We start from the raw sequence: 143062 nt of genomic DNA, 5'->3' as shown, positions 1-143062 counted from the left end.
AAGCTGTAAAGTTGTCCTAAATTTCTTATGTGCACACGGGTTGCAGCATCGTTCTGAACAGTTTATGCCAATCCAGACAAGTTTCAGTCTCTAAACATCAATCCACGAAAACTCGATAAAGATAAGAGCGACAAAACGCTGACTATAAACGATCTAGCTATTGCGAACACAGAACCATTCAAACTACTCGGAGTTCATATAGACGAGAATCTCAACTTCACTGAGCATATTAGCAAATTATGTACCAAGGCGGGCCAGAAAGTTGGAGTACTTTAACGTCTTCGGAACTTAATACCCTGCAAGGCCAAGTTACTATTGTATAAATCTTTTATACTGCCATATATAACTTACTGCCTTCTAACCTGGCATTTTTGCAAATCATCGGACAGAAGAAAGTTAGAACGATTACAAGAACGAGCCCCTAAGGGTTATTTATAAATCCCACTCTGTTACAAATGAAGAACTCCGGCCTAAGGCGTGCCGATATACGCTCTTTATATAATAGACGGCTTCAGGATATCACAGTACTTATGTACAAAGTCAAACATGGTCTTGTACCCGACTGCATTTCTGAATTATTTGTTCGCAAAGGCCCTACACATTCGCTACGGAATAGTGACTTTGTATTACCACGTTTTGAAACTATTTGCTATGGCAAGCACACTGTAAGATATCTCGGGTCGTTCTTCTGTGTGGTCAAAACTCACTAAAAATCTAAGGGATTCGCCAAGTTTGTGTTTTCATAAACAAAATAACAGAACTTAGCCTAGACGAGATTGTAATTCACAACAGCAACTGCTGTAATCTTTGTAGTCAATAGCAATATCTTAGCTTTCTAAACTTTAAATTTTAATCATTTTCGTGTAGATATATAATTTTTATAAGTGTATTTTAATTATAGTGTCCTCAATTAGTGTCACCAACACTTGAATAAAGGTCTTACTTACTTACTTACTTACTTTCTTCCTTACTTACTTCGTAATCTTGAGAGCAACTTGCTAATAAATATCTGAAAGAACGATTCCAGTCGAGTCTTGTCTTTTCGATGGCTTGAATATATTTTCGAAAGATAGGAAAGAAGACTTTCCTATCCCTGGTTTTCCGAATTTTTACATACATACATACATACATACATACATACATACATACATACATACATACATACATACATACATAATTTATTTGGTAACGCAGGTTAGTTACTGGCGGCATTGAGCTGATATGGACCAGCGATAAATCTAACTTCTATTTAATTAAAGCAATAACAAAAACAGCAGAAAAATCCTAGCATAAATTAAAATATAAGTAGGGATTCAAACTGGTTTATAATCCTAGCTTAAATTTTAATACAAGGTAGTAGTTAAAATTCCTAAAACTATTACAATTTACCAAATCCTTGTTACCAACTAGAGCAGTTTGATTAAAATTTGATATTAAAAGATAGAACGGAGTTTGTTCTTAAATCTCTTATTGTCCTCTATGCTCTAAACTGACAGAGATAAGGAATACCACGCTATGGCAGACCTATGTCCAAAAGACAGTCTTCCAACAATGGAGTTTGGTCTCTCCAGAGTTAGTTTCAAATTGTCCCTCGTATTTCGTATATTTGGACTTTTCCTGATCATTGTTACAACCTGCTCAGGACATCCCAGAAAAGCTTTGTGTGTCAGAGAAAGGAGCCTCATCTTGTAGAAATAACTTATGGATTTCCAAGAAGATGGTATCAGTGATTGGGACTTAGTATCATTAGATGGTATCAGTGATTGGGACTCCATGCTGTTTGAAGTGCTCCATGCTTAGTATCATTAGATGGTATCAGTGATTGGGACTCCATGCTGTTTGAAGATAAGCTTGGCGGCAGCTGGTGAATTTTCTCTAAAACACGTAATTTTGCTTCACTACAGTTACCCCATACACTGAAATTCCATAAGTGATGCTTGGTAAAATTTCGTTAAGATATATGGACTCCAAGATATGAGAGGGAAGGCTTTTAAATCTGCGCAGTTGAGATGTAAATAAGCTTCAGTGTTCAGAGTTTGGGTTTCGCTTTGCCATCTCTTTCTACCCACAGCCACCAATAACACCATCCGCATGTGCTTAGGATAAATATAACTGCATGAAACCCCCGCTACCTAAATTACAACACGAACTGAAAAGTAAAAACAACTTGATAGCCTTCCATTGACCATCCAAGATCTAGAAACGTCGTTCTCTTAACATCATCCAACTAAAGTTCTCCTCCTTGCTCATCTCAATAGTTGAGAGCTCCACCTTCTGACTTCCTGTGAGAAGACGCTTGTCCTCGCACGACATCTCAATGAAGCTTACAGTTATTTCCGCTTCATTTAGTTATCCCACGGCCTAAGAACTTGCGCACAGTCGTCCCTCATTATTTTCTTTAATACATTGATAAGGAAATCCACTGCAGAACCATCTTTTTGTCCCCACCAATAAAGCACGTTTTGAGTAGCCTCGTAGCCATTCAAATTTGATCTCATCAGTGGTAAAGTCGAGGTACCCCACTAGTTTCACCCATTTTTGGCTGACATGGGTTTAACATATTAATTTCAGAGCTCGATTGGACACATTTGTCGGAAGGTTTCAAACTAAAGTGTAACCATTGGAAGAAATATCAAAAATGTTATCTCCATGTTCCTTGTTTAACATAAAGTACTTTTTTAAGGGTCGAAACGGGAGGTCTGGGGAGAGGTTACAAGTCCGCCGAGAGTTCAGCCTCCAGGGGGAGGTTGACATCACTCCGCGGGTCAGCGGTACACGTTTGCAGTTTAAGACGGTTATGTCTTCGGCTTGGTTTCATATGTTTTCTCTTTTAACCAAACGCCTTGAGATCGTCATTTTTATGTAATCGATGGAGTCGTGGCCGGAGTATAATTTAACTCTTGATGTTGCTCAATGAAGCAGCTGTTACTCCTCCTTGGTAGAATGAGTGAAGAGTAACTCTTTGGGACTAACTATCCCGCCTCGGAGAATTGCAGAGTTTAGTGATAAAAGGTAGCGTTCAACAGCAGGTAAACAGTAGCAAGCAGAGGCAAAGCACTGCCCAAAAACGGCAACAAAATTGAAAGAAACAGGTGGAAAGTAATGAATAGATGCATAATAAAGGAGAACCAAAGATAGAAAATAGAAAGACGTTCTGACATTAAAAGAGATCATCGATGAGGCATACAGCGAGTTGATCAAGGTTCGTGATCCAGCTGACCATTTATTGTGTTAAAAAACAATGTTTCATCTTCAGAGTCATAATCATGATTATCTGTGATTCTTCCGGAATAGAGTTGAAATATTGTATTTTGACCTTAAATATCGCATGAACTGTAACTTAGTTTTTCAGCAATTTTCATTCAAGTTTTCATTCATTTTAGTTGGAAAGTGTCTGCAGATGGTTGTGGATGGTGTCCATTCGTTCCTTACAAATTCTTTTAAGTTTCTCTCACACAGTAACATTCAGTTCGAACTGATGCAAAGTCCGAAAACTACCTTGATCTGGGATAGGATTACGGAATGTGTTAAAAAGTGACAGGTTTGGGATAAATGAAATTGTCTGAACAAGGGAAATAACTGAAAATCTCCGGTTTAAAAATGTCACACTACACATAATGAGAAATGTCACGCAAGTGTCACGCACACCAGATCAAAATCTCTCCCATTTATTTGTTGATTAAACGAGACTTACCTGTAAGTTGAGGTTTGATTGGGATTCTACCATGTCATCAGTCCGGAACGAAGGAGTCACATGTGAGGCGCATGCCCAATACCGATCAGTCTTTAACGTAAGTGATACAGAGCTAAGGAACGAAGGAGAACTGGAAGGGTGGACAGGGCATGTGACTCCTTCGTTCCGGACTGATGACACGATAGAATCCCAATCAAACTTCAACTTACAGGTAAGTCTCGTTTAATCTACAATTCTACCATGTCATCAGTCTTATGTCACTGCGGAGTCACATGAGAGTTCAAAGACCTGTAGAGCGAACTCATAAACAATAGTCCAATTTATTGGGTCCACAAAGCTTTATATAAATGAAACATGTCATATTGTGTAACAATCTCTAGTTACTGGTCCGTTCAACAAAATTGCTCCAAAGTTGAGATCATCTGTGTCTAAGGCTTATCATAATATCGTGCAAATGTGCGCCGTACGAGCGTTGGACCATCCTGCAGTTTTCATGATCTCTGGTAAAGTTATTCCTTTGGCTTTATAATGCGAAGTTGAAGCGGCTCTGCTACTCTGCGGGGAGTATTTCTTAGCATCTATACCCGACTGTTCCAGCACATTTCTGACTCATCTTGCGATGGTATCCTTGGTAACTGGTTTAAATGGTTTAGCGTAACTGATTAATAGCTGAGTGACTTCTTTTGTAAGCGGTTTCGTCCTGGTTAGGTATTCCTTCAAATAATCCACGACGCAGATTGTCTTGTCATCCGGGTATGCTATTACCTTAATGGGAGCCAAAAGTTTACCTGGCTTAGTTTGTTTAAGCTTTTCGTTGATGATGATTCGGAAACCATCGTCTAGTTCCTGCATAGAACTTGTGTCCATGTGAAGTCGGGTTTGTCCTCTTTGTCCGGTTGTTAGACATAATACTGAACATGCTTAAATTCAACGTTAAGTCTTTCAAGGTTAAGAAATCCTTATAGGACTAAATCTTTTAAGGTAGTTTAATGCATTATTAGCATCCCAAATTTCCGTGTACCTAGGTAATGCCAGTTTTAACTCAAAAATGCCTCTCATACAACGGATAACGAGATGGTGCTCACCGAATGGTATGCCCTCGGTTAAGATTGTAGCTGACAGTGCAGATCTAGCTTTATTTACTGCGCTGTAGCCCAACCACAACCTTCAAAGTGAAACTAAGAACTCGATTCCCGTGGCAACTCCTGGGAAATAAATGTCAATGTTTCTGTGTTCACAGAAGCTCTGCCAGCGCTTTAAGTATGTTTGGTACTGCTTTGTGGTGCCCTCTCTCAAACGAATTTCTGCCTGATGAGTGGCAGACTTGTTATTTTTTTACAAATGTCTATACAATTATATTGACTTTAACGTACCCTGTTTTGTTGACTTTATCTCCCACGGCCGTACCAGACTTTGTAATTCTTTCAACCTAAAAACACCATTTTGTAGAACCAGTACTTTTCAGGCCTCATACTTTAATTGCATTGTTAAACTCTGGAACCTTACTTGCTCCGTCTTACCATCCACTAGCTTTGACAATCCAGGCTTGTACCAGAAATCTGTTCGCAATGTAATGCTAGACCGCCTAAAAACTATATATGATATTGATTGGTCCTGCACGTGGGCAATATCCAGTACGTGCTCGTGCCACTAAGTTGAAATTATTTATTTATTTATTTTGTATTTTGTAATTTTCTATTTTATAGTGTTTTTTAATTTATAATGGGTGGCGCCTCACATGGGACTTTACGTCCCGTTCGCGCCTTCCCTTTTGGGTGCAGTTTTATCCCTGTTTCTCTTCTGTTTTCTATTTGTTATTGTATTATTGTACTTTTGCCTTGTTCAAATATTTATCTGATATGCCCAATAAAGTCGTTTAAAAAAAAAAAAAAAAAAAAGATCATGAGATTTAGTTTGTGCCAGATCGGGTGAATTTCTGACGGACTGCTTGGCAGGGGTAAGTAGGGTTGTGCTTGCTTTCAGGTACACTGGTGTCTGTTGCATCAGCTGCCAAAAGCATTGGCGTACCATGGCTGGGTTGGCCAGTCCGGGAGCACGCAGATCCCCAATGCGTGATCCCCAATCCCTGATGCTTTCTCGTGATGTATTTTACTCAGCATGGCGGGGACGACGCTAAATGGTGGAAAAGCATAGAAGTTTAATTCTGACCAGTCCAATTTGAAAGCATCTATGGCAAAAGCTTTACGGTCAGGCCTGAACGAAACATATTTATCAACTGGTAATTGATGCGTGAAGCAAAAAGGTCTACAACTCTACATCCGGCTAAAACCCCAGTTGGCATAAAGCGCTATGTAGGGACCCCGCGTCGAGTTTCCATTCAGACTCTTTTTGGTTCCTTCTTGACTCAAGGTCTGCAATTAAATTTTGCTTTCCAGGGATATGTGCAGCGCTTAGCCATAAATTTCGTAACATGCACCATTCCCATATCTCCTTTGTTAAAGCATTGAGTTGCTCCGAATGACTGGTGCCCATATTATTGACTACATTAACAGCAGTGGTGTTGTCACTGACTATACGGATATGTCTCTCTTGTATGTTTGACAAAACACTGCAACCCCAGAAATATAGCTAACAGCTCAAGATAGTTAATGGATTGGTCACTCTCTTGATTTGTCCATGGTCTTCCAGAGAGTACACCATTATATTCTGCCCCCCACCCTTTTTTGGAAGCATAAATGGTGATAATGTGAGATGGTTTGTCATGTGCTATCATCATATACGCCGCATTTATCGACCTAGTCCACCACTGGAGTTCAGATATCGCATTTTCTAATAACTGCATGGTGTGTTCAAAATCACCTTTTCATTCGGTCAACTAAAGGGTTTTATCCTTTTCGAGACAACGATAATATAGGGCACCATGCATGACACCCGGTAGGCTGGATATAATTTTCCAAATAAATCTAGCGAAATCCATTATAGTAGGGTGCTCAAAGTTCAGAAGCATATCACAGTCATGCAGTAACTGAACTTTCTTATTCGGTGTTAACCGTACGATCATGATGACAGAGTCAATAAGGAACCCCATAATTGTCAAGGTTTGTGTTGGTTTTGGGCACGATTTTTCAGGGTGTATAACAAACCCCAATTTGCTCAGTAGTACTATTGTATCTATAACATTTGCAACACACCCTTGAAGACTTTGGCCTTGGAGATAGATATCGACAAGGTATGCTAATGATATGTGCCCTAATTTGTGTAGACATGAGAGTGGGGGCTTCAGCAACTTGTTGAAAATTCGTGGTGCACATGAAAGGGAGACATGTAAATTCATAAATTTCATTTTCCCACAAAAATCTTAATAACTTCCTGTGCTCCACACAAACAGGCTGGGACAGAGTAGTGGGCATCCTCGAGATCAAGTGATGCCATGTAGCAATGTCTAGTTATAACAACAACAACAACAACAGCATTTATATAAACACGATAAAAAAATTCAGCAAAAGCTGATGTGGTCGTGTACAAACAATAAAACTAAATTCCTAACTAAATACAACAAAAAATAAATTCTTAACTAATTATAAGAAGACTAATGTAAGATTTCTACATATTTTCAACAATAAAAATTCTACATAGTACATCATTATAAAATACGTGGCTTAAAAATACACTTGAGTGACTTTTTAAAAGCGTCAACGTCTTGAATTGATCTCATTTGATTTTCCAGAGCGTTCCACCGAGTAATTGACTTGTATGAGCATGATTTCTTGACTATATCGGTCTTAGGTCTAGGTAACTTAAATGTCATTTTCCTCCTGAAGTCGTAGCTACTTACATATTTTTCAAAGCGACGGTTCATAGGACATGGTAAAAGATGATAATAATCCTGATGCGCTAAGATTAGTAATCGTTTCTCATACATAATCTCTAAGGTATTCCATTTTACTGTGGCAAGAACCTCCTTGCTTGGAGTACACCAATCCAAGTTAAATATTATTTTCGCCGCTCTAACATGTATATATTCTAAGGTTGAGAAAAATACTCGACCACAAGAGCCCCAAACTAACATACCATATGTCACAGACGGCAGAATAACCTTAAAATAGAAATCAGTTCTTGCCTGTTTAGGCAGGAAATACAAGGATTTAAGTAAATTCAACTTCTGCGTATATGACTCAGCTAATTCCGATACATGATGATCCCATTTAAGAGCATTATCTATCTGAACACCTAGGCATCTTGTAGAAACAACCTCCTCGATAACATAATCACCCATCTTAGTAGCTTGTTTTGGCCCAGTAAATTTTCCACGTCCACCAAGCAATATATATTCCGTCTTGGTGGGATGACAAGCTTTGTAATAGTAAACAAGGAGTACATCTTAAAATGATGATAGATAACGGATGCGTTAAACCTTTTAAGGTTCAATATTAACCTATGCGTGCTGTCCTTTTTGGGCCGTAGGAAGATGCTAGACAATATTTGCCCCTTCTTATGGAACACTTTTACTATGATGCCTTTCTAAAGCAGTTTAGAGATTTCTCTTTCAATAATTTCATGCTCAGCATCAGTAACTAGCATACAAGGCAGGATATGCCGTTGTGGTTTCTCAAATAGGTCAATCTGTGTTCCATATACATGAGATAGCAACATTTTATCATTCACTGATTTCATTCCAAGCAGTGAAAAGCAGGCATCTATTTTCCCGGTCTGGAATGATTGGCACATCTCAGTTAAGTGTTCCACAAGAGTGGGTAAAATTCGTAGAATAGACTTACTTTTGTTTTAAGTTGCAAAAGTGTTTCTCCTATTTTCTCTCCGCTGAGTGCTGTTTTTTCCTTCTGTAAGGTTTGTTGTGGCCTTTCCATAAAAAATCTCTCTTCGCTTTAAAGGAGTTGTAGTTCTGTGACCCTGTTGTATGGCCTTGGCCTTTATGCCCTTTCTGAGTGCTATAGAGAGCCTTGCTAACTTTACTAGCTTCCTTGGCATCTCTGAGTTGTTTAGCTAGATCATCTGCAAAGAGATATTCACTGTCGATTGGTATGTCTGCAGAGCAGATGGTGTTATATTCCGATTTTAAGGCTGGTTTAATTTGTTCCCTCCTGAGCTGCGAGAGCTGCGTGTGTACATGACTTAACATGGCTAATGACTCAACTTGAGGCTCAAAAATCTTTGAATTAGATTCCCCGGTGGGGTTGCTGAGTAGCATGTTAGTTGTCTGTAAGTTTGCATAAATGACTTTGCGTATAGTCTGTTGCATATTTAACAGATTTAAATCAGCAGTTCGTTTTTTAGAATTAAGCTGTGTCCAGAATTCACTGTTTACCTTAGTTCCCTTTATTGCTGTGCAGTTTTCAAGGCATTTGTACTTTTCTGCAAAAAATTTAATTTTTCCAGAAGCTAGGGTTTTTCCCCAACTCTTTTGTGCTCATGATTTGTGCCAGCTCTGTTTTGATTTGGTCGCCGGTGGGTTCGTTATCGTCGAGCTGGTTAGCGAGTTCTTGCAACAGACTTTCATTAGCGGACGTTTCCCGCTCTTTTTGGCCGGTGGCTTTCGATTGCTCAGTAAGCGAGTGGACGTCCTTATCGACGCAATGTCACTTTAATAAGGAATCTCATTGAAAACAATAAAACGTACAAACATGTCAGTAGAATTCTCACACAAAACTTTCCAGAAGTAATAAGAGGCTTTTCAGAAAGAAACGTGCGATTGTTTTTGTGCTAAATATGAGATAAAACGACTAAACGAGTACGAAGTAGATTCCACCGTTCAGGATTGCGTGAACGAGGTAAGCTTGTTTATTTTTATGCATTTTTTGTATCAGTTTGTTTGAATAGGGACGTTCCATTTTTATTCTGTTCCCCTATGGATGAGTATCCTCGGCAGACAACTAGTAGGAATCCGTTTTCAAAGGGACCGACAATGATGATAGATCCGACATAAAAGCGAGGTGGCAGAAATCTGCTCATCCATAGGGTGAGATACGAAAGCGGAAGTCGAAAGCAAAAGGAAAAAATATTCCGCGAGCAGAGTTATTTCAGAAAATAATCTGTCTTCTTTGCTGCATTGTTAAAAAATTTACACGATTTACTCCACGATTTGAAGCAGCAATGAGCAGAAGGATACAGATGTCGGTTCTGTTTTAACGACCACGGAATATTCAGGGTTTTCGTTTGAGGCCGGAGGCCGGACGTTTCGTCCGGTCGTTTTCCATTCCATGTCCGGTACTTTGATTGCAATATTTGAGGATTTTTTATTATTTTATTATTATAATTTGTTTTTACTTAAGCATCTCATGAATTGACTGACTAAAGGGTAACAGAATACTGCAATTGAATTCTTCAAAAGTGCCACAAAAGTTCCTGGAAAACTTATGCTTGCTTTCCAGAAACGCTGGAAACAACTTTTTTGAGTGTTCTTTTTTAAAAATTTCTTGGGGGAGCATGCCCCCAGACCCCCTTAGAAGCTCGCGCTTTCAGCGCTCGAAAGGCGCCTTGCGGCGCCAAAAATATGTCACGTCCGGTGCTTCCACGAACATGTCCGCTACTTTACAAAACTGTCGAAAACCCTGAATATTCTAGCTACGAGTGTAAAATCTTTCGATTAGTCATTTGGACGGGCGCTGAGAATTAGGTATAATAGTCTGAGTAATAGAATTTGGAGTACTACTTAGTATTTTACAATAATGCACATGAAGAAATTTCACTGATTTGATTGGCTAAGAGAATGCATTTTTTTAGATAATGCACTGCAGAAGAGAAAATTCAGTGTAGAAAAGAGTAGTTTTAAGGGTGAAAGTCAAAGAACATAATAGTAAGACTGTTTTAATTAAGCTGGGCTTTAAACTTAAATGGGGATCAAAAATGTTTGAAAACTTTGAGGAAATTATTGTTTTTATCAGACTCAGTTGTTTTCACCACTTTTAAAAATGAATCACAAAGTTGTGTAGGGTTTGAATTTGTGATCAGGCTCACAATTGTGCATGAAATTGCAATATTTTTTGTTATAATTTTAGAATTACATCTTCAGAAAGTATTTCCCAAGATATAATTTAAATATATCAACAAAGTTGAAATGGTAAATTGGCCACCGTTACGATTATAAAAGCTGACGTCTCGAGCGTTAGCCCTTCATCGGAGCGAATAGGGGAATTGTGGGTTGTGTGTGCTTTTAAAGGCAGAAAAAGGAGCTACGTGATTGGTGGGAACATGGCAACGAGAAAAACACGAATAAATTAGTGGAATGAAAAGCGTTCGTTGATATCTGTGGGATTTAGACTGCCGGTTTGAAAGATGAGCTTTTGTTCAAGAGTTTTCCGGCTTTCCGTGCTACCTAAGTGTAAAAAAAGACCGCAGATTGCCATGTGCTGCTTAGAATGGTTAGGTAAATTAAAATGTCTAGCCACTGGTTTCGATGTGTTCTTGTCATTCCTCTCCACGTCGCGAAGGTGTTCTCGGAATCGGTCACCTAGTCTTCTGCCTGTTTCGCCGATTTATATCTTTTTGCAATAAGTGCAAGTTATGCAATAGATTACATTGGCGGAGGTGCACGTGAAGTGATCGGTGATCTTAATGGATCGCCTGGGTCCCGATATTTTCTCAGTGTTGTGAATGAAAGGACACATTTTGCATCGTGCATAAGCGCATTTAAAAGTGCCTGGTTGGTCATTAGTCTGAAAAGAACTTCTGACCATAAAATTGCCTATGTTTTTGTCGCGTTTGAATGAAATGAGCGGAGGCTGCGAAAAGATAGTGCTTGTCTCTGGATCGTTTTGAAGTAATTTAAAGTTTTTAAGCAGTCAGTTAAATCCATCATTCTTATGTATATTCAAATTATTTCGTTACCCCCACCGACGCAGCCCCAAACAGTTTCTTTGGAAACTATCAGCCTTTATTTCCTATGATAATCAAATTATCATACAAACAGGATTTGCATCATAATTAAATTTCCTTTAAGTCGCACCATCACACCTAACTATTTCCTGTGATAACCAAATCATCCTAAACACAGGATTTGCAGCTAAATTTCCTTTAGAATGATCATACCTAGCTTCCAAAATGTTTTAGAGAATTTCCTGCTCTTGTTCGATTCCTTCTAAAAGAAGTACAGTTAGTTTAACTCAGTAGTTCAGAGTGTCAAGACCAGCACTTACAAGCTCAGAACCTCTTGGTCACAAAAAAGTAACTCCAGTATATGTACCTCAAGTTAGTGACCTATTTTACTGAGGATTTGGTATGTCATATTTGACCTATTATTGTATGTCTTACAGTTTGAGTTCAAGAATAATATGGTTCATGTGTACTTATCTCAATCCAATTGTTTAGTCTTCGCTTGATTCCTTATATTAGTTGATTTATGTTCAAAATGTGTCAAGATTGCATTCAGCTTTCAGAACATTGCATTTATCTGTATACTTGACTTAAAGTTCATTGGTGAAATCAGATATTTCACTACAGTCTTCGTTGTTTAGTTCATCAGTAATGACAGATGTTGTCCTGTCACAGAATGGGATTTTGCCAGTCTTCCTAGTCTTAAGTCGAAGGAAAATATGAAATTGTGATTGAAATTAGTCTTATCTGTTATGTTGTTTTATCAGTATTGACTTGTTTTCAGTCATTTCATGTATAATTCTAAGAATAGCCCACCATTCAATAGTTCTATTTTTGGTTAATAGGATTAAGTCGTTTAAGTGTCACAAGATGATTACTGCTCTGTCATGCAATGCTTTAAAATTGTCTTGTTAGTGCCTTGCTATTGTATGACAATCGATTGTATTTCTTACTACCGTAATTTCCGGCCGTTTACCCGCACCGGCCGATTACTGCATGCAGCGAAAAAAAATGTCAACAGATTACCCGCACTGGTGGATAACCCGCACCTTAAAAACAAAGGAAATTTGTACAAATGTGCTCTACAATTCACAACGTTGCATACTTGACAGAATGCGAATTCGTGGCCACATTTTGTGCGAACGATCTTTCAGCGCCATGTTGATTTCTCAGAAAAATCGATATCTCTGGTTCTACTGGGCCTAACAAGTCCCTTAAAACGGAAAATTTCTCTTCAGCTGAGGCTGGGTGTGGACAAAACCTGGCCTAGGCCATGGCCTACCCTATGGCCTACCGGTGGTCAGAGTTTTAAAAGGATAGCATTGCTGGAAATCTTTCAACGTTTTCCTGAGTACTGTCTTACCAACGACTTTCTTCTGCTGTTTTGGCGGCCACAGTCCAATCAAAATTTCTTAACCTTCTGATAGAATAAGGAAATCGAGGAACAGAAGCCGGTTAAACGCAACTTTTGGGCAAACATCATCATATCAGCTCTCCTTTCAAATTAATGCAATACTGGCCCTTTCTTTGGAAAAGCAAGTGAAGTTTGCGAAATGTTGTCGGGGACTGGGGCACATATTACGTAGTTATGTAACCCGTGACAACGGAAGCACGTGCTTATTATTGGGAGCCTGCCCACCCTTTTAAGTTGTTAATTCGAATCTATTGAACAGAGAGTTAGATTGACCGTGATTGTGCGAAGACCTTGTGAATCTTGCGATTATTAAACACGTTAAACATCAAATTTGTGACTTGTCTTGGATACTGTCTCCAGCGGCCGGAGGAGTCCAGCAAAATGTTTACAACGGCGATGCGTTCGTTTCCCGGGATGCTCGTTGCAAATTCAATGAGCCATTCCATTTAATATCTGCACCCCCGCCCATTGAAGGCCTGGGATTTCTTAGGTGGAGGGGGGGTCAATGCTATATTTTTTCTTAGGGGGTTGAACCATATTTCTGAGAGGGGTCGCCATAAAGTACCCTTGACAGAAATTCTCACGAGTAGTTTCTGAAGGGGGTTCAATTGGTTTGCTTGATAGCTACATAAAATTCTGAGGGGGGTAATTTTAGGCAGTTCTGAAGGGGGTTAAAAAATTTCTTTTCTGGAGGGGTGTTACAGGAAAGCCTTCAATAGGGGGGGTGCGGATTTTAAATGGAATGGCCCAACACTCTACAGCACTTAAGGGCACTTAAAAAATTGGCCTGGCACGTAATGTTTGCGTTTTCTTACCTGGATATGTATGTTCTCCAATATAACGCCGTTCATTACATTCTTACACATAAAAGTTGATTGCCAGGTAGTTTTAATGGAGTTCTTGGGAATATGCATGCACCACTTTCAATTATAAATAAACAGAGAAGTCCAAATGAATATCAAATCTGGGTAACTTCACACTTTTGCGAGCAATTTTTTTCACATGGTTTTTCACATGGTGTTCCTTCATATTCCAGCTTCAAATGTTGAACAAGGACTTTTCTAAATTTGAGTGCATGGGAAACTCTCAGATGCAGGTTCTGCACATACAGAGTTTCACTTGGTAAACGACTTCAATCGCATTTCTTAAATTTTGAGATGTGTTTCACAGGTGGGCCAGAATGGGATCCCTGCCCTGCCTGGGAGGTGGGACCCCCTGTTAGGAAGACCTAAAGTCCCAGATGGGATCTCTCTTATCCTTCCTGGAATCCTGAGTGGGAGGCAGGATCCCAGGAAGTATAACCATGATTCCCAAGTAGGACAGATGGGATCCCGTTAAACTAGGTGTGTAGTTTCAGTTCCAGAATTGGTGTACTTTTGGAGATATTTAGATAAATGTTTTTCATGTTTTACTCCACAACACAAAAAGACCGAGACTTTATCGAAATAAATAACCTACTGGTGTGTTCATATTCACTCTCAGGGAAAACTGAATGCATCAAAGTAAAGACGAATAATGTCACTGTGTATTGTAGAATTCTTTTTTTTTCTGTTTTTATTTAGCTCGAGATAAAGTCATTAACATTTTACACTTTTTTTCAATGTTTTTGTATGAAAATGAGGCCCCAGGCCTCAAACAAGCAGCCCTTAACAACAAGAGTGCAGCAGCCTTTAAAAAGGCATTTTTGTGCATCCCCCCTTAGTGCCTAACTGCTTGTAAAATATGAAGGGATGTTGAAAATTTTCATTTCCCAAGATGTTTGATTCTTACAGACTCGTTCTTAAGTTCTCCTAACATTATCAATACAATATAAAGCAGACAAGTGGTGAGAGTTGAGAAAAAATCAGAACGATCGCTTTACAAGTTGATGTAATACTTAAACATTGTACAAAATAATTTGGATCACGTTTTAACTGTAGGTAATGTCGGTCGATAGTATCTGTTGATACTGTCAACCGACATGGCGACGTGTCGGTCGCCATTTCAACATAAAAACCACCTCCTAGTTAGCTCAATTGGTAGAGCGCCGGACTGTTGAGCGGGAGGTCGAAGGTTCCAGCCCCGGCCAGACCAACACTAAGGGTCTTAAAATAACTGAGAAGAATGTGCTACCTTTCTGTAATATCAAGAAATGGATAGATATTCTAGTCTTCTCAGATAAGGACGTATAAACCATAGGCCCCGTCTCCTGCAGGGTTAGGGGTAGGAGACGTTAATTTCCCACGCACGAGATTACTGTGTGATGGATGTCCTACCCTGTAGGGAGGGGGGTGGGTAGATGTGAGGGCCACGGGTTCGAAAACTGTAATAGGTTATTGCGCTTGTCTCTTTAAATAAAGTTATTGTATTGTATTATTGTATTGTATATCAATGGAGTGTCAACATGATCCAATAATGTTATGGCAGAGTCCTGTAAGGAGAATAATTACTTGGGAGTGAAATGGTTAGCTAGTACTTTAAATGATAGAAATCCTAAGATTCTAATATAATTTCTCTTATAATTATACTAAACACAAGTATTTTATTTTAGTGATAAAGATGTTAATTATTTGCATATATCACTTTTAGAAAGACGTCACCTCTTCCAGAAGCATGCCATGGTTTCCAAGTAAGGTAAGAAAATTGTCTGTAGAATAAACAGATTTACTAAGAATTCTGGACATTTCCATAATGTTAACACTTTTCATTAAGTATATGAAATCTTAGTTGACAATTTTATCATCAGGTCTATAGGAATTGTTGGCTTATTTAAGCTTAAGATGTTGGAAAGGGGGCAAGGGGGGAGGTTCCTGTGCAGGTTTCATGCACATCAAAAAGTTAAAATATAACACATCAGGAAAAATCAGATTAAGTTTCATATGCCAAAAGCAAAGAGTTTCTCATTAATTCTGCATTTGCATAGGTCACGAAAATGAAAAATGCCCTCTCCTACATCATGCCAAAACCACTTTTGTCCGCTCTGCGAAGATGATTGATTAACAATAGTAATCGAATTGAGTGGAGTGCCATTTGATCCGAATAATTCAATCATAGGACTGTTTTCGAAACCAAATGAGTGTACAGCTGAGTGAGTTTGTTTTAAAAGCTTGGAATCTCGCTGCTCGCAGTGCAGTCATTGAAAAAAAAACCGGAAATTGCTGAAAATTACTTTGAACCCTTAACTGAAGTTCACTTTTTTTTATTTATCTTTCCTGCTTGTTGCTTCCTTAATTAATTTTCAAAAAACACTAGTCTCCTTCCAAGTTTCTTTACACTGCCCCCTGACAATTCCTTTTCTATAAAAGGATCAGAGCTGGCCAATATGAACTTTTGACCCACCAAACACCAGCTGGTGTTATGCCTTGCTCTTCTTTCATACAAGCTGGTTTAATTAGCTGCTAATTTTCATACAAGCCAGTCTAGCTCAACAAATGGCATAGTTTGTGTCTTCTTAGTGTTGCACGAAGGCAGGTTTCCTTCCATCCTCTTTATTTGGTTCTGGTGAAATGGCTTGTGGAATACAACAACAACAAACAGCAACAACAATTTATTGATTTACAACAATTAAAATTTGAGAATTGCCCACCCACAATTAGTTGAAAACTTGTCGAGGCGGGTAGGCACAATTAAGTTAGGCTTATCACAAGGTACTTACAAAGATTTTGAATTAGCAGCAGTTCAGATTACACTAAGAAAATAGTAGTTCAATTAAATTACAATAAATAGTAAATTAAAATTAAAATAGTAAATTAATTTAATGATAACAATAAACAGGAAATAGAAAGAGACTTCGCTAGACTGGTCGTAGCTAGAGGATTGATGAGGTTAACAGATTTTCAATTATTGCAAGAATTGAAGATGGTGTGAGATACAAGTTCTGTTGTTTGAAGATATCAATAAGTATTTCATGTATTTGTTTTTTAAATAAATTTCTTTGGGCAGATTTTTTAATACAGGCATTCCATAGCATTACCAAAGCTTGTGGGCAGAAAGCATGTGGTCCAGTTCTTAAATTCTACATGCATCAAAGCAAAATTAAAGTAACTGTATGACCTTGTGATTGCAAACCAAAGCCCACAGAGAAGCATGTGCACTCACTATTGAGGGAAACACTATTTTCCTTGGATGATAACTCCATGACTGTAGCGGGAGGGGGAGGGAGCAAATGACAGATGCATTTGATCACAATTACTTTATTGCTATTGACAAAGAAAACAAGTATGCATGGTATTCATTTTCGGGCCTAAGTGTTCGGGTCTTAGTTTTCAGGTCTTTGCTTTTAGGTCTTTGTTTCTGGGTCTTCATTTTATGGGTCTTTTGATTGCATACTCTATTACTCTTAGAAAGATTGAAGCAGGAGTTGCATATTTAGGGTGAAAATCCATAACAAGATTATGTTAAATGGAGAAAATAAAGGGTCTTAATTCATTTTCGGGTTTTAGATGTTAGTTTTTGGGGTCTTTGTTTTCGCTACAACTGTACACAATTTGTATGGCTGATCAAGTACTTGGATACATGTATTTGTGGCTCAAAGACTGTAGAGTAAGTTAATTTGATTTAATTCGTACATTCCAGGAAGGAATATATGACTTGTATAACTTAACTTCTGCTGGAGTTTTGCGTAGGTGTTCACGTATAAGGAATATAAGAATCCTCTCTGTAAACTGACTGCGCTATTCATCGCTATTTTATGGTGAAAATTGTCTGTTTCTGATATTCACTCCCTTGATTATAAGTTACTAGCCACCAGAACACACAAAATTTATTCCGACTCACACATGTCAAGTTGGATGATATTCTCAAATCAACTCACCCACTCTAATCAACTATGTCAAAGGCCACCTGAGATACTTACTTTTACAGTGTTCTAATAACCGTTTGAAGTGATATCAGATGGGAAATGATGTTATTTAATTAAGAAGATTTGTCAAGAGTTGAAAATATACTGTGGTGCTCTTTTCTGTTGACAGTTTAGTTACTCAGCAAACCAGAGTGGGGTCAATTTTAACAGACTAATATACTATAATCTTGCTTTCAGAGAAGCAATATATTGGCCATTTATTTTTTGCTTAGTCATTTAATTATCTGTTTGATAATTATGTTAATTTTTTCTGCCAATATTAATTGGACTTAGAAAAAGTTTTTCTTCTAGATTATGTTGAAAAGTAATTACAGCCAGTAAACTTTGAGGAATATGGAGATCTATAATTCTATTAATCCTTTTATTGCACAACTTGATTATATGATATTGGCTTGATTAAAGTATAGTAGTAATTATTCTAAAGATGATGCTAATTCCTGTGATATCAAGCAAAAAAATTACTTTGTCCTGACCTAATAGCAAAGGAATTTGTGGATTTATACATATATTCATACCTACGTTATATTTTTTAGTATTTAAATGTGAGAATAGCCACCCAGTGGATGTCCATTGTTAAATCATTATTCATTCATTCATTATTCAGACGGCCAAAACGGTCGACGTAAGAACAAAAAAACCGAGGGAAGATTTACAAGTTTATTACACAGCAAATAAATGCAACGGTACAAAAAAAACGGGAACGAGTGCAACGGTACTCAAAAAAAAAACCGGGAACGAGTCACACTAAACAATAAATAAGAAACCAAAGCTCCAATGAGCTAAATGATGTAACAAGATTAAAATGGATTAGGAGAAAGTACTTGACACTAAAGGATAACCCACAGACAGAAATAATTCAGTAAAAGAAAGGAAAAAAACAAAGTACTTGAAAACAGGAAATTGCGTGACAGAAACTATCAAAAATCGTGATTGCTACACGAGGCATGAATTCAACAAAGACCACGAGCTAGGCTTAATATTACAACTTGAGCTAATACAGTATAAAACAGTGAAAGGGGAAAATGAAATTACTAGTGTAATGAACCCATAATTTGGTACTGAACACACAGGAATCATAGCAACAATGAATTGGAAGCAGGTAAGCAAAATATTACACCTGCTAATACGAAAACAATTGCAGTTTATATAGCAGAGAAATTGCATGCTGTGGGTCCTCACTCGGGCCTTTACTAGCTAACGTGTTTATGTCATCGTTGGAAGAAAGGCTAGTGCTCGAAGGTAAACTGCCTGATTATTATCGCAGATATGTTGATGACACTCTCACTATAATACCCAACATTACTACAGCTACGGATTTCCTACACACCCTGAATCACGCCCATCCCTCTGTGAGCTTTACAATGGAAATCGAAAAATATGGTATGCTCCCATTTCTTGGCACCCAGCTCCTAAACCGTGCACCCCAAATTGAGACGAAAGTTTATGTTAAGCCTACTAATACTGGTTTACTTGTCCACCACCAGAGTTACGTTGACAACCGGTACAAACGAAACTTATTAACAACTATGCTCGATCGCGCGTACCGTTTGTCCTCTTCATGGCTTTATTTTTCTGAGGAGTGTGAGCGCTTGAAGAATTTATTCTCACGTTTGGACTACCCTCGCCACCTTATCAACTCCGCCATTAACACCTTTATTTACTCGAGAATTGCTGACCAGCAGCCATTGCAGGCGTTGGGAAGATTGGCGAAAAATGATGTAACCCGAGTAGTCATACCCTTCAAGGACCAAGGCTCCACTAACATTGTTAAGACGCAGTTAAAAGACCTTAGCATTAAGCTCCAAACCACAATCCAGCCCGTATTTGTCAGTAGTAAGATAAAAGGAATATGTGGCTAAACTAAGAAAATTCTAACCCGAAAATCACCACAAAAATACAAATGGCAACAACTACATGCTAAGCTTAGGGCTCAAACAAACATAAAATACTGAAACATATAGCTAGTATATCTCGGAATCCGCTCTAAGGGCACTCTCAGGAAGGCAACAAATCAACTGAACTTACCGAGCAAACGGTTGTAACTTAGAGTAAAATACAGGAAAAAGGTAAAAATAACTTAAAACCAAATTTGGGTTAGGAGCGGTCAACGAAACAGGAATTACATAAGGGAAATCGGTGGTTACTCTTACACAACAGGACCAGGGGCAGGTACTGGAATAATACAATTAACACATTACTAACCCGATTAACACATTACTAACATTTCTGACAAATCGCTACAATTCCAGAAAATAAAATAAACAGAAGAAAAAGCATGTTTTAAGTAGAAAATAAGCCTAAGTGACTCTGTCACATAAAATTTAGTTTCAAAAGAGATTATTACAATTTATTGAAAAAAAGTATTGTTCATCATATATACACATACATTATACAAACCATTTGATAAAACTAACCTATCCTGTCATCTGTGATACCTTCCCCCCTCCCCTCCCCCCCCACCAGCATAGCACCACTTACCCACTTTGTGTAATTACCATTGCTTTGGTTCATTATAGGAAGAAATTCAGCTTCACCCCCTTCGATGACCTTTTTCGTCTAGGTGGCCTTATTTTTTCAAGAGGAAACTTTATATAGGGTAAGGAATTTTTATAGCGTACCAGACAGCAAAACAAGGCATTGAAATTGATCATTACTCTTAATACTTAAAGCCTACCCAATGTTAGTGTGTAGCAAACAAGCTGGATTGATTCAAGACCACAAACACGTGCATTAAATAATCAACTGAAGGTTTTTTTATAAAATAATATAACAAATGAGTGTCTTCTCAAATTTTTCAAGTATTTCAACATATATAGACATAAATTGTTTAATATTCTAAAATGATATAAATAGTCGAGTTCTCTGGTTCTCTCCTCTCTGGGTGATAGAGAGTCAGAAGTGAAGCCCAAATTCAGTATTTGCATCCAAAACATTTCAAAAACAGCAAACAATTGATGAATGATTTGATAGACTCAGCTCTCAAAGCACACTACATGATCAGTGGTTGTTAGTTTGCCCTGCACTAGCTTGGCTATAACCATTGTCCTTTATACATTTCAACAACAATGTTCAAGCAGTCTCCGCGTTTTGGTTCAGTTGGGCAAGTCAAAGGTAAAAAAAGGTAAGAAACAGATCTTTGGGAGTGAGGCAGCCAAAAATTAGACTCCCATAGTTCCTCACAGTGTGCTAGAATCAACATTATTTCATTGATTTTTTATGATTCGTGAGAGAGACTTTGCCAAAAAGGAGAAATTGCGCCATAAGCTTCAAGTAAAAACCTCATCACCTTGGTTCTTCCACCCTGGTTGTCTAAAATAGCTTCACAATGAAAAAATCTCACATCTTTGGGATTAATTGATCTTTACTACAGCACATGGCATCAGCTAGTGCAACAGCATTTCCTTCTACAAAGGAAACAACCAACTATGCTCGACTGTGTCGCCTTCTGGTGGATGTTGGATCCCAGGCCTTGAGAGACACTTTTGATGCCATACACTCTCCAGTAGGACTTCATACAGTGTTGGGGCGTCACCCAGAGCATGCAATACTACAGTCTCTGAAGAAGAAGAGAATCCTGAATCCTACACAATGGGGGAAGCTGTATCCAACTATACCATCATCTGTTTCATCAAAAAACTTTGATATAACGCTACTGATGGTGCTGCTGAGGAGTATCTGTGGGTTGCTTCCTCCCAGCACTGGATGGGACAGTCTTCCCCCAGCTGCAGATGTGAGTAAGGAGGCCAACATAGCCAGGCTGAAATACTACCGTAACAACGTGTACGGTCATGCCAGCCGAGCCTCTGTGGATGACGCAACATTCAACAGCTACTGGCAGGATGTCAGCAATGCCATATTAGGACTGGTAGGAGCAGGTTATGGAGCTTCTATCAATAAAATTAAGAATGAGTGCATAGACCCTGACATCGAAGAACACTACAGACAGCTGCTAAAGCAGTGGAAGGAAGATGAAGACAATATCAAAGAAACGATCAGAGAGATTGAAGGTACATGTTATGCCTATCAATGATTCAACAAACACAATCGAAAGGCGAAGCATGATCATTATTGCCAGACATTTAGGGTTAAACACAGCTTTGGCTCACTGTCATGGTATATTTACCCCAATGTCCCTATTTTCAAAACTGACCTAAGCCTTTCCTTCTATCATCAGAGCGAACCAGACAAGAGTTGGAGCAGATCAGTGTTGAAGTACTGAACATTGGAGAAAAGCTGGACACCCAGATGAGAGAGGAGTCGAGGAATGATGGTAAATAACTCGATCAGCACTACATGATAGGATATGCAATTAAATTTTGTCCACAATTTCCATTTCACGTGTAGATTCCATTTAAAACGGCTAACTCACGACGAACTTTACCTAGTCGCACTAAGATCTCAGCTACTTTTGAAAGTTAAGAGGGCATTCTTTGTGATCGGATATTAGTCAAAAAGGGTTTTCTGTGCACCGTTTGAGCTTACATTTTGTCGCAACTCTTTTAAAATACTTACCAAGTAGTGCGATGGGGTAGTTGCCGCAAAGGAACAGGTAGCAACCAAGGGTGGGGGGGGGAGTGGCTTCTCATGTTATGAGCTGCAAGGGGTCTCCTTGGCTAAAACCCTCCTTAGTGCACCTTAACTATGAGAGGAAGGGAAAGAAAGGAAGCAATTATCTTCAAAACCCATTAAATAACTTTGGTGGAAGGACTTCTTTGATTTCCTTGATTTGTGGTATCTTCATACCGGGACGTCCCTATTTTCAAAGCTGACATCAACATTATCCCTCTATCATCAGAGCAAACCAGACAAGAGTTGCAACAGATCAAAAGTGAGGTACAAAACATTAATGAAAAGTTGGACTCCCAAATGAAATATTACACAAAGAATGGAGGTAAACAGCTCAGCAAGGTTGGAGCGTATTATAGTAAAAAATTTCCCAGAAGAAGTATAATACTGTTGTGGACAAATGCCTAGAAGCCAATTACTATTTGGAGGAAGTTACGTTGAATATGAATGTGGAATATTTCAAAGGATAACTGATTGATCGCAACTTAGATTGTGAAGAAACATAAGTAATGTGCAGGCCACATTCGTGCGTTACATGGCACATATGAAGTGTTGAAAATTGATATTTATCGACCGACATATACTTTACTGCAAAACTTATGTGATGGTCTGCCAAATATGCAAGACAAACCCCTCCTAAACTTTAGAAATATCATGTTGAGATAAAATTCAAGCTACAACTGTACATGTTTGCTCTACTAGGTTAATATAGTCACAGAAATCAGGGAAATTAAAATAGTTTCGAAGGAAACTTTATGCTTCATCCGCCGGTGACCGAAAATTAAATGAAAAATTAAAGAAAGCGTATTAACTTTCGTAGTGAATTTGCATACGGAGACGTTTCAAGCGTTAGCAGTGTTTTGTTACGATTCATTATCAATGAGTATGAATATATTGCAATCATATGTGTGAACTGCAGTTAAAGAAATGAATATGAGAGCGATCCTCGCAGTAATGAACACTACTTAAGCGGTAATGAAAATAAGGCTTGAAAAAGAATTCAGGCGTGTGCGGGATTTGAATATATGAAAATCATATATGTGAACTGCGGTTGGTAGAGCCTGCGCCGGTATCGCAGAGGTCATGGGTCCAAATCCCGTGCAGGCCTTACTTTTTTTAAGGCTTTATCTCACTACTGCTTAAGAAGTGCTCATCTCCTCGCCATGTTAGCTTCTTATTAGATCTCGCGAAGAGGGGGTGAGAAAAATGTGGTGAATGATAATGCCGGTAAGCATTGCAACGAGCAGAAGGTAGGTGTAGTGTGGGAGGGGGAGGGGGGAGGGGGAGGGGGGAGGGGGGAGGGGGGAGGGGGAAAGGGCTTCGCACTCGCATCTCGATATCTCCAGTCTTTCTGTCCGCTACCTCTGCTACAACCAAGAGAGGATCCTCTCCTGCTTAGAATGGAGAATCTAGGTCCAAAGGCGCTGGTAACTGGGGCTTTGTGACCTCAGTACAATTAAGTGTAAATTTAGAATCTGTTATAATGATTTCCATGGAAATTGATAAATGAGAACAACTGTTTTGCAGAAAGTACCACAGAAAAACTAATGGAGATGAAAGGTGAAATTCAAATGGTGAAACAAAAATTGGATGATTTGATGAGCAGGCCACCACCCAAAAAGAGACCCAGGATGGAAGGTGAACGCTTTTATGTAATAAATGTTAGTGTTGGATTCTTCTGAAAAAGAAAATGGAGACAGTGTCTGTGCAGAATCTTCATATGTTCTATGGAGCCAAAGAGAGACACAATTCTTCATTAAACTGCTGCTTTTTCTGTCGCTACGGCGCGGAGGTTTTTTCAATTCAAGGGTTATAGGCGATGTATTCCACTTGAGAGCGCTGAATGTGCATTTTTCTGCATTTATTAAGGGCATAAGGACTGAAAATGTGTCACTCGTTCGAGCTCTTTCTTACCGCGTGATTTTGCTTTTTCGTATATTTACTCCAAATGTTGGATTTGACATCTATAGTGTAGTTGTCCCGTTAACTATTTTTATGATGTTCTGATAATGTATGCACGTGTTTGAAACCTAAGGAGGACACGAGATGGGAGAACGCAAAAAGCTTTGGCATCCCCTTAAGAAAACGAAGGACTTTGAAAACGCTTACTTTCCCGAAGTTCGCGAGCAAGAACTCGGTGCATATATCATAAGAACACACACGCTTATCAGTGCAAAGTAACAAGTAGACTAACGAGTATGCATGAGTGAATAGCCCTTGTTTCATTTATGCGATGGCCTGTGCACATTGAATATGATAAACGCAAGCCGGAAATGACATAATTCAAAATGCCATTTTAGGTCGTGAACCAGAATTTTAGGTCGGTTGTTTACACGAGGTCTAACCCAAACCTCGGTTATACGCAGACAGAGAGTCTCTGGGATTCTATATGAGAGTGTAGATTTTAATTCAATAAATGTCCACTGCTAACTTTCCGCCAATCCGCCTTCTTGACACTGTCGGTCACAAAAATCAATGTTCAGATAAAAGGCTCAGTTAAACTGAAGATAGTTTAGAACGCAGTTTTGTAAAACAACGGTTAAACTTTGTTTAAATAACTGTTTGGCCCATGGTGAACAGTCACAATTTATCGCCTAGGAGTGGGCAGGGGGCAGGGGGCGGGGGAAGTGGAGGGATTAGAGAGGATCATAACATGGTTTTCAGGGCTAGTGGGGGGGGGGGGAAAGGTTAGTCGTCGTCAACAAAGTATAAAGGGGGAACCAAAGGAATCCTTTTTTCTTTCAACGACATTACGATTTGTTAAAAAAAAAAAAAAAAAAAAAAACAATCGGCGAGCGTGGTTAGTTTCCGTGTTACAATTCTAAACTGTATCATAGATACCGTTATTATTTGATGTTACGCCAGGGGCCCTTATCTATTTTCCGTGCCTCAAGACAAGGCGCTTATTAGGGCAGGGCGCTTATTTTTCTTTTCAGAAGCAGAAGAATGTACGAAACAAAGCTTGGAATATTCATGAAAAATTAAAATAGCAGACTGGACAACAGACCTGTTGTCCTGGGATCCTGCCAGACTAAAACTACCGACTAAGCAATTGTCACATACGAGATTATTCGTTTGAAGAAACTGGGTGCTCACGTGTCCACAACAGTTTAGAGACTGAGACGTAGACCACCGTTTTTTTGTAATGAGGCTTTAAATGAGAACTGAAAGGAAGATGAACTTCGGTTGATCTCATTGCAAATATACTCTAGCAGTGCCATTACTGAAACAGAATCGGGGCGCTTAATAGAATATGAGTGCTAACCTAAGAGGGGTAAGCACTCATATCTCCGTATTTTAAATTGCAAGATTAAAAGTTTGGATTCCTTATTTTGTGCTTCGCAATCTTTGAGGCAAATTCAATTTTGCGAGTTAATAATAGTTGACAAGTTGTAACTGCCATGGATCTACACGTAAATTTCGTGTAAACCGAAAATTATTTTTCTCTTATTTTGTTGATAGGGTGGCCAACGGAAACACTCTGAAATATGAGATATGCATCACGGTTTAAACTACGTATCTTCGGATGTTTTGAAAAATTGCTGTTCATCATAACAATCAAATGGAATGTCAATCAAAATCAAATCATACCAGCAAAATGATAAGTTTTTTGCTCGTTAGTACTCGATTTTAAAGGATTCAGAAGTACACGATATTCTTACAATTACTTTGAGTCATCCTCGATGCCTTTTCAGTTGGGGTTTTTCTATAATCATTTTTCGTTCACAAGACCGCCAGGCGTCAAAAGCTGAAAGTAGGATCGAGAGGCCACTCACCGGCTGCGCCGTAGAAAACTAAGCCAGTTACTTTGTAAAATACAAATCATAGCGTCAGTTTTTTGCGCAGGAGAGGGAAAATGTCCATTTTGAAATTATCATCGTCTTTTTTATTTTAGGCAACCTGATAAAATATTTTTCCGACGAACTCATAATTGAATTTCGCATGATTACGTTGCGTGACACAATATTCATGAAGTTTATGAGCGGTTCCTTTCAGTTTATCAAGTCTTGAAAAATCTGTGAAAATAACAATCCGCTTGGTCTACTTAGTGTGTTTTCGTGAATATATTATTTTCTGGCGATTTCATGGGAACTTTTGAGTTATAAACACAGCAGATGGATCCTTTGAACAAATTAGTACATTATAAAATTACAGGATACATTATCCAATTTAAAATAACTGCACCCCTAGTAATATTAGTAAGGACACTCTCTTAATGGATAATAAGAAATATTTTGGATTAACATGACAATATTTTCTACATATCTATCTTGACTGTCGGTGATTTCTTTTCTTCTTTCTCATTACTTCGTAATAAACAAAACAATAAGTCGCTTAGAGCGATAAATCAGCTTTCGGCGGCAACATTTTTGTAGATGGGTGTGGAGATTTTTCTCTCCTAAATGATGTTTTATGATATCATCAAACATGAAAAAGTTACAGACTGTTCAATTCAGGCTCAGCCATAGCTTGAAGAGTAAATTTCGTAAATAACTGAGTCCACTTTTTGTGCATTGTTGAGTGGAATTTTCGAAAATGTGCAAATTATGTTGACCAGCTGTAGTAGAAGTTCGCCGAAACTGCAACACATTTTCATATTTCCATACTCCTCTACCCTATTTTAGTTAGTTTGAATAAATATATCAGGAAGATGTGGAAGTTTGCGCTGAGCCGAGATAAAAAGTTGCAGACTTACGTCATGGTGGCAAAGGCAAAGTAGGTGTAAAATTAAAAAAATTCATTTTCAGTGGAAAAAAAACCATTAAAAAGAAAGACTTGATATGTGATTTGTTCTCATACAGAATCGATCTAAATATGCGAAACAAAAAGATTCCTCAAACAAAAGTTTTGTGAAAAGATTAGTAATTCAATTTGTGCCATAAGTGATCCTCTGCGCTCTTATAAACGGACGCTCTTTAAAAACGGGCCTTTGAGCGCTGAATCGATTTTCGCTTAGAAAAAAATTGTTTTACATTTTTTGGAAAATCAAGGTGGTTTCGATAATTTGAGTTAGCAGCTTACGAGAAATATATTTATTTTAGATGGTTACGATCCCACCGAAATGGTTGAGAAAATTCGCCAACTCTACAAAACTCGCGAGGGTACGATGAACCTCTTTCCCTGGTGTGAAGACTTAAACTTTTCTTTTGGAGACTTCTACACCAGACTGAAAGTCATCTACAAAGAGAGAACGAGAGGAACAGATACGGACCGAGTTGTTACGATGTCTGAAATCTTCAACCCGCACGAAGAATGTGAAGAACCAAGAGTTGTATTAATCGAGGGGAAGCCTGGTATAGGAAAGACAACTTACTGCAAGAAAGTTGTTTTCGACTGGGTCACTCAAAAATACGCAACCGGAAATTACTTCGCGAAATTCCTCAAAGTGCTTTTGATTAAATGTCGTGAAGCTCAGTCCGACCTTTGGGAAGCTATTGACGATCAACTTCTACCTCGAGATGTCGATGATGACCAAAGAAAGAGATTCTTCGACTTCATTCGCCACAATCAATCTGAAGTTCTTCTTGTACTCGATGGATTGGATGAAGTTTCTGAGAAGAAGCTACCAACGTTTTCAGAAATTATTCAAGGCCGAGTGCTGCCAAAATGTCGCGTGGTTGTTACAGCACGGCACGAAGCTGGAGTCAAAGTTCGAAAATATTGCGACACGCTGCTAGAGGTCGAGGGATTTACTCAAGAAGATATAGAAACCTTCATCAAAAAGTACTTTAAAGCGAACCCAGAATTGGCTGCGCAGCTTATCGAACGACTGCATGGTGATAAATCCTTATATGAAATGTCGACGAATCCTCTCAACATTTCGCTTCTCTGCCTGGTCTATGAAGATTTGAACGGTGTATTTCCTGAAAGCAGATCGGAGCTGTACATGAACATAGTTGAGGGTGTACTAAGAAGATACAGAGCCAAGAAACAACTTCCAGAAAACGGCGAAGACCTTGTAGAACTTTACTTAAGCCAGTTGGAACACCTTGGCTCTATAGCTTCAAAAGGTTTACTTGAAGACAACTTGGACTTTGACGAGAAGGAACTTGGAAAACACAGAGCAAGTGATTTACCTGGACTTGGATTTCTTTCTGTTCAGTCCGGAGGGAGTAAACTAAGACCGACTAGACGCTATGGCTTTCTTCACAAGACCTTCCAAGAGTTCTTTGCCGCTTTGAATCTCGCTTCACAGCTTATCAAGAAAGAAATAGGGACGGACAGGATAGCTGCCGACAGACGATATCACAATGAGCTAAAAGAGGTCCTTCTGTTTACATTTGGCATCTTAGCCACACGGTGCAACGAAACAGCAGAGAGCCTTATGAAAAGCATGGCAACACAATTAAACCAGGAGGACGACAGGGATGAATATGGCCATAACGTGAGTGTTATATTAGAGTGCATTTATGAATGCAAAAATGGCAACAATTTCGATGTGAAATTGGCCCGCGCTCTTGGCCCTTGTCTCCAAATTAAATCTGTTTCCCTGCCATTAAGCCTAGAGGGGACTAAGGCTATCTTAGTCACTAACATTCTCATAACAAATACAAGTGTGACAAAGTTGTATTTGACTTGTAATGAGATTGGTGATGATGGTGCTGCTGCTCTGGCTGAGTGTTTGAAAGAAAATACATCTCTGACAAAGTTAAATTTGGAGAAAAATAACATTGGTGATGCTGGTGCCGCTGTTCTGGCTGAAAGTTTGAAAGAAAATACATCTCTGACACAGTTAACTTTGAGTTATAATAACATTGGTGAAGCTGGTGCTGCTGCTCTGGCTGAGCGTTTGAAAGAAAATACATCTCTGACAGAGTTGGATTTGGAGAAGAATTACATTCGTGATGCAGGTGCTGCTGCTCTGGCTGAGTGTTTGAGAGAAAATACATCTCTGGAACGGCTGAATTTGAATAAAAATTACATTGGTGACGTGGGTGCTGCTTCTCTGGCTGAGTGTTTGAAAGAAAATACTTCTCTGACAGAGTTGTATTTGTGGAATAATAACATTGATGAAGCCGGTGCTGCTGCTCTGGCTGAGTGTTTGAAAGAAAATACATCAGTGACAAAGTTGAATTTGGAGCAAAATAACATTGATGATGCTGGTGCTGCTGCCCTGGCTGAGTGTTTGAAAGAAAATACATCTCTGACAGAGTTGAGTTTGGCGAAAAATTACATTGATGAAGCTGGTGCTGCTGCTCTGGCTGAGTGTTTGAAAGAAAATACATCTCTGACAAGGTTGAATTTGGAGAAAAATAGCATTAGTGATGCTAGTGCTGCTGCTCTGGCTGAGTGTTTGAAAGAAAGTACATCTCTGACAGAGTTGTATTTGTGGTATAATAACATTGGTGAAGCCGGTGCTGCTGCTCTGGCTGAGTGTTTGAAAGAAAATACATCTCTGACAAAGTTGAATTTGGAGAAAAATAACATTGATGATGCTGGTGCTGCTGCCCTGGCTGAGTGTTTGAAAGAAAATACATCTCTGACAAAGTTGAGTTTGGCGAAAAATTACATTGATGAAGCTGGTGCTGCTGCTCTGGCTGAGTGTTTGAAAGAAAATACATCTCTGACAGAGTTGGATTTGAGGAAGAATTACATTCGTGATGCAGGTGCTGCTGCTCTGGCTGAGTGTTTGAGAGAAAATACATCTCTGGAACGGCTGAGACTGAATAAAAATTTCATTGGTGACGTTGGTGCTGCTGCTCTGGCTGAGTGTTTGAAAGAAAATATATCTCTGACAAAGTTGTATTTGTGGAATAATAACATTGATGAAGCCGGTGCTGCTGCTCTGGCTGAGTGTTTGAAAGAAAATACATCTCTGACAAAGTTGGATTTGGAGAAAAATAACATTGGTGATGCTGGTGCTGCTGCTCTGGCTGAGTGTTTGAAAGAAAATACATCTCTGACAAAGGTGTGTTTGGAGGAAAATAACATTGGCGATGCTGGTGCTGCTGCTCTGGCTGAGTGTTTGAAAGAAAATACCTCTCTGACAAAGGTATGTTTAGAGGAAAATAACTTTGACGATGCTGGTGCTGCTGCTCTGGCTGAGTGTTTGAAAGAAAACACATCTCTGAGAGTGTTTTATTGCAGGGCTCCCCCCAGCATTAAATTCGTCGGTACCCATTTAATTCTCCTAGGTGAAGAGAGGCAACGTGAGAGTAAAGTGTCTTGCCCAAGGACACAATACAATGTTCCCGCCCAGGGCTTCTATTTATCGATATCAGTATCAATGCAAGACTTATGTAGCAAGACTTATGTCGCATTCCTTCCACCGAGGCGGAAGTATCACGGAAACCGAGCGAGTAGCGAAAGCCCACGCCGCTAACAAGTACCAAGCTAATTTCATTCACAATGGCCGCCTAATGAATAGACAACAAGGAATGAGTGATACCGACCAGCGTGGCTTAGTTATCCTTACCTATGCCAAAGGAGCTCCGATAGAGTCGCAGAAGTTCTTCAAGGTCGTTCATAAGCCTATCCGCTCCATCTCGAGGATATTTAAAAAGCAAAAAGACAAGAACGAGAAAGAGACTTACAGGGGAGTCGTGCACAAAATGAAATGTAAAGATTGTGATTGTGTTTAAACGGTAGGCAGACATCATGCGCGCTAAAAACACGCATGAAAGAACACACAAAGGCCATAGCAACATTGGATGAAAACTCTCTGTTGGCCAAACACCCTATGCTTCACAGTAACCAGACAGATTTGGAGAATGTTGAAATTGTTGACAGGTCATCGGCGTGACGACAAAGACTAACTCTTGAAGCTTGACGTTTTCTGCGAGATGGAAACGCTATAAACGAACACAAAGCGCTACTAAACATATACAATAATATTAAGAATTTTTAGAGCCATTAAGAATACTTTAGAGACTATTTTTACACTAAAAAAAATTAAAATTCCCTCGAGTTTTAGTTTTAACACACATCGTGTACATATACCAAATAGGACGCCGTTAGACATCGGTATCGCGTTCTTAGCGTAGTGTTCAACCGAGACGCGAAGAGTATTCAAATCGGTCGTTTATTTTCCTTCAGTGTCGAATGGTGAAACTACGTGTAAATAAAATACAGAAAACGATGAAACGAAAACAGAAAACTGAAAATACAAGGCAAAAACAATAAAATAACGGAACGATGAAAACTTATATGGATGGTGCTACGATGAATGATGAACTGAGAAACTGAGGTGATAAATTAAGGTGAAACCTACCGAAACTAAAAAACGCATCACACGAGCTGTGAACCGAATGGGCCTGGGAAATAAAACTGACCGAGTGGGTCCCAGGGCCCACTGACAAAAAAGGCGGCAAAACCCGCAATAATCTGCATATTTTTATCTTTGCTGAAGAAGGCAACAGTAGTAGCCAAAAAACAATGTATTTTTAGCCAGTGTCAACTTCTAATTCTTTTTACCAAAACATGTCTGTAGCAATTGTTCACTAAGATTATTTACCTTAGTAACAGCTTCATTTGAACGATAAATGTATTTCTCAGGACGTTTAATTGATGTAAATAAAGGTATTTTCAGCGGAATTCCAATTCTTTTGCAAGTATTCTTTATGATGTGTTTACTCTACTGTTTCCTTACTTTATGTCAACTGTTTTGCTTGAGATCTTTTGGAAACTGACCCATGGTTCAATTTTAGATGCTTTAGGAATTGGGTTTTACTCTGCTTATGAATACTGGATGAGAGTGAAATGTCTTGGTAAGTGGCAAAGGTGAAAGGAAAACATAGGGAGAGAAGGAACAATAACGGCAGCCACAGATTACATAGGTGTTCAATTTTTAGCTGCATCTACGCTCTCCTTAAATATTGTCAGCTTTTCATTTTACCAGAGAATTTCTGGGAGAGAAGTAGAAGAGGAAAGCGAGAAAACAAGAGGAGGGGAAATTAAAGCCCGGGTCTCTACAACAGGTTTACCAGCCTTTAAACAGTATAAAACGAATAGAAAAAAAAAAACCATGGAAGAGAATGAAGGAGAGGGGAAAACCGAGTTGAAGTTTTTGCATGTCGCAATTAGTCAAAAGACATCTATGTATAATGAAACAACGATCGTGGAGTCGATCAAATAGTGTCGGTGGGGGAATCCCTCCGAAAATTATCACTTTTTCCGCATGCTCCCTATGAGAGTTACAACCCCCCTAGTCTCTTGCGTGTTCGGGCTTGTGACGATTTGACAGATCGCTTCGATCGTTTCCATTTCCTCTCTCTTTTATCCAGCTTTAGATGTACCACATATTAAAACATACTGATAAAAAGTCCCTCCCTGCGTCCTCAGCTCCGCCGTCCCTATGGAATTATTACCTTGAACATATATTTTCACTCATACACCCAACGTGAGATAATGACGCAAACGAAAGGCAAATATTGTGCAGTCAGAGCGCAAGAGGCTTGAGTGAAAAAGTTGCGTCACTTTTTAACTACAATACTCTGTGTCATTCTGTCGAACTTTCATTTACTGAAAATTTTAAATCACTGTCAACAATTAAAGATACTCTCTTTAAGAGTCTCTCGTGGTCAAGAATTAAACCCTATCTATCTGTCTATTAAACAAAGCTCTCTTACAAAAAATTCATTCATCAACCGAAAATATTCATACGCCTTTTTTATTAGACCACATGTTACATTCCGAATTCGCTGTACAAAAATAAACCCCCCACGGAACATTATATCCATAACTTTTACTCTCTTCTCCATTACATTAGGACTTTTCATTCTCTTTTTGTTTTTATTCGTCCCTATCTTTATTTTGATTTAAGTTCTTACCACTTTAATGAGAACATTCTCATGGACCAGTCATTATTTATCAGACGGGGGACTTGGAAACTAGGCAGACTTTCAACTCGACATGATGACCCAATATCTGCTGCGGGTGTTGGGTTACCACGTCGACTTCACATGCTACTGTATATTGGCTGAACGCTCTTGACCAATCAGAGTTTCATCGCAAGTCTAATGTATGATAAGTCGTGATATCATGTAGAAACCGAATTCAATGATTGTTTTTATTTTTGTTTTTGTATATTTGTTAAATGCCTATTCAGCCATTTTGAGTTTGTGTCTGAGCCTCATGAACAAAGGGCTTGGATACTGGACAGACCGAACGCGATATGATAAAATCAATATCCACCGCAGATATTGAAATTATCATGTCAACTTAACACGCTATTGTATATTGATTAAATACTCTCGACCAATCCGATGTTTTATAGAAAGTTCAATTCGTATTTAATATATATTATTCGATGGTTTAACGTATAATACACGCAGATAGTTTGCGAGTTGCACTGTATTTTTCTGAGCCTCAGATAGAACGTCATTTCCGACATAGACAAAAAATCGTATCACCACCCACGGAACGTCCACTGCAAGTAAGCCCGACAAGTTCATCTGAATTCTGACGGTTATGTCCGACTCTGCACAGTTCTGTGCAATGTAGGACAGCTCAGTGCGACACCGGGCGCTTTGGACCAATTTCGGACGCCTCCGTCCAACCTTGGAAAGGACAGGTTTCCCGAATCAAACACAATCCATTGTAAATATCAATTTAATTTGATTTGATTTACCTTTATCTTGAAAATTTTGAAATTGACCCATAAACGTAGCCATTTTCTGATAACAAAAATAAAAACAATTGACTTCTCGAATTGAGGTCTTAAGTGTTAAAAAAAAAACAACAAAGAAAAAAAATTAAAAGACAAAATTACTGAATGTTTGATTTAATAGTTGTGTTTAATAAACTATAGCAAGATAATATGAATATAAGGTTACCGAAATAAAAAAAAAGTATTATGAACATAAAACTATAAAATACTTCCAATACTTCTCAAATCGTTGCAAATATAATACTAACAGTAATAATGATAATAATATTAACATAATAATAACAGTAGTTGCAATAGTAAAAACTAAAATTCTCCTCATATTACTTCCTCGCAGTATTTTTAGTTACCTCGATACATGTACATGTGACAAACAATTAAACAGTTTAACTTTTCCCGTTAAATACCATAGTAATTAAGTTATTTAGTAATTGTAAATTATGATGTGATATTAATACTGGTTTATTAATACCAGCAGTGCTCTTTGCATAGATAAGCAAAGAAAAATTGAAATACATTTATGTTTAATGATAATAAATGTGTGCATCGCATGTTCCTATAAGTTTATTTGTTTGAATTTACTGTGATAGTTCGAGTTGTCTCCCTTGATTTTTATTGTGCATTATAAATCACGCAAAAACAACTCGGGCTATCATCGCTGACTCCGTATTCTCACGTCTTAAATAAGGCATTCGAGGTATATGCTTTGAACTAACAGCGCTGCGGAAGATTTCAGCAAGAGCTATCTCGACTGACAGCTGTTTATTCTCGATCAGGCCTCATCTGTTTGACCATCTTTCTCATCATATCCCTGAAGAGGATAAAAAATGAAGATCTCCTAAGTTTTGTCTGAGTTGGTAAGTGGGTGTCCGGGAAGATGGAAGGCCGGGTGTCTTGGCGAACGTGTCAGCAAGTGCTAAGGAAGATGTATGCGTGGGTTTGCGTGCCTGGGTGGATGAGAAAGTGTTTGTATGGATAGGTGGGTATCTGACGTAGGTAAGGGGGTGAGTAAATGGGTGTAAGAATGAATGAATAACTGTCCAGTTGGGTGGGCACGTGCAGGTTTCTGGGTGTACCAGAAGGTGTCTGATTGGATACATGTGTGCCTGAGCAGATAGACGGCCAGGTATCTTACTGTGAAGGGGTGGGGTGGATGGTTAAGTCAGTGGGTGTCAAGTTAGGTGAATGACTTTCACGGTTGATGAGAAGGTCTCTAGGTAGGAAGGTCTCTAGGTAGGAAGGTCTCTAGGTAGGAAGGTCTCTAGGTAGGAAGATCTCTAGGTAGGGAGGTCTCTAGGTAGGAAGGTCTCTAGGAAGGAAGGTCTCTAGGTAGGAAGGTCTCTAGGTAGGAAGGTCTCTAGGTAGGAAGGTCTCTAGGTAGGAAGGTCTCTAGGTAGGAAGGTCTCCAGGTAGGAAGGTCTGTGTAGATTCTGAGCATCTGGGTGAATAGTGGCTTATGCATCTGGGTGCAGGAGTAGACATCTTGGTGGATCAGACGTTACTTAAGGGGGAGAGGGGTGAGTTTTGGGGAAGGTTTGTACACGCATAAGTGGGTAGCCAAACAAGTGAAAAGAAGGAAATGAAATCACGACATTTACCTGATTGCATCAAGCTTCTCTTCCACTGACTCCCAGTAATAACAATCTTCAGTGAATTCAAGCAGTTCTAGAAACAAAACGAAAAATTCGTTGACAAAATTTCAAAACTTCTCAGAGCAAAACAGGACAAAGTAAGCGGCGTTTAGTTCTTTGAAAAAGGATCTCATGTAAAGATACTCGCTGAGATGTTTCCATAGTTTGTGAATGAGAAGATGGCCCAATATATATATATATATATATATATATATCTTTTTTTTTAACCAACAAAGGAGCGAGCATAAGAAAAACCAAAGCAAACTCGTCATACTCTCGGGGTTTAAATTAAAATCGCCCTTAGTCCAAACCTTTTGCAAGTTTCATTTCACTGATCCAGTCTCCTTCTTTTTAATACTTCACGCGTAGATTCTGCAGAGAGAAAAGTCATTTAGATGAAATACCAATAGCGCAGTACCGCTACCTCAACTCGTCTGAAATTTCTTGTCCGTTCTCGTACTTAAAACTTGAGAGCGCGAGGTGCCTCAATAAATTTCTTCGCATTTCCATCTACATACCAGAAAATGAAATCTCTCCATACGGGTGTGCAGTGAAAATCGATCCACATCATATTCTAGGCGGGCGACTTTCTTGGCTTGAGTGTAGGTCGTGCTCATCTGTGCAATGAGAAAGTTGAGCAGAATCACTGTCACAGTCCCCATGTACGATAACATCAACAGAATCGATACTGAGCCAGCTGCAAAAGAAACAAAATCGCAGAGTTTGATGACAGTAATGAAAAAACAAACAAACAAACAAACGCGTGAGCAAACATTTTGTGGTTATTTTCAATCCGTTTTAATCTTTTCCACCCTCAGCCCTCCACGTTCGCTTCACAATTTTTCTTTCCATTTTGATGTGTTTTTTGTGTTCTATCAAACTAATATTTTCAAGTTTTCTTCACCGTATTGTAAGCAATTTCATATATGGCAATAAAGGACTCAGCATGGAATATTGAGATGAAACCTCTTCATCAGTTATTGGGAGAAGTTAGAAGTTACTTGAAAGTTGAGGAATCTTCCGCAGTCGGTTGTTGTTCGGAAAGAGCACGAAATCCGCTCAACAAGTCCTCTTCCGGCAAAACCACTGTAAAATGGAAGAAAAAAATTCAGTTTATGTTTCATTATAAGAGACACGAAGGCATACAATGAACACACACCTGAACTGCTGATTTTTCTTAGAAGACTGGAGAGACAAAAGCAAGGCTCCACAGAAAGATAGAAACACAACAGCAAAAACTGCTATAAATCTCGTTATGTCTTTCTGAATGATCTTGGCCAAGGTCTTTGTGTACAGGCAGCCCTGCGGTCCTGGAAAAGATAGAAGATCGGTTGGATCAAACGACTAAGCTACATTAAAGGTGCATTTTGACAAATTTGTCGGCAGAAGTAAATTACGAATGATTGTTGTGAAACAAAAACCAAAGTTAACACAGCGACCAATCGGAACAAAGGAAGATATCGGAAGGAGCCAATAGGAATTTAGAGTGAATACGTGTTTAGGGACTGAACCTAATAAGCGTGGGAAAACGCAAGGTATCATGTCGCACTTGGTTTTAAACTTGCATTTGATTGGTGGAGAACGTCGTTCGATTTTTTTGTGACCAGTCACGGAGAGAAAACAGCAAAACCAATGCAATTTTGGATCACTTTGGACACTCAGCTCAAGTTTGCGTAAATCAACTGAGCGAATACAGAGAAACAAAGTGAGTTTCTTACCTTGTTACAAAAGAAAACTTAAAAGTTCTCAGGAAGTTGAACAGGAACGCTAAAGATGCCACTCTCCACTGTGCTTTGTTGTCAGTGTACCGTAAAGGTATTATACACAAGATCAACACCAAGCCTAGCCAGTCAAACAGGTTCATCCACTCTTTGAAGTATGAGTGCCGCTCTCTGTTAAAGATAAAGATAAAAAAGAGTGTATCAGAGATTGGCAGTGTCTTCAATTCACTGGATCATAACATATCTATAATGCTCACAAGATTCTCACATAACTTTCCTGCATCACAAACTTGCTTTCAGACAGGGACACTGATTTCATTGCGACGAAACAGTAATGTAAAAAAGCAACTTACTTTCTCGTTGCCATGTTCCCACCAATAACGTAGCTCCATTTTCTGCCTTTAAAAGCACACACAACCCACAATTCCGCAATTCGCTCCGACGAAGGGCTAACGCTCGAAACGTCAGCTTTTGTAATCGTTACGGTGGCCAATTTACCATTTCAACTTTGTTGATATATCCACATTACTTCCTCATTTGATTAATTTCTTCATAGATGTAGAATACAACACTAAGAAGGGTGGCAACTTCACAAAATCCTTGAAGTGAATCAGCAGCACCCCTGTATTGGGTGGGGTCCAGTTTGGTAGAGCCATAAAGCAGAGCGTAGGACAGGAAAAGCATGACGATGACATATCATGCTGCATGAAGACTGGAAGGAACATAAGATTAACTCAGAATTGTGCCATCTTTTTAGATGTCCACCATAATTGGCAATTCAGGGAGCAAGTGGTTTCTAAGATTTTATGACAAAGGTGTGTATAGAATGATTTTTAAAATGTCCCATAAATGTGGTATGTTTACCTGAGAAACCAATGGCCAAAACTGTTCCATTTTGCCGGTTTTTATCAACATTCTGGCCACAGGATGCTGCAGAGCTTCCTACAGGAAACAAAAGATCACAGTCTCAAATATAGTACTGCTCAAAAGTACGTTGACAGCCCCACAACAGAAAATCCCTAATACTCGACTATTGATCCACAAAATAAGTAAACGATGTTTAAAAATGGAAAAAGTGTAGTCAGGAGATGTCATGAGTTTTATGGAAATTGGTTGCCTCTGACTGTTGTTATTTCTGAAACAGACGTTTCGGCTAATGCTTAAGCCTTCATCAGTGATATGAAAAACGAAGATCGTTATCATACGCTATTTAAAGTTAAAAACGTGACGCGAAGCTTGCGCGCGTAACTATGTATTTGATGCTCGCGCGAGGTCTTTATAGGCTTCTGGAAGTACGATGTGATCGTTCCCAGCATTCGGATCCAAAGTAGGGTGCCAACATTCAAGGAAAAGTCTCTCGTGGTAATTAGATTCGAAACCAACGACCCTGACGTTTGTAAAGTCCATGTTATGGTCGAAAAGGTGGACATGGCTTACGACTTTGGAGTTTAAGTCAAAACCTGCAACTGCCTTTTTGTGCTCCGCAAGTCTGGTCTTTAATTACCTTTCTGTTTGGCCATAGTACTTAAAATTACATTGTGTGAAATTGATTTTGTACACCATGCCTGACTTCTCGCGGTCAGGTTCGTCTCGCTCCTTGGGGCGTGGAAAAAGGCTGTTGATTGGTTTGTTGTGGTTTGTAGGCTACTTCGACCTTTTGTTGTTTCAATATGCGACTTATTTTCTCGGAAACACCCTGTACATACGGCAGCACTACAAAGCCATTGAAGTTGGTCTGGGCGGGTTGTTTAAATAACTCTCTCACAGTTCCGTACAAAAAGGCATTGGATAATTGTTATCTCGCAGAACGGCCTTTACTCGTTGTATTTCTTCCCGTCTACCTTTATTGGTAGATGGAATGTTGTTTGCTCTTTTCAGTAAGGTGTTCACAACGGATCTTTTATGGCACAAAGGATGATAGGAAAAAAAATTGAGATAACGGTCGGTATGTGTCGGTTTTCTGTAAACATCCACATGAATTGTTGTGCAGCGTCTACTTGTTATGGTGTCTAAAAAAGGCAAGCCTTGTCCGTTGGTGTTTTCTAATTCTAAAGTAAACTGTATGTTCGGGTTAATTGAGTTCAAAAGTTAACTGGGGTGCCGCTAAGACTGAAGTCGACTTCTATAGTCAAACCATATATTCGATCTGTAAGCAGAGGTTTTAACAATAAACAACGGCCCCTGGGGTTAAACATAACAATGAATCCTGGCTGTTCATGTTTGCATGCATCAAGACAAGAGCTTTGCGCTTGAACTTTCTAACTTCTCTAATCTTCTTTGACCGAGGTTTTGGAGCTGCGGCTACAAAACGGAACCCACCGGCGATTGATGACATTCCACGGTACTTGAAAAACAATTGTATTGTTATTGTTCTAGAAAAGAAACTTAACGAGAGAGCATAGTTCTCGTGTGTCGATTTTTTTTTTATTTCTCTTTCCCCTTTTTCTTTTTTTCATTAATTTTTTAAGGGGGGGGGTACATTTATTCCACTTTTCTTTGTTTGCTCTATTAACTCCATTCTGAAGGCAGTTGCGTGAGCCAGTTTAGAAGTTAGAGTGATTTCTTCATGGCTGTCATTTACATCGTGGATAACAAAATATTTGATGCCATAGCTCCTGTGCTATTGGCTTTTACTCCCAGTTGTGTGTCTCGCCTTGATGGCGACTATTGATTGGTCTTGCGAGGTCTGGGCACAAGTTATACAAGATTGGCCATGATCAGCCTCGTTCTAATGTCGGCTTGGAGGAGGAGAAACCCTGAAAGCGAGGTTCATGATAACATCAATATTTCAGTTGCAGTGATCCTTTATAGCCGACCTTAAGCACCAATACCGTGCTTTTGAATCCTGTTACAAGGAGGAACCCATGTGAATGGTCATTCAATATTTACAATAACATGTATGATTTGAAAAGTTCAGAGCAAAGGCTAAATGTGTGCCTCTACCTTCGAAAGTTCTACAAAGAAGACTAATATCTTGGGATTTTTTATAGCACAATGTGCAGACTGATAAATAAAGATTGACTCCTAACTTAGCCCAAGAAAAACTTGTCTTGAACAATCGTTAAAGAAATTGAAGAATCACTGAAAACTGACTAATTTTTTCCCTACTCCTCTCTGTTAGGAAGCCCTTTCTGTGGATATCTGAGGATTCTGAAACAATGTTTGAGTAATTACGTACCAACGATACCTTGAATTGTTTTAACGAATTAAGTCTTGTCTTTATTATTGCGCACCATCCACTCAAATTTAAGTACACAGTGAAGCTAAGGGTGTAACCGATCGCAGTGTTCTAAGCCTATTGAATGGGGAAAAATTATTATCACAAACAAGTACCGTTACTTAGTATGATCTAACATAATGGAACTGTCATTCAAACGCAATCAGCATTTGTGGCTCTTTCTATCATCTTTGTATAAAGTAACTTTTACAGTACTTTCTACGGTCCTTGAGCTTATCAGTACCAGAAACTATCTCCCAGCAATATTTTCTTCAAGCGATATTGAAGGTGGGCTAAGGTGGGACTTCCATCGGGAGGAACTATTCCATCTTCCACATGAAAAATTCGATTTTCATCAAAATCTGGCGGGATCCAGTCATTCTTGCTTTTTTCTGTGAAGTGAATGATGACGAGTCTGTTCTTGACAAGTTCTTTGTTATCTGAGAACTCCTCATTAATAATTTTGCCGTCAAAAATGATAAAATCGTCTTCTTTTTGTTGCTGCTTGTTCCGAATGAGGGACGAGGCTTGGGGTGTCCCAATCAACACGACACATTCGCTGGAGCAGAGTTCTTCCTTGAAATCATGCTCCATCACCAAGATGCTCTTGATATTTCTCACATCTGCAATCCTTCGCAGCCAGCCTTGAACATGATCCATAAGTCGCCTAGCTTTGGTGCTGTCACTTTCAGTGTACAAAAACAGTACGTATTTCATTTCCAACCTGTACGTGAAGACTCCGAACGGAAATTAATAAAATCGCTTCGGATGTCCTGATTTAACTCTTTCAAGCGGGAACTATTACAACTTGTGTTTGCAAAAAGGTCACTGCAATGGCATCAAATTTCCACTCTCGGCTACAACATATACCTAAAGCAAACGTGTAAATTGGATGTGAAGCAAGTGTGGAAAGGTGTGTCCCATAGGGATGTGATTGTTCAAGACTTGCAATCGAAATTATACACCAATTCTATACGTCTTTAGATTGAAAATTCCTCATGTTCTGTACATAATTAGAATTCCCATCCACCTCAATACAGTGGAAAGTGCTGGGCACGCCTACCTAGGCTCAAACCAAATTTTTGGCGTCTAAAATTCTTCTTCGCACTTTAATTAGCATTTGTGAACGTGCATAGTGATTACAATCTTTCGCATGTTTCACAACTCTTAGAGCTGTTTACTTTGTGATATCCGTAATCTTTCCTGGAGTGTTGTGTTTCTCCTTTCGTTTTGTCGCGGAACATTCCAACCTGATGATTGTCATTTTATCCAACAACAACCTTTCTGGCTACGACAGAGCTAACCACATTTTTATGTACCTAGAGGAATTCGAGAGAAATTAATTGTAGCTTTACACTACCTAAGGGTCTGAAATATCTATTTCTCAACCAGAATCTATTACTGGAAAAACGTAACGCCGCCATTGACAAAATCTAGAAAGAATTATATTTATTCCACTTCAGTTGCCACTGGGTTTTTGTTGCTCAGCAAGACACTTTTATGATATTGAGTTTTGTGAAAAAGTCAGATTTTCTCAAAGATTAACTTAATGGTGGTTTGCACGTTACGTCATTGCCGCCATGTTGGTGGACGTAAACAATAGATATCTCATTAGCTCCTTATGCTCGTCCACCAGCCTTTGTTCCTTTCACCATTGTTACCCGGTGTCTCTAGAGATTGGTTGCAGTCGGTTTCTTCCTTGTGCTCCTTAAAATAGAGTCCTAAAGTGTGACGTCACGTTGCCATGACAGCATTTTTTTCTGGTCTAAACAGTTTAAACTCATACTTCAAACATGGCGTCTTTATCGATATGCTCACTCGTTTCTTTCTTTTCTGGAGAGCGGAAATCGCTTGATCGCGGAGAAAACCACTTCAAATCCGACCATGTCCAAAGCTTTATTTATTCCAGGGGAGTCATCAAAGGTGAAGTCCAAGCAAGCATGAAAAATAAGGACTACAAAGTCACAGTAAGTTGCCAATTTGGGATCACAACACGTATGTTCAATTCGAAGAACTCCCAACCCCGATTTCACCTCCAATTTAATGTTTATATTGCGGAATATATATTGCAACTTACGCGTCTGTTTCGAATTATCTTTTTATCACATTTATCTCGATGAAAACCTTGAAATAAAAAACACAGAATGCGAGTGTCCTCGCGGCGAGTTCAAGTGCAGTCACGCGGCAGCCATATTTATTTATGGCATCCATAACCTTAGCAGGACGGACCTGGAATGCCAATGGAAACGAAAGCGAAAGGCAGAAAGCGTACAGTCTGCAAGCCAGATGTTTCCAGCGCCACCGAAGAAGAAGGATTACAGCCCTTTGGCGCGCGATCCTAGCCGAGAAGATCGGATGTGGCTGTACAGCGAACTAAAGCGCTATGGCAAATTTACAGGGACCTGCTGGATCTTGAGTCCCGAACCACAACCTGCTACCCCTCTCCCGATCAAGACGATTGAGGATATCATTTACTCAGAAGGTTTCCTTATGGCATCTACGAAGGGAAAACAATTAGAGTACTTGATTGAGAATGCCAAAGTAGAGGAGAGAACCATAAATGTTGTGAGCACCCTCACGGCTGGCCAGCGAAACAGCCCTGCATGGCACCAAGCTCGTAGAGGCCGCCTGACTGCCAGTAATTTTGGCTCCGTCCTCCAGGCAAAAAGAGTTACACCGTCTCTTATCAAGCGACTACTTGGGGAATACAACTTGAGTGGAGTTAAAGCAATTGCATGGGGACAGGACAATGAGACTGAGGCCCTGAAATCCTTCACCAACATCACAAACTTTACACCTGTACAGACCGGCCTTTGGCTACACGAGTCGGGAGTTCTGGGTGCTTCCCCTGATGGACTTGTGGGAGACGACTCGGTGATTGAGTGTAAGTGCCCCTACACACATCGAAATGCGACAATCAAGGAAGCTTGTGGGCACAAAGACTTTTACTTGGAGGAGAAGGAAGGGAATTATACGCTGTCTACCACACATGTTTACTGGCATCAGTGTCAAGGCTAGATGTTCCTGACAAAGCGCAAATTCTGCTACTTTGTTGTATGGACCACAAAGGATAGTGTAGTTATCAAGATTGAACGAGATGAATCTTGGGAGCACAATATTACTATCTTGAGTGATTTTTACTTTCATCAACTATTCCCAAAGATTACCGAGGGAGAACTTTGAAAAGTGGTGCACAGATGCTGGACATAATCAGAGTGGGGGGGGGGGGGAGTGGGAGCTAATGTAAATAGGCAGTAGCTAATGTTAAAAGGTATTTTTTTAAATTTCATACATTAATTTCTTAATATAACATTACATATTCTACACTCAGATAGAGACACAAGATAAAGAACCCACATTTTTCCATTTAGCATAGTAACTTAATAATAAATTACATTCTTCCTGAAAGCAAGCTTAAACAATTTTTTTTTTTGCAACCAATGGCTACTGGTAGCTGGTAACACTTATCCTGGTTACTCAACAGGGCCCAGGTACATAAAACTTATGCCACACTTAAGTAGGCTTGCATAGCAATGCAAAGGGAAGGGGTGAGAGCCAAAACAAAATCCATGCAGCACAGGTTATTTTTTCTGACTACCTCTCACCATCCCTTAAGCTAATTGAAGTGTGGCTTTAGTTTTATACACCTGGACTCAGGCTCCCAGCTTCACAGACACAAAAGTAAAACCTTTAAGCCAGCACGACTTTCACACTTGGAACTACTGGACGAAAGAATTCCATACTGGTCACATGCCCCTGACCTGGATTTAGTTGAAATGACAGTTTAAGAATGTCACTGGTTTTCATTATAATCTATTTTCACAGAACACATAGTAGTTTGTATTAATGAACATAAAGGAGATGAATATCAGAAAAATGTAAAACTGACCACATCATATTTTTGACCAAAGCTATGTCAATACCATTTGATCTGTTACAGTAGGGCTTCTAGTAATACAAAAATAATATTAAAAACTCATTGTACTATAATTTAGTTGAAAAAAAGTTCTATTCAGTCAAATTCAAAGTCTTCGCAGCCATCCTTGATCAATGGATACTGCAAATTAACAAGAGCTGAGCACAGTTGGCATAGCTTGTCAGCATGGCACCTCAAAAATGCTGGGATGAAGCCAAGGATGCGAAAACTCTTAAGTCTTGCATTTGCACGCTCTACGTGGATGCGACATCGAGCTATTGATTTTGTCGCCCTTGCCTCACTCTCTGTAAACTTTCCATTGTTGAGAAATGGTGGTATGTTCACTGAAACACCTCTTGGAACTACATCACTGATGAGAAAACCTTTGTCTGCCAGAACAAGATCACCAGCACTCAAATGTTTACAAAACCCAGACTCTTTAACCATGACCTTGTCACTGACTGAGCCAGGAAAAAGATCACTAACATAGGTTATAACTCCATTTGGGGCAACCCCTATAATGACTTTGAAAGAGTTCATTCCCCTGTAGCTGGAATATGTAGCATTCTGCTGGGACATGAGCTTAGGTGCAGCAATTTCAATGTCTGTACAATCAATCACAATGCAGCAACTGCTGTACTCAGTGAAAGAAGATGGCAAACACATCTTGTCCTTTTCTCTAGATGGCACAGTTGTCATGATGTCTTTGAACAGGAGAGAATGCAGAACATGGACAAAAGTTAGTACTATATTAGCAACAGTTGCAACACTGCATGAAAACAACTGGGCTAAATGTAGATTGGTATAATTTTGTTTCAGTTTCATCAGAGTGATAAATATCTGGTCCTCAAGTGTGATCGCCTCAACCTTCCATCCAGCATAATAGTTTATTTCACCCTTGAATCTTGAAACATATCCCACAACAATATCAAAAACATCCTTAGTGGGTAGACCTGTCTCCATCCGTATCACCTCAGGGCTCAAGCTCTTAGCAGAGTAGTGTGCACTATAGTAACTTGACACTTCCTTGTGTTTAGCAAGTTCTGTTGAAGTCATATCAAGCTCTATTGACAGCAGAGCTTCTTTGGAACTTGTCTTTTCCTCTTGTGAGCATTCAGTGGAACATGGTTCAGAGTTCTCTTTAATCTCTTCAAGCACAGATGCTACAGTTGGTAATTTCGTGGGCTCGGCAGACACTTTCCGTTTTTTCTTGGGGGTAGGTGTACTGGGAGGTGTTGGTCCTGTACCTGGCAGCAAGTCCAAACTATCAAACAGCTTGTGCCTGTTTCTGTCACTGATGGTTGGCATATTTTCTTTTCGCCCATCTTTAAAGTGACAACTGCAAAGTCGCGAATGTTTGCTGGGCTTTCTATCTCCTCTCCTATAACAGAAAAAGACAGAAGCAGTTACTATACTTGCGCTTAAAAAACCCAAAGTTTAGTTGGTCACATGCTTAACCTTGTAGTCTAAGACGTGAATGCGAAGCGAGTATTTCTCTGAGCTTGTTACTTAATACTAGTTAGTGTAAAAGCTTTGATACTCACAACTATCATATAGTTTTTTAGTAACTAAATAATCTTAGATCAAGACTGAAGACAAGGAAAGGCAAAGCCGCGAGAAAAGAAATAAGACAAGAAAGAGAAACAGCTAATCGTGAATCAGTTTGAGATAAAAAAAAAACAGCTATTTCTAATCGATGGTACAACAACAACAACAACAACAACCTTTATTTATGTGTCAAATCTAAAATAGCAGTTATACAACCACTAACTGGGGACACTACAGCATCGAAATATATATTTTTCGAAAAATACTCACCTTACAAATGATATCCACTTATCATAGAGTGTTTTATGTTTTTTCTGGTCTGGAAACGAAAAGAATCGGCAGCAGTGGCTTTCAGATGTGTGATTGCAATCTGGATGAAAACACTGGCCCATCGCAAACTTCGTCTCCGTGGCGTTTTGACTCGAATTATTGCTCACCAGGTGCTTTTGTCCGCTTATTATACTCTTCAATAGTAAGGCCAAAGGTTATCTTGATTCTCTTTATCTTATTTCTATTATTGGAGGATAAAATGCGCTATTATAGCTCTTGAAGTGTTCGAGGTCAACGACAATGTGTCACGCTAGGGACGCCATATTGGTTTGTTTAGACCACAGAATTCCGGTGCTATGGAAACGTGACGTAAGTACTTTAGGACTCTATTGTGGAGCTACTGACCACATGGCCAAAGACTGCTCTGCAGTCCGTTGTTTTAATTGTGAATGCCCTGGGCATCGAGCTCAAGAATGTAAAGACTCGCCAAGATGTTCCGTTTGTTTAGCGGACAACCATTCCATGCCTCAATGCCCCTTCCTGCTCTTCAGCGCGAACGTCGATAGTGAGCCAACGCCACCTAAAACTGAAGAGGAAAAGAAACAAGAGCGAGCCCAGCGCGCCAAGGAAAGAGAAGAAAGGCAGAAAAAACTACAACAACAGAGAGAACAACAGCGACAACAAGAAGAACAACAGAAATTACTAGAAAAGCAGAAACAGCAAGAACAACAGAAACAACAAGATCAAGAGAAACAACGAGAACAACAACGCGACGAAGGTAGAAGAGAACGACCAAGAGAACGAAGAGACGAGCGAGGGAGAGACGATCGAGAAGAACGAAGAGATGACCGGAGAGACGACAGAAGAGAGAGAGATGGAAACGATCGAGATTATTATCGCGGCCGCGATGACCGCGATAGATCTTCCCGCCGTGACTACTCTGGCTCCGAAACTGATGATGATGGATGGGAGAGAGTTAAACCTAGGAGAAGGCGGTACAGACATTAATTTTTTATTTATATTCAATGAGTAAGCTTAAAATAATTTTTCTAAATGTGCGAGGACTCGGGTCCTCCAGTAAAAGTCGAAAAATTATTCAAGAATTAAATTATTCAAACTGTGACATAATCCTTTTACAAGAAACACATGTCTCATGCAAAAAACAAGCGGAGGAATTCGAAATACTCTGGCGCGGCAAATGTCTGTGGTCCTTCGGGACTGGCAGGTCTGCCGGTGTTGCCATCCTCTTTTCTCTAAACTTCCCAGGCAAAATTATCCGTTTTTTGACCGATTCCGAAGGAAGAATATTGAGCTTACTCATTGACTACTATAATTCTAAACTAAATTTAGTAAACATTTACTCTCCCAATACTATTTCGGATCGTAAAAGTTTTTCTCTTGTCTGCACAATTACTTTCTCCCCCAAGGGGATCTAGTGATCGGGGGAGACTTTAATTGTGTAGACAATGTCCTAGATAAATTAAATTGTTCCGCCATCCTATTGTCTGATCAAAAACTTCTCCGATCCCTTTGTGCTGACTTCTCACTTACAGACATTTGGCGCAAAAACAACCCGCGCAAAGTAACTTTCACCTGGTCTAACAAAGACCATACCCAGGCATCTAGAATTGACCGCTTTCTCGTCGCTAAAGGCTTAACCCTAGTAACGAAATGTAATATTCTTCCATGCGTATACGACCTATCCGATCATGACTTTGTAAAAATTGAACTAACGACTAACCCTTCTAATCACGGTCCTGGAATTTGGAAGTTCAACAGCTCTTTACTCTCAGATGTAGAATTTAAAAACATTATGTCAAAATCGATTAATAACTTTAAGCTTAAAATTCCCGAATTCGCCTCCCTTCGCGAATGGTGGGATGCTCTAAAAATTGAAATCCGCAAAACAAGTATTTCATACTGTATCCGTAAACAGAGAATAGCAAATGCCAAAAGAATCCTAATTACTAAGCAATTAACCCATGCTAAAAACGCTTTACATTCTAATCGCTTAAATAACCCAGGTGTAATTAGCGATTTGGAAAGCCAATTGTCCTCTCTAATCTCGAAAGAAGCCGAAGGAGCTAAAGTCCGCTCCCGAGCACAATGGTTCGAAGAAGGCGAGAAACCAACACGCTATTTCTTCCGTCTGGAGAAAAAACGAGCTGACATGAATAGTTTTGAATCTTTTTTTGACGAGAACGGTGTTCTCAGAAATTCTCAAAATGATCTTGAAAGAATTTTAACCAATTTCTACAAGAATTTATTCACCAAAGATCCTCTTGATATGCGAATTCAAACTGAAATAATTGACGACCTCGAATTTTCACTGACTGATTATGAGCGCAATCTATGTGAAGGCCCTTTTTCTAATAAAGAATTACTTACTGCATTGGAAGGCCTTCAGACCGGCAAGTCACCCGGTTCTGATGGTCTCCCAACAGAATTTTACTCGTGTTTTTGGAACGATTTGAGCGAATCTCTCCTTTCTGTTTTGAACGAGGCCTTTCTTGCTGGCTCCCTCGCGGATAGCCAGTACGAGGGCCTCCTACGACTCATCCACAAAAATGATGATCGACGCCTCGCAAAAAATTGGCGCCCAATTTCCTTGTTAAACACTGACTACAAGTTAGCATCTAAAATCATCACTGAACGATTGAAAAAAGTCATGAACTCCATCGTGCATTCAGACCAAACGTGCGGCGTGGTCGGCCGCACTATCTTCTCAAATTTGGCCTTACTTCGTGATGCCCTTGACATGATTGACAAAACTAATGAACCAGGTATTCTCATTTCCTTAGATCAAGAAAAAGCTTTTGACCGAGTTGACCACGAATTCATGATGAGAGTATTGCGTAAATTTGGTTTCGGCCCCTCCTTTTGTGGGTGGGTCGAACTATTTTATTCTAAAGCCTTCTCTAGAATCATTGTTAATGGCTCCCTGTCCCCCCCTGTCCACTTAAGAAGAGGGGTGAGACAAGGATGCCCATTATCTCCTCTCCTTTATGTGCTAGTTTCAGAAGTATTATCAACGCAAATCCGTAATTGTAAAGATATTGAAGGTTTCCTGCTCCCCGGAGCAGGGGGCCTTCAATATAAAATATCCCAGTACGCTGACGATGCTACTTGCATCTTAAAATCCGAAAGATCTCTTTCTTCACTTCTCCGAGTCGTATCAAAATTTGAACAAGGATCTGGCGCTAAACTGAACACGTCCAAATCTGAAACAATGTGGTTAGGAAAATGGCGAACTAGAATTGAATCTCCCTATGGCCTCAAATGGGTCACTAAAATGAGAGTGCTTGGTGTTTACTTCTCAAACGGCCTCGTCAATGTCGACGACGACAATTGGCGGGCCAAATTAGACAAACTAAGTTCGGTTCTAAATCTTTGGAAACAAAGAGACCTGTCTTTTATCGGTAGAACCTTAATTGTAAACACTTTAGGCGCAAGCCGTTTATGGCACGTTGCTAAAGTCATCCCCCCACCCCGTTGGGTGCACGATAGCTTTAAGTCGATCATTTGGCCTTTTATCTGGAAAGGAAAAATGGAAAATGTAAGTCGCGATCGCTGTTGTGCGCCCCCATCCTCTGGGGGCCTCAACGTCGTTAATTTTAAAGCTAAGTGCGCTAGCCTGCGCCTTTCTGTTTTTTCCAGTTTAAGAGATGACTTTGGCACATCCAAATGGCATTACCTAGCTCGATATTTTTTAGGACATAAGCTAACTATTCTAGATCCCCGTTTTTCTTTTCCCACAAATTCTGGCCCCTCTTCCTTCCTTCCTTCCAATTACTACCGGCTTTGTTTAGATAATTTCCGTACCTTGCATCAGAAAACTGGTGCCTTACCTGATTTACTCACCAGTAAGAATTTATATCTTTTGTTGCTTGACCCCGTCTGCGTTGCACCCCGGTGCTCCGGTTTTTGGGCGTCTGCTATGGACCGCCCCATCAATCGTTGGGCCTGGGTGTGGCGCAAGTCTCGCCTAAAGCTAATTGAGAACAAGAAGAACGATCTAACTTGGCTATTGATCCATAGAATGATCCGCGTAAGATATCTCCTAAAGTCTTGGGGATACATCAATAATGATAAATGCGCGATCTGCGGTAAAACAGAAACTATTGAACACTGTTTCTTGGGATGTCCCAGAGTTGTGAAAGTCTGGGACTATTTCTCTCCCCTTTTTCGTGTTCTACTCGACTCCCCCTTCTCTATCTCCCCTACCTCTATCTATTACCCCTTTTCCCTAGACCAATCTACCACCAGTATATCCTTATCTAACTTTCTCAAGGCAACCATCATATATTGGTGTTGGCTTGCCAGAAATAAAGCTACCTTCGAAGGTTCTCTTTTGAGCTCCAACGCGATTATCGACTTAATTAAAAAAGATGTCCAACTCAGAATTCTTAGCAGCGACACTGATACCTTAAGGAATTTTTGGTCTTTTAAAAACGCATTTTGTTCGGCCGATGCTGGTAAACCTGTCTTCTTTCCCTCTCTTGCTCCCCCCTGAACCTTTGTATATAATAAAACTTGTTAAACCTCGCCCATGAGGGGTGCTTACTCCGGGCTACAGGCCCGCGCGCTGTTTGCGCCCCACATGGTCTGAAATATCTCTTTGTAAATAGTAAATAGAAAACTTTTAAATAGAACTTTGTTACCTCTTACAGGTGGGCGCTTACTCCGGGCTGTTATAGCCCGTGCGCTGTTCGTGCCGCCTGTAAGAGAAAATATCATTAGTTAATTGAGACCTGTAATTACCTAAGTAACTCATAATTTAATTCGAATACTTTAATCAATTAGAATTGTAAATAGATATCATTGACGAAATAAAACTGCCTGGTCTCCAGGCTTTTATATTTTTTAAAAAAAAAAAAAGTACTGTCTGCAGTTAGATATAGCTCTTTGGCATACAAAGCTTTGTTTTCATGTCCAAATTGAGCACTCTATCCAGGATGAGTCATTGCCGTTGCAATTGCGCATGCTCGCTGGTTTACTCTAGTTTGAGCACTCTGGCATGGCTTAGACGATACCACAAAGGTTGGGTCGTTTGGGGTGACCGTCTCGGTTCTCCCCCATCCTAGCATTAGCACTGCACTGATGAGGCCCAGAAGGCCGAAACAGTACTGTCTGCAGTTAGTTATATATATATATATATATATAGTGAGCTCCACGCTACCTTGGAGATGGTTGATATAATCCTCAGGATGCAAAGGAAGTATTCATTGGGATGTATTTGGAATGGGTAATCGAGGGAGGGTGGTGACTAACGTATAAAAACAAATTACGGATGTGATGGTCAGAGCGGTTCGGATGGTAAGTCTTATCACCGATGCGTGACTGATTTTATTGTATAACTGGCAACGTCCGTGGGCAAGATAAACCGAACCCTGGTTTCTGATTGGCTACCCAAGCGGGTAAGGTCGGCCCATTTTGCCAGCTCGAGATTGTCCTCTTCCTGCGCAAGAAAAAAGTGTGTGGAGCGGCAGAAAGTTCGTCACTTTTGGACTACGTCGGCGACGAAGTTGTAAAAAGTGGCAGAAGACAGTTACAACTAAGAAAAAAAAATTAAACGACCCTCTTGGATTTATGGTGCTACAAACACAGTTGGCTTTCTTTCCCGGCTCTTGAAATATACATTCAGGTCATTCTTTATTCTTATCACAGCAAAATCTTTTTGTCATATATAATAAATCCTTTATTGACCAAGCTTATTCGGTCAAGATGGCTAGAAATTATCCCCGTTCCTTTTTGGCGTTTTTGTAATATAGACTTCCGGTGGCAGATGTTCAATACCTTTTTCCATAAGCTATGATTGGTCAATGGCGGGCCGTATTTCACTGTGCGGACCGCTAAATTCAAAAGTTTGAACTTATTGATATATTTGAACTTATTGATATAATAGATATTTTACTGACTTTGTTTTCTCGGTCCGTACGGAAAGTAACGTAACCTCGCTTTTTCTGCTTGAATTTGTGGCCCATACCTGGGCCACAAATTCGAACGAAAAAAAAAAAACTGGTCGCGTAAGTTTCAGTACGGACCTCTAACTTGGTTAGTCGCAGTAGGAGGTATTGACTTCGCAAAGGTGGAAATTTTTATAATAGTCTTTCTGGTGAGTAGTTCAAAACACAATAAAGGTCTCTTACACGATAGGTTTTTCCTGGATATCTGGCATTTTCAGTAAATCGTTGAAAAATTAATCTCTGGTCATCTCTTCTTACCGATCGAAAAATTGTGGCGGAACTGCTCAGAATGGTGGGCAAAATTACCCAGACAAGAGGGGAAAATTATTCTCTCTTTTGTTACGTTTCTTTTTTTTGTTTTTTGTTTTTTTGTTTTTCGTGCGGATTGTTTACATGCTTAAGAAGCGCGCTGTTTTCCTCGTGTTTTGCTGTCAGAAAACTATTCCCACCTCGAAGCAGATGACGGCTGCAAGAAACTGTTTAACGTTGCACCAAATTAAAACGCCGACAACCACACAGCCCACAAAGAGCTCGTGTAACGCGGGTGCGACCTTCGATCTTCATCGTTTGATCGATGACCAGCCAAACTCAAAGTCAGGAAGCGACAAGTTACAGATGGTCACAAGCAAAATCGAAAGTCATTGATACTTGTCGCAAGTAACGATCTGCCCAAACTATTCTCGCTATCAAACATTTGGTATTGTTTGCCGCCTTTGGGTCGAACCAAACCCAGCAGTATCAGCAGAACCTTTTGAATTAGATATTATATTGTCCGGAACTAAGTCACCGAAATCAAGCAGATTAAAGTAGAATAAGAGCAGTATGATAAGCTAAGGCGATTGTAAGTCGGATAGATAGCTGGCATCGCAAGCTTTGTATATCGCCTATAATCCTATACCGCAGAAGACTGACGGGCCCGAAAAACAATGGGTGGAAAAGGAAGCTGAAAAATTTTGTAACATCGTCGTGGCGCTCAAATACGTATCAAGAAACTTCAGAGGTTCAAAATATAAGCAATGCTGGATTTTTGTTTGTTTGTTTGTGTTAATGGAAGGCTAGAATTAGAAGCTGCCAGAGGAATTCCGAGAAAGTAGATCCGATGCAGCTATGACCGGACGATTACCTTGCCAGCATTTTAAAAACCGCCGCCCGGTTAGCTCAACTGTGTAAGCGCCGGACTCTTGTGCGGGACGTCGAGGGTTCGAGCCTCACGTTTGCATTTAAACGAGCTATATAACCACATATCGCTCATATGCGATATGTGGTTAAATAAAATTACTTACTTACTTTCTTAATCTCGTAGTATCAGTAACTTTATCGGCTATTTACGTCGTAATGGCGCCTTATCTCATCCTATCGACTCGTATCAATAGGGCCGTAGCCAGACTTCAGAACAAGACGTGGCATGTTTCGGATCTGGCATGCGCCCAACCCCCACCCCCCCCCCCCCCCGCCCCTCCCAGAGAATTTTGAAATCTAGAGGCTCAGAAATACTCTTTCAAGCATTTTCCGTGGCATTTTTCTTCAGAAAAATTAATCTTAGGCAAGTGTAGAAGTTCACTTTTTGCTCTTTTTTATTGCTGAGCGCTTCTTGTAAGAAAAAAAAAAAAAAAAAAAAAAAAAAGAGGCCAAAAAATCTTTCAAGTTTCCGGAACAATTCATGATCGTACCCTGAATTGTTTGTAAAGAGACTAGAAATATTGCGTAGGTTTCCGGTAATAAACCGCGATTAATAATGTTTCCTAGTTACATGCAGAAACAAAAATCTGTCAACTGAATAATGGAAGCCACTGAACCTTTCACGGCTCAGACATCAGTTCTCACAATCCATAATACACTTTTTATAACTGAATTTAGCGCTATAATTAAGTTTCTAAATTAAATAATATTCGCCATTTCGTATTTCGCTGTCTTTTTATCTTCTCTCCGCTTGAAAATGTGTTAATATTTGATGGAGAGATTTTGTTTAAGTCGCCCGAGAAGTTAGAGGAATACAGATTAACATCCGACAAAATGGTATAAAATGGAACGCCCGCACTGTTTTCTGACGCCCCAAGATTTGGAGCATAACATGCCGATAACAAAAGACATAAGAAACTAAATAATTTATACAGTATTATACACTGTTTGATTCTACTCTCTTTACGTTCACAATATCAATAGTAATATTGCAAATTTCAACGATTTCCTCGTCACGCAATATTTCCCTCCTGTAAGATTACCGTTTTAGAAATTTCGAAGTACAATTAAAAAATAGAGTGCAATTGTTGATGATTCCGTCGGGGTATTTTCGGCGATCAAAGCGTCGATGCAGTGAGCCGTTGTAAAATCCTGCCCGACTTCCTCCGGACGAGTCATGAATTTGTTACGCGATCATTCCAAAGATTCCAATCAATTTTGCTCATCATTGTTATTTTTATCCACTAGTTCGACTCCCACAATGCTGAGGTCATTCGAATACTGATCACATGACTTTCACAACGCTCTCCTATTGGTCACGTTGCCATGGCGCTGAAAAAGTCAGTTCTAAACAACTCGGACAATCTCTTGCGCGTGGGTCACGTAGTGCTTGTCTCTGCTTTGTCTTATAATTAAAACGTTTATTAACCTTGTGTTATATTACAAAAGAGGTCAAGAAGAAGAACACAGGGTCAAAATGTCAAATACTATTTGAAAATTATCGCTTTTTGTCGGAAGAAATTTATCGGAACGAACACAACAGCACAATGGTGTACTGCTTTGCTCCGACATGCAGTCATTCATCAGAAAGCCACACTTGCAAGTTCTTTGCATTTCCAAGCGATAAAAAGGAAAAAGACGAATACAAGCGATGGATCCGTCTGATAAGGTTTGTAAACGGCACTTGTAATTAGCGCTTTGCTCAAAAGAACATCTTAACATTTGCCATTTTTTTGCGAGTGTGCGATTTCCACCGATGAACAAGCGCATGTAGTGTCAAGTTTGTGGGTACTGAGTAGGTTTTTGTGTATTTGCTTTTCATTACATTTTAAATTTTGAAAAACCTCGAATTCAACTGTGCTGAAAGAATATGTGTTTGTCTGAACGCCACTGTGCTAACATGTGCTTACTTTCAAAACTTAAAATTTCTCGGTGCCCATACTGAGTCATATATTTCAATGTTGTTTGTGCTATGAAATGCATATGGCTTACTGATTTATTTAATATATTTTTAAGAGCTTCTGGACTTCAGGAGTTAGCTGAAAGTTTGAAACGAATTTTGAGCAATTTAAATCTTTACAAGTGTTTAGGATTAAGTTCTGTTATCTGTTTCTTTGAAATAGGAGGAAAGACAGAGAACCAAGCAAGCATTCTAGAGTGTGCAGTTGTCATTTTGTGGATGGAGATAAATGGGCCCACAATTTACGAAAGAAATCGAGATAAGATATTTCCTGGTGAAGGAGGACCACCAAAGAAAAAGAGAAAAGTAACAGCTAAACAGAAGACGGTGCAGGAAATGGTGGCTGAGGCAATCACAACATCTGAGCAGCAGTCCACTAATAATGACACTGATGATACCAAACAAGAAAGTTGCAACAAGACAACAAATGAGATAATACTGGAGGCAGAATTAAATCAAGCCAGGGAGGAACTTCAGGACCTGCAAGAAAAAGAAAGCTACACACAAAAACACTACTCAGCTTCTGGATTGAGTGTAGAGGTTCTTAGAATGGAAACAGGGCTTCCAACAAAAGAAGTTTTTAACATTGTAGTACTTCATGCCTTGAGATTCAAAGATTTTATTGTTTATTATTCTGGTTGGAAAGTAGAGTCCATTAATTTTGAGGACCAGATTTTCATTACTTTAATGAAACTAAGACAAAATTATACCAACTTGCACCTTGCCCAGCTTTTCAGTTGCAGTGTTGCAACAATAGCTAATATTGTCACCACTTTTGTCCATGTTTTGCATTCCATATTATTTCATGACATCATGACAACCATTCCGTCCAGGCAAAAAAATGTGTTATGTGCACCATCTTCTTTTTCAGAGTTTACTTCTTGTAGAATTGTCATTGATTGTACCGATGTGGAGATCGCAGCCCCGGGGTTAATGAGTTTGCAAAATGCCACTTATTCAAGCTACAGGGGTATGAACTCATTTAAAGTAATTGTCGGGGTTGCACCAAATGCAGTAATAACTTTTGTTAGCAAATTGTACCCTGGGTCCATTTCTGATAAAGCCATAGTACAACAGTCAGGTCTGTTGAACCATCTTGTTCCAGGGGATATGGTTTTGGCCGACAAAGGCTTTCTTATCCAAGACATCTTGCCCAATAATGTTTCTCTTAACATTCCACCTTTTTTGAATAATGGTGTTTTCACTGAAAGCGAAGCAAGGAAAACAAAATCCATTGCCAGAGCAAGGATCCATGTAGAGAGGGCAAATGCAAGGTTAAAGGATTTCAAAATTTTAACTTTCATCCCATATTATTTAAGATGTTATGCTGATGTTATTTTTCAGTTATGTGCTGCACTGGTAAATTTACAATTTCCACTTATCAAAGAGGGGTGTGAGGGGGCAGAGTTTGAGTGATCTGAGTACAAAAAGGATGTTTGGCTGTTATCAGTAAACAAATATAATGGTCATCATATGATAGAACTGAGTCAATCGAATAACTTTTTTCAATTATGTTAATATATAAACAAAGTCAGAATGCCATTATATTTTGTAAGACATTTAGTAGAAATAATAAAGATCAACACAACCTGCACTCTTTGTTACTCAAATTTACAATCTTATGTTTATCTCTTTAAAATTTGGCCCAATAGTCCAATACATTTACCAAATCTTTGCTGGTGACACTGACATTGCTCGAGAAAAGTTACAGCCAGAGACAGTACAACCAATACTCTCAGGTGAAAAGCCTTGCACGCATGTCTGTTTAAGGAAATAACATTACAATGCACCTTCCACTATCTTGGGAAAAATGTGTTTAAAATAGAATTCTTTCAAGACTGGAATATTTGCATCCCAGGTTTCATCTTGCTCTATTTTGACAACAGCCACGTCCTTAGAAGTCCAAACAACAAAGTAGCAAAACTTTCGCTGTGTAAAAAAGATTTCACCCTGTACCTGGTCCCAATAGACATGGTCCTTCTTTAACACATATCCATTTCCATCCTGTGCTTTTTTTAAGCAAAATGTTGGTGAAGTAGCAATGGCTTCTTCAATTGTTAGGTTCCTTTCAGTGTAAGGACACTTAGCTTCTAGGACGGTTTCATCATCTACAATTCCATCCGGAGAGGCCCCAAGGATTCCAGAAGCATCCAACCAAATACCAGTTTCCTGGACGGTTTTCCCTGTCAACATAGTGAATGCTTTGAGTGCTTCCTGTTCATTGTTCACACCCCATTGTACAGCCTTAACTCCAGACAAATCGTATTCTCCAAGAAGGCCCTTCAAGAGAGACTGGGTCACCCGTTTGGCCTTCAAAACGCAACCAAAGTTACTTGCTGTTAATCTGCCCCTTCTAGCTAAATGCCAAGTTGGGTTGTTTCTCTGTCCAATGGTAATGTCACTTATTTTTAAGATGTACTCATCAGGAATCTTTGCCTGTCTTACTAGGCAATCAATTTGTTGCTGTGATCCTTGTAATTTAAGAAATTCTTCCGAGTAAATGATATCCTCTATTGTCGGTATGGGAAGGTTACTAACAGTAGCTGGTTCAGGGCTCATAAGCCAACAAAGGCCAGTAAATCTTCCATACTCCTGTAGGTCTCTGTAAAGGGAAGACCGATCAGATTGAGTAGGGTTTCTTGATAAGCAGCAATACTGTTTTGTGGGAGGAAACATTTCTTCGACGGATTGCCAAGAGAGCGGTGTATTTGCTTTGCGTTTCTTCCAATTGCATTCAACATCTGTCCGGCTGACGTTGTAGATGCCGTGAATGAAAAGTGTAGCCGCGTGGCTGCACTTAAACTTCCCCCTTGGACACTCGCACTCACTTGATCTTATAGCATTCTCGCTATCTAAGTAAACCTAGCAAATCGGAAAAAAAAAAGACGCGTGAGGACATGAAAAGCAACTGTCAAAGACTTCTAAATACATGAAGACTCCAAACGAACGAACAGTTCCATGCCTCGATTGAACTAACACATCGATATACATCGAACGACCTTAACAACAAAGTGGATCAACGCTAAAGTTTGCGCGTCTAGTTATTCCACGATTAAATTATCATGGAAAAGAACTGCTATTAACTTAAAAATCTCACTGAGAAGCATTTCAAAGCAACAAATAAGCTTAAATGACAAGCCGCATCTGCAGTGAGTATTCTGGAACCATTTCCACTCACCGTGACTTTGTAGACTTTGTTTCGCATGCTTGCGTGCACTTCTCCTCGTAAAATACCCTGACTATAATTAAATGACTCCACATGGCCTGAATTGTAGTGGTTTTCACCCTTCGTAATTGACTTCTGCTCTTCTCCGAAGAAAGAAATGAGCGACGAGATAGAGAGGGTCGACATTTTGCATGGCGTCGGTCACGTTTTGGGCCTTTGTTTGGAACTGAGTTTTTTAGCACCATGGTAACGTGACGTCATGGCTTTAGAACTCTATTGTTTTCCTTGTTTCCTGAAATTAGTTCAAAACATGCATCGGTGAATTCGGAGCCTAGTTCAAACGTGATTTCGAAAGCCTTGTTGGGACCATAAAACGGTGATAGAGATGTTTATGGTGTATTTTAGACTCGTGGCTTTGTTATCTATCGTTAGATTGCGGTTTGTAGGTGAGTAATATTGATAACATACGCACGATGTTCGGTACAACAGTCGACCCTCCAAGGTTAAATGTTTATGCTTTCGCGAAGTTTCCCAGGAGTTTTCAGTTGTTTTAAAATTTAAAAGTAAATAAACTCTTTTAATCGGAAAGTAGGAATTATAATGATTGCTTGTATTGTCATTTTTTTGAGCCCTAATCGAAGTTACTGTCGCCGTTAAGCTCAGCTCGTTCAGATTCGTGCTCAACTGAAAACTTAAGTGATCAGGGCTAGTAACTTAGCATCAAACGTACAGGTACCTAGTGTTAAGGAAATAAACTATTGTACCTGCGTCGACTGTGTAGTTAAAGCCTTACATTGTTAACAAAAGATTTCTTGTCCTATGCGTAGTAAAGTATTCGGCTCTCCTTTCTAATCTAACCTCAAATATAAGCTTATTACAAGCCCCAGATGACGGATTTCACCATGTTAATCGCTAATATCTTCTCGAGTTTGTTAAAAATTCTTCTTATTTTCATCACGCTTTACGTGAGGTTATCTTGAATGCATAATCCAGCAGTTATTTGTTTGTTTTACAGTCAAGAGCATCTCATTAAGTTTTCTTCAAACTAGCAGCGAATTAACATCGAGTACATTTCGTATTTGCCATGTATTGTAAACCCGGTCATACTGCATGCTTTTGTAACGATAGCGATAAATTTAGCAAATGGGGAGCAATTAGGCGAATAATTTCACATGAGCTGATTTAAGAATGCACGTGTAGTTCGATTTTAAAGAGTCCTGCCCCATGCCAGACTTAACATTAGTGATTTATTCATGATGAAGTTAGCATACTGTAAAATTGAACGCTGAAAGCAACGGATCACTGGCCATCGGTTTAGGTGGCCAATGAACTACTAATAACAAGATGTAATCTATTTTTCCTGCATATTCAACTACTGCTTGTCAAATCAATCAAGTGAAACCATTTTAGTTGGATAACACTTAAAACAAGCGCCAGTACAGCTGTTACAAATGCTATAATGATATTAACTGATAAAGTTAGGAATCTGATTAAACTAAATCCAGGATTGAAAAGCAGTCATTACAGGGCTTGTTCTTGCATGGTGTATTGAAATATAATAACAAGCCATACCAGTGTGTGCAAGATTCATTCAAGCCTAAATCAGCATGTATTATTTGCGTGGTGTTTGGCTCAAGGGACAATTTGAATCACCTCATGTTCATTTTAAACCAGACTTTAGAAATGTTGAGCTGTAACACAGGTTACAGGGCTTGACACTAACTTTCCAACTTAACAGCCAAGTGGGTAGTGATAACTTAGATGTTACAAAAATTTCAGTTTATTTATGAGCCAAACTGGGTGGTGGAAATAAAACACTAGCCAAAACTGAATTTCTACTAGTCTGTGGCTCAAGTTGGCTACCATCAGTGTCGAAGACTGGGTTACTTGTACCAATCCACCGAAGGTCAAATTTTATGTTAAGATGACTTACCTTCTGTTATTTGTGTGATACTGTATCATTCTGAATTATAACATATAGCTTTTAAATTTGTGTAATCTATCGATATGCTTTCCCACTTCAATTTACTGATATACTTGCTGTTAAGTTAAATGCATTAAAAAGTGTAGGAAAGGGAATTTCTCTTTTATTCTAAAAATTACAATTTCCTCGACTGTGATTGGTTTTAAAAACTCCTTTTTTCTACTAATTCACTTCCCAAGTTGTAACAGGATGGTTCAATGAGCCAGTCACATTCAAGTTGTAGTTTAAATCAACCAGTCACATTCAAAAATTAAAATTACCAATCACTATCTTGGTTTCCTTTAATGCAAATTTTCCCATTCTTTCATAACTTAGCTATTCTTCTTTCTCTGAAATTGTAATTTTTATGATCTATTGGTAATTTGTTGTCCAATTCCATTTGTAACCTTACTCCTTATAAATGAATTGGACTTCAACTATGTGGTCGTCAGATTTTGTTGTCACCCACATGAATACAAACCAAATTAGACTCCACTCAGTCCTATTAGCATTACATACAACTTTTAAATTACCATGTAGGCAGTGTCATTGGACAACCAGCTCATTAACTATCACTGTCTTCACTGAAAAAAAAAGTAGTAAAGAAAAGTACTTGGAAAACTTTAGATAGTTCTTTGTTTTTTGTCCTTAGGAGGCTAGAGTTGTTTTCATGAGCATCAACTCTTAAAAATCTTTCATGAATGCTCTCCAGACTTCCTGTGTGCACTATAGCCTTGTGAATCAATGCTGAAATAGTAATTATTTCTTAAATGAAAATCATCTCCTTGTGCAGCAATTTGGTGGAACAATCAATGGAATTAGCAAGACTTAAATGTTTTATTCCCTTTGCCTTTTACTCCTAATACTCATTTATAATAATTCTCCTCACAGTCTGAATTCTTAAGATGTTACATGTAATTCTGATAATTTGGTATTGGATCAACTAATAATCCCCTTATTGATATTTTTCTTTATTCTCATCATTTGTCTGCTTGGTATTGTATTGATATTGTAAGGAGAGATTCTATCTTGGTCACTCATGGAAGTGAAAGGATTAAGAGGGAAAAAAGATATTTATTAATGTCTTGAAAATGTGATATCTATTAAAAATAAAGATATATTAACTTCTAAAACTTTTATTTGATATATTTTTTTTTACTTTATGAAAACTACATGTAAAACAATAAGTAATTTGGGAGTGAAAGGGAAGGTGCAATATTGGAAATAGACTTATAGTGTAAAGCATCTCAGCATGAAAGAATAAGCTCTCATTTTTTTCAGTGGGAATAATAATTATTATAAAATTAAATTAAATATCCAAGATCAGTGTTTATCAAGCTGTGAGAAAATGTATACTTTTACAGGGATAGTGCACATAATTGTCACCCAATCTCAGTTTTAATTGAAACGCTAATCTTCCTTCTGTGATACCTTAGATGAGAAGGATGCTTCAACACCATAACATTGTCACCTCCACCTTAACGTAAAAAGAAATGATTAAAATTCTAACCCTTTTTGAGACTTGAGTTTCCCAAATGGCAACTGTGACTGAGAAAAGTTAGCTGAGAAGGGCTCTTTTTATTCTTGTTCCTTTCACTGTTATTATTATAACTACTTTTTTTTTCCTTTGTATATTTCCAGACTGTCAAAGTTTTACCACTGAACCAAACAGTCCTGTGTATCAGTTAGAGGGCCAGCCTGTTACCTTGTCATGGACTTACAACACTGCTGGCAAAACAGTCACTCAATTATGGTGGTTTCACAATAATAACTGGATTGCTTCTAGACAACCTAGTGGACAAACCAGTGTTCTTAATGCACAGTATCAGGTATCAGGGCCTGCAACACTTACAATATCAAATGTTCAGACAAAAGACAACGGGGAGTATGAATTTCAAGTGACCTTCTCCAGTGGTCGCCCTCCTGTTATTAAAGCTGCTGCTGAACTTATTGTAGTTGGTAAGTTGCTGATGAAAACGATTTTGATTTGGAATATGTGTGGTATAGATTTTTTCCTGTGTGAAAGTTTTTCCAACAAAGGGCTAATATGAACCTTGACAGGGGTTTCATTAAAGTTTTCAGCAGGAGGGCAACTGGTTTTCACAGGCAGGTAAAACTTTTTGAACTGAACTTTGTTCTAGGATAAACTTCAGATGGTCAAACCAGGCAGGCAAATGCATCCTTTCAACAAGTCAATTTGCCTAGTGCCCAGACCTTAATGAAACCCTGCTTGATATTAGATTTCTTCTCTCTGATGGAAGAAGTTGTTACATAAATTTTATTACACTCTGAGATCAGCATTCATATTCTCCATACTGTTCTCTGTACATTTCCAAAGGTGCTGACAAGGAGAATTTGTTGAACAATCCTGATCTTCTACAGTTGGCAATCATTTTCTTTATTCTTGTGACCTTAATGTGTGATACAGGGGCGATGTTGCAAGGAGAAATTGGATGCTGGTCAAAGGGTTGATAATGACTTGATTATCTAGACTTGTCATTAAATTCCAATCCATTGTTATCTGCAGTTAGACCATCAATTATACTCAATACTACAACAGCTCAAACTTTGAATGAAGGTGCTTCATTGAAGTTATTCTGTGTTGCTAGTGGCAACCCCAAACCATCCTACACATGGTACAAAGATAATGTAAAGATTCAGGAAGATCCAAACAACTCTAACTACACAATAACATCAGCTGATAGGAATGATGCAGGAATGTACAGATGTGAGGCTGTTGTTAATGCTCCAACTCTTAACCAATACAGTGCCTCTTACAGTGTCCAGGTTATAGTTAGATGTAAGTCTACTTGCAATACTTCTTAATAAGCTTTCAACCCCTGGATTGATCAGTTGGTATATGTGACCGGGCACAGGATTTCGTACACTGACGCTTTTCCGTTAAACGGGTAAAAAATAAACGGTTTGTAAACGGATAGTAAACGGGTAGTAGGAGCGTTTAAACGGTTTGCATGTCCGTTTAAACGAATAGTCCAAAGCGTTAAACGGTAGAGCAAAGTCCAAAAACGGATTCCGTAAACCGTTAAATGGCCAAGAAAAAAAATAAATGGATGGCTTAAAATGTTAAACGGTTGAACAGCATCTATAATTATTTTATGGATAGCTCAAAACGTTAAACGGATGGACAAAAACCTTGAACAGAAGAGGAGGGCTAATGAACAGCAGGAAGCCATGCACATATCAATCAGAAACCGTTGCGAACAATTATATGAATTGTTCATGCGGAACACTGATGTTTCATGCTAATAATATTTGACTGACAACAATAGAAAACTAAGTAAAATTAAATTACTAGCCTGTAATTAAGCTATCCACTGGCGAGTGAAGCAAGCTGAGAGCGAGTCTCGCCCTGGAGAGCTCGCAATGCGTTTGAAAATTTGTATAAGCAGAGGAAGCAATCTGTCAATCATACCATGTGGACTGAACATTCTTGACAGAAAGAAAGTAGAATTGAGAAGCACAGTCGTTTTTTTTTTTTTTTCATGTTCCTACATTGTTTCTTCTACGTATTGACTGAAATGAAAACGCACTATCAAGTGAAAAACGTTAAGAAATGCGGCTGATTTTGTAGATTTCATTGTCGGTTAATCGAAACAATTTTGCATACACATGTAACAAAACTCAACTTTCTTTTGCTCGTGTTTCATCTAGCATTCGATTTCATAAAGTAATGTGTAATTACAGCTTTTATAAAGCAATTTCCGTTTCCTTTCAATCGATGGAAATAAAAGATGAGAAACTCGATAGCCACGGATTTTGTAAATTTTGCCATACACGTCAATCGAAATAAATTTGCATAATCATGAAAACAAATCTTGCTCTCCTCGTTAAATGGATGCAAGTAACCGTTAAACGGATGTATTTTATTTTAAACAGATAGGTTAACCATATAAACGTTTTGTCGAAAACGTTAAATGGATGAGCAAAGCGTTTAAACGGATGAAGAAAGCATTTAAATGCTTTAATGATCCATTTTAAAAGGATGGTAAACGGATAGTAAACGGATTGATTCGCTAAACGGTAAAGCATTAGGGTACGAAATCCTGTGCTTGGGCACAAATGTTATCAATAAGGACATTTGGTAGAATTTTATTAATGAGGACACTTAATAATACAGAGAGGGATTGTCATTGACAATCAATTCTGAACACTGTCACTCAGAAAATAGGTTTAATTTATTTTCTACATGTTGATGAGGGTTCATATTTATGTATTTTGAAAAAGATGGAAAATGTTCCAACTATTCCTGTAAACAGTTAGGACTGTAAAATGTTTGCATAGCCTTATGACTTAATCCTGAAATAAGCTAATGATAAAGCTTTCCTTAAATGTCTATTCACATTTTTATCTTGCAGTCAAGCCTACACACAAATTAAACAGTTTGAGCAGTAATCAAACAGTCCTGCAAGGCAATGATGCCACATTTAATTGCCGGACAGAAGCCTTTCCTACAGCAACCACATACAGATGGTTTAATGATGGCAATCAGATAACCAATTCAACAAAGTTTGAAATTTTCAATGTCGGTGGTGCTGAAGAAAGTAGGCTGACCATCAAGAATGCTCAGAAGGGAACTGCTGGACAATACTCATGTGATGGCACAAATGGAGTTGGAACTGGAGAGAGAAAGACTGCTTTCCTCTTGGTCAATTGTAAGTTTTATCCATTTGTGTGTTATGAACTACACAGTGTTGTAGATTTGTCAGATGTGTGTGCTTGTTACCATAAATTATCTTGTATCCCCTTTTATAGCGGTTTACTTGGTATAATTGTACAGACTTTGCTATTTGATTTTTATGACATAAGTTACTTTTGTTTTTAGTTTATTTAAATTTTTCAAGTATGTGCATTTGCAACAAATTCAACAAAGCAACATAAAGTGAATGGGTGGTTCAGGGCCACCCCTACCTGGACAGGTCTAGGCTCCCTAGGAAAATTTTTATAGGTTAAGACTTTTGCAGTTCTACTCTCCTGCAATTTAGTTCTATTATGATTTGTGTTGCTTTGTTGTTACAATATGTCATACTCTTTATAATTTGTGTTGCTTTGTTGGTCCGAGATGTCAGGTGATTTGAAGAGAATTACTTGCATGTTGGGAGGACAATGATGTTTGTGTAAATAATACAAGCATGCATCCAGCAGGGTAGATTTACCCACTGTCCAGCTACTGTTAAAACCCCTGCCTGAAATGTTCCACTTTGGAACATGACTTTGTTTTGGTTTCTCCATGCTATGAAGACTACAGTAAGCTTATAAACTCACTTCACGTCTTTTTTCTCTTGCCAGATAAACCTCAGCTAGTCACTGTGACTCCAGACCCAGCCGAAGTGGAACTTGGACAAAGCATAACACTCACATGTGAGGCTGATGGATTTCCAAAACCCTCCTACTCCTGGAAGTTTAATGGAGCAGCAATTGGAGACCGGCAAAACACTTTGCAACTTGCAAGTGCACAAGTATTGAATACAGGGAACTATACATGTGTGGCAAGAAATAGCTTTGGTAGTGCTGAGAAAACAAGACTGGTGAATGTGAAATGTAAGTTCACTTCCATAATGAACTCTTGAGGTTTTTAACAGACCTTTGTGTCACAGGTTAATTTTATTTTAAACTAGTGTGATTATGATAGTGTTACTATGAGAAAAGTTCCAATTTTGTTAACCTGAAAGTCATTTGACACTACAGCATGTACTTTAAGCCTGTACACCCTAACATCAGTATGTATATTCTTCATTTTCTCCCAAACTGTTGATAAAGTTGTCATTGTAGCAGTAGCACTTTGCATGTTACAAGAACATAGATACACAGTCATGTGGCATACGCATGGTGAAAACGAAAAATTTTATCATGTCAATCACGTGATGAAGTAGCATGCAAGTTAAGAATTTTTCTGAGTGTCTCCTATTTGTTAACAGACAAACCAACAGTTACAACCTTTACAACTGGGAACCCTGATAATACTGCCATGCAAGGAAGAAGCGTGACTCTTACTTGCATTGCTAATGGGTATCCTCCTCCAACATACACCATCAAACGCACAACATCATCAAGTACATCAACCCTGAGTGGCACCTCAGGTGGAAGATACACAATTTCTAATGTGCAGCTCAGTGAGGAGGATAACACATACAGCTGTGAGCCACAAAATGTACTTGGAAATGGACCCGAACAGCCACTGAAGATCACAGTTATAGGTGAGAAATAGTGCTGGTTAAACATACATGATTTTTAGCGAAGTCAAACCACAGTCTTTTAGAAGGAAAAACTAAGTATTATCTAGAAATTAGAATGAAGACAAAACCCCCCGATTTGTTCAAAAATAGAGGCACATCAAATATCAAAGAAAATTTGCAATTTCCTTAACATGGGGTTCATGCAAAAATCGTTTGCTATCCAAAAACTGTTTTTCTTAAAAGTGTCAAACTGGTGGAAAAACAACAAAGTGTTTAGGTGCATATCCAAGGTCTTCCTTGACAGGACTCACAGTATTACGTATGAAGCAAAAGAAAAATATTCACAAGATGTGAACTATAAAAGTTAAAGAAAAAAGCTCATCCATCAAAATTTAGCCAGACCATTGTGGGTAGAATTTGTAGAATAATTTGGTCTCCATTGCAAAATGAACACCTTTTACAGATTTCTCATGCAATTGATCTCCCATGTTTCAGCTGTTGTTCACCCAATTTCAGAGCCAGCGGTTTGTGCAGCATTGCATTAAAATTCTTTTATTTTGTTTGTTTTTTTTTTTAGTATTTTAGACTCCCTATAAAACTGTTTATTTCAAAACTCATTTTTAATATTGCTTGCTTTTATTTCAGTGCCACCAACATTCCAGAGTCAGCTAGTAAACAGACAAACAAAGACTGAAAGTGACACTGTGAACTACGCATGTACAGTTCAAGCCAAACCTGCTGCAAAAGTTGTTTGGAGACTAAATGGAAAAAATCTGACAAACCCCACACATCCATACAATGTCACAGCTAATTTCGTACCAGTTCCAAATTCTAAACTTTTGAGGACTCTTTCTTATTTGACCATTGATAAAGTAACTTGGCAGCAGAATGGGACTTTCTCTTGTGTTGCTTACAACAATGCTGGTCAGAGAAGTCAAACCACATTTCTTGAAGTGCGCTGTAAGTATTCAAAAAAATGAAGAGGCAATTTTGTTTGAATGATAGCCATTCTTTTGTCTTGAAAGAGTATGAGAAATGCTAAGTTTGGTCTTGTTGTCCATGCCATGCTTGGCTTAGGAGCCCAGTTTCTCCCACAGTTGTTGCAGACAAAGTTGGACAGGTCTGTGTCCGGCTGAATCTGCTGTCTCTGTTTTCTTAGGGAGTTTTATTTCATGCCTTATTTAAATAATAGAGGGCAATGAACGCTGTAAAAGCACACAGACATGTACATGTGCATCACATGACTGTAAAACTACAACTCAAGCCTGGCAATTCCCCCAGGCCTGGAGCCAAGTTTGAATTTTGATATATCGAAAATGGTCTTTTGAACCAATATCTGGCAATAATTTTTTCTAAATTAACAGCTTTGCTAGTACCCTGCAAACTTTTCATTTATAGAAACCACAATTCTTTTAATACTGCTAGAACATGCCCACCCCAATTTTTTTTTGAGCAAGGGGAGGGTTGCAGTGGCCTAGCAGTTTAGCTCACCAGAATCCGCCTCATTAGCGCCTGGCTTGAGCCCAAGATGGGCCACTGTGTTGAGTTCTTGAGCAAAACACTTTACTCTCACAGTGCCTCTTTCAACTCAGGAGTAGGAATGGGTAACAGTGAATTGTCAGGGAAGCTTGATGAACTTTTGTGGAGAGGAGTCTGTACTGGACTAGCATCTCAACCTTGGGTGGGGGGGTGGGGATTTAGCTAGACACTTCATTCTACAGAAACGGGAAAAGCTCCGACTGAAGGGGCCGCTTGCCTCAACTACATTCCAAGGCCCTTACCTCACTGCTGCGATTTCATTTGAACACATACCTTTTAAATTGTTTTCGAAAATTGATTTCAAAAATGGTACTTGTGAAGATGCATCGTTTTAGTGTGGACAGGTAAAAAATGAGGCTGTTGTGATGGATCCCAGTCCTAAACGGCCCATTCGATAGTGACCTTTAGCTTTGCTTAGTGTCTTCAGCTAAACGCAGCCTCATACAAAGTGAAAGTCAATTGGCGAGACAGAGGAAAGAGATCACGAAAATATTGATCTTATTTTCAATTCCAGGTCCCAATCGACAAGTCAAAACGCTGGTGTAGGCAGAAAAATTTTGCTTTTGTTTTGCCGATATGAAAACGGAGAATGATTTGTGCTGGATCCAGTAGAATTTATTGGCCATTGCCGATTAAACTTGGGTCGTTGGCGTATGAAAATTCGTAACCTTGGTATTTTTTTATGTGTATAAGACTATTCTATAGATTTTATGTTGAAATAGTGTTTCAAGGATGTCTGTTAACTCTTCAGATCGACCAGTAGTCCAGTCTGAGAATGATCATCCTAAAAACCTCACTCTGTCTGTGGGGCAAACAGCAACCTTCACTTGTAAAACCATCGGCAATCCACCTACACAGTCACAAAAGTGGCAGTTTAATGGAGTTGACATATCCGGAGAAAGCTGCTCGGGCTGCTCAAAAACAACTTTAACAAAGGCTTCAGTGACCCGGGAAGATGCAGGATGGTATTCCTGTACTGGAACCAACTCTCTAGGAGAAGGACCTCCTGCCAGAGCACAATTACTTATTAAGCGTATGTTATATCTTTCTTTTATGGAGCGCTTTTCAGTTGATTGTCGGAAAACTTTCTCCATTTCTCCATTTCATTAGAGGAAACCTTTTTCCCTGTTCCAGTCACCTGTGATAGCCATTTTTATTTATTCTTTCTTTTTTGTTATTTTACCAAAGATCCACCAACCATTACCTTCTATCAAAGTGCATTCACAGTGAATGAAACAAACAACGTGACAATGATCTGTCGTGCAAATGGGGTGCCGCAACCAACAATTACTTGGATAAAGACAGGAAGTAGCGGCGATCTTGGTTCTGGTGAGCAATTTACCATAATTAATACAAGTGGCGGGGATGATGGAACCTACACGTGTATTGCTAAAAATGAGCTTGACGAGGACAGGAGAGATGTCACTCTTAATGTCCAAAGTAAGTCCTTGTGCAGGTTAGATATTTTAAAAGTGGTCTTAAAATAATTGAGAGGAATATGCTACCTCTCTATAACATCAAGAAATGGTTAGATATTCTAGTCTTCTCAGATAGGGACGAATAAATGGAGGTCTCGTCTCCTGCAGGGTTAGGGGCAGGAGACGTTAATTTCCCACGCACGAGATTACTGTGTGATGGATGTCCTCCCCTGGGGTGGGATTGGTGGGTAACAGGACCCCCGTTGATACCAGTGTTAACTACACTGAAGGGGCTATCCTGTATAAATATAGATGTCTACTCAACTCTACGACTTGTATGTGTGTTCTTTGGCAGCAGTAGATATATTTTTAGTTCCAGTAAACAAAGTCTTATGATTGAAAGTCGGAAATCCAATTTTAGTGAACTATTAGCGTGTGAGCATGAGCAGTTCCTCATCATTGGCCCGGTAGCCAGAGCTTTTTTTCACCTACAAATAAGTTTGATGCTTTGAGCAACGCTAGCCTGCAAAAGGTCTGAAAGTGGTCTGCCAGACTCCTTGCAGACTTCTGGCGTTCTTTCGTTGCTCAAGGCCTTTAACTTACTTGCGGGAAGAGAAACGCTCTTGCTGGCTATGAAATTATACTATTACGTCCAGGAAAACTTGATTTCAAAGGTGGGATAGTGGCGATGATTGATATTAAATCACCGAAAAGCAGAAGAAAATTATCAGTCAGAAAAATGCTGTACACAGTTTGGATAAACGGGAACGATTGCTTTTTAACAGCTCGTCCGACCATTGTCACATCCACCCCTACAAGCACCCAAATACCTGGTGATGCAAACGAGCAAGTGGATTTAACTTGTATTGTCAGCAGTAAGCCTCCGCCGACATTGTCATGGAAACGTCAACTTAATGGACAAGATCTGAGTTCATTGAACGATAACAAAGTGAAGAGTATCACTAAGGAGAGGGACACCAGTGTGTTGAGGGTTATAGTCACTGCAATAGGAGAACATTTCTATTGTGTGGCTGTAAACCTTCTGGGAAGTAATAGCCAACAATACACCATAAGGAAAAGAGGTAAGTCACTGGAAGATCGTCAGGATGTTGTCTCAAGCACGAAAAAAAATTGGCGCTCATCAATTCTTTGAGGTTTGTGTAAAATTGCAAGGCATTATACGAGGAAAACTACGAAGATCATAAGCAGCTAGTTACAACATCATTACATGACTGCTGAACACAGGTTGCCAGATAGATGACCTTAAATGGATCTTTTTAAGATATTTGAAAGATCCTCGTTAAATCCTTGGGGGTCTTGAAGGACCCTTGTACAGATCTTGCAAAGATCTTGACGAGGATCCTTTCAAGATCCTGAACAAATCCGTAAGGATCCTTGCAAAGATCTTACTAAGAACCTCGAAAGAGTCCTCCAAGAGGATCTTGAGGAATCCTTACATAGCTCTTGCAACGATCTTGACAAGGACCCGTCTAAGATCCTGATCAAATCCTTAAGGATCTTAGAAAAGATCTTGCCAAGATACTTGAACATCTCAAGGACAAACCAAGGATCTTAAAGGTTCCTTACAAACAACTTTGCTAGGATCTTGGAGGATCTTGGCAAATGACTTTGCACATAAAGATCTCTGAAGATCTCTCACAGATCCTTTAAGGATTCGTAAAGATCTTAGTGTTTAAGAGTCATTGGCAGGTCTTTAACGGTCGTCAAAGATTCTTAAAGATCCTGTGAAGATTTTCACCACGATGATTATGCAGCACTTAAAAGAGACCAATCGCCACCCCAGCTGTCTATCCATTGCCAGGAAAGACTAATTGCAAGCTTAAACTAAGTGGAACTACTTTGCATACTAAGTAGTCTAATGAATTGGTTTTTTCCTCCCTAATATATCTTTAAAAACTGAAACTGAGTCATTTTCTTGGCAGGGCTCCCAGATAAACCAATAAATGTAGTAGTAAAGGCATTTCAAGTCCAGAATTCGAAAACCGTGAATGTCAATGTGAGTTGGACACCTGGATACAGTGGAGGATATGATCAAGAGTTCACAATCCATTATCGCGTGAAACAAAGTAATAGAGACTTTATAGAACGGTTTGTTGGTCACCCGGATAATAACATGCACACTATAGAAGGACTCTACCCGGAAACCGATTATGAATTTACCGTTCAGGCTTCTAATAAAGCTGGCCAAAGCCAACCGTCAGATCCACAGCAGCTTAAAACGCCAGGTAAAAAAAAAAAAACCACGCCAGTTAAAAAAAAAAAAACGCCGGGTAAAAAAAAAACACGCCAGGTAAAAAAAAAACACGCCAGGTAAAAAAAAAAACACGCCAGGTAAAAAAAACAAAACAACACGCCAGGTCAGAAAAAAAACACGCCAGGTAAAAAAAAACACGCCAGGTAAAAAAAAAAAAACACGCCTGGTAAAAAAAATTGAAAAAATCAGAGTGTTTGGGAATGTTATGAAATGTAACGTGATGATGGTGACAACTGTTTTTATGGGTTTTTTTTATGTGTTCGTTTTTAGAATCCCTGGTACCTCCGGACAGAGGAACTGGTATGTTTACAATTTAAAGTATTTTATGACTAACCGTGTAAATCTGTCACAAAAGTTTGCCGTTTCACAACTAACGGTTAACCTCATTGAGATTGAGACCTTCTTAATAGCTAAATGTTACAGGCTGGTTGAGCAACTTGGCTTACGCGCAGACTTGCCCAGTTTTTTTTTTTTTTTCTTTCCTTCCACCTTCTCAGCTTGTAATAGAATGTTCCTTCTTTTTTTTCCCTTCTTTCAGTCACAGCAACGAGATCATCAGACGATGCCTCTCTCATACTGGTGGAATGGACAATAACCGATGACCAGGTAACAACTGCGACCCTTGAAATACAGCAGGGAGGGGAGGGTTCGTGGGAGCTTGTCGAGGGGGCATCTCAGCTGCCAAGATCTAAATCGGAGTTTAAAGTGACCGATCTGAAGGCTGACAGTTCATACAGATTTAGAGTGGATATGAGACGACCTGGGGAGTCAACTCCGGCTTATGTTTATAGTGATACAGGTACGTGTTGCAATTATGTGTATATTAATATATATATATATATATATTAATAATATATTATAATAATAATATAATAATATAATAATAAATATATAATAAATAATAATATATAATAATAATAATATATAATAATAATAATAACATAATAATATAATAATAATAATAATATATAATAAATAATATAATAATAAATAATATAATAATATATTGATATATATATATATATATATATTAATATATATATTATCATATTATTATTATAAATATTATGTGTATAGTGATACAGGTACGTGTTGCAATTTGATTGGGTAAGGGAACTTTTTGTACTAACATATTTATTCGTTTGTATATTATTAAATATCTTAATCAGTAGTTTCACTAGCAACCTTTGTGGCTTCCTTTGGTGTTGATGTATGGGATCCCATGAAAATGGGTTCCCACTCCACTGATGAACAATCTCGTGATCAGTGGGTAAAAAAGGAACAAAGCGTATGCAGGGGTGGGGATGAGTGTGTAAAATGAACATAAAAGTTAGGTGTTAAAATTGAGGGAGCGACTTCTGTAACAATTTGACTAAGCGACTTGGGGCCCGTTTCTTGAAAGTCCCGGTAACTTAACGGGCCCAAAGCCATGTTTTAAAATCAAAATTTATGGGATAGGGAAGCAGGTTCTGGCACCCAAACCAGTCCTTTTTATTTCTTTAGCTGATAGTTTTATCGTGTCATTTTAAAACTTTTGAAATCACCACCTTAAATGAAAACAAAACAGCTTTACCGGGACTTTCGAGAAAAACACGCCAGGTAAAAAAAAAAAACACGACTGGTAAAAAAAATAGAAAAAATTAGAGTGTTTGGGAATGTTATGAAATGTAACGTGATGATGGTGACAACTGTTTTTATGGTTTTGTTTTTTTATGTGTTCGTTTATAGAATCCCTGGTACCTCCGGACAGAGGAACTGGTATGTTTACAATTTAAAGTATTTTATGACTAACCGTGTAAATCTGTCACAAAAGTTTCCCGTTTCACAACTAACGGTTAACCTCATTGAGATTGAGACCTTCTTAATAGCTAAATGCTACAGGCTGGCTGAGCAACTTGGCTTACGCGCAGACTTGCCCAATTTTTTTTTTTTTCTTTCCTTCCACCTTCTCAGCTTGTAATAGAATGTTCCTTCTTTTTTTTCCCTTCTTTCAGTCACAGCAACGAGATCATCAGACGATGCCTCTCTCATACTGGTGAAATGGACAATAACCGATGACCAGGTAACAACTGCGACCCTTGAAATACAGCAGGGAGGGGAGGGTTCGTGGGAGCTTGTCGAGGGGGCATCTCAGCTGCCAAGATCTAAATCGGAGTTTAAAGTGACCGATCTGAAGGCTGACAGTTCATACAGATTTAGAGTGGATATGAGACGACCTGGGGAGTCAACTCCGGCTTATGTGTATAGTGATACAGGTACGTGTTGCAATTATGTGTATATTAATATATATATATATTAATAATATATTATAATAATAATATAATAATATAATAATAAATATATAATAAATAATAATATATAATAATAATAATATATAATAATAATAATAATAATATATAATAATAATAATATAATAATAATAATATATAATAAATAATATAATAATAATTATAATATTATGTGTATAGTGATACAGGTACGTGTTGCAATTTGATTGGGTTAGGGAACTTTTTGTACTAACATATTTATTCGTTTGTATAGTATTAAATATCTTAATCAGTAGTTTCACTAGCAACCTTTGTGGCTTCCTTTGGTGTTGATGTATGGGATCCCATGAAAATGGGTTCCCACTCCACTGATGAGCAATCTCGTGATCAGTGGGTAAAAAAGGAACAAAGCGTATGCAGGGGTGGGGATGAGTGTGTAAAATGAACATAAAAGTTAGGTGTTAAAATTGAGGGAGCGACTTCTGTAACAATTTGACTAAGCGACTTGGGGCCCGTTTCTTGAAAGTCCCGGTAACTTAACGGGCCCAAAGCCATGTTTTAAAATCAAAATTTATGGGATAGGGAAGCAGGTTCTGGCACCCAAACCAGTCCTTTTTATTTCTTTAGCTGATAGTTTTATCGTGTCATTTTAAAACTTTTGAAATCACCACCTTAAATGAAAACAAAACAGCTTTACCGGGACTTTCGAGAAAAACACGCCAGGTAAAAAAAAAAAAAAACACGACTGGTAAAAAAAATAGAAAAAATCAGAGTGTTTGGGAATGTTATGAAATGTAACGTGATGATGGTGACAACTGTTTTTATGGTTTTGTTTTTTTATGTGTTCGTTTATAGAATCCCTGGTACCTCCGGACAGAGGAACTGGTATGTTTACAATTTAAAGTATTTTATGACTAACCGTGTAAATCTGTCACAAAAGTTTGCCGTTTCACAACTAACGGTTAACCTCATTGAGATTGAGACCTTCTTAATAGCTAAATGCTACAGGCTGGCTGAGCAACTTGGCTTACGCGCAGACTTGCCCAATTTTTTTTTTTTTCTTTCCTTCCACCTTCTCAGCTTGTAATAGAATGTTCCTTCTTTTTTTTCCCTTCTTTCAGTCACAGCAACGAGATCATCAGACGATGCCTCTCTCATACTGGTGGAATGGACAATAACCGATGACCAGGTAACAACAGCGACCCTTGAAATACAGCAGGGAGGGGAGGGTTCGTGGGAGCTTGTCGAGGGGGCATCTCAGCTGCCAAGATCTAAATCGGAGTTTAAAGTGACCGATCTGAAGGCTGACAGTTCATACAGATTTAGAGTGGATATGAGACGACCTGGGGAGTCTACTCCGGCTTATGTGTATAGTGATACAGGTACGTGTTGCAATTTGATTGGGTTAGGGAACTTTTTGTACTAACATATTTATTCGTTTATATAGTATTAAATATCTTAATCAGTAGTTTCACTAGCAACCTTTGTGGCTTCCTTTGGTGTTGATGTATGGGATCCCATGAAAATGGGTTCCCACTCCACTGATGAGCAATCTCGTGATCAGTGGGTAAAAAAGGAACAAAGCGTATGCAGGGGTGGGGATGAGTGTGTAAAATGAACATAAAAGTTAGGTGTTAAAATTAAGGGAGCGACTTCTGTAACAATTTGACTAAGCGACTTGGGGCCCGTTTCTTGAAAGTCCCGGTAACTTAACGGGCCCAAAGCCATGTTTTAAAATCAAAATTTATGGGATAGGGAAGCAGGTTCTGGCACCCAAACCAGTCCTTTTTATTTCTTTAGCTGATAGTTTTATCGTGTCATTTTAAAACTTTTGAAATCACCACCTTAAATGAAAACAAAACAGCTTTACCGGGACTTTCGAGAAAAACACGCCAGGTAAAAAAAAAAAAAAAAACACGCCTGGTAAAAAAAATAGAAAAAATCAGCGTGTTTGGGAATGTTATGAAATGTAACGTGATGATGGTGACAACTGTTTTTATGGTTTTGTTTTTTTATGTGTTCGTTTTTAGAATCCCTGGTACCTCCGGACAGAGGAACTGGTATGTTTACAATTTAAAGTATTTTATGACTAACCGTGTAAATCTGTCACAAAAGTTTGCCGTTTCACAACTAACGGTTAACCTCATTGAGATTGAGACCTTCTTAATAGCTAAATGCTACAGGCTGGCTGAGCAACTTGGCTTACGCGCAGACTTGCCCAATTTTTTTTTTTTTCTTTCCTTCCACCTTCTCAGCTTGTAATAGAATGTTCCTTCTTTTTTTTTCCCTTCTTTCAGTCACAGCAACGAGATCATCAGACGATGCCTCTCTCATACTGGTGAAATGGACAATAACCGATGACCAGGTAACAACAGCGACCCTTGAAATACAGCAGGGAGGGGAGGGTTCGTGGGAGCTTGTCGAGGGGGCATCTCAGCTGCCAAGATCTAAATCGGAGTTTAAAGTGACCGATCTGAAGGCTGACAGTTCATACAGATTTAGAGTGGATATGAGACGACCTGGGGAGTCAACTCCGGCTTATGTGTATAGTGATACAGGTACGTGTTGCAATTATGTGTATATTAATATATATATATATTAATAATATATTATAATAATAATATAATAATATAATAATAAATATATAATAAATAATAATATATGATAATAATAATAATATATAATAATAATAATAATAATATAATAATAATAATATAATAATAATAATATATAATAAATAATATAATAATAAATAATATAATAATATATTAATATATATATATATATATTTATATATATATATATAAACATATATATTTATATATAACACTTTATATATAACACTTTAAACATATATATTATCATATTATTATTATAATATTATGTGTATAGTGATACAGGTACGTGTTGCAATTTGATTGGGTTAGGGAACTTTTTGTACTAACATATTTATTCGTTTGTATAGTATTAAATATCTTAATCAGTAGTTTCAGTAGCAACCTTTGTGGCTTCCTTTGGTGTTGATGTATGGGATCCCATGAAAATGGGTTCCCACTCCACTGATGAGCAATCTCGTGATCAGTGGGTAAAAAAGGAACAAAGCGTATGCAGGGGTGGGGATGAGTGTGTAAAATGAACATAAAAGTTAGGTGTTAAAATTGAGGGAGCGACTTCTGTAACAATTTGACTAAGCGACTTGGGGCCCGTTTCTTGAAAGTCCCGGTAACTTAACGGGCCCAAAGCCATGTTTTAAAATCAAAATTTATGGGATAGGGAAGCAGGTTCTGGCACCCAAACCAGTCCTTTTTATTTCTTTAGCTGATAGTTTTATCGTGTCATTTTAAAACTTTTGAAATCACCACCTTAAATGAAAACAAAACAGCTTTACCGGGACTTTCGAGAAAAACACGCCAGGTAAAAAAAAAAAAAAAACACGCCTGGTAAAAAAAATAGAAAAAATCAGAGTGTTTGGGAATGTTATGAAATGTAACGTGATGATGGTGACAACTGTTTTTATGGTTTTGTTTTTTTATGTGTTCGTTTTTAGAATCCCTGGTACCTCCGGACAGAGGAACTGGTATGTTTACAATTTAAAGTATTTTATGACTAACCGTGTAAATCTGTCACAAAAGTTTGCCGTTTCACAACTAACGGTTAACCTCATTGAGATTGAGACCTTCTTAATAGCTAAATGCTACAGGCTGGCTGAGCAACTTGGCTTACGCGCAGACTTGCCCAATTTTTTTTTTTTTTCTTTCCTTCCACCTTCTCAGCTTGTAATAGAATGTTCCTTCTTTTTTTTTCCCTTCTTTCAGTCACAGCAACGAGATCATCAGACGATGCCTCTCTCATACTGGTGGAATGGACAATAACCGATGACCAGGTAACAACAGCGACCCTTGAAATACAGCAGGGAGGGGAGGGTTCGTGGGAGCTTGTCGAAGGGGCATCTCAGCTGCCAAGATCTAAATCGGAGTTTAAAGTGACCGATCTGAAGGCTGACAGTTCATACAGATTTAGAGTGGATATGAGACGACCTGGGGAGTCAACTCCGGCTTATGTGTATAGTGATACAGGTACGTGTTGCAATTATGTGTATATTAATATATATATATATTAATAATATATTATAATAATAATATAATAATATAATAATAAATATATAATAAATAATAATATATAATAATAATAATAATATATAATAATAATATATAATAATAATAATATAATAATAATAATATATAATAAATAATATAATAATAAATAATATAATAATATATTAATATATATATATATTATCATATTATTATTATAAATATTATGTGTATAGTGATACAGGTACGTGTTGCAATTTGATTGGGTAAGGGAACTTTTTGTACTAACATATTTATTCGTTTGTATAGTATTGAATATATTAATCAGTAGTTTCACTAGCAACCTTTGTGGCTTCCTTTGGTGTTGATGTATGGGATCCCATGAAAATGGGTTCCCACTCCACTGATGAGCAATCTCGTGATCAGTGGGTAAAAAAGGAACAAAGCGTATGCAGGGGTGGGGATGAGTGTGTAAAATGAACATAAAAGTTAGGTGTTAAAATTGAGGGAGCGACTTCTGTAACAATTTGACTAAGCGACTTGGGGCCCGTTTCTTGAAAGTCCCGGTAACTTAACGGGCCCAAAGCCATGTTTTAAAATCAAAATTTATGGGATAGGGAAGCAGGTTCTGGCACCCAAACCAGTCCTTTTTATTTCTTTAGCTGATAGTTTTATCGTGTCATTTTAAAACTTTTGAAATCACCACCTTAAATGAAAACAAAACAGCTTTACCGGGACTTTCGAGAAACGGGCCTAGGTCCGTTAAGGCTAGGGCCCAGGGCCCCGTTTCTCGAAAGTCCCGGTAACTTAACGGACCCGTAAAGCGGTTCTGTTTTCATTCAGGATAGAATTTCAAAAGTTTTGAAAACAACAAAATGAAACCATCAACTAAAGAAACAAAATGGAGTGGTTTGGGGGCCAGAACCTGCTTTTATATCCTTTGAATTTTTATTTTAAAACATGGTCTCGGGCCCGCTAAGTTACCGGGACTTTCGAGAAACGGGCCCCAGGGCCGTTAAGGCTAGGGCCGTTAAGGCTAGGGCCTAGGGCCGTTAAGTTTAAGGCTAGGGCCATTAAAACTTTTGAAATCATCACCTTAAATGAAAACAAAACAGCTTTACCAGGACTTTCGAGAAACGGGCCTAGGGCCGTTAAGGCTAGGGCCGTTAAGGCTAGGGCCTAGAGCCGTTAAGTTTTCACCGTTTTCACCGTATTGTCAACAAAACGAAATAGCGAAAACAAAATGTAGAGATGTATCAAAGCAGAATTTTAACTTTTTATTTAAAGTTTCTTTGAAATACTATGAAAACGCGGTTTTCGGGGAAATCTCATCGTAGCACAAAGTCGATTTTAATGTCATCGCTACTAAGGTAAATTAGAGGTGGAAGCTTATTCGAGGCTGGGCGCTTTTCATGTTTTTCAGTACCCACAGAATGGGCGCTTGTTTAAGATAGAGTGCTCAATCGAATACGTAAGGTACCAGCCTAGCATAGTATACTTCTTTTAATTTAGAAACCGGCTGAAAATATCTCTCATGCCCGCGCACGGGTCGCCGAATGTACGAGCAGTTCAGGCATTCTGTCCTTTACACGGTTTTTTTCGCTGTTTCTGTTTTAGTTCCGGCGGGCCCCATCCCAGGAGCGAGAAGTGATGGTGAACCGTTAAAAGACTGGATGATTGCTGTCATCGCTTTAGTTGCTGGTATTCTTCTCCTGGCCATTGTCGTCCTTGCATTGTGGTGCTTTAAGCGTCGGAAGAAGGAACATGGGGGTACGTACAAGATCGTACAGCCAGTAGTTAAAAAAAAACCTTTCGGTACAAATCGGTATTTTTGAGTGGTAGGCAGATAGTTGTGAACGTCTTAAGGGCCTCCACTTTCAAGGGAGTTCTGGACTCTTCTGGGAAATCTAGAAGGTTTTGGACTCCTTCAGTTGCATTTTCTTGCTTTTTAAGGTGTATTTCAATTTGTGTTACTTTGTTTTTTTGTAGACGTCAGCCAATTTGAAGAGAATTACACATAAGCTTGCAGTAGAGTGGTGCTTATGAAAAAGGAACGAGCGGGTAGCCCGCGAGTTACAAGCGAGTAGATTTACCCGCAACTCAGCAGTTAATGCAACCCCTTAACAAGCTTATTGTACGAATTCTTCTCCAAAACCAACTACACAGTTTGTTTGTAGCATTGTCAGCTCTGTGAAACCACATTTTTTGTGGCTGCATTTACAAGTCATTCACTCCAGTATTTTCGAGAAAGTGTCTGAAACTGTCTATCGAAATGATTGAATGCCATTTGATTGATTTTTCCTTTTTCCCTTTTGTAGCTAATGATGTTCACATGTCTCAAACCTCAAGGTAAGAGGGTTCATTTAATAGGTATACATATTTGATTAATTAATAATTAATTAATAATTAATTAATGTTTGAATAATCAACCTCAACATTTTTTTCCGTCGGAGGAACTCTTCATCATGCTGAACAGCAAGGGCCGGTTATTTATCCAAATAGGTTTAACCCAAATGCAAGCATTGGTCCTCAGGGATTCTCTTCAAGGGGGTTGATTTCATCAAATGAATTTTCTTCCACTTTTAGCTTTCGGCCCTCTTGACGCTGTTCACAGAAATAATGTTGAGATGAAAGGGTCGGCAAAATTGAGGATGGATTAGAGCGCGGTTATGCTTAACCATGGCTAAACTTTGTTTAAATAACGGTCTCTGAGAATCCTTGTAAAATTAAAGTGAACACCAGTATCTGCAACAATTGCAAACGTGTGGAAAAAAAATATTGCATGTGTGTACTTTTGCCACCGCACGGGTGGTTCTGCACGCACCGAAAGTGCGCGTATTTGCTTCGCATTACACGCGCTTGATACGCAATTAAGTGCTGCAGTACACTTGAAGTTTGCTATAGGCCCCTAACGGGGAATCCAATCGCAGTCAGTTTTCTTCTCTCAGTCAAACGGATACTCTGCCTATAATGAACTAAGCTTCAAATAACACGTTCGTGAACTAGGTTCATACATGTTGGTTTACTTAATCAGCCGTGTCCTAAAGCGTTCTGTGTAGGGAAAGGAACTGAATTTGCTTCGTCGTTAAACGAAGGGCATAACTCATCTGTCACAAGTTGGAACAAAAAGCATTGATTGATTAAAAATTTTGAAAGTGAACGTTAAAGTGGTGAAGAACCACAAACGTGTTTAATTACTAAAACCGAGAAAAGTTGAGACAAGTTAGAATAATAATAATAATAATAATAATAATAATAATAATAATAATGATGATGATGATGTTGTAGCAATGTAGTAAAGCGATTTGTGTCATTTCTACCTTGCTTAGCTATGTTGTGGGTGGCCCAGATGTGACCCGTGCTTTGGAAAACAGGCGTAGCTACGGTATGGAGTCTGTTGAAGATGATCCGTTCATCGCAGCAGCGTCAATGCAGTCTGTGAACTCAACTGATGGAAAAAAGAAAAAACCAGACTCCAGTCAGGGTGTAAACTATGGATACCTGTCACAAGGTATGTAGCCTTTTGATAGTTTGCATGCTCTCGGCTTCCATGCGATAGATATGCACCAGCTTGCTTTCATTCATACTCTAGATACATATTTACAGTACTCACGAACAGTTCTTCCTCAATGCTGTGTCCAAAGGTTCTTATTTAATAAAGCTGAGGTGCCTAACTCTAGCAAGCCTTCATAAAAGTGAAGTCAAACAAGTCGCCCAAACACATAAACTTGGTCACCTGAGGCACCCAGGCTCTGCTAAACCACAACCCTGTCCTTTTTCGGCGAAGTTCGTTACGTGTGTCGAAAAAAAAACATTGAAAAAAAATCACTGAAAGAAATTATGGCAGCGCGCCGCACCTCGCGCGATGGACATGTACAGCTGAGTAGCTTAGAAAACGTGCATGTTTCATGGTACCAAACAATGAAAAAATAAAAAAGAGTGCCTTTTTTCTCCTCAGATTCTGTCCAACAGCCTGAAATGTTACTTAATCCAGGTTCCCGCATGGTGAGAAACGGCCGTTTAGCGCAAAGCACTGGTGAACTGGATGCGAACTCAGCATACCCGGCAAGGGGACCCCAGAGAGACTTCAGCACGCTCCCTCCATATCATGAACCACCTTCGTTCGAAGAAGCCATGCGGCAGTCAGGAAGGAAGCCGAAGACCAGGAAATCAACGGGAGATCTCACAGGGCCTGGACAGGGAAGACATTCAGGCCGCAGACCAAGACAGGCTCGACCAGCTGATGAACCCACAGACTCGAGCGATGGAGAACAGCGCTTTACGCCTCAGAGAACTGCACCCCCTCCCCCGAGAGTGAGGTTAGTGCTCAGTTATAGTCAGTGTTATGGTGAAACTTCAGAGGGCTGATAGCTAAAGACGCCATATTGGAAATGACTTCAACAGTCATATTTCTAACGTTTTGAAGGCAACGTTAGCGCGGTCGGGTTGCTTTTTGAAGTCTCAAAACGTTTTAAGGAGTAGATTTTTATAGGTATTCTTCTTGACGAAAGTAAAAGTTGTGTGATTTTTTTGCAGCATACATTTCCGTAGTAACGCTGTGCAGGGCCTGGGTCATATAAAAATGTCTTCACTTTTTTCGTCAATTGTATATATATCCATTTTTCATTCTTGTTCCTTTTGGTTTGTTATCGTCAACAGACATGTAGAATCCATTGAAGAGCCTGGGTACGCCGCAGTGGACAGGGACGGACGTGTTATAGGGCCACGGGTGTTGCCAATAGAGGCTAACCCGAGTGGTCGCCCTGCAAAAGGGCTCCCAGATCCCACGGTGCCTTATGCTTTGCCACAAAAGAAATCCAAACCCAAGAAGCCTCGGCACGAACCACATGAGCCCGCAATTGGTAGGTTTTTTAAAACGTTTTGAAAACACCACGACTATCAGAATTATCCGCAAACCGGAAACTACCTGCCTTTAAAAAATAACCAGATATTGTGGGTTTACATGCGAAATCAAAAGTATCGTGAGAGGTAATTTGCTGATTAACACTTCAACATCTTGCATATGATGCATTTATAAATGCCTTATCTTAATTTAAGCGGATAGCGCCTTTTTTACGATTAAAAAGAAAAGTTATAAACATGAGACTTCAACCATATTTAATTAATGTACTACAATTCAATTAACACGAAATGACTGTTTGATCATCGTTAATATCAATTCGCTTAATTCTAAAGTTTTAAATTTCTCCATTTCCGGCACAAAAATTAAAAAAAATTGTAATTTGCGCAATATAAATATTAAATTATTATTATTATTATTATTATTATTATTATTATTATTATTATTATTGATGGCAACAATACCAGTTTACTCGCGCGTAAACCTTTCACTCCCATGATCCCTTTCACTCCTATGATCTAGTTAGTAATTCTCCTCACTGTCTGCCATACAATTCTTGTGTTGTTGCTATGGAGAATTTTGAATTATATCAGTTTATAATCCCCTTGTTGATATATTTCTTTATTCTCATCACTTGTCTGCTTGCTATTGTATTGATATTGTAAGGAGAAATTATGTCTCGGTCACTCATGAATTCGCAAATTTTTGCAGACGATTGGCACCTTCATTGTGAAACTTAAGAAGAGGCCGTTATGTGATGCAAAACGGCTCGTTCGGAGCGTGACATTCTCGGTCTACCTTCGTCAAATACTCGGACAGTTTCCGAGTGTTATTAGCCAATCAGAGAGTAGTGCCAGCTCTCAGATGATGGTACTTTTAACCTGCGGAATACAGCGTTTAAATCCCCGCTAAAACCTCAAGTAAAGCAATAAAAAAAATTAAGACCTAAACTTGGAAATATGCTATCGTTCAACAGAAAGGCTTCGCCCACCGCCACAGATGTATGGGCCCTCATACTGGAATGACACTTATAAAGGATGTTAGTATAAACTTTAAAAATTAACTTAACTTAGTTGCCTTTTCTTATAAAATTTTTTTATTAAATTCCTAAAACCTTTAAGAAATTAAGGCAACTTTATTCTCACTTTTCTATTTTGAGATTTCTCTGAGCTGCGTGTAGGTACACACGCAAAAACGAAAATTGATCTTAAAATCCTCTTAAGAATTAACTTTCATTCGTTTTCAAATGTATTTATGCATTGTTAAACCTCAAATACGATGGAGTGTTTGCATTGATTCTGAAACCGTAGTTTCCGCTTTTACCCAGGTAAGGAAAACCATTTTCAAGAGGGTTGGGCGAAAGGTGAAAAGAAAAATTTATACACAATTTTGACTGCAAGCCTCGTTTGATTCCTAACTAAACCCTTGCGTTTCTTAGAACCATTCAATCAAGCGCTGAAATTAATCTTGGAGGGCTTAACTGCAGTCCTGGTCACAAGTGCAGAAAAATGTCCCTCTTTCTCCCTTCTTAGTGTTATTATCGGTAAAGATTTGTTAATTACGGGTATGACTAAAGACAGAATTAGACGACACGAAGTCCTGTTACCAATAAATCAAAACTATGACAAAGTTTGAGAAACAGTCTAGCTCTTGGTTACACGTTTTCATTAAAAAGCAAACAAACAAAAAACAAAAAAAACTAACAAACAAAACAAACTAGTGGTTGACTCGGCGAAATGTGAACGTTAAAGTGGTGAAGAACCACAAACGTGTTTAATTACTAAAACCGAGAAAAGTTGAGACAAGTTAGAATAATAATAATAATAATAATAATGATGATGGTGATGTTGTAGCAATGTAGTAAAGCGATTTGTGTCATTTCTACCTTGCTTAGCTATGTTGTGGGTGGCCCAGATGTGACCCGTGCTTTGGAAAACAGGCGTAGCTACGGTAAGGATAAACGAAGTTTTATCGCGCCAATCTTTTAAAACGACAATATCTAAAGACACATCCGCTACTCCTTAAGCTTTTGACCCCTGTGAGTTTCCAGCATCAAATTTTTTCCTCACAGTATAACCCCTGAATCACACATAAAGAGATCAGCGGGAGAACAAAGGGAGTGGTCACCAACTATAGAAGCTCAGGATTGTTCAACAAACTCTCCTTGTCAGCAGCTTAGGAAATGTATAGAGAACAGTATGGAGAATGTGCATACTGATGTTAGGGTGTAAAGGGTTTAGCTCAAGGGTTTTCTGCTTTGGTAAAACCGACAGATTTGGCTAGCGTAGGTACATCTTTGTTGTCACCTCATTCAGTTTATTGTGGAGCAGTTTTCAATTGGGTGTGGAAAAACTAAAACAAAAGTTAACACAACTACTAATCAAAGGAAACATTACGTCATCATTAACCAATGAGAAATCAATATAACAAGAGGCAACTGGCTTGAAAACGCGAGTGACCAGGTTGGGACTGATTCTAGTTTCGCATTTGATTGGCTGAAGTGGTGACGCGAATTTTCTCTATCGATCAGAGAGCGAAGTAAAGCAAAACCAAAGCAATCCAAGATCACTTTCGATACTCAATTGAAAACTGTTCGATTTGTGAGGTTAGGCTCTTGTTGTTTTGTGGCCACATACTCCCATGCACACTGCTTTGCCTGACAAATTATGCAATGGAAGTGTGAAAAAAATAAATAATAATAGATGAAAGAGAAGCGAGTTCAGTTAGGAGACTCTGCTTCTTTAAAGGCAAGAGGCAACTCACTCTTTCCTGCAAGCATCTTACTCCAGGTTTTTTATATTTTCGCCATCTTTTCTTTCATGTTATAGCCGTACATCAATGTTCATGGTCAACTCGTTAGGCCTCCATCGCAGGACTCGGACGGTTTCCGGAGACCTGAGTCTTTACGATCGTCACGAAACACACTTACCCCGGAGCCCGAACTACCTCCAAATCAATGGCAACCGCGGGGATCTGAGCCCGAGGACAGAGGAGCGCCTGAGATAAACTACGTCAGTTATTTGGTTTGATGAAAAAATACGTGCAGAATCTCAAGGGATTCTGGGAGTGAATTACGAAGAAGCCAAATAGCGATATTCGTGTTGTATTTTTGACAAGAGAAGATTATTTCCGTCACTACTAGGTAATATTTGCTACAGAATTTTTCTGCAAGGAAGACTTTTCCAGTCGAGCGAAAAAAATCAAACGCCCGTTCATTGGTGAGTACACCAAAGATGAATGCTTCTCACTGGAGTTCGCCGTAGATAGAAATAGAATTACATTGTTTGCGGATCGATTACAAGAAAATTAATTAGTAGTTAACACGAGACTGACAAGAAGTGAAATAAATTTTCTCGTGAGTTAACCATGTTGAGAAAATAGGACATCAAAGTCGTAAGCCCTGAGAAAGTTGTTAGTTATGCCGACATAATACGAAGAAAAGCATAGCATAGTTAGGTACGGGTTAATTCTGTTTGCTGAAAAAAAGTTGAAATCAGAAAGATAGCCTGCGATTCACTCATTATTTGTGCTTCATGACACTGGGTTTGTTTGTTTGTTTGTTTGTTTGTTTTTTTCTTTTTCGTCTGAGAGAAGATTGAAGACAAGTCAGGAAGGTTTGCCGGGGGCCTGGTGATTATCAGTACCAGACCCCTTGCAGACCTCTCACCGTTTCGCATAGCTCAAGGCCTTAAAATATCGCACGGGCGCTCGTAGGTAACAGAAAGACGATGGTACTTCTCGTACTTTGATATAAAATCTAATGGTCACTCATTTAAATTTCATCATAACCTCCAAAATGAGATCAGCGTAACTTATTTAAAACTGTTTCGGAAAGTTCAGTCATCGTCGACCAGGTTTTATAAGTCTACTGAGTTTGTTAGATGTGAAATTGTAAATAAATTTTTAAAATTCCTTGGCTGTTTCAGTGTACTAGATAATTTAATGTGTTACCTATCAAATGTAGATTTTATTTTAAGGGGTGGATCCTTTGCAGGTAGTTGACAACAAAATATTTTTTTCCTTCATATGCTCGTTTAATCTAGCATTACGCATAGTTTCAGTCCCAGTGTGCTCCTGTCAGTAATGACGGAGTCTGGAAGCTGGACCTGTCCATGAATCACATATCTAGTGTCCTGTAAAAGTTATGGAAAAACTCGTTGGGCTGTAAAATTATTTCGTAAAACATGCAAAAAGAATAAAAGTTAGGTTTGGTTTGAGAGGTTGTTAGTGGTTTGTATTAAAGCTGCGTCGTAACTCTAATTCGACAATGTAATGTGAGATTCCAGAAAAAAACCCAGAACAATTTAACAGCTGTGTGCAACTGAGTATCGTCAGTGATCCGCGGTTTCTTTGGGTTTGCTTTACTTTGCTCTGATTGGTTCACAAAACTCGCGCCAACCTCTCAACCAATCAAATTCAAAACAAAAATATTAAGTCATACGCGTTTGCCCGCGCTTCAAAAGGGCGCCCCTTCTACTTTGAGTTGTCATTGGTCAATGATGATGTTAGCCTTTGTTCTGATTGGTAGATATGATTATTTCGGTTTTTCGACACTCAGTTGAAAGCTGGTCCAAAGCAAAACCAGAGTAACCCTGGATTTTCCGCTAAATTTTATTTACTTGCGCGATCGACTTCGCCGAAAAGGAGGGACTGCGTGGTGTAAAAAAATCAAATCTTCTTACAAGACCGTGGAATCCTAATTATAATCGAAGGATTGAGGTATCTCTGTCAGTGATACAATCATGCGACCTGTTCAATTTCTCTCAACTGGATTAAAATAGAAAACCTTCTGGAAAAGCCCCAAGGAGCAGTTCTCGATTTAGTATCTAGGATGGATGTTACTAAAACGAAACGGGGGAAAGGGCAAAGTCAACATGGCACGGGAGTCTTAGACCGAAAGTACAGTGCTTCGTGGGGATCATCTTGTATTCACTCTCAGTTGTCATCCAGTCATGCGATATTCACTGTTAGCAAATATACTAAAACAGAGGACAGCGGTGACGGCACGTTGTGATTGGCTATCCAAACTCCGAATACTCAGCGATACCACACAACAAAGCGTTTAATAAGAGGTATATCATCCAACACACCAAATTTTTATTACAGTGCAGGCGAATTTCGCGGACATTTATTTACGGGGAGTGCGTGGCAGAAGTACGGCTAAGCGGAACGGAATTGATGCGGAATTTTCCATAATAAATGATGAAATTTCATTGTCGTCTAGCTGCTTTTCTTCGTTCAGTTTGATTTGTCTAATACTTGGATCAATATTCGCCAGCCTAGTTTTAAAAATTACTTAAAAACATTAGATCTCACGGGACTCTAGCGCGGTGAGGATCTATCTTTAATTATATTTCCTGTTTTTAATGACTGACATTTTACATTTTATATATTCAACTCGGTGACTACATTATTAAATTCTTATATTTTAATATTAGCTAGTTCTTAATTCTTAATTTATTTAAATTTATATACCTTCACAAGGCTTTATAATTTCCTTTTCTCTTTTTTATTTCGTGGCGTACCTGTAAACTAGCTTTTAGCTAAGCGTTCTGACCACGTTAAATAAATTGATTGATTGATTGATTGAGGTTATTTTGCGGTAAGGTAAGCAGATATTTGCATGTAGTAATTTTAATAACTAGGCTGGTTATTACGTTTCCTAGCTCATTTCTGTTAATCTAAGATATTACCTCCTTGCTACTTATCTGCAAAAAATGCTGTTGGGCAATGCAAACAACCAATATACCCAAACTCTGCCAAAAGATGCAGTTTTCAGGAAGGAAAAGCAAAGAGAGACGTCAGAACAAATGGTGGCAGCCATTGCAGAAACGTCATTTGACTTCGAATTCTCGCCTCGGAATACTAGACTTCGTGGCTTCGCCTGGGCAATAGTCAAATAAAAGCAAGTCGTCTAATTTCGCTGCAATTCAGGTGGGTTACCGCTGTACACCCGTTCCCCGTTCGCCGTTCCCCGTTCCCGTTACTAGTTTTAGTAACATCCTCAAAGAAACATCGTTCTCTTAACATCATCCAACTAAAGTTCTCCTCCTTGCTCGTCTCGATAGTTGAGAGCTCCACCTTCTGAATTCCTGTGAAAAACGCCTGTTGTCCTCGCACGACATCTCAATGAACCTTACAGTTATTTCCGCTTCATTTAATTATCCCACGGCCTAAGAACTTGCACACAGTCATCCCTCTTTATTTTCTTTAATACAATGATGAGGAAATCCACGGTAGAACCATCTTTTTGTCCCCACCGATAAAGCATGTTTTGAGTAGCCTCGTAGACATTCGATTTAAATCTCATGCATCAGTGGCAAAGTCGAGGTACCGCCCCACTAGTGTCACCCACTTTTGCTTGACATGGGTTTAACAAATCAATTATAGTTTCCAAGCTCCATTGCACACATTTGTCAGAAGGTTTCAAACTAAAGTGTAACCTTTGGTAGAGATATCAAAAATGTTATCTTCATGTTCCTAGTTCAACATAAAGTACTTTTTTGCGGGTCGAAACGGGAGAGGTCTGGGAAGAGGTCGCAAGTCCGCCGAGAGTTCAGCCTTCAGGGGGAGGTTGACATCACTCCGCGGGTCAGCGGTACACGTTTGCAGTTTAACACGTTTATGTCTTCGGCTTGGTTTCATATGTTTTCTCTTTTAACCAAACGCCTTGAGATCGTCATTTTTATGTAATCGATGGAGTCGTGGCTGGAGTATAATTTAATTCTTGATGTTGCTCAATGAAGCAGTTGTTACTCCTCCTTGGTAGAATGAGTGAAGAGTAACTCTTTGGGACTAACTATCCCGCCTCAGAGAATTGCAGTGTTTAGTGATAAAGGTAGCGTTCAACAGTAGGTAAACAGTAGCAAGCAGAGACAAAGCACTGGCCAAAAACAAAAACAAAACTTAACAGCAAGTAGTTACAAAAACAACCAAACAAACAAAACAAACAAACGGCAACAAAATCGAAAAAAACAGGTGGAAAGTAATGAATAGATCGATGCATAATAAAGGAGAACCAAAAATCGAAAATAGAAAGACGTTCTGACATTAAAAGAGACCATCGATGAGGCATACAGCGAGTTGATCAAGGTTCGTGATCCAGCTGACCATTTATTGTGTAAAAAAACAATGTTTCATCTTCAGAGTCATAATCATGATTATCTGTGATTCTTCCGGAATAGAGTTGAAATATTGTATTTTGACCTTAAATATCGCATGAGCTGTAACTTAGTTTTGCAACAATTTTTATTCACGGTCTTGTCTTTCTCCTTTTTAGTTGGAAAGTGTCTGCACATGGTTGTGGATGGTTGTGGAAATTTCTCTCACACAGTAATTTTCAGTTTGAACTGATGCAAAGTCCGAAAACTACCTTGATCTGGGATAGGATTACGGAATGTGTTAAAAAGTGACAGGTTTGAGATAAATGAAAATGTCTGAAAGGGGGAAATAACTAAAAATCTCCGGTTTAAAAATGTCACACTACACATAATGAGAAATGTCACGCAAGTGTCACGCACACCAGATCAAACTCTCGAGCTCTCCCATTTAATTGTTGATTAAACGAGACTTACCTGTAAGTTGAAGTTTGATTGGGATTCTACCATGTCATCAGTCCGGAACGAAGGAGTCACATGAGAGGCGCATGCGCAATACCGATCAGTCTTTAACGTAAGTGATACAGAGCTAAGGAACGAAGGAGAACGGGAAGGGTGGACAGGGCATGTGACTCCTTCGTTCCGGACTTATGACATGGTAGAATCCCAACCAAACTTCAACTTACAGGTAAATCTCGTTTAATCAACAATTCTACCATGTCATCAGTCTTACGTCACTGCGGAGTCACATGAGAGTTCAAAGACCTGTAGAGCGAACTCATAAACAATAGTCCAATTTATTGGGTCCACAAAGCTTTACATAAATGAAACGTGTCATATTGTGTAACAATCTCTACTTACTGGTCCGTTCAACAAAACTGTTCCAAAGTTGAGATCATCTGTGTCTAGGGCTTATCATAATATCGTGCAAATGTACGAGCGTTGGACCATCCTGCAGTTTTCATGATCTCTGGTAAAGATAGTCCTTTGGCTTTAAAATGCGAAGTTGAAGCGGCTCTGCTGCTCTGCGGGGAGTATTTTCTAGCATCTATACCCGACTGTTCCAGCACATTTCTGACTCATCTTTCGATGGTATCCTTGGTAACTGGTTTAAATGGTTTAGCGTAACTGATTAATAGCTGAGTGACTTCTTTTGTAAGCGGTTTCGTCCTGGTTAGGTATTCCTTCAAACAATCCCCGACGCAGATTCTCTTGTCATTCGCGTATGCTATTACCTTAATGGGAGCCAAATGTTTACCTGGCTTAGTTTTCTTAAGCTTTTCGGTGATGATGATTCGGAAACCATCGTCTAGTTCCTCCATAGAACTTGTGTCCATGTGAAGTAGGGTTTGTCCTCTTTGTCCGGTTGTTAGACATAATAACATGCTTAAATTCAACGTTAGGTCCTTCAAGGTTAAGGAACCCTTATAGGACTAAATCTGTTAAGGTAGTTTAATACATTATTATTAACATCCCAAATTTCCGTGTACCTAGGTAATGCCGATTTTAACTCAAAAATGCCTTTCATACAACGGATAACGAGATGGTGCTCACCGAATGGTATGCCCTCGGATAAGATTGTAGCTGACAGTGCAGATCTAGCTGTATTTACTGCGCTGTAGCCCAACCACAACCTGTAAAATGAAACTAAGAATTCGATTCCCATGGCAACTCCTGGGCAATAAATGTCAATGTTTCTGTGTTCACAGAAGCTCTGTCAACGCTTTAAGTATGTTTGGTACTGCTTTGTGGTGCCCTCTCGCTACGAAGCCATTAACACCTCCGTTGCCGAGGGTGACAATTGACATCGGTCTAATTTGATAAGTGGCAGATCATGAGATTTAGTTTGTGCCAGATCAGGTAAATTTCTGACGGACTGCTTGGCAGGGTTAGTAGGGTTCTGCTTGCTTTCAGGTATACTGGTGTCTGTTGCATCAGCTGCCAAGAGCATTGGCGTACCACGGTTGAGTTGGCCAGTCCGCGAGCACGCAGATCCCCGATGCCCGATGCTTTCTCGTGATGTACTTTGCTCAGCATGGCGGGGACGACGCTAAATGGTGGAAAAGCATAGAAGTTTAATTCTGACCAGTCCAATTTGAAAGCATCTATGGCAAAAGCTTTAGGGTCAGGCCTGAACGAAACATATTTATCAAACTGGTAGTTGATGCGTGAAGCAAAAAGGTCTACATCTGGGTAAAACCCCAGTTGGCGTAAAGCGTTATGTATGGACCCCGTGTCGAGTTTCTATTCAGACTCTTTTTGGTTCCTTCTTGACTCAAGGTCTGCAATTAAATTTTGCTTCCCAGGGATATGTGCAGCGCTTAGCCATAAATTTCGTAACATGCACCATTCCCATACTTCCTTTGTTAAAGCATTGAGTTGCTCCGAATGACTGGTGCCCACATTATTGAGTACATTAACAGCAGTGGTATTGTCACTGACTATACGGATATGTCTCTCTTGAATGTTTGACAAAACACTGCAACCCCAGAAATATAGCTAACAGCTCAAGATAGTAAATGGATTGGTCACTGTCTTGATTTGTCCATAGTCTTCCAGAGAGTACACCATTACATTCTGCCCCCAACCCTTTTTTGGAAGCATCAGTGGTGATAATGTGAGATGGTTTGTCATGTGCTATCACATTGTACGCCGCATTTATCGACCTAGTCCACCACTGGAGTTCAGATATCGCATTTTCTGATAACTACATGGTGTGTTCAAAATCACCTTTCGATTCGGTCAAATAAAGGGTTTTATCCTTTTCGAGGCAACGATAATATAGGGCACCATGCATAACACCTGATAGGCTGGATATAATTTTCCCAATAACTCTAGCGAAATCCCTAATAGTAGGGTGCTCAAAGTTCAGAAGCATATCACAGTCATGCAGTAAATGAACTTTCTTATTCGGTGTTAACCGTACGGTCATGGTGACAGAGTCAATAAGGAACCCCATAATTGTCAAGGTTTGTGTTGGTTTTGGGCACGATTTTTCAGGGTGTATAACAAACCCCAATTTACTCAGTAGTACTACTGTATCTATAACATTTGCAACACACGCTTGAAGACTTTGGCCTTGGAGATAGATATCGACAAGATATGCCACTGATATGTGCCCTAATTTGTGTAGACACGAGAATGGGGGCTTCAGCAACTTGTTGAAAATTCGTGGTGCACATGAAAGCCCATTAGGGAGACATGTAAATTCATAAATTTCATTTTCCCACAAAAATCTTAAAAACTTCCTGTGCTCTACACAAACAGGCTGGGACAGGGTAGTAGGCATCCTCGAGATCAAGTGATGCCATGTAGCAATGTCTAGTTATAAGCTTTGTAATAGTAAACAAGGAGTCCATCTTAAAATGATGATAGATAACGGATTCGTTAAACCTTTAAAGGTTCAATATTAACCTATGGGTGCTGTCCTTTTTTGGGCCGTAGGAAGATGCTAGACAATATTTGCCCCTTCTTATGGGACACTTTTACTATGATGCCTTTCTGAAGCAGTTTAGAGATTTCTTTTTCAATAATTTCATGCTCAGCATCAGTAACTAGCATACAAGGCAGGACATGCTGTTGTGGTTTCTCAAATACAATCTGTGTACCATGTACATGAGATAGTAACATTCTATCAGTTCACTGATTTAATTTCAAGCAGTGAAAAGCAGGCATCTATTTTCCCGGCCTGGAATGATTGGCACATCTCAGTAAAGTGTTCCACAAGACTGGGTGAAAATTCGTAGAATAGACTTACTTTTGTTTTAAGTTGCAAAAGTGATTCTCTTATTTTCTCTCAGCTGACTGCTGTTTTTTCCTTTTGTAAGGTTTGTTGTGGCCTTTCCACAAAAAATCTCTCTTCGCTTTAAAGGAGTTAAAGTTCTGTGGCCCAGTAGTATGGCCTTGGCCTTTATGCCCTTTCTGAGTGGTATAGAGAGCCTTGCTAACTTTACTAGCTTCGTCTGAGTTGTTTAGCTAGATCGTCTCCAAAGAGATATTCACTGTCGATTGGTATGTCTGTAGAGCAGATGGTGTTATATTCCGATTTCAAGGCTAGTTTAATTTGTTCCCTCCTGAGCTGCGAGAGCTGCGTGTGTATATGACTTAACAATGGCTAATGACTCAACTTGAGGCTCAAAAATCTTTGAATTAGATTCCCCGGCGGAGTTGCTGAGTAGCAGGTTAGTTGTTTGTAAGTTTGCATAAAATGACTTTGCTAATAGTCTGTTGCATAGTTGACAGATTTAAATCAGCAGTTCGTTTTTTAGAATTAAGCTGTGTCCAGATTTCACTGTTTACCTTATTTCCCTTTATTGCTGTGCATTTTTCAAGGCATTTGTACTTTTCTTCAAAGAATTTATATTTTCCAGCAGCTAGGGTTTTTCCCCAACGCTTTTGTACTCATGATTTGTGCCAGCTCTGTTTTCATTTGGTCGCCTGTGGCTTCGTTATCGTCGGGCTGGTTAGCGAGTTCTTGCAACAGAGTTTCATTAGCGGACGTTTCCCGCTCTTTTTGGCCGGTGGCTTTCGATTGCTCAGTAAGCGAGTGGACGTCCTTATCGACGTCCAAGTCATCCTCAGTGTGGAGGCTTAAATTATCATCAGAGTGGTTTTTCCGTTTTGATGCGGGCCCTTCATTATCGGTGTCAGAGTCATTCATCTGATCTGGTTTTCGTCGCTTCGACGACGATGTTGCTTTACCAGATACCCCGGTGGGGTTGTTTTGTTTCATTTCGAGTAAGATTTCTACAATTTGGCCCATATTTTCGTTCATGGACTGGAGCGTTTTAGTTAAATCTTTGTTTGTGATATCGTCCTCGCCGTGAGAATTTTCACGGGAAGTTTCAGCAGCGACCTCGTGGGTGTCGCTGTAGTTGATAGGTTCAATCATTGTCCTCCGAAAAAAGGCAACAAGGAAAAACACAATCCTGCAAAAATTTGAATAGGTCGTATGCCGTAAGAATTTGTAGGGTATAAGACACAGGTATGGCTCTGATTGAGTGAGAAAAATGATATTTTGGTTCACTCACATCTACGTAAAGCACTGACTTTGGCAGAGGCGCCAGCACTGATCGGTATCGCGGACGCACATCTCATGTGACTCCGTAGTGAAGTAAGACGGATGATATGGTGGAGCTGTAGCTTACGCTGACGCCTTTTAAGGAGCCTAAACTACCCTGAGAGTTAGTATCTCGTTGATGACTATTTGGTCTCGAGGAGTTAGTCATCCGTCTTCCTCAAAGTCCGTACTTCGGACTTAGGGATTTTTAGTTGATCCAAATACAAAATTCTTCAAATTAACATCAAGAATTACATGGCAGACAATGAGAAGAAGTGCTAATGAGAACTTCGGATCTTGTCTGTCGTATCATTTGCATTTTGCAGGATGCATTCCATGATCTGTTGAATCTGAATGAAAAGTTCCGGCAATTCTGCTTTTTTACAAAAAGATCAACTCTCCTAATTGAAAAGAGCAGAAAAATTAACTTTCTGCATTTATTTTTCATAGAACAACATGCAAAATTGTTACCTTTTTTGTTAATGCTAGTCGATTAGGTGAAAAGTTAAAAAAAGGTACCTTTTTTAAGCTTTCGAGTGGAAATATTTTAACGTCAATATTGCCCGCTTTTCATCCATTTCTCACTTTATTAAACAAAACTTTAAAGCGCGAAAAAGGTACCTTTTTTTCAATTTGAAGCGATCTCTTCAAAAGCGCGAAAAAGGTACCTTTTTTGCGGTTTAGAAACGTTCCTATCAAAAGAGCATAAAAGGTACCTTTTTTGCGGTTGGAAGCGATGTTCTCATACGTGCGAAAAAGATACCTTTAAAAATAAACGGCGTTTTCAAACTATATTTGAAAGCCGTTTTAAATTCTACTGATTGACAGATCTCAACCGTTTAGCGCCGTTTGTTTTGCTTGAATTGACTGACCCACTAGTCAAGAGACAAATATGGGGGAATACATGGAAAGCAATGTCACTTTAATAAGGGATCTCAATGAAGACAATAAAACGTACAAACATGTCAGTAGAATTCTCACACAAAACTTTCCAGAGGTAACAAGAGGCTTTTCAGAAAGAAACGTGCGATTGTTTTTGTGCTAAATATGGGATAAAACGACTAAACGAATACGAAGTAGACTCCATCGTTCAGGATTGCGTGAACGAGGTAAGCTTGTTTATTTTTATGCATTTTTTGTATCAGTTTGTTTGAATAGGGACGTTCCATTTTTATTCCGTTCCCCTATGGATGAGTATCCTCGGTAGACAACTAGTTGGAATCCGTTTTCAAAGGGACCGACAATGATGATAGATTAGGAAAAGTTTTTTTTTTCCGACATAAAAGCGAGGTGGAAGAAATCTGCTCATGCATAGGGTGAGATACGAAAGCGGAAGTCGAAAGCAAAAGGAAAAAATATTCCGCGAGCAGAGTTATTTCAGAAAATAATCTGTCTTCTTTGCTGCATTGTTAAAAAATTTACACGATTTACTCCACGATTTGAAGCAGCAATGAGCAGAAGGATACAGATGTCGGTTCTGTTTGAACGACCACGGAATATTCAGGGTTTTCGTTTGAGGCCGGAGGCCGGACGTTTCGTCCGGTCGTTTTCCATTCCATGTCCGGTACTTTGATTGCAATATTTGAGGATTTTTTATTATTTTATTATTATAATTTGTTTTTACTTAAGCATCTCATGAATTGACTGACTAAAGGGTAACAGAATACTGCAATTGAATTCTTCAAAAGTGCCACAAAAATTCCTGGAAAACTTATGCTTGCTTTCCAGAAACGCTGGAAACAACTTTTTTGAGTGTTCTTTTTTAAAAATTTCTTGGGGGAGCATGCCCCCAGACCCCCTTAGAAGCTCGCGCTTTCAGCGCTCGAAAGGCGCCTTGCGGCGCCAAAAATATGTCACGTCTGGTGCTTCCACGAACATGTCCGCTACTTTACAAAACTGTCGAAAACCCTGAATATTCTAGCTACGAGTGTAAAATCTTTCGATTAGTCATTTGGACGGGCGCTGAGAATTAGGTATAATAGTCTGAGTAATAGAATTTGGAGTACTACTTAGTATTTTACAATAATGCACATGAAGAAATTTCACTGATTTGATTGGCTAAGAGAATGCATTTTTTTAGATAATGCACTGCAGAAGAGAAAATTCAGTGTAGAAAAGAGTAGTTTTAAGGGTGAAAGTCAAAGAACATAATAGTAAGACTGTTTTAATTAAGCTGGGCTTTAAACTTAAATGGGGATCAAAAATGTTTGAAAACTTTGAGGAAATTATTGTTTTTATCAGACTCAGTTGTTTTCACTACTTTCAAAAATGAATCACAAAGTTTTGTAGGGTTTGAATTTGTGATCAGGCTCACAATTGTGCATGAAATTGCAATATTTTTTGTTATAATTTTAGAATTGAGTCAGTTTGCTAGACATAACGTCTCGTAGTCACGTTCGACGCACTAAAAACTACTATAAAACGAATACAAGAATTGTAAAAACGTGTAAAATGGTATATAAAAAGTCACTTGTAAAAATGTAGCGGAATTCCAAATCGATTTCGATCAATTACGATCCTCATCAGTAGTACTCCGCCATGTTTAAGTATTTTAAACATGGCGGAGTACTACTGATGAGGATCGTAATTGATCGAAATCGATTTGGAATTCCGCTACATTTTTACAAGTGACTTTTTATATACCATTTTACACGTTTTTACAATTCTTGTATTCGTTTTATAGTAGTTTTTAGTGCGTCGAACGTGACTACGAGACGTTATGTCTAGCAAACTGACTCAATTATCGAACACGTTCCTGGCCTCGGCCCACAAAATTTCATCACAATTTTAGAATTACATCTTCAGAAAGTATTTCCCAAGATATAATTTAAATATATCAACAAAGTTGAAATGGTAAATTGGCCACCGTTACGATTATAAAAGCCGACGTCTCAAGCGTTAGCCCTTCATCGGAGCGAATAGGGGAATTGTGGGTTGTGTGTGCTTTTAAAGGCAGAAAAAGGAGCTACGTGATTGGTGGGAACATGGCAACGAGAAAAACACGAATAAATTAGTGGAATGAAAAGCGTTCGTTGATATCTGTGGGATTTAGACTGCCGGTTTGAAAGATGAGCTTTTGTTCAAGAGTTTTCCGGCTTTCCGTGCTACCTAAGTGTAAAAAAAGACCGCAGATTGCCATGTGCTGCTTAGAATGGTTAGGTAAATTAAAATGTCTAGCGACTGGTTTCGATGTGTTCTTGTCATTCCTCTCCACGTCGCGAAGGTGTTCTCGGAATCGGTCACCTAGTCTTCTGCCTGTTTCGCCGATTTATATCTTTTTGCAATAAGTGCAAGTTATGCAATAGATTACATTGGCCGAGGTGCACGTGAAGTGATCGGTGATCTTAATGGATCGCCTGGGTCCCGATATTTTCTCAGTGTTGTGAATGAAAGGACACATTTTGCATCGTGCATAAGCGCATTTAAAAGTGCCTGGTTGGTCATTAGTCTGAAAAGAACTTCTGACCATAAAATTGCCTATGTTTTTGTCGCGTTTGAATGAAATGAGCGGAGGCTGCAAAAAGATAGTGCTTGTCTCTGGATCGTTTTGAAGTAATTTAAAGTTTTTAACCAGTCAGTTAAATCCATCATTCTTATGTATATTCAAATTATTTCGTTACCCCCACCGACGCAGCCCCAAACAGTTTCTTTAGAAACTATCAGCCTTTATTTCCTATGATAATCAAATTATCATACAAACAGGATTTGCATCATAATTAAATTTCCTTTAAGTCGCACCATCACACCTAACTATTTCCTGTGATAACCAAATCATCCTAAACACAGGATTTGCAGCTAAATTTCCTTTAGAATGATCACACCTAGCTTCCAAAATGTTTTAGAGAATTTCCTGCTCTTGTTCGATTCCTTCTAAAAGAAGTACAGTTAGTTAGTTTAACTCAGTAGTTCAGAGTGTCAAGACCAGCACTTACAAGCTCAGAACCTCTTGGTCACAAAAAAGTAACTCCAGTATATGTACCTCAAGTTAGTGACCTATTTTACTGAGGATTTGGTATGTCATATTTGACCTATTATTGTATGTCTTACAGTTTGAGTTCAAGAATAATATGGTTCATGTGTACTTATCTTATCGTATATGTAACTCAAGTTAGTGACCTATTTTACTGAGGATTTGGTATGTCATATTTGACCTTTTATTGTATGTCTTACAGTTTGAGTTCAAGAATAATATGGTTCATGTGCACTTCTCTCAATCCAATTGTTTAGTCTTCGCTTGATTCCTTATATTAGTTGATTTATGTTTAAAATGTGTCAAGATTGCATTCAGCTTTCAGAACATTGCATTTATCTGTATACTTGACTTAAAGTTCATTGGTGAAATCAGATATTTCACTACAGTCTTCGTTGTTTAGTTCATCAGTAATGACAGATGTTGTCCTGTCACAGAATGGGATTTTGCCAGTCTTCCTAGTTTTAAGTCGAAGGAAAATATGAAATTGTGATTGAAATTAGTCTTATCTGTTATGTTGTTTTGAGCTATTGTTTTATCAGTATTGACTTGTTTTCAGTCATTTCATGTATAATTCTAAGAATAGCCCACCATTCAATAGTTCTATTTTTGGTTAATAGGATTAAGTCGTTTAAGTGTCACAAAATGATTACTGTTCTGTCATGCAATGCTTTAAAATTGTCTTGTTAGTGCCTTGCTATTGTATGACAATCGATTGTATTTCTTACTACCGTAATTTCCGGCCGTTTACCCGCACGGCCGATTACCCGCACCGGCCGATTATTGCATGCAGCGAAAAAAAATGTCAACAGATTACCCTCACTGGTGGATAACCCGCACCTTAAAAACAAAGGAAATTTGTACAAATGTGCTCTACAATTCACAACGTTGCATACTTGACAGAATGCGAATTCGTGGCCACATTTTGTGCGAACAATCTTTCAGCGCCATGTTGATTTCTCAGAAAAATCGATATCTCTGGTTCTACTGGGCCTAACAAGTCCCTTAAAACGGAAAAATTCTCTTCAGCTGAGGCTGGGTGTGGACAAAACCTGGCCTAGGCCATGGCCGACCCTATGGCCTACCGGTGGTCAGAGTTTTAAAAGGATAGCATTGCTGGAAATCTTTCAACGTTTTCCTGAGTACTGTCTTACCAACGACTTTCTTCTGCTGTTTTGGCGGCCACAGTCCAATCAAAATTTCTTAACCTTCTGATAGAATAAGGAAATCGAGGAACAGAAGCCGGTTAAACGCAACTTTTGGGCAAACATCATCATATCAGCTCTCCTTTCAAATTAATGTAATACTGGCCCTTTCTTTGGAAAAGCAAGTGAAGTTTGCGAAATGTTGTCGGGGACTGGGGCACATATTCCGTAGTTATGTAACCCGTGACAACGGAAGCACGTGCTTATTATTGGGAGCCTGCCCACCCTTTTAAGTTGTTAATTCGAATCTATTGAACAGAGAGTTAGATTGACCGTGATTGTGCGAAGACCTTGTGAATCTTGCGATTATTAAACACGTTAAACATCAAATTTGTGACTTGTCTTGGATACTGTCTCCAGCGGCCGGAGGACTCCAGCAAAATGTTTACAACGGCGATGCGTTCGTTTCTCGGGATGCTCGTTGCAAATTCAATGAGCCATTCCATTTAATATCTGCACCCCCGCCCATTGAAGGCCTGGGATTTCTTAAGTGGAGGGGGGGTCATGCTATATTTTTTCTTAGGGGGGTTGAACCAAATTTCTGAGAGGGGTCGCCATAAAGTACCCTTGACAAAAATTCTCAGAGTAGTTTCTGAAGGGCGTTCAATTGGTTTGCTTGATAGCTACATAAAATTCTGAAGGGGGTAATTTTAGGCAATTCTGAAGGGGGTTAAAAAATTTCTTTTCTGGAGAGGTGTTACAGGAAAGCCTTCAATAGGGGGGGTGCGGATTTTAAATGGAATGGCCCAACACTCTACAGCACTTAAGGGCAATTAAAAAATTGGCCTGGCACGTAATGTTTGCGTTTTCTTACCTGGATATGTATGCTCTCCAATACAACGCCGTTCATTACATTTTTACACCAGCACTCCACTATATGTTACCAACTGACAGCCTGCATCATAAAGTCGCCATTTTGTATATCCTTTGCGACCACGCAATATTGGCCCCTCATCTCCCCTTCCCCTTAACCTACCGTTATGGTTGAGTGCTGTGATATTTGCAGTGTTTCGTTCCCTCAGACGTCGAAAATCGTGTTAGCGACCTCTTCGTATACCCTTTTCAGACAGAGATAATTGTACACCAGCGTATTCGTTCGACTCTTACTGATTTTATTTTTATGTTCTTAAAAATCTGACCACCGGTAGGCCATAGGGTAGGCCACAGGGTAGGCCACAGGGTAGGCCACAGGGTAGGCCACAGGGTAGCCCATAGCCTAGGCCAGGTTTTGTCCACACATGGCCTTTTCAAAGGTACTAAAAAACCCATGAATTTCACGTAAAAAAAGTTCATGGTTTTAAAATTCACTAGGTTTTAAACGGTTGCAAGAAATCATGACCCATGAATATCCTGTGAATATGTAAAAAATTCATTGACCATGAAAATCTTCCCTGAATTTTCATGGCCTCTCCATGGTATTTTCATGGCACATGAAAGTTGATTGCCAGTTAGTTTTAATGGAGTTCTTGGGAATATGCATGCACCACTTTCAATTACAAATGAACAGAGAAGTCCAAATGAATATCAAATCTGGGTAACTTTACACTTTTGCGAGCAATTTTTTTCACACGGTTTCTTCACATGGTGTTCCTTCATATTCCAGCTTCAAATGTTGAACAAGGACTTTTCTAAATTTGAGTGCATGGGAAACTCTCAGATGCAGCTTCTGCACATACAGAGTTTCACTTGGTAAATGACTTCAATTGCATTTCTTAAATTTTGAGATGTGTTTCATAGGTGGGCCAGAATGGGATCCCTGCCCTGCCTGGGAGGTGGGATCCCTGTTCGGATGACCTTAAGTCCCAGATGGGGGATGTCTCTTATCCTTCCTGGAATCCTGAGTGGGAGGCAGGATCCCAGGAAGTATAACCATGATTCCCAAGTAGGACAGATGGGATCCCGCTTATCCTGCCCTCTATCCCGGGTGGGAGCCGGAATCTCAGGTGGGATAACCTTGCGTCCCAGGTGGAACAGATGGGATCCCATTTGTCTTGCCTTTAATCCCAGAGGGGAGGCAGGACGACCATCAGTCCCATGTGGGACAGATGGGATCCCGCCTATCTCGCCTTTAATCCTAGGTGGGAGGTAGAATCCCAGGTGGGATTACCTGTTAGTCGCTAGCAGGAAAGGTGGGATCCCACCTTTATTGGTGGGATCGTGCCTAAATCTCAGCTGCTTTTTTAGCTGGGTATCAGACGTACTGGTAACTACAAACAGATACATCAAATCAAGTGCATATCATCCAGATTGTGTGTGCAGCACCTTCTTTCATGGAAATATGTGCAATCTAAGATCCTCTGATGATACACTGACCAATGGAAACTTCATAGATCAATACAGCATCGCCATTCTGATAATGTACATTAATTTATGAAAAATGACCAATGTTATGAATTAGTTTCGTGTTGATCAGCTGACTTAAACATGTCTCAAATGACATATTTAAAAACTAGAATATGGTAGTTAAACTAGGTGTGTAGTTTCAGTTCCAGAATTGGTGTACTTTTGGAGAAATTTAGATAAATGTTTTTCATGTTTTATTCCACAACACAAAAAGACCGAGACTTTATAGAAATAAATAACCTACTGGTGTGTTCATATTCACTCTCAGGGAAAACTGAATGCATCAAAGTAAAGACGAATAATGTCACCATGTATTGTAGAATTCTTTTTTTTTTGTTTTTATTTAGCTCGAGATAAAGTCATTAACATTTTACACTTTTTTTCAATGTTTTTGTATGAAAATGAGGCCCCAGGCCTCAAACAAGCAGTCCTTAACAACAAGAGTGCAGCAGCCTTTAAAAAGGCATTTTTGTGCATCCCCCCTTAGTGCCTAACTGCTTGCAAAATATGAAGGGATGTTGAAAATTTTCATTTCCCAAGATGTTTGATTCTTACAGACTCGTTCTTAAGTTCTCCTCACATTATCAATACAATATAAAGCAGGCAAGTGGTGAGAGTTGAGAAAAAATCAGAACGATCGCTTTACAAGTTGATGTAATACTTAAACATTGTACAAAATAATTTGGATCACGTTTTAACTGTAGGTAGTGTCGGTCGATAGTATCTGTTGATACTATCAACCGACATGGCGACGTGTCGGTCGCCATTTCAACATAAAAACCACCTCCTAGTTAGCTCAATTGGTAGAGCGCCGGACTGTTGAGCGGGAGGTCGAAGGTTCCAGCCCCGGCCAGACCAACACTAAGGGTCTTAAAATAACCGAGAAGAATGTGCTACCTTTCTGTAATATCAAGAAATGGATAGATATTCTAGTCTTCTCAGATAAGGACGTATAAACCATAGGCCCCGTCTCCTGCAGGGTTAGGGGTAGGAGACGTTAATTTCCCACGCACGAGATTACTGTGTGATGGATGTCCTACCCTGAAGGGAGGGGGGTGGGTAGATGTGAGGGCCACGGGTTCGAAAACTGTAATAGGTTATTGCGCTTATCTCTTTAAATAAAATTATTGTATTGTATTATTGTATTGTATATCAATGGAGTGTCAACATGATCCAATAATGTTATGGCAGAGTCCTGTAAGGAGAATAATTACTTGGGAGTGAAATGGTTAGCTAGTACTTTAAATGATAGAAATCCTAAGATTGTAAGATAATTTCTCTTATAATTATACTAAATACAAGTATTTTATTTTAGTGATAAAGATGTTAATTATTTGCATATATCATTTTTAAAAAGACGTCACCTCTTCCAGGTGCATGTCATGGTTTCCAAGTAAGGTAAGAAAATTGTCTGTAGAATAAACATATTTACTAAGAATTCTGGACATTTCCATAACGTTAACACTTTTCATTAAGTATATGAAATCTTAGTTGACAATTTTATCATCAGGTCTATAGGAGTTGTTGGCTTATTTAAGCTTTTAAGCTTGAGATGTTGGAAAGGGGGCAAGGGGGTAGGTTCCTGTGCAGGTTTCATGCACATCAAAAAGTTGAAATATAACACATCAGGAAAAATCAGATTAAATTTCATATGCCAAAAGCAAAAATTTCTCATTATTTCTGCATTTGCTTCGGTCACGAAAATGAAAAATGCCCTCTCCTACATCATGCCAAAACCACTTTTGTCCGCTCTGCGAAGATGATTGATTAACAATAGTAATCGAATTGAGTGGAGTGCCATTTGATCCGAATAATTAAATCATAGGACTGTTTTCGAAACCAAATGAGTGTACAGCTGAGTGAGTTTGTTTTAAAAGCTTGGAATCTCGCTGCTCGCAGTGCAGTCATTGAAAAAAAAACCGGAAATTGCTGAAAATTACTTTGAACCCTTAACTGAAGTTCACTTTTTTTTATTTATCTTTCCTGCTTGTTGCTTCCTTAATTAATTTTCAAAAAACACTAGTCTCCTTCCAAGTTTCTTTACACTGCCCCCTGACAATTCCTTTTCTATAAAAGGATCAGAGCTGGCCAATATGAACTTTTGACCCACCAAACACCAGCTGGTGTTATGCCTTGCTCTTCTTTCATACAAGCTGGTTTAATTAGCTGCTAATTTTCATACAAGCCAGTCTAGCTCAACAAATGGCATAGTTTGTGTCTTCTTAGTGTTGCACGAAGGCAGGTTTCCTTCCATCCTCTTTATTTGGTTCTGGTGAAATGGCTTGTGGAATACAACAACAACAAACAGCAACAACAATTTATTGATTTACAACAATTAAAATTTGAGAATTGCCCACCCACAATTAGTTGAAAACTTGTCGAGGCGGGTAGGCACAATTAAGTTAGGCTTATCACAAGGTACTTACAAAGATTTTGAATTAGCAGCAGTTCAGATTACACTAAGAAAATAGTAGTTCAATTAAATTACAATAAATAGTAAATTAAAATTAAAATAGTAAATTAATTTAATGATAACAATAAACAGGAAATAGAAAGAGACTTCGCTAGACTGGTCGTAGCTAGAGGATTGATGAGGTTAACAGATTTTCAATTATTGCAAGAATTGAAGATGGTGTGAGATACAAGTTCTGTTGTTTGAAGATATCAATAAGTATTTCATGTATTTGTTTTTTAAATAAATTTCTTTGGGCAGATTTTTTGATACAAGCATTCCATAGCATTACCAAAGCTTGTGGGCAGAAAGCATGTGGTCCAGTTCTTAAATTCTACATGCATCAAAGCAAAATTAAAGTAACTGTATGACCTTGTGATTGCAAACCAAAGCCCACAGAGAAGCATGTGCACTCACTATTGAGGGAAACACTATTTTCCTTGGATGATAATTCCATGACTGTAGCGGGAGGGGGAGGGAGCAAATGACAGATGCATTTGATCACAATTACTTTATTGCTATTGACAAAGAAAACAAGTATGCATGGTATTCATTTTCGGGCCTAAGTGTTCGGGTCTTAGTTTTCAGGTCTTTGCTTTTAGGTCTTTGTTTCTGGGTCTTCATTTTATGGGTCTTTTGATTGCATACTCTATTACTCTTAGAAAGATTGAAGCAGGAGTTGCATATTTAGGGTGAAAATCCATAACAAGATTATGTTAAATGGAGAAAATAAAGGGTCTTAATTCATTTTCGGGTTTTAGATGTTAGTTTTTGGGGTCTTTGTTTTCGCTACAACTGTACACAATTTGTATGGCTGATCAAGTACTTGGATACATGTATTTGTGGCTCAAAGACTGTAGAGTAAATTAATTTGATTTAATTCGTACATTCCAGGAAGGAATATATGACTTGTATAACTTAACTTCTGCTGGAGTTTTGCGTAGGTGTTCACGTATAAGGAATATAAGAATCCTCTCTGTAAACTGACTGCGCTATTCATCGCTATTTTATGGTGAAAATTGTCTGTTTCTGATATTCACTCCCTTGATTATAAGTTACTAGCCACCAGAACACACAAAATTTATTCCGACTCACACATGTCAAGTTGGATGATATTCTCAAATCAACTCACCCACTCTAATCAACTATGTCAAAGGCCACCTGAGATACTTACTTTTACAGTGTTCTAATAACCGTTTGAAGTGATATCAGATGGGAAATGATGTTATTTAATTAAGAAGATTTGTCAAGAGTTGAAAATATACTGTGGTGCTCTTTTCTGTTGACAGTTTAGTTACTCAGCAAACCGGAGTGGGGTCAATTTTAACAGACTAATATACTATAATCTTGCTTTCAGAGAAGCAATATATTGGCCATTTATTTTTTGCTTAGTCATTTAATTATCTGTTTAATAATTATGTTAATTTTTTCTGCCAATATTAATTGGACTTAGAAAAAGTTTTTCTTCTAGATTATGTTGAAAAGTAATTACAGCCAGTAAACTTTGAGGAATATGGAGATCTATAATTCTATTAATCCTTTTATTGCACAACTTGATTATATGATATTGGCTTGATTAAATTATAGTAGTAATTATTCTAAAGATGATGCTAATTCCTGTGATATCAAGCAAAAAAATTACTTTGTCCTGACCTAATAGCAAAGGAATTTGTGGATTTATACATATATTCATACCTACGTTATATCTTTTAGTATTTAAATGTAAGAATAGCCACCCAGTGGATGTCCATTGTTAAATCATTATTCATTCATTCATTATTCAGACGGCCAAAACGGTCGACGTAAGAACAAAAAAACCGAGGGAAGATTTACAAGTTTATTACACAGCAAATAAATGCAACGGTACAAAAAAAACGGGAACGAGTGCAACGGTACTCAAAAAAAAAAACCGGGAACGAGTCACACTAAACAATAAATAAGAAACCAAAGCTCCAATGAGCTAAATGATGTAACAAGATTAAAATGGATTAGGAGAAAGTACTTGACACTAAAGGATAACCCACAGACAGAAATAATTCAGTAAAAGAAAGGAAAAAAACAAAGTACTTGAAAACAGGAAATTGCGTGACAGAAACTATCAAAAATCGTGATTGCTACACGAGGCATGAATTCAACAAAGACCACGAGCTAGGCTTAATATTACAACTTGAGCTAATACAGTATAAAACAGTGAAAGGGGAAAATGAAATTACTAGTGTAATGAACCCATAATTTGGTACTGAACACACAGGAATCATAGCAACAATGAATTGGAAGCAGGTAAGCAAAATATTACACCTGCTAATACGAAAACAATTGCAGTTTATATAGCAGAGAAATTGCATGCTGTGGGTCCTCACTCGGGCCTTTACTAGCTAACGTGTTTATGTCATCGTTGGAAGAAAGGCTAGTGCTCGAAGGTAAACTGCCTGATTATTATCGCAGATATGTTGATGACACTCTCACTATAATACCCAACATTACTACAGCTACGGATTTCCTACACACCCTGAATCACGCCCATCCCTCTGTGAGCTTTACAATGGAAATCGAAAAAGATGGTATGCTCCCATTTCTTGGCACCCAGCTCCTAAACCGTGCACCCCAAATTGAGACGAAAGTTTATGTTAAGCCTACTAATACTGGTTTACTTGTCCACTACCAGAGTTACGTTGACAACCGGTACAAACGAAACTTATTAACAACTATGCTCGATCGCGCGTACCGTTTGTCCTCTTCATGGCTTTATTTTTCTGAGGAGTGTGAGCGCTTGAAGAATTTATTCTCACGTTTGGACTACCCTCACCACCTTATCAACTCCGCCATTAACACCTTTATTAACTCGAGAATTGCTGACCAGCAGCCATTGCAGGCGTTGGGAAGATTGGCGAAAAATGATGTAACCCGAGTAGTCATACCCTTCAAGGACCAAGGCTCCACTAACATTGTTAAGACGCAGTTAAAAGACCTTAGCATTAAGCTCCAAACCACAATCCAGCCCGTATTTGTCAGTAGTAAGATAAAAGGAATATGTGGCTAAACTAAGAAAATTCTAACCCGAAAATCACCACAAAAATACAAATGGAAACAACTACATGCTAAGCTTAGGGCTCAAACAAACATAAAATACTGAAACATATAGCTAGTATATCTCGGAATCCGCTCTAAGGGCACTCTCAGGAAGGCAACAAATCAACTGAACTTACCGAGCAAACGGTTGTAACTTAGAGTAAAATACAGGAAAAAGGTAAAAATAACTTAAAACCAAATTTGGGTTAGGAGCGGTCAACGAAACAGGAATTACATAAGGGAAATCGGTGGTTACTCTTACACAACAGGACCAGGGGCAGGTACTGGAATAATACAATTAACACATTACTAACACGATTAACACATTACTAACATTTCTGACAAATCGCTACAATTCCAGAAAATAAAATAAACAGAAGAAAAAGCATGTTTTAAGTAGAAAATAAGCCTAAGTGACTCTGTCACATAAAATTTAGTTTCAAAAGAGATTATTACAATTTATTGAAAAAAGGTATTGTTCATCATATATACACATACATTATACAAACCATTTGATAAAACTAACCTATCCTGTCATCTGTGATACCTTCCCCCCTCCCCTCCCCCCCCCACCAGCATAGCACCACTTACCCACTTTGTGTAATTACCATTGCTTTGGTTCATTATAGGAAGAAATTCAGCTTCACCCCCTTCGATGACCTTTTTCGTCTAGGTGGCCTTATTTTTTCAAGAGGAAACTTTATATAGGGTAAGGAATTTTTATAGCGTACCAGAAAGCAAAACAAGGCATTGAAATTGATCATTACTCTTAATACTTAAAGCCTACCCAATGTTAGTGTGTAGCAAACAAGCTGGATTGATTCAAGACCACAAACACGTGCATTAAATAATCAACTGAAGGTTTTTTTATAAAATAATATAACAAATGAGTGTCTTCTCAAATTTTTCAAGTATTTCAACATATATAGACATAAATTGTTTAATATTCTAAAATGATATAAATAGTTGAGTTCTCTGGTTCTCTCCTCTCTGGGTGATAGAGAGTCAGAAGTGAAGCCCAAATTCAGTATTTGCATCCAAAACATTTCAAAAACAGCAAACAATTGATGAATGATTTGATAGACTCAGCTCTCAAAGCACACTACATGATCAGTGGTTGTTAGTTTGCCCTGCACTAGCTAGGCTATAACCATTGTCCTTTATACATTTCAACAACAATGTTCAAGCAGTCTCCGCGTTTTGGTTCAGTTGGGCAAGTCAAAGGTAAAAAAAGGTAAGAAACAGATCTTTGGGAGTGAGGCAGCCAAAAATTAGACTCCCATAGTTCCTCACAGTGTGCTAGAATCAACATTATTTCATTGATTTTTTATGATTCGTGAGAGAGACTTTGCCAAAAAGGAGAAATTGCTCCATAAGCTTCAAGTAAAAACCTCATCACCTTAGTTCTTCCACCCTGGTTGTCTAAAATAGCTTCACAATGAAAAAATCTCACATTTTTGGGATTAATTGATCTTTACTACAGCACATGGCATCAGCTAGTGCAACAGCATTTCCTTCTACAAAGGAAACAACCAACTATGCTCGACTGTGTCGCCTTCTGGTGGATGTTGGATCCCAGGCCTTGAGAGACACTTTTGATGCCATACACCCTCCAGTAGGACTTCATACAGTGTTGGGACGTCACCCAGAACATGCAATACTGCAGTCTCTGAAGAAGAAGAGAATCTTGAATCCTACACAATGGGGGAGGCTGTATCCAACTATGCCATCAACTGTTTCATCTAAAAGCTTTGATATAACGCTACTGATGGTGCTACTCAGGAATATCTGTGGGTTGCTTCCTCCCAGCACTGGATGGGACAGTCTTCCCCCAGCTGCAGATGTGAGTAAGGAGGCCAACATAGCCAGACTTAAATACTACCGTAATAACGTGTACGGTCATGCCAGCCAAGCCTCTGTGGATGACGCAACATTCAACAGCTACTGGCAGGATGTCAGCAATGCTATATTAGGACTGGTAGGAGCAGGTTATGGAGCTTCTATCAGTAAACTTAAGAATGAGTGCATAGACCCTGACATCGAAGAACACTACAGACAGCTGCTAAAGCAGTGGAAGGAAGATGAAGACAATATCAAAGAAACGATCAGAGAGATTGAAGGTACATGTTATGCCTATCAATGATTCAACAAACACAATCGAAAGGCGAAGCATGATAATTATTGCTAGACATTTAGGGTTAAACACAGCTTTGGCTCACTGTCATGGTATATTTACCCCAATGTCCCTATTTTCAAAACTGACCTAAGCCTTTCCTTCTATCATCAGAGCGAACCAGACAAGAGTTGGAGCAGATCAGTGTTGAAGTACTAAACATTGGAGAAAAGCTCGACACCCAGATGAGAGAGGAGTCGAGGAATGATGGTAAATAACTCGATCAGCACTACATGATAGGATATGCAATTAAATTTTGTCCACAATTTCCATTTCACGTGTAGATTCTATTTAAAACGGCTAACTCACGACGAACTTTACCCAGTCGCACTAAGATCTCAGCTACTTTTGAAAGTTAAGAGGGCATTCTTTGTGATCGGATATTAGTCAAAAAGGGTTTTCTGTGCACCGTTTGAGCTTACATTTTGTCGCAACTCTTTTAAAATACTTACCAGGTAGTGCGATGGGGTAGTTGCCGCAAAGGAACAAGTAGCAACCAAGGGTGGGGGGGGGGAGTGGCTTCTCACGTTTTGAGCTGCAAGGGGTCTCCTTGGCTACAACCCTCCTTAGTGCACCTTAACTATGAGAGGAAGGAAAAGAAAGGAAGCAATTATCTTCAAAACCCATTAAATAACTTTGGTGGAAGGACTTCTTTGATTACCTTGATTTGTGGTATCTTCATACCGGGACGTCCCTATTTGCAAAGCTGACATCAACATTATCCCTCTATCATCAGAGCAAACCAGACAAGAGTTGCAACAGATCAAAAGCGAGGTACAAAACATTAATGAAAAGCTGGACTCCCAAATGAAATATTACACAAAGAATGGAGGTAAACTGCTCAGCAAGCTTGGAGCGTATTATAGTAAAACATTTTCCACAAGAAGTATAATACTGTTGTGGACAAATGCCTAGAAGCCAATTAATATTTGGAGGAAGTTACGTTGAATATGAATGTGGAATATTTCAAAGGATAACTGATTGATCGCAACTTAGATTGTGAAGAAACATAAGTAATGTGCAGGCCACATTCGTGCGTTACATGGCACATATGAAATGTTGAAAATTGATATTTATCGACCGACATATACTTTACTGCAAAACTTATGCGATGGTCTGCCAAATATGCAAGACAAACCCCTCCTAAACTTTAGAAATATCATGTTGAGATAAAATTCAAGCTACAACTGTACATGTTTGCTCTACTAGGTTAATATAGTCACAGAAATCAGGGAAATTAAAATAGTTTCGAAGGAAACTTTATGCTTCATCAGCCGGTGACCGAAAATTAAATGAAAAATTAAAGAAAGCGTATTAACTTTCGTAGTGAATTTGCATACGGAGACGTTTCAAGCGTTAGCAGTGTTTTGTTACGATTCATTATCAATGAGTATGAATATATTGCAATCATATGTGTGAACTGCAGTTAAAGAAATGAATATGAGAGCGATCCTCGCAGTAATGAACACTACTTAAGCGGTAATGAAAATAAGGCTTGAAAAAGAATTCAGGCGTGTGCGGGATTTGAATATATGAAAATCATATATGTCAACTGCGGTTGGTAGAGCCTGCGCCGGTATCGCAGAGGTCATGGGTCCAAATCCCGTGCAGGCCTTACTTTTTTAAGGCTTTATCTCACTACTGCTTCAGAAGTGCTCATCTCCTCGCCATGTTAGCTTCTTATTAGATCTCGCGAAGAGGGGGTGAGAAAAATGTGGTGAATGATAATACCGGTAAGCATTGCAACGAGCAGAAGGGAGGTGTAGTGTGGGAGGGGGGAGGGGGGAGGGGCAAAGGGCTTCGCACTCGCATCTCGATATCTCCAGTCTTTCTGTCCGCTACCTCTGCTACAACCAAGAGAGGATCCTCTCCTGCTTAGAATGGAGAATCTAGGTCCAAAGGCGCTGGTAACTGGGGCTTTGTGACCTCAGTACAATTAAGTGTAAATTTAGAATCTGTTATAATGACTTCCATGGAAATTGATAAATGAGAACAACTGTTTTGCAGAAAGTACCACAGAAAAACTAATGGAGATGAAAGGTGAAATTCAAATGGTGAAACAAAAATTGGATGATTTGATGAGCAGGCCACCACCCAGAAAGAGACCCAGGATGGAAGGTGAACGCTTTTATGTAATAAATGTTAGTGTTGGATTCTTCTGAAAAAGAAAATGGAGACAGTGTCTGTGCAGAATCTTCATATGTTCTATGGAGCCAAAGAGAGACACAATTCTTCATTAAACTGCTGCTTTTTCTGTCGCTACGGCGCGGAGGCTTTTTCAATTCAAGGGTTATAGGCGATGTATTCCACTTGAGAGCGCTGAATGTGCATTTTTCTGCATTTATTAAGGGCATAAGGACTGAAAATGTGTCACTCGTTCGAGCTCTTTCTTACCGCGTGATTTTGCTTTTTCGTATATTTACTCCAAATGTTGGATTTGACATCTATCGTGTAGTTGTCCCGTTAACTATTTTTATGATGTTCTGATAATGTATGCACGTGTTTGAAACCTAAGGAGGACACGAGATGGGAGAACGCAAAAAGCTTTGGCATCCCCTTAAGAAAACGAAGGACTTTGAAAACGCTTACTTTCCCGAAGTTCGCGAGCAAGAACTCGGTGCATATATCATAAGAACACACACGCTTATCAGTGCAAAGTAACAAGTAGACTAACGAGTATGCATGAGTGAATATCCCTTGTTTTATTTATGCGATGGCCTGTGCACATTGAATATGATAAACGCAAGCCGGAAATGACATAATTCAAAATGCCATTTTAGGTCGTGAACCAGAATTTTAGGTCGGTTGTTTACACGAGGTCTAACCCAAACCTCGGTAATACGCAGAGAGTCTCTGGGATTCTGTATGAGAGTGTAGATTTTAATTCAATAAATGTCCATCCACTGCTAACTTTCCGCCAATCCGCCTTCTTGAAACTGTCGGTCACAAAAATCAATGTTCAGATAAAAGGCTCAGTTAAACTGAAGATAGTTTAGAACGCAGTTTTGTAAAACAACGGTCAAACTTTGTTTAAATAACTGTTTGGCCCATGGTGAACAGTCACAATTTATCGCCTAGGAGTGGGCAGGGGGCGGGGGAAGTGGAGGGATTAGAGGGGATCATAACATGGTTTTCAGGGCTAGTGGGGGGGGGGGGGGGAAAGGTTAGTCGTCGTCAATAAAGTATAAAGGGGGAACCAAAGGAATCCTTTGTTCTTTCAACGACATTACGATTTATTAAAAAAAAAAAACAACAACAACAATAGGCGAGCGTGGTTAGTTTCCGTGTTAAAATTCTAAACTGTATCATAGATACCGTTATTATTTGATGTTACGCCAGGGGCCCTTATCTATTTTCCGTGGCTCAAGACAAGGCGCTTATTAGGGCAGGGCGCTTATTTTTCTTTTCAGAAGCAGAAGAATGTACGAAACAAACCTTGGAATATTGAATGAAAAATTAATATAGAAGACTGGACAACAGACCTGTTGTCCTGGGATCCTGCCAGACTAAAACTACCGACCAAGCAATTGTCACATACGAGATTATTCGTTTGAAGAAACTGGGTGCTCACGTGTCCACAACAGTTTAGAGACTGAGACGTAGACCACCGTTTTTTTGTAATGAGGCTTTAAATGAGAACTGAAAGGAAGATGAACTTCGGTTGATCTCATTGCAAATATACTCTAGCAGTGCCATTACTGAAACAGAATCGGGGCGCTTAATAGAATATGAGTGCTAACCTAAGAGGGGTAAGCACTCATATCTCCGTATTTTAAATTGCAAGATTAAAAGTTTGGATTCCTTATTTTGTGCTTCGCAATCTTTGAGGCAAATTCAATTTTGCGAGTTAATAATAGTTGACAAGTTGTAACTGCCATGGATCTACACGTAAATTTCGTGTAAACCGAAAATTATTTTTCTCTTATTTTGTTGATAGGGTGGCCAACGGAAACACTCTGAAATATGAGATATGCATCACGGTTTAAACTACGTATCTTCGGATGTTTTGAAAAATTGCTGTTCATCATAACAATCAAATGGAATGTCAATCAAAATCAAATCATACCAGCAAAATGATAAGTTTTTTGCTCGTTAGTACTCGATTTTAAAGGATTCAGAAGTACACGATATTCTTACAATTACTTTGAGTCATCCTCGATGCCTTTTCAGTTGGGGTTTTTCTATAATCATTTTTCGTTCACAAGACCGCCAGGCGTCAAAAGCTGTAAGTAGGATCGAGAGGCCACTCACCGGCTGCGCCGTAGAAAACTAAGCCAGTTACTTTGTAAAATACAAATCATAGCGTCAGTTTTTTGCGCAGGAGAGGGAAAATGTCCATTTTGAAATTATCATCGTCTTTTTTATTTTAGGCAACCTGATAAAATATTTTTCCGACGAACTCATAATTGAATTTCGCATGATTACGTTGCGTGACACAATATTCATGAAGTTTATGAGCGGTTCCTTTCAGTTTATCAAGTCTTGAAAAATCTGTGAAAATAACAATCCGCTTGGTCTACTTAGTGTGTTTTCGTGAATATATTATTTTCTGGCGATTTCATGGGAACTTTTGAGTTATAAACACAGCAGATGGATCCTTTGAACAAATTAGTACATTATAAAATTACAGGATACATTATCCAATTTAAAATAACTGCACCCCTAGTAATATTAGTAAGGACACTCTCTTAATGGATAATAAGAAATATTTTGGATTAACATGACAATATTTTCTACATATCTATCTTGACTGTCGGTGATTTCTTTTCTTCTTTCTCATTACTTCGTAATAAACAAAACAATAAGTCGCTTAGAGCGATAAATCAGCTTTCGGCGGCAACATTTTTGTAGATGGGTGTGGAGATTTTTCTCTCCTAAATGATGTTTTATGATATCATCAAACATGAAAAAGTTACAGACTGTTCAATTCAGGCTCAGCCATAGCTTAAAGAGTAAATTTCGTAAATAACTGAGTCCACTTTTTGTGCATTGTTGAGTGGAATTTTCGAAAATGTGCAAATTATGTTGACCAGCTGTAGTAGAAGTTCGCCGAAACTGCAACATATTTTCATATTTCCATACTCCTCTACCCTATTTTAGTTAGTTTGAATAAATATATCAGGAAGATGTGGAAGTTTGCGCTGAGCCGAGATAAAAAGTTGCAGACTTACGTCATGGTGGCAAAGGCAAAGTAGGTGTAAAATTAAAAAAATTCATTTTCAGTGGAAAAAAAACCATTAAAAAGAAAGACTTGATATGTGATTTGTTCTCATAAAGAATCGATCTAAATATGCGAAACAAAAAGATTCCTCAAACAAAAGTTTTGTGAAAAGATTAGTAATTCAATTTGTGCCATAAGTGATCCTCTGCGCTCTTATAAACGGACGCTCTTTAAAAACGGGCCTTTGAGCGCTGAATCGATTTTCGCTTAGAAAAAAATTGTTTTACATTATTTGGAAAATCAAGGTGGTTTCGATAATTTGAGTTAGCAGCTTACGAGAAATATATTTATTTTAGATGGTTACGATCCCACCGAAATGGTTGAGAAAATTCGCCAACTCTACAAAACTCGCGAGGGTACGATGAACCTCTTTCCCTGGTGTGAAGACTTAAACTTTTCTTTTGGAGACTTCTACACCAGACTGAAAGTCATCTACAAAGAGAGAACGAGAGGAACAGATACGGACCGAGTTGTTACGATGTCTGAAATCTTCAACCCGCACGAAGAATGTGAAGAACCAAGAGTTGTATTAATCGAGGGGAAGCCTGGTATAGGAAAGACAACTTACTGCAAGAAAGTTGTTTTCGACTGGGTCACTCAAAAATACGCAACCGGAAATTACTTCGCGAAATTCCTCAAAGTGCTTTTGATTAAATGTCGTGAAGCTCAGTCCGACCTTTGGGAAGCTATTGACGATCAACTTCTACCTCGAGATGTCGATGATGACCAAAGAAAGAGATTCTTCGACTTCATTCGCCACAATCAATCTGAAGTTCTTCTTGTACTCGATGGATTGGATGAAGTTTCTGAGAAGAAGCTACCAACGTTTTCAGAAATTATTCAAGGCCGAGTGCTGCCAAAATGTCGCGTGGTTGTTACAGCACGGCACGAAGCTGGAGTCAAAGTTCGAAAATATTGCGACACGCTGCTAGAGGTCGAGGGATTTACTCAAGAAGATATAGAAACCTTCATCAAAAAGTACTTTAAAGCGAACCCAGAATTGGCTGCGCAGCTTATCGAACGACTGCATGGTGATAAATCCTTATATGAAATGTCGACGAATCCTCTCAACATTTCGCTTCTCTGCCTGGTCTATGAAGATTTGAACGGTGTATTTCCTGAAAGCAGATCGGAGCTGTACATGAACATAGTTGAGGGTGTACTAAGAAGATACAGAGCCAAGAAACAACTTCCAGAAAACGGCGAAGACCTTGTAGAACTTTACTTAAGCCAGTTGGAACACCTTGGCTCTATAGCTTCAAAAGGTTTACTTGAAGACAACTTGGACTTTGACGAGAAGGAACTTGGAAAACACAGGGCAAGTGATTTACCTGGACTTGGATTTCTTTCTGTTCAGTCCGGAGGGAGTAAACTAAGACCGACTAGACGCTATGGCTTTCTTCACAAGACCTTCCAAGAGTTCTTTGCCGCTTTGAATCTCGCTTCACAGCTTATCAAGAAAGAAATAGGGACGGACAGGACAGCTGCCGACAGACGATATCACAATGAGCTAAAAGAGGTCCTTCTGTTTACATTTGGCATCCTAGCCACACGGTGCAACGAAACAGCAGAGAGCCTTATGAAAAGCATGGCAACACAATTAAACCAGGAGGACGACAGTGATGAATATGGCCATAACATGAGTGTTATATTAGAGTGCATTTATGAATGCAAAAATGGCAACAATTTCGATGTGAAATTGGCCCGAGCTCTTGGCCCTTGTCTCCAAATTAAATCTGTTTCCCTGCCATTAAGCCTAGAGGGGACTAAGGCTATCTTAGTCACTAACATTCTCATAACAAATACAAGTGTGACAAAGTTGTATTTGATTGGTAACGAGATTGGTGATGATGGTGCTGCTGCTCTGGCTGAGTGTTTGAAAGAAAATACATCTCTGACAAAGTTAAATTTGGTGAAAAATAACATTGGTGATGCTGGTGCCGCTGTTCTGGCTGAAAGTTTGAAAGAAAATACATCTCTGACACAGTTAACTTTGAGTTATAATAACATTGGTGAAGCTGGTGCTGCTGCTCTGGCTGAGCGTTTGAAAGAAAATACATCTCTGACAGAGTTGGATTTGGAGAAGAATTACATTCGTGATGCAGGTGCTGCTGCTCTGGCTGAGTGTTTGAGAGAAAATACATCTCTGGAACGGCTGAGATTGAATAAAAATTACATTGGTGACGTTGGTGCTGCTTCTCTGGCTGAGTGTTTGAAAGAAAATACTTCTCTGACAGAGTTGTATTTGTGGAATAATAACATTGATGAAGCCGGTGCTGCTGCCCTGGCTGAGTGTTTGAAAGAAAATACATCTCTGACAAAGTTGAGTTTGGCGCAAAATTACATTGATGAAGCTGGTGCTGCTGCTCTGGCTGAGTGTTTGAAAGAAAATACATCTCTGACAAAGTTGAATTTGGAGAAAAATAACATTGATGATGCTGTTGCTGCTGCCCTGGCTGAGTGTTTGAAAGAAAATACATCTCTGACAAAGTTGAGTTTGGCGCAAAATTACATTGATGAAGCTGGTGCTGCTGCTCTGGCTGAGTGTTTGAAAGAAAATACATCTCTGACAAAGTTGAATTTGGAGAAAAATAACATTGGTGATGCTGGTGCTGCTGCTCTGGCTGAGTGTTTGAAAGAAAATACATCTCTGACAAAGGTGTGTTTGGAGGAAAATAACATTGGCGATGCTGGTGCTGCTGCTCTGGCTGAGTGTTTGAAAGAAAATACCTCTCTGACAAAGGTATGTTTAGAGGAAAATAACTTTGGCGATGCTGGTGCTGCTGCTCTGGCTGAGTGTTTGAAAGAAAACACATCTCTGAGAGTGTTTTATTGCAGGGCTACCCCCCAGCATTAAATTCGTCGGTACCCATTTAATTCTCCTAGGTGAAGAGAGGCAACGTGAGAGTAAAGTGTCTTGCCCAAGGACACAATACAATGTTCCCGCCCAGGGCTTCTATTTATCGATATCAGTATCAATGCAAGACTTATGTAGCAAGACTTATGTCGCATTCCTTCCACCGAGGCGGAAGTATCACGGAAACCGAGCGAGTAGCGAAAGCCCACGCCGCTAACAAGTACCAAGCTAATTTCATTCACAATGGCCGCCTAATGAATAGACAACAAGGAATGAGTGATACCGACCAGCGTGGCTTAGTTATCCTTACCTATGCCAAAGGAGCTCCGATAGAGTCGCAGAAGTTCTTCAAGGTCGTTCATAAGCCTATCCGCTCCATCTCGAGGATATTTAAAAAGCAAAAAGACAAGAACGAGAAAGAGACTTACAGGGGAGTCGTGCACAAAATGAAATGTAAAGATTGTGATTGTGTTTAAACGGTAGGCAGACATCATGCGCGCTAAAAACACGCATGAAAGAACACACAAAGGCCATAGCAACATTGGATGAAAACTCTCTGTTGGCCAAACACCCTATGCTTCACAGTAACCAGACAGATTTGGAGAATGTTGAAATTGTTGACAGGTCATCGGCGTGACGACAAAGACTAACTCTTGAAGCTTGACGTTTTCTGCGAGATGGAAACGCTATAAACGAACACAAAGCGCTACTAAACATATACAATAATATTAAGAATTTTTAGAGCCATTAAGAATACTTTAGAGACTATTTTTGCACTAAAAAAAATTAAAATTCCCTCGAGTTTTAGTTTTAACACACATCGTGTACATATACCAAGTAGGACGCCGTTAGACATCTGTATCGCGTTCTTAGCGTAGTGTTCAACCGAGACGCGAAGAGTATTCAAATCGGTCGTTTATTTTCCTTCAGTGTCGAATGGTGAAACTACGTGTAAATAAAATACAGAAAACGATGAAACGAAAACAGAAAACTGAAAATACAAGGCAAAAACAATAAAATAACGGAACGATGAAAACTTACATGGATGGTGCTACGATGAATGATGAACTGAGAAACTGAGGTGATAAATTAAGGTGAAACCTACCGAAACTAAAAAACGCAACACACGAGCTGTGAACCGAATGGGCCTGGGAAATAAAACTGACCGAGTGGGTCCCAGGGCCCACTGACAAAAAAGGCGGCAAAACCCGCAATAATCTGCATATTTTTATCTTTGCTGAAGAAGGCAACAGTAGTAGCCAAAAAACAATGTATTTTTAGCCAGTGTCAACTGTTAATTCTTTTTACCAAAACATGTCTGTAGCAATTGTTCACTAAGATTATTTACCTTAGTAACAGCTTCATTTGAACGATAAATGTATTTCTCAGGACGTTTAATTGATGTAAATAAAGATATTTTCAGCGGAATTCCAATTCTTTTGCAAGTATTCTTTATGATGTGTTTACTCTACTGTTTCCTTACTTTATGTCAACTGTTTTGCTTGAGATCTTTTGGAAACTGACCCATGGTTCAATTTTAGATGCTTTAGGAATTGGGTTTTACTCTGCTTATGAATACTGGATGAGAGTGAAATGTCTTGGTAACTGGCAAAGGTGAAAGGAAAACATAGGGAGAGAAGGAACAATAACGGCAGCCACAGATTACATAGGTGTTCAATTTTTAGCTGCATCTACGCTCTCCTTAAATATTGTCAGCTTTTCATTTTACCAGAGAATTTCTGGGAGAGAAGTAGAAGAGGAAAGCGAGAAAACAAGAGGAGGGGAAATTAAAGCCCGGGTCTCTACAACAGGTTTACCAGCCTTTAAACAGTATAAAACGAATGGAAAAAAAACCATGGAAGAGAATGAAGGAGAGGGGAAAACCGAGTTGAAGTTTTTGCATGTCGCAATTAGTCAAAAGACATCTATGTATAATGAAACAACGATCGTGGAGTCGATCAAATAGTGTCGGTGGGGGAATCCCTCCGAAAATTATCACTTTTTCCGCATGCTCCCTATGAGAGTTACAACCCCCCTAGTCTCTTGCGTGTTCGGGCTTGTGACGATTTGACAGATCGCTTCGATCGTTTCCATTTCCTCTCTCTTTTATCCAGCTTTAGATGTACCACATATTAAAACATACTGATAAAAAGTCCCTCCCTGCGTCCTCAGCTCCCCGTTCCTATGGAATTATTACCTTGAACATATATTTTCACTCATACACCCAACGTGAGATAATGACGCAAACGAAAGGCAAATATTGTGCAGTCAGAGCGCAAGAGGCTTGAGTGAAAAAGTTGCGTCACTTTTTAACTACAATACTCTGTGTCATTCTGTCGAACTTTCATTTACTGAAAATTTTAAATCACTGTCAACAATTAAAGATACTCTCTTTAAGAGTCTTTCTCGTGGTCAAGAATTAAACCCTATCTATCTGTCTATTAAACAAAGCTCTCTTACAAAAAATTCATTCATCAACCGAAAATATTCATACGCCTTTTTTATTAGACCACATGTTACATTCCGAATTCGCTGTACAAAAATAAACCCCCCACGGAACATTATATCCGTAACTTTTACTCTCTTCTCCATTACATTAGGACTTTTCATTCTCTTTTTGTTTTTATTCGTCCCTATCTTTATTTTGATTTAAGTTCTTACCACTTTAATGAGAACATTCTCATGGACCAGTCATTATTTATCACCTGGGTGGAGCGGGGGGGGGGGAGGGTGGTGGGTATGTTTGTGTCACAATAACGTTCACCTGATCCCCTCCTAAGGCTCTGTAAGACTGTTGACATCCCCTCCCCTCCCCTGTCATTGGCAGGTAACTGGCCGTCAGCTTTCTATAGTCCTATCTTTACACTCTGTCGACAAAGACTGATTTCCACCCTACCCCCCTCCCATAGGCAACATATAATGACTGCTCCACTCCAAATAAAATCTTATTCATATATTGACTGCTCCCATAATGATATCTTGTTCAACTTCTACCTTGTTTTGCAAATTTATCCCAGTTTTTCCCATTTGTCTTCATTATTAGTTATCTCCTAAACTCTTTTTACCTACTCTGTTCAGTCGCCTGATAGGCGATCGAGAATTTCATTGCATTTCTTAAATTATTTCATCATATCTCTTGTGCTATGATTGGTCAATTTGGCGGGCCGTATTTCACTATGCGGCCCACTTAATTCAATATTTTTTATTGATTAGAGATTTAATTTATCAAATCAAAATTTCATAAAACGAATAAACGAGTACATTTTTTTATCGAATACATTATCGAATACACCCAAGTGCAAATTGGCGGTCCCGACGCTTTTTAAAAACATGGGAAGTAAACACTTGCGGACATCCGCTCGATCGAGACGAGTGCATTCATTTTCCACAGTAATGTAGGTACAATTCGTGGCCGATTCATTGTCTAAACCTTAAATCTGGTATAAGAAATCATTAACGAGCGTTAATTTTCCAAGCTCTAACAAACGTGACGGTACGGTTAAAAAAGACATAAAGTGCTCGTTTTTCAAAAACACATGAAATGAAACAGGTGGAAGAAGAGGAGTGTATCAAGTCTGCAGTAGGCTCGATTTCTGCCGCTCTCTCGAGCCCGGTCTTTTCTATCCTATTTGTAGCCGCACCCTCCCATCCGTTTCTTCACGGTGGTAGTGTACGGCTACATGTAAGCTAGTCTTTTTCGTTCCTCCCTGAGATGAGAGAGCAGGCTCCGGTTTGCTAACAGCAACTGGCAGCAGCTTTGGAATTATTCTTCTCGAAGCTTAATTATATGCTAGCGGTTCAATTCTCCCTTTTCCTTCCGTTCATTGAATTTTTTTTCATTTTTATACTCCTTGTATACCGCCGATGCTCCATTGTATTCTTCTTGTAGCTCAAGGATCCATTTTTAACTTGTCTCAATCTCTTCCTAAGGGAGGTACATTAAATAAATGTCGTGCTAACCTGTCACCGTAGACCAAGCTTCAGTAATTTGATCAAAAATAAGACACAAACAGCAGTGATAAACATATTGAACTTGCACATTTTGATTATGACTTGTACTCAACAAACATGTTCAAAAGTTACCGTTGAAATTTGAAACAGCTATGGTTATATATAACTGAGGTGAGGGGACTGGAACTAAGATTAACCATAAAACTTACCAATAAACAATAACTCTAGAGCAGATTAATAAAGCAACAGCTTTTCACTTCTGACGTTCACGTTGAAAGCTGGCTCAAGTTCCTGAATAAGTAAGGTCCTTTTGATTTTACAATGGTAGTCGGTTTTACAATGCTAGTGCATAATGCCGGATTCAAGATGAAGAAGCGCTGTGTGGTTTGTAAAGAAGAAGAAACATGTTTCTCATAAAATCTCATCAGTGAACACTGAAAAGTGACCATCCCACACCGAAGCTGTTCGTATGTTCCGCGCGATTAAAAATATTTGAAGGATAAAAAACACAATAGAGAGAAAGCCGAGGCAGATAGTACAGATTGCAATGGTCGATAACAAGTACTTATTGGACGACGTTGAGCGTTATACCATGAATTATCAATGCCGAAGTGTGAGTCATCTGTCATGATATCATGCGGAAACCGAGTTCGATAATTGTTTTATTATAGATTTATTCATCAAGCTGTATAGGAAGACACTTCTCTTTGCGTATGCAAAAGTTTGAGAAGACTACAAGGACGGGGGGCTTGGAAACTAGGCAGACTTTCAACTCGACATGATGACCCAATATCTGCTGCGGGTGTTGGGTTACCATGTCGACTTCACATGCTACTGCATATTGGCTGAACGCTCTTGACCAACCAGAGTTTCATCACAAGTCTAATGTATGATAATTCGTGATATCATGTAAAAACCGAATTCAATGATTTTTTTTTATTCTTGTTTTTGTACATTTGTTAAATGCCTATTCAGCCATTTTGAGTTTCTGTCTGAGCCTCATGAACAAAGGGCTTGGATACTGGACAGACTGAACGCGATATGATAAAATCAGTATCCACCGCAGATATTGAAATTATCATGTCAACTTAACACGTTATTGTATATTGATTGAATACTATCGACCAATCAGATTTTTCATGGAAAGTTCAATTCGTATTTGATATATGTTATTCGATGGTTTAACGTATAATACACGCAGATAGTTTGCAAGTTGCACTGTATTTTTCTGAGCCCCAGATAGAACGTCATTTCCGAGATAGACAAAAAATCGTATCACCACCCACGGAACGTCCATTGCAAGTAAGCCCGACAAGTTCATCTGAATTCTAACGGTTATGTCCGACTCTGCACAGTTCTGTGCAACGTAGGACAGCTCCGTGCGACATCGGGCGCTTTGGTCCAATATTTTCGGACGCTTCCGTCCAACCTTGGAAACGACAGGTTTCCCGAATAAAGAGGAATCAATCGCAATCCATTGTAACTATCAATTTAATTTAATTTAATTTAATTTACTTTTATCTTGAAAATTTTTAAATTGACCCATAAACCTAGCCATTTTCTGATAACAAAAATAAAAACAATTGACCTCTCGAGATGAGGTATTAAGTGTTAAAAAAAAAATCAAAGAAAAAAAAACTAAAAGACAAAATTACTGAAATGCATACGAAAATAGAAGCACCAGGTCTGTTTAAAGTTCACCTGTTTTTGAACTGTTATGTTTAATTTAATAGTTATGTTTAATAAACTACAGCAAGATAATATGAATATAAGGTTACCGAAATAAAAAAAAAAGGATTATGAACATAAAACTATAAAATACTTCCAATCCTTCTCAAATCGTTGCAAATTTAATACTCACAGTAATAATGATAATAATATTAAAATATTTCCATAAGGTCGTAGTAGTAGCAAGTAGGATAAATATTTTAAGAAATATACAACTTTTTTTAGAGACATGTTTCGGCATGCTTATGCCATTTTCAATCAACGAGTAACTGAACGTGAGTAATTATATAACAGACAAGTAGATGAATAAAATATTTACAGTATGATCTAATACAAAAGCGGGTACTAATTACAGCGTGACAACAAACATGAAATTAAAGGTGTGAACTAAAATGCTAGAAAAGTGTTATAATGCTGTAATTGTTTGTTAAGTTCAGGTTTGTTCTTATTTATATAAAAAGCTTCTTTGAGTTTTAAATCAATTGAGTTGTTGGCAGAATCCACATTGATTGAAGATGGCATAAGCATGCCGAAACATGTCTCTAAAAAGAGTTGTATATTTCTTACAATATTAAAATAATAATAACAGTAGTTGCAATAGTAAAATCTAAAATTCTGCTCCTGTTACTTCCTCGCAGTATTTTTAGTTACCTCGATACATGTACATGTGACAACCAGTTAAACAGTTTAACTCAGTTTCCCGTTACATACCATAGTAATTAAGTTATAATATACATTCAGTAATTGTAAATTATGATGTGATATTAATACTGGTTTATTAATACCAGCAGTGCTCTTTGTATAGATAAGCAAAGGAAATATTGAAATACATTTGTGTTTAGTGATAATAAATATGTGCATCGCAAGCTCCTATAAGTTTATTTGTTTGACTTTACTGTGATAGTTCGTGTTGTCTCCCTTGATTTTTATTGTGCATTATAAATCAAGCAAAAAAAACTATGGCTATCATCGCTGACTCCGTATTTTCACGTCTTAAATAAGGCATTCGAGGTATATGCTTTGAACTAACAGCGCTGCGGAGGATTTCAACAAGAGATATCTCAACTGACAGCTGTTTATTCTCGATCAGGCCTCATCTGTTTGACCATCTTTCTCATCATATCCCTGAAAAGGAAAACAATGAGGATCTCCTAAGTTTTGTCTGAGTTGGTAAGTGGGTGTCCGGGTTGATAGGTGGTCGGGTGTCTTTGTGAACGTGTCAGCTAGTGCTAAGGAAGATGTATGCGTGCGTTTGCGTGCCTGGGTGGATAGGAAAGTGTTTGTGTGGATGGGTGGGTATCTGACGTAGGTAAGGGGGTGAGTAAATTGGTGTAAGAATGAATGAATAACTGTCCAGTTGGATGGGTAAGTGCAGGTTTCTGGGTGTAGCAGAAGGTGTCTGATTGGATACATGTGTGCCTGAGTAGAAAGACGGCCAGGTATCTTACTGTGAAGGGGTGGGGTGGATGGTTAAGTCAGTGGGTGTCAAGTTAGGTCAATGACTTTCACGGTTGATGAGAAGGTCTCTAGGTAGGATGGTCTCTAGGTAGGAAGGTCTCTAGGTAGGAAGGTCTCCAGGTAGGAAGGTCTGTGCAGATTCTGAGCATTTGGGTGAATAGTGGCTTATGCATCTAGGTGCAGGAGTAGACATCTTGGTGGATCAGACAGGGTAGGGGTGAGCTTTGGGGAAGGTTTGAACACGTATAAGTGGGTAGCCAAACAAGTGAAAAGAAGGAAATGAAATCACGACATTTACCTGATTGTATCAAGCTTCTCTTCGACTGACTCCCAGCAACGACGATCCTCAGTGAACTCAAGCAGTTCTAGAAACAAAACGAAAGATTCGTTAACAAAATTCCCTGAAAAGGAAAAAAATGAGGATCTCCTAAGTTTTGTCTGAGTTGGTAAGTGGGTGTCCGGGTATATAGGTGGTTGGGTGTCTTGGTGAACGTTACCTAAGGGGGGGGGAGGGGTGAGCTTTGGGGAAGGTTTTAACACGTATAAGTGGATAGCCAAACAAGTGAAAAGAAGGAAATGAAATCATGACATTTACCTGATTGTATCAATCTTCTCTTCCACTGACTTCCAGTAATGACGATCCTCAGTGAACTCAAGCAGTTCTAGAAACAAAACGAAAAATTCGTTGACAGAATTTCAAAACTTCTAAGAACAAAGTAGGACAAAGTAAGCGGCGTTCAGTTCTTTGAAAAAGGATCTCATGTAAAGATACTGGCTGAAATGTTTCCATAGTTTGTGAATGAGAAGATGGCCCAATATATATATTTTAACCAACAAAGGAGCGAGCATAAGAAAAACCAAAGCAAACTCGTCATACTCTTGGGGTTTAAATTAAAATCGCCCTTAGTCCAAACCTTTTGCAAGTTTCATTTCACTGATCCAGTCTCCTTCTTTGTAATACTTCACGCGTAGATTCTGCAGAGAGAAAAGTCATTTAGATGAAATACCAATAGCGCAGTACCGCTACCTCAACTCGTCTGAAATTTCTTGTGCGCTCTCGTACTTAAAACTTGAGAGCGCGAGGTGCCTCAATAAATTTCAAGGCATTTCCATTTACATACCAGAAAAGGAAATCTCTCCATGCGGGTGTGCAGTGAAAACTGATCCACATCATATACGAGACGGGCGACTTTCTTGGCCTGAGTGTAGGCCGTACTCATCTGTGCAATGAGAAAATTGAGCAGAATCACTGTCACAGTCCCCATGTACGATAACATAAACAGAATCGATAGCCAGCTGCAAAAGAAACAAGATCGCAGAGTTTGATGACAGTAATGAAAAAACAAACAAACAAAAGCCTGATCAAACATTTTGTGGTTATATTCAATCCGTTTTAATCTTTTCCACCCTCAGCCCTCCTCGTTCGCTTCACAATTTTTCTTTCCCTTTTGATGTGTTTTTTGTGTTCTATCAAACCAATATTTTCAAGTTTTCTTCACCCGTATTGTAAGCAATGTCATATATGGCAATGAAGGACTCAGCATGGAATATTGAGATGAAACCTCTTCATCAGTTGTTGGGAGAAGTTAGAAGTTACTTGAAAGTTGAGGAATCTTCCGCAATCGGTTGTTGCTCGGAAAGAGCACGAAATTCGCTCAACAAGTCCTCTTCCGGCAAAACCACTGTAAAATGGAAGAAAAAAATTCAGTTTATGTTTCATTATAAGAGACACGAAGGCATACAATGAACACATACCTGAACTGCTGATTTTTCTTAGAATACTGGAGAGACAAAAGCAAGGCTCCACAGAAAGATAGAAACACAACAGCAAAAACTACTATAAATCTCGTTACGTCTTCCTGAATGATCTTGGCCAAGGTCTTTGTGTACAGGCAGCCCTGCGGTCCTGGAAAAGATAGAAGATCGGTTGGATCAAACGACTACGCTACATTAAAGGTGCATTTTGACAAAATTGTCGGCAGAAGTAAATTACGAACGATTGTTGTGAAACAAAAACCAAAGTTAACACAGCGACCAATCGGAACAAAGGAAGATGTCGGAAGGAGCCAATAGGAATTCAGAGTGAACACGTGTTTAGGGACTGAACCTCATAAGCGTGGGAAAACGCAAGTTATCATGTCGCACTTGGTTTTAAACTTGCATTTGATTGGCGGAGAACGTGGTTCGATTTTTTTTGTGACCAGTCACGGAGGGAAAACAGCAAAACCAATACAATTTTGGATCACTTTGGACACTCAGCTCAAGTTTGCGTAAATCAACTAAGCGAATACAAAGAAACAAAGTGAGTTTCTTACCTTGTTACACAAGAAAACTTAAAAGTTCTCAGGAAGTTGAACAGGAACGCTAAAGATGCTACTCTCCACTGTGCTTTGTTGTCAGTGTACCGTAAAGGTATTATACACAAGATCAACACCAAGCCTAACCAGTCAAACAGGTTCATCCACTCTTTGAAGTATGAGTGCCGCTCTCTGTTAAAAGATAAAGATAAAAAAGAGTGTTTCAGAGATTGGCAGTGTCTTCAACTCACTGGATCATAACATATCTATAATGCTCACAAGATTCTCACATAACTTTCCTGCATCACAAACTTGCTTTCAGACAGGGACACTGATTTCATTGCGACGAAACAATAATGTAAAAGAAGCAACTTACTTTCTCGTTGCCATTTTCCCACCAATAACGTAGCTCCATTTTCTGCCTTTAAAAGCACACACAACCCACCATTCCGCTATTCGCTCCGACGAAGGGCTAACGCTCGGAACGTCAGCTTTTGTAATCGTTACGGTGGCAAATTTACCATTTCAACTTTGTTGATATATCCAAATTACTTCCTCATTTGATTAATTTCTTCATAGATGTAGAAGACAACCCTAAGAAGGGTGGCAGCTTCACAAAATCCTTGAAGTGAATCAGCAGCACTCCTGTATTGGGTGGGGTCCAGTTTGGTAGAACTATAAAGCAGAGCGTAGGACAGGAAAAGCATGAAGATGACATATCATGCTGCATGAAGACAGGAAAGAACATAAGATTAACTCAGAATTGTGCCATCTTTTTAGATGTCCACCATATTGGCAATTCAGGGAGCAAGTGGTTTCTAAGATCTTATGAAAAAGGTGTGTGTAGAATGATTTCTAAATTGTCCCATAAATGTGGCATGTTTACCTGAGAAACCAATGTCCAAAACTGTTCCATTTTGCCGGTTTTTATCAACATTCTGACCAAAGGATGCTGCAGAGCCTCCTACAGGAGACAAAAGATCACAGCATCAAATACAGTACTGCTCAAAAGTAAGTTGACAGCCCCACAACATATAATCCCTAATACTCGACTATTGATCCACAAAATGTGTAAACGATAGTTGTATCCTTCTCATTTTACATTGTACATGTAAGTGCTGATTGAAAAGAGAAATTTATCTCATCTAATCACTAAAAAAAATGTTTCATAGATATCAATCACTAATAAAAAAAGGTAAAAATTATCTTTTTGATGTTCACCTTATTGTTTCTCTCGGCAATCAAATGCAAACATGACTTGTCTTTTAGACTAAAAGATTCATTGTCCCTCTCCTTATCTCCCTCAGATGAAACAATCTTTAGAGGTTGTCCGGACTCTACTAGCTAGTAATTTTCCAAACAGCTGTTATCGCAGTTTCGTTAACGGACTCTGATTAAAAATCCTGGAGAGGTTTCCTTTCCAACGTCGAAACAGTTGACTTTCATGCACACCTCTAAAAAAGTGCACACAATGATGTGATCTGACAGAGTTAGCTCTAAAAACATCCATCACGATCTCGAACATGCGGTCAACATCAACAAACAGCGGTGGCGTTACTTCTTTACTGTATTAGATATCGACGGGAGACTAGGGCCTAGTTTTCACAAGGGGCAGAAATCAACCTCGTACTCACCCTGCAGCGACACAACTGAATAAATTTGAATAAATTCTTCTGCATTACTTTAATTATGTCGAATCCAGTTAATTTATGCATAATTTATGACCAATTTCTCGCCACTTGATGTTTAATTTATTCAGAACTAAAAGATTAGCCTTGTTTATTGGTTGCTTTTAAAATGTTTGCTGTCGACACTCTTTAATCATCTTTGAAAGCAGGGCACTTGAAATAATTAAAGTCGTGATGTCGCAAATTATTTGCGATCAGTGGCCGTGATACATTTCTTGGCCATTCAAAGCATAACTTAAAGAGCTATGGATTATTGAAGCAGTTTTGTTTTGTCGACTGTGGTTTATAGAGGGAATAAAGGTGCGTTTGATTTCCCATCTAAGATTTAAAGAAGCGGAAATTCCTTCGAATTATGTAAGTTTAGAGACGGAAATTTATTGTTAAACTTGGCCTGCGTGTTTATCTGTCTGAATTGTCCATACGTTCATCACTGAAAATAAAATGCGTTTTTTTCCTGTATCCTGGAAGCGACAGCGCTAAAGCTGAACAGCTAAAGGATTACTTGCAAGGCAAGCGGCGAAAGGTGGCAAATCTTCGAAATATCACTGATATTCTGGCAGAGGAACAAGATTTTAAGAAAGAACTTTGTCGCGCAGCAGCTGTGTTGTGTTGACAGGATCTCGTCACGCATCGTCTCTTATTTAAAACGAACTCCAAGAAATCGAAGATGATTTTATCACTTTCGACAGTAAAGTGATAAATGGCGAGTTCACTGGAAGCAAAGAACTTGTGGACAGATTGGCAATAGTTTTTTTACGGAGAGATCCAAAAATGATTTGATTCCAGATGGCTTGGAAGAAAGAAAAAATTCGGAGAGGAAATTCTTCCCTTTATTATCTTGAGGATTGCATCAAGGGAATATTGACTGGCAAAACTCGCGTGTAATTTTGAGACCGAAATATGAGAAAAATTTCTGGAGGAGCTGTGGAAGCTAAGGGGCCAACCATTTAACTTTTGAGGGGGGGGGGGTGGTGGGTGATTTTGAAAAAAAATTTCCTGCAAGCGCTTGTCGGAAGTAAAAAATTGCATGCAGCCCAAACGTAACAGAAAAAAAATTCTTGCGTTGCTGTAAGAAAGAAAACAAATGTTGCAAAGCTGTTTCATCATTCCAGGGGGCTTTACAAAATCGCAGCAAAACTGCAATCATTGCTCCTTTTGATGATGCTGAAAAATTATTGCTTCATACATGCCATGCATTATTAGCTATCTTCAGCAGTATTATGGAGGTAAATTTTTTTTTTATTTAATGAATCAAGTTCTAAGAGACAAAGGAAGTTGTTTTTTTCATTTTTAACAGAAACACTTATGTAATTATTTTCTATTTGGAAAATGGGTCCATTATGATGGACTTAGAGAGAAGCAGTGCCCAGGAAGTGGTCTGTCTGTACAACACATACTACAACTTGGAACGCCACCACATTGCTTTTATGTTCAACTTTGAGGTAGTCAATGAAGAAGTGGAATGAAAAAAGGCTGAGCAAAAAGTATTAGAGCTGTCGTAATTAACTAACTTCAATTTTGCTTTCACATTTGTTTTGGATATTTTAGTCCACTTTTATACTGCAACTAATGATTCCAGCAGCATTCACCATGCTATGACGATTTCTAAACTGCTTTCTGCTATTTTTGGCTTTTTTATGTTAATCTAGAAACTAAACGTTCACATCTGCCTGTGGTACATCACTTTATTTGACGTAATATAAATTGATTGTAAAGAATGACTTTCCGAAAACATAGCTATATTAGAACTATTGCTGCAATGACCACAATGTAACTGTAAATACATTTTGTATATGTAAACACACGACCTTTTTTTAAGGAAAAAAATATCCTGCAGAGCATTTAGAACGGAAAAAAAATATCCTGCCCAGCAGATTGCTAGAAAAAAAATACCTTGATTACCAGAAATCACCCAACCCCCCCCCCCTTAAAAGTTAAATGGTCAGCTCCTAAGACTGAAGTCGACTTCTATAGTCAAACCATATATTCGATCTGTAAGCAGAGGTTTTAGTAATAAACAGCGGCCCCGGGGGTTAAACATAACTATGAATCCCGGCTGTTTATGTTTGTATGCATCAAGACAAGAGCTTTGCGCTTGAACTTTCTAACTTCTCTAATCTTCTTTCACCGAGGTTTTGGAGCTGCGGCTACAAAACGGAACCCACCGGTGATTGATGACATTCCACGGTACTTGAAAAACAATTGTATTGTTATTGTTCTAGAAAAGAAACTTAACGAGAGAGCATAGTTCTCGTGTGTCCATCATTTTTTTTTCCTTCTCCTTTTTCTTTTTTTCATTTATTTTTTTAGGGGGGGTAAATTTATTCCACTTTTCTTTGTTTGCTCTATTAACTCCATTCTGAAGGCAGTTGCGTAAGCCAGTTTAGAAGTTAGAGTGATTTCTTCATGGCAGTCATTTACATCGTGGATAACAAAATATTTGATGCCATAGCTCCTGTGCTATTGGCTTTTACTCCCAGTTGTGTGTCTCACCTTGCTGGCGACTATTGATTGGTCTTGCGAAGTCTGGGCACAAGTTATACAAGATTCGCTATGATCAGCCTTGTTCTAATGTCGGCTTGGAATAGGAGAAACCCTGAAAGCGAGGTTCATGATAACATCAATATTTCAGTTGCAGTGATTCTTTATAGTCGACCTTATGCGCCAATACCGTGTTTTTTAATCCTGTTACATAGAGGAACCCACGTGGATACTCATTCAATATTTACTGAGCAATAAAATTTATGATTTGAATAGTTCTGAGCAAAGGCTAAAAGTGTGCCTCTACCTTGGAAAGTTCTTCAAAGAAGACTAACATTTTGGGATTTTTTATAGCACGATGTGCAGACTGATAAATAAAGATTGACTCCTAACTTAGCCCAAGAAAAACATGTCTTGAACATTCGTTAAAGAAATTGAAGAATCACTGAAAACTGACTTTAATTTTTCCCTACTCCTCTCTGTTAGGAAGCCCTTTCTGTGGATATCTGAGAATTCTGAAACAATGTTTGAGTAATTACGTACCAACGATACCTTGTATTGTTTTAACGAATTAAGTTTTTTTTTTATTATTGCACACCATCCCCTCAAATTTAAGCACACAGCTAAGCTAAGGGTGTAACCGATCGCATTGTTCTAAGCCCATTGAATGGGAAAAAATTATTATCACAAAAAAGTACCGTTACTTTAGTATGATCTAACATAATGAAACTGCCATCCAAACGCAATCTACATTTGTGGCTCTTTCTATCATCTTTGTATAAAGAAAATTTTACAGTACTTTCTACGGTCCTTGAGCTAATCAGTACCAGATACTATCTCCCAGCAATATTTTCTTCAAGCGATATTGAAGGTGGGCTAAGGTGGGACTTCCATCGGGAGGAACTATTCCATCTTCCACATGAAAAATTCGATTTTCATCAAAATCTGGCGGGATCCAGTCATTCTTGCTTTTTTCTGTGAAGTGAATGATGACGAGTCTGTTCTTGACAAGTTCTTTGTTACCTGAGAACTCCTCATTGATAATTTTGCCGTCAAAAATGATATAATCGCCTTCTTTTTGTTGCTGCTTGTTCTGGATGAGGGACGAGGCTTGGGGTGACCCAATCAACACAACACATTCGCTGGAGCGGAGTACTTCTATGAAATCCTGCTTCAGCACCAAGATGCTCTTAATATTTCTCACATCTGCAATCTTTCGCAGCCAACCTTGAACATGATCCTTAAGTCGCCTAGCTTTGGTGCTGTCACTTTCAGTGTACAAAAACAGTACGTATTTCATTTCCAGCCTGTACGTGAAGATTCAAAGGAAATGAATAAAGTCGCTTCGGATGTCCTGATTTAACTCTTTCGAGCAGGAAACTAAAATTGTGCTTTCACTGCAAAGATCACTGCAATGGCATCAAACTTTCACTCTCGGCTAAAAGATATACCAAAAGCAAACCTGTAAATTGGATGTGAAGTAAGAGTGGAAAGGTGCGTCCCATAGGGAGGTTTTGTTCAAGACTTGTAATCAAAATTATACACCAATTCTATACGTGTTTGAATTGAAAATTCCTCATGTTCTGTACATAATATCATAGATGGCAAATTACTCCTTAATTTTGGTGCGAAATTTCAGCGTTAATTTTTAATTTCACATGTAAAATTACAAAATTGCCATGGTGACATCTCTTGTATCTCGATCAGAGCCAAGATGGCGTCGAGATTTAAGACGGTGACCCTTTAAGAAGTTACGAAATTAAACGAAGCGGCCGAAAATTATGAACAGGCACGAAGAATTCGAAAGGTATTTTTTGTGAAGAAACTCAGAAAATTACGAACTTTAACAATAATGTATGCTTTAAACGAAAACTATATTCTTCATGTTCTCGGTTTTCGATAGAATAAACCAGTAAAAACATTTACGGGTGTGAACTTAATTTGTCACCCACGATATTAAAAGGTAATCAAATGGTTTTCTCGTGAAATTAGGAAATAATTTCACTTGCGTTTTGTCAAAACTCTGATAATTTCCCGAGCCTAAAGGCTTGGGAAATTATGAGAATTTTGACAAAACGCGCGTGAAATGTTTTCCTAATTTCACTCGTCGCCATTTGATTACACCTACTAATTAGAATTTCCATCTACCTCAATATAGGGGAAAGTGCTGGGCACGCCTACCTCGGCTCAAACCAAGTTTTTGGTGTCTGGAATTCTTCTCCACACTTTTAATGAGCATTTGTGAACGTGCATAGCGATTACAACCTTTCGCATGTTTCACAACTCTTAGAGCTGTTTACTTTGGGTTCTGTCCTCGTGTACCGGTTCACAAGAGCCAATACAAAAGACCAAACAATACACAATAGCTAGCCGATAACTCCTAAACAAAGAAGAACAATGGTAATTCCCTTGTGAACCGGTACACCAGGACAGAACCTTACTTTGTGATATCCGTAATCTTTCATAAATTGTTGTGTTTCTCCTTTCGTTTGTCGCGGAACATTCCTAGCTGATGATTGTCGTTTTATCCAACAATAACCTTTCTGGCTACGACAGAACAAACCACATTTTTATGTACCTTGGAGGAATTCGAGAGAAATTAATTGTAGCTTCACACTACCTAAGGGTCTGAAATATCTATTTCTCAACCAGAATCTATTCCTGGAAAAACGTAACGCCGCCATTGATAAAATGTAGAAAGGATATTATTTATTCCACTTCAGTTGCCACTGGGTTTTTGCTGCTGAGCATAGATATCTCATTAGCTTCTTTTGCTCGTCCACCAGCCTTTGTTCCTTTCACCATTGTTACCTGGTGTCTTTAGAGATTGGTTGCAGTCGGTTTGTTACTTCTGCACCTTAAAATTTCCCTAAGCCTCTCCAGGCTTTCTAGTTCAAAAGCCGAGAAGCCCCTGGGAAAGAGTTGACCGAGGCCTTTCTCTTTAATCGTAGCTCGACTCTGATAAATTTTTGTTTTCGCAGTACTGGCTAATAATCAAGAACCTGCATAAGACAATATCTGGATGCATATACCTCATTTAATGCAAAGAACTTAAATGTGGCTGTTGTTGAGTGATTTTGGGATGAGTAAAGAAAAGCAAGAGCTGGAACGCGGTAAGAAAGAGAAAGAACCACGGGACCAGAATGAAATTGATTGCTGTCGTGATCTCTATCAAGAACTTTTGTCAGAAGATGAATTGGACGAAGAGTTTTGGATTAAGGTAATTCTCCTTGTAAAACGTTTACTTTGAAATCATTTGGCTCATTTGTTTTTAGCTAAACGATAAACCCTTTACTTTTATCAAGGTTCATCAAATGCAAAGTGAAGGGTTGTCGTGGACCAGAGCAATGGACGAAGTTCATGTGGAAAGACTGATCCAGAAATACAAGGACAGTGGGGAATTTGAAAGTAAAGATCCAGCACTTGTGATGTTAAAACTCTGGCCAGCATCTATACAGTACAAAAATGATTCTGAAAAGCTTCCAGGCCTCGAGAAACAGGTATAGACTTGATTTGGACATTAAGAAATTACCTGCTTGTCTTTCTTTTACGCAGCTAGCTAGTTCTTGAGATCTTGCCTTTTTTTTTCTTCTCTTGAGGACAGTTTTATCCTCGACGAAGGTAAACACATGTCACATAGCCTATCAATTATGAGAGTAAACAATCCCGATTGTACCCTTTTAATCAGCACACATCTTCCTTGTTCTTTAAGATAAATCGGTTTTTGGAAATCCTGTTTGAAAGCGAATTTAACTCAAGGAACAGATACAAGGCATTCAGAGATGAAAGTGACAAAATGAAAAGGACATTGTTACATTATGCCGCAGAGCTTGGCTTTTTACGTGTTACTAAAACACTGGTGAAAAAATGCCCTCAGCTGCTAACCATGTCAACAGACGAACTACTCCAACCTATGGAAAAAAGAGCGATGTTGCCGGTGGAATTGGCAATGGTGGCAGAGAAGGATGATGTGGCAGCATTTTTGATAAGAGTTATGTGGCATGAAAGGTAAAGCCATGCTTGTGGTTTTAAAGTGAGTTTATTTAGCATGTTGATCACTTATAACTATATGGCAATCTCATCCTCAAGAATAGGTGGACATCAACATACACATTAAATTGAGCGAAAATGTCAAATAAAGTATTTAGGTGTATTTATTGATCAAACTTTACACTGGGGACCCCAAATCCAGCATATCAACAATAAATTAGGGAAAAATGTAGGAATTATCAATAAATTACTCTATTGAATTGTGTTATTCCTTCATTTATCCATATCTAACTTATGGTATTATAAACTGGGGTAGTGCCAGTAAAACTAGGTTACAGAAGGTCAAAGCAAAACAGAATAAATGTGTATGCAGCATATGCTATGCCCTATTCCAATCTTTTGCAAATCCTCACACTCCAAAACATTTATAAATTTAAATTAGCTCTCTTTATACATTAAAAATACAAAATTAAAAATGATCCCGCAAATATCCCAGCAATATTTTCTGGAACTCTTATACTAGTGTCTGAGGTTCATACCCACAATACCAGATTTACAACTAATTTTAATATTTACAGACCAAGAGCAAGTAATAACTATGGTACATCTACGTTTGCTTTTGTAGCATCAAAAGTCTGGGAATCTATCCCCTCAGAATTGAAAAAACTTTCTTATAATTGTCTCTACAAGCAATACAAAATGTATCTTTTAAATGCTCAATCTGTTTCCTGAGTGTAGTTTGCTTTTGTGTTTTACTTTTAGGTAAATGCTTATGATGTACATGTTTATAAATAATTATTGGATGAGGTTTTTGTGATATCCGGAATAATCAAGGTCAAGATAAGTGTTATCAGCCAAAGCCGAATGCTGAGGCTGATAATACTAACCGAGACCTTGATTATTCTGGATATCACAAAAACTTCATCCAATAGTTGTTTTATTATACATTGTTTTATTGAGAAATAGATTTTATTATAAATTGTTTTAAAGAAAATAACATCAAATGCATTGTCGCAGTGAACACAGTTTATCTTTAAACACTTAAAAATGTACAACTGTTTGGTAAACAAATTTTCGCTTGGGCTAATTCCTTTTTGTTGTGTGGCTCCTGGATAGTTTTCTCTTTAAGGTACTCGTAGAACAGTTCCTTCACCACTTTTGTCGATCTTTTAGTATTTTCCAAATCTTTATCTTCAAGTAATTTCTCAATTTCTCACTGGGTCGATGAAGTGTCAATCAAGAAGCCATTCTTACTTCGGTGTCCGTGAACTTGACATTGTTCCACCGGAAATCATGCATTGCGCGCGCAACCGACAGATTATTCACTAATCTGTAGGTACAGAGTTAAGTGAATAATCTGTAGGTTGTGCTGTTTCCCAGAATTAATTGTGGGTGTTTAGCCAATGAGAAGACAGATGGTGACTACAATGTATAATAATGCCAATTGATTGTCTGTGGCAGTGACTAACTCAAAAGCGCTACTTAATTTGGTCACTGCGCACATTTTGCCTTTCACCACTTGTGTAATTTAGTTTACCTTATACGTCTCCTTTTAATGTACTTTAATGCACAAATAATTATTTATAAATAGTGCAAAAATAAAGATTGTATTGTATCATTGTATCAATATTTAACCGCCTCCCAGGTAGTGCAATAGATAGAGCGCTGGACTGTTGTGCAGGAGGTCAAAGGTTCGAGCCCCGGCCGGACCAACACTCAAGGTCTTAAAATAACCGTGAAGAATATGCTTCCTTTCTGTAACATGAAGAAGTGGTTAGATAATCTAGTCTTCTCGGATAGGGACGAATTAATGGAGGTCCCGTCTCCTGCAGGGTTAGGGGTAGGAGATGTTAATTTTCCACGCACGAGTATACTGTGTGATGGATGTCCTCCCCGGGGTGGGTTGGGTGGGTGCTTACAGGGCCGTTCTGAAAACCACTTCTGTGAGAACACACCCTGTCTAAAGATTATTATCTATCTAACATTTTTAAAGTTCCATCATCAAAACTAATACTGAAATATTGGTTCTAATATTTGAATGAACAAGAGACTACAGAAATTTTTGTTTTGTTTTTCATATTGGTTGGACTTAGCAAGCAAGCTGTGTGTACCTTGATAGATAAGAATATTCAGGAACATATGCGTAAAACTTAATTTAAGTGTAATGATTTATTTCCTCTGTCAATTGTAGAGCCCAAAGCTTATTTTCCTGGAGACCGGATAAAATGACAAATCCTGAACCTTCCTTTTTCAGTTTCAAGGCAATTATCCAAAATCCTAAAATGCAGGTGATTTTGCTGTTTTCTCATACTAATGTTTTAAATAGAATCCTAATTTTCTTTAGTTAGTACTTATTTTGTTAAGAAAAGTTGTTTTTGGATCCTCAACCCTAATATGAGTGAGTTCAGTAATTCATTCTAGAGTCATGAACTTGTTTAGTTCAGAAGTCATACATATCATGCAAGTAACATTTGAATAATTTTTCTATCAAGTCCTTATTTGGAGTGAGATGGTCTTGTTGGAAATTGGCAGGCCCATTGTCAGTGGTAACTTTTCCAAAGTGACTTGTATGTAATTTGGTCCAAAATTATTCTTAAGCTGCCTATGCCCTATAAATTGAGGATTGGAATAACGAATAGGCCATTTTACAGTTGTGTACTTAGTTGCCAAGCCTTTGATTCAGAGTGAGGCTGAAGGTGACCTTGTTGTGATAGAGACCTGAATCTACTTAGCATGATAACAAAGTGATTTACATTTGAAAGGCAGCAAGGGTTGTATCATAACAAGGTCAACCCTAGCCTCACTCCCATTCAAAGGCTTGGCAACCAAGCACACAACTGTAAAATGGACTAATATTCCAGTTTCCAACTGTTTTCTCAGTACAATGTGCTTTGTTCTTGAAAAGAGCAGAATTATTATAATTATTATCATCATGATAATTGTTAGTATAAATATCATCATCATCATCATCACAGTCCGTATCATTGATGTATTATAAGTATTATCATTATTATTACTATTGGGGTTGCAGTTATGTCACTAAGGTCAAACAGGATGTTACCTTTTGTTATTTGTTATCATCTCACACACATGCAGAACAGAGTTCTTTTGATGGGACAATTATTATATGAATTGTATTGTCTGCAGAAAACAGTAGTGGCTGTATTAGACCAGATGGTGAACCCCCACTGGCCCTACCTTCCAAAACGCCAAGAAAACTATGAAACTGAAGAAGAGAGGGTTGCAATCGAAGGAGTCTGGAATACAATCTCAGATGATCCAGTGAACTATCATTTTCATTATGATATTTTGGATGGGGATGAAGGAGGACGACCCCCAAAGGTTGTGGCTTCAGATGGAGATCAACAGATAGAAAACAAATATTTTAACTGGAGAAACAGTTCTTGTTTACATGCAATTGCAAAGAGTAACAACAAGGTAAGATTAACCTAAAGTCAATCAAACGCAAGGACATTCATTGATAAAATACTTAACATCATAATTGTTCAGAAAAAGTATATAAGAAATCTTGATATATATCATTGTCATTTACATACTGCAACAGGAGTTTAAAATCTAAGATCCCTCTTACACCAAAATTGTTTTGGGTACAAAGTAATAATAATAATAATAATAATATAATAACTTTTATTTCTATAGCGCTCTTATCCTATATGTTTAAGGCACTTTACAACACTGTGCTTTGCCAGACTGCCAGTGGCAGTTTACAATCAACAAAGGTGAATTTTTACAGATGTCCCCTCTCCCCAATTCCCAGTAAAAAAGCCAGACCACATCACAGTAATCTCGTGATGTGGGTTCTTTAACATCCCCTGTCTAATCAAATTATCTAATTAATAGATGCAGGAGATGGGACCTATGGTTTATTCATCCTTAACTGAGAAGACTAGAATGTCTATCCATTTCTTGATATTACAGAAAGGTAGCACATTCTCCTTAGTTATTTTAAGACCATGAGTGTTGGTCCGACTGGGGCTTGAACCTTCAACCTCCCGCACAACAGTCCAGCGCTCTAACTGAGTAGTTCTTGATTTTCATCTTTAGGAGGCTCTGCAACATCCTGTGGTCAGAATGTTGATTAAAACAAAATGGAGAAGCTATGGACACTTCTTCCTCAGGTAGATCAGTTGTGTTTGCAGGCTTCATATTGTTAATTTGAGGATAAACTGCACTCATATTTATTCCTATAGGTGTTGAATTACATAGTGATGTACCTCAAAGTACAAGTAATGGAGACAATTTTTATTGAGTTTATTTGTGCCCCTGTACACATACTGGCAGTCAGCTCTTGAAAGGTCTTGAAGGCACTTCTATGCAGTATGATTCAATCGTATTGTAGTTTTTCTCCGAACAGTTTGAATGCAGGCTCCCCAAAATTTAAAGCCTATGATTTCTCAAAGGTTGATTAAAAAATATTAGACAGTTACCAAGAACTTAATGTGATATGTTTATCTTTATTTAAATTTCTAATCCCCACCCATTTCTAATCATGACATAACCAGGGGGAGCAGGGTTGGCATAGTGGTGAGAGCGCTCACCTTCCACCAATGTGTCCTGGGTTCGATTCTCTGACCCGGCGTCATAAGTGGATTGAGTTTGTTGGTTCTCTACTCTGCTCCGAGAGGTTTTTCTCTGGGTACTCTGGTTTTCCCCTCTCCTCAAAAACCATCATCATTTGAATTTATTTAATTTAGAGTTTATTTAGATTTACACACGACCCCACAAGCTGTTCAGCTTTAAACATTATCGTGTCTAAATAAAGGTGTTATTATTATTATTATTATTATTATTACCAAAGTAAAGTGCGTGCTCTGATTGGTCAATTCAGCGTCCTCCATTTGCCCATGGGTGTACACTGCTGACGTGAGCAAATGCAAAAAGTAGTTTTCCGCGCGCGCTTGTTTTTTCTGGTCTCGTAAGATTTGTTAAATAAAAGGGAACCCTTTAGCTACAATGTATCAATGTTATGTTATAAAACAAATGGTAAACACCGCAGCGTACACTATTGAGTTATGGATGCACTTGGGAGGTTTGCTAAGCACTCAAGAAGCTAGAGTCACTCTCGGCTATCGCCTCGAGCAACTCTTACGCGTCTTTCGTGCTTAGCAACCTCCCGCGTGCATCCATAACTCAATAGTGTACGCTGTGGTGTTTACCATTTGTTAAATTTTACTTCAATCTGTGGAAGTAATCATAATTATTCTTTCTCTCCTGCAGCCTTCAAGCAACCTTGTTTTGCATATTCTTGCTGTCCATGTCATATTCTTTGCTACATGCCTCAACCAAAGTGGACCCCACCCAGTACAGCGGTGCCCTGGACTCCCTGCGTGGACTTTGTGAAGTTTTCACTCTACTTATGGTTGTGTTTTACATGTACGAGGAAATAAATCAGATAAGAATGTAAGTAATCATAATTAGGGTTACTGTAGAAATTTCATCTAGACTTCCCATTTGACCCATCTCAATGACCCCACATTTGAAGAAAAGAAAAAGACCTCAAAATTTTAGAGGAGGAGAGAAGTCATGGAAATTTATTTATTTCTTGCAGGGAAGGGCATTCTTATTTCACAGAGTGGATGACTCTGTTTGACTGGTTAGGCCTGCTTTTGATCCTGTGTATAATACCATTACGATACCTGGATCATAAAGTTCAGTGGCTGGTGACATCTTTCGCCTTCTTGTTCAACTTCATGAGGATCTTTAAGTTTTCATGTGTGTCAAGGTAACCTACAACACTCAACTGGTTACTTTAGTTCAGAAAGAGTGCTGATGACTTAGAACTCATCCCTTTGTAATAATCTAACCTAACATTACCTTATAATCTTTTTTAGGACTACAGGATTATACACACAAACCTTGGCCAAGATCATATTGCATGACGTCACAAGATCCATGGCAGTTTTCATTGTGATCTTTATCTCTTTCTGTGGTGCATTGACTTTATCACTCTGTTACACCGGATCCACTGAAAACCAAGAACTTCGGTGCGTCTCTGTCGGGTGCATCTCCTCGACAAAGCTATGAAGTTGTCTTTGATGAAAAAAAAAATGAAAGGGGTGGCTCCTATTAGTCCATAAATTATTCGAGAATTTCCTCTGAAATTTGTTTGGTTTGATGTCTTTTTTTGCTGGCTAGATTTTTTGTTTATTTAAACTATTCTTGCCCTTTTGCAAAAACCACTTTTTGAACGCGGTAACTTAGATGGTGGAAGTGCCACCCATGCGAAGTGCAAAAACCCAACGTTTTGATTTTAATTTTGCTTTAAGTGGTTTTGGAGACGTCTTGTTGAGCGGATTTCGAGCGCTGTCCGAGCAGTATCCAATGGCTGAAGACTACTCAAATTTCAAGTAAGTGGCATTAATCTTTAAATTTATTACTTCTCTGTGCAGGTAACAACTGCTTCCACTCGTGTTTAAAACGCCACTTCAGAGAAGCAGGTCTGTAATAGAGAATCAGGTTTTGGTCACAACTGGAGTCCATATACATTTTCGTGTTCAGAAGGTACGCTAGACTTTTGTAGATATTTCTTTCCTGCAGCTGGCTGTCAGTTCTGCTGATGATGGCGTACATGGGTACAGTGACTGTAATTCTGCTCAACATTCTCATTGCACAAATGAGTACAACCTACACTCAGGCCAAGAAAGTCGCTCGCCTGGAGTATGATGTTGATCGGATTTTACAACTCACTCGCATGGAGAGATGTCCTTTTCTGGTAAGTCTCCAATACTTGATGAGACTCGAGCAACGAGAGGCACTTACCACCTTGTGTTATTGAGACCATGTGCGATTGCGCGAATGTACTGTGCGTGCGTGCGTGCGTGCGTGCGCTTTAGAATGCGATGTCGGACGGAAGGAGATCATTGAGTTGTTTTACTACGACTTATCTCTCTGCAGAATTTACGTGTGA

The 143062-nt window shown here is 38.8% G+C and overlaps 12 protein-coding genes across 19 annotated transcripts in view; 7 read left to right on the top strand and 5 right to left on the bottom strand.

Moving 5' to 3' along the window:
• Positions 1–18135: 18135 nt before the first annotated feature.
• Positions 18136–31845, top strand: LOC148726600 (uncharacterized). The gene is made up of 7 exons (XM_088728927.1): positions 18136–18838; positions 20256–20335; positions 21110–21746; positions 21914–22009; positions 22535–22630; positions 23833–23943; positions 27348–31845. The coding sequence occupies exons 3-7, from the start codon at positions 21113–21115 to the stop codon at positions 30626–30628; spliced, it is 4218 nt and encodes a 1405-aa protein (XP_088585053.1). The 5' UTR covers positions 18136–18838; positions 20256–20335; positions 21110–21112; the 3' UTR covers positions 30629–31845.
• On the top strand, positions 18864–19598 carry LOC148726601 (uncharacterized; the record flags this gene model as incomplete). The annotated part of the gene is made up of 1 exon (XM_088726338.1): positions 18864–19598. A coding segment is annotated over one exon (735 nt), but the record flags the coding sequence as incomplete, so codon positions are not given.
• A 2166-nt stretch (positions 31846–34011) lies between the features above and the next one.
• LOC111341964 (uncharacterized) lies at positions 34012–129048 on the bottom strand. 8 transcript variants are annotated; one of them, XR_015990187.1, is made up of 10 exons: positions 53467–53571; positions 50875–50931; positions 50062–50204; positions 38127–38204; positions 37616–37974; positions 37260–37433; positions 36060–36851; positions 35853–35913; positions 35509–35575; positions 34012–34721 (listed from the first exon to the last, which is right to left on the bottom strand). XR_015990187.1 is itself a non-coding variant. In XM_088729161.1 (7 exons), exons 4-7 carry the CDS (start codon positions 127046–127048, stop codon positions 34673–34675), a joined length of 426 nt encoding a protein of 141 aa, XP_088585287.1. In that variant the 5' UTR covers positions 127049–127584; positions 127994–128167; positions 128352–128699; positions 128862–129048; the 3' UTR covers positions 34012–34672. The 8 variants fall into 8 exon arrangements, 1 of the variants encoding a protein (XP_088585287.1); XR_015990185.1 differs by lacking the exon at positions 53467–53571 and having other exon boundaries at positions 36060–36238; positions 36543–36627; positions 36701–36851; positions 50062–51082; XR_015990188.1 differs by lacking the exon at positions 53467–53571 and having other exon boundaries at positions 50875–51104.
• Positions 38360–42062, bottom strand: LOC148726599 (uncharacterized). Its single transcript, XM_088729162.1, has one exon. The coding sequence runs from the start codon at positions 41194–41196 to the stop codon at positions 40717–40719; it is 480 nt and encodes a 159-aa protein (XP_088585288.1). The 5' UTR covers positions 41197–42062; the 3' UTR covers positions 38360–40716.
• On the bottom strand, positions 43825–46631 carry LOC148726598 (uncharacterized). Its single transcript, XM_088729159.1, has 2 exons — positions 46214–46631; positions 43825–45776 (listed from the first exon to the last, which is right to left on the bottom strand). Exons 1-2 carry the CDS (start codon positions 46333–46335, stop codon positions 44492–44494), a joined length of 1407 nt encoding a protein of 468 aa, XP_088585285.1. The 5' UTR covers positions 46336–46631; the 3' UTR covers positions 43825–44491.
• On the top strand, positions 54687–56912 carry LOC148726597 (uncharacterized). The gene is made up of 2 exons (XM_088728759.1): positions 54687–55027; positions 55482–56912. Exon 2 carries the CDS (start codon positions 55538–55540, stop codon positions 56732–56734), a length of 1197 nt encoding a protein of 398 aa, XP_088584885.1. The 5' UTR covers positions 54687–55027; positions 55482–55537; the 3' UTR covers positions 56735–56912.
• Positions 56806–58679, bottom strand: LOC148726596 (uncharacterized). The gene is made up of 2 exons (XM_088728757.1): positions 58497–58679; positions 56806–58180 (listed from the first exon to the last, which is right to left on the bottom strand). The coding sequence occupies exons 1-2, from the start codon at positions 58668–58670 to the stop codon at positions 57098–57100; spliced, it is 1257 nt and encodes a 418-aa protein (XP_088584883.1). The 5' UTR covers positions 58671–58679; the 3' UTR covers positions 56806–57097.
• On the top strand, positions 58766–87312 carry LOC111345548 (hemicentin-1-like). The gene is made up of 21 exons (XM_088728588.1): positions 58766–58930; positions 62089–62406; positions 62975–63247; positions 64824–65120; positions 65755–66006; positions 66384–66662; positions 67287–67601; positions 68932–69213; positions 69369–69620; positions 70384–70680; positions 71542–71844; positions 72144–72173; positions 72412–72672; positions 79852–80004; positions 80553–80583; positions 81564–81745; positions 82193–82553; positions 82894–83096; positions 84072–84134; positions 84406–84422; positions 85924–87312. The coding sequence occupies exons 1-21, from the start codon at positions 58870–58872 to the stop codon at positions 86122–86124; spliced, it is 4431 nt and encodes a 1476-aa protein (XP_088584714.1). The 5' UTR covers positions 58766–58869; the 3' UTR covers positions 86125–87312.
• LOC148726595 (uncharacterized) lies at positions 106516–108809 on the top strand. The gene has a single exon (XM_088729160.1). The coding sequence runs from the start codon at positions 107608–107610 to the stop codon at positions 108259–108261; it is 654 nt and encodes a 217-aa protein (XP_088585286.1). The 5' UTR covers positions 106516–107607; the 3' UTR covers positions 108262–108809.
• Positions 108889–119975, top strand: LOC148726594 (uncharacterized). The gene is made up of 6 exons (XM_088729164.1): positions 108889–108999; positions 109774–110410; positions 110578–110673; positions 111200–111295; positions 112471–112581; positions 115981–119975. The coding sequence occupies exons 2-6, from the start codon at positions 109777–109779 to the stop codon at positions 118539–118541; spliced, it is 3498 nt and encodes a 1165-aa protein (XP_088585290.1). The 5' UTR covers positions 108889–108999; positions 109774–109776; the 3' UTR covers positions 118542–119975.
• A 3863-nt stretch (positions 129049–132911) lies between the features above and the next one.
• On the bottom strand, positions 132912–133444 carry LOC148726593 (uncharacterized). The gene has a single exon (XM_088729163.1). It carries the CDS (start codon positions 133442–133444, stop codon positions 132965–132967), a length of 480 nt encoding a protein of 159 aa, XP_088585289.1. The 3' UTR covers positions 132912–132964.
• Positions 133445–135100: 1656 nt separating this feature from the next.
• The window catches only part of LOC111319424 (uncharacterized), a 10335-nt gene continuing 2373 nt past the window's right edge, over positions 135101–143062 (top strand). Inside the window, exons 1-12 of the mRNA XM_088729155.1 lie at positions 135101–135364; positions 135450–135644; positions 135857–136152; positions 138326–138422; positions 139282–139572; positions 140200–140273; positions 141373–141555; positions 141704–141877; positions 141987–142139; positions 142422–142502; positions 142693–142867; positions 143050–143062. The exon at positions 143050–143062 is cut by the window's right edge and continues 48 nt beyond it. Of these exons, the coding sequence (XP_088585281.1) occupies positions 135200–135364; positions 135450–135644; positions 135857–136152; positions 138326–138422; positions 139282–139572; positions 140200–140273; positions 141373–141555; positions 141704–141877; positions 141987–142139; positions 142422–142502; positions 142693–142867; positions 143050–143062 (1897 nt within the window). The 5' untranslated portion in view covers positions 135101–135199. The remainder of the gene's footprint in view (positions 135365–135449; positions 135645–135856; positions 136153–138325; positions 138423–139281; positions 139573–140199; positions 140274–141372; positions 141556–141703; positions 141878–141986; positions 142140–142421; positions 142503–142692; positions 142868–143049) is intronic.

This window comes from Stylophora pistillata, chromosome 7 (assembly GCF_964205215.1).
Source record: "Stylophora pistillata chromosome 7, jaStyPist1.2, whole genome shotgun sequence".
In the NCBI taxonomy this organism is placed as follows: Eukaryota; Metazoa; Cnidaria; class Anthozoa; order Scleractinia; family Pocilloporidae; genus Stylophora; species Stylophora pistillata.
The sequence above is the reverse complement of the archived record's forward strand: the minus strand, read 5'-3'. Positions and strand labels throughout refer to the sequence as shown.

What these genes read in the sequence shown, in the direction of transcription:
- LOC148726600 (XM_088728927.1), top strand. Translation starts at nt 21,113, where the DNA reads ATGGCATCAGCTAGTGCAACAGCATTTCCTTCTACAAAGGAAACAACC. An exon ending in ATATTACACAAAGAATGGAG is followed by an intron (nt 22,631 to 23,832) that starts GTAAACAGCTCA and finishes ACTGTTTTGCAG; the next exon opens with AAAGTACCACAGAAAAACTA. An exon ending in AAAGAGACCCAGGATGGAAG is followed by an intron (nt 23,944 to 27,347) that starts GTGAACGCTTTT and finishes TATTTATTTTAG; the next exon opens with ATGGTTACGATCCCACCGAA.
- LOC148726599 (XM_088729162.1), bottom strand. Translation starts at nt 41,196, where the DNA reads ATGAAATACGTACTGTTTTTGTACACTGAAAGTGACAGCACCAAAGCT.
- LOC148726598 (XM_088729159.1), bottom strand. Translation starts at nt 46,335, where the DNA reads ATGGGCCAGTGTTTTCATCCAGATTGCAATCACACATCTGAAAGCCAC. An exon ending in AAGTGGATATCATTTGTAAG is followed by an intron (nt 45,777 to 46,213) that starts GTGAGTATTTTT and finishes TTTCTGTTATAG; the next exon opens with GAGAGGAGATAGAAAGCCCA.
- LOC148726597 (XM_088728759.1), top strand. Translation starts at nt 55,538, where the DNA reads ATGGAGATAAATGGGCCCACAATTTACGAAAGAAATCGAGATAAGATA.
- LOC148726596 (XM_088728757.1), bottom strand. Translation starts at nt 58,670, where the DNA reads ATGTCGACCCTCTCTATCTCGTCGCTCATTTCTTTCTTCGGAGAAGAG. An exon ending in ACAAAGTCTACAAAGTCACG is followed by an intron (nt 58,181 to 58,496) that starts GTGAGTGGAAAT and finishes CCGATTTGCTAG; the next exon opens with GTTTACTTAGATAGCGAGAA.
- LOC111345548 (XM_088728588.1), top strand. Translation starts at nt 58,870, where the DNA reads ATGTTTATGGTGTATTTTAGACTCGTGGCTTTGTTATCTATCGTTAGA. An exon ending in CTATGGATACCTGTCACAAG is followed by an intron (nt 81,746 to 82,192) that starts GTATGTAGCCTT and finishes TTTTCTCCTCAG; the next exon opens with ATTCTGTCCAACAGCCTGAA. An exon ending in ACCACATGAGCCCGCAATTG is followed by an intron (nt 83,097 to 84,071) that starts GTAGGTTTTTTA and finishes ATCGTTCAACAG; the next exon opens with AAAGGCTTCGCCCACCGCCA.
- LOC148726595 (XM_088729160.1), top strand. Translation starts at nt 107,608, where the DNA reads ATGTCATCGTTGGAAGAAAGGCTAGTGCTCGAAGGTAAACTGCCTGAT.
- LOC148726594 (XM_088729164.1), top strand. Translation starts at nt 109,777, where the DNA reads ATGGCATCAGCTAGTGCAACAGCATTTCCTTCTACAAAGGAAACAACC. An exon ending in AACGATCAGAGAGATTGAAG is followed by an intron (nt 110,411 to 110,577) that starts GTACATGTTATG and finishes TTCTATCATCAG; the next exon opens with AGCGAACCAGACAAGAGTTG. An exon ending in AAAGAGACCCAGGATGGAAG is followed by an intron (nt 112,582 to 115,980) that starts GTGAACGCTTTT and finishes TATTTATTTTAG; the next exon opens with ATGGTTACGATCCCACCGAA.
- LOC111341964 (XM_088729161.1), bottom strand. Translation starts at nt 127,048, where the DNA reads ATGTTTGATCAGGCTTTTGTTTGTTTGTTTTTTCATTACTGTCATCAA. An exon ending in TGAAATGAAACTTGCAAAAG is followed by an intron (nt 35,576 to 126,592) that starts GTTTGGACTAAG and finishes TTTTGTTTCTAG; the next exon opens with AACTGCTTGAATTCACTGAA. An exon ending in GAGAAGCTTGATGCAATCAG is followed by an intron (nt 34,722 to 35,508) that starts GTAAATGTCGTG and finishes TATCCTCTTCAG; the next exon opens with GGATATGATGAGAAAGATGG.
- LOC148726593 (XM_088729163.1), bottom strand. Translation starts at nt 133,444, where the DNA reads ATGAAATACGTACTGTTTTTGTACACTGAAAGTGACAGCACCAAAGCT.